We start from the raw sequence: 144,179 nt of genomic DNA, 5'->3' as shown, positions 1-144,179 counted from the left end.
TCCCGACCAGTTATAAAAACTGGATTTGAAAATCCCGACCAGTTATAGAAACTGGATTTCAAAATCTCGACCAGTTATAGAAACTGGATTTCAAAATCCCGAACAGTTATAATACTGAATTTGAAAATCCCGACCAGTTATAAAAACTGGATTTGAAAATCCCGACCAGTTATAGAAACTGGATTTGAAAATCCTGACCAGTTATAGAAACTGAATTTAAAAATCCCGACCAGTTATAAAAACTAGATTTGAAAATTCGACCAGTTATAAAACTGGATTTGAAAATACCGACCAGTTATAGAAACTGAATTTGAAAATCCTGATCAGTTATAACACTAGATTTGAAAATCCCGACCAATTATAAAACTAGATTTGAAAATCCCGACCAGTTATAGAAAATGGATTTGAAAATCCCGATCAGTTATAAAACTGGATTTGAAAATCCCGACCAGTTATAAAACTGGATTTGAAAATCCCGACCAGTTATAGAAACTGGATTTGAAAATCCCGACCAGTTGTAAAAACTGGATTTGAAAATCCCGACCAGTTATAAAAACTAGATTTGAAAATCTCGACCAGTTATAGAAACTGGATTTGAAAATCCCGACCAGTTATAGAAACTGGATTTGAAAATCCCGACCAGTTATAGAAACTGGATTTGAAAATCCCGACCAGTTATAGAAACTGGATTTGAAAATCCCGACCAGTTGTAAAAACTGAATTTTGAAAATCACGACCAGTTATAAAAACTGGATTTGAAAATCCCGACTAGTTATAAAACTGGATTTGAAAATCCACACCAGTTATAGAAACTGGATTTGAAAATCCTGAACAGTTATAACACTGGATTTGAAAATTCTGACCAATTATAAAACTGGATTTGAAAATCCTGACCTGTTATAGAAACTGGATTTGAAAATCCCGACTAGTTATAAAACTGGATTTGAAAATCCCAACCAGTTATAAAACTGGATTTAAAAATCCCGATCAGTTATAGAAACTGGATTTGAAAATCCCGACTAGTTATAAAACTGGATTTGAAAATCCCAACCAGTTATAAAACTGGATTTAAAAATCCCGATCAGTTATAGAAACTGGATTTGAAAATCCGGACGAGTTATAAAACTGGATTTGAAAATCCCGACCAGTTATAGAAACTGGATTTAAAAACCCCGACCAGTTATGACACTAGATTTCAAAATCCCGACCAGTTATAGAAACTGGATTTGAAAATCCCAACCAGTTATAAAAACTGGAGTTGAAAATCTCGACCAGTTATAGAAACTGGATTTGAAAATCTCGACCAGTTATAGAAACTGTATTTGAAAATCCCAACCAGTTATAGAAACTGGATTTCAAAATTCTGACCAGTTTTATAAACTGGATTTGAAGGATTTGAAAATCCTGACCAGTTATAAAACTGGATTTGAAAATCCCGACCAGTTATAGAAACTGGATTTAAAAATTCTGACCTGTTATGACACTAGATTTGAAAATTCCGACCAGTTATAGATACTGGATTTGAAAATCCTGAACAGTTATAACACTGGATTTGAAAATTCTGACCAATTATAAAACTGGATTTGAAAATCCTGACCTGTTATAGAAACTGGATTTGAAAATCCCGACTAGTTATAAAACTGGATTTGAAAATCCCAACCAGTTATAAAACTGGATTTAAAAATCCCGATCAGTTATAGAAACTGGATTTGAAAATCCCGACTAGTTATAAAACTGGATTTGAAAATCCCAACCAGTTATAAAACTGGATTTAAAAATCCCGATCAGTTATAGAAACTGGATTTGAAAATCCGAACGAGTTATAAAACTGGATTTGAAAATCCCGATCAGTTATAGAAACTGGATTTAAAAACCCCGACCAGTTATGACACTAGATTTCAAAATCCCGACCAGTTATAGAAACTGGATTTGAAAATCCCAACCAGTTATAAAAACTGGAGTTGAAAATCTCGACCAGCTATAGAAACTGGATTTGAAAATCTCGACCAGTTATAGAAACTGTATTTGAAAATCCCAACCAGTTATAGAAACTGGATTTCAAAATTCTGACCAGTTTTAGAAACTGGATTTGAAGGATTTGAAAATCCTGACCAGTTATAAAACTGGATTTGAAAATCCCGACCAGTTATAGAAACTGGATTTAAAAATTCTGACCTGTTATGACACTAGATTTGAAAATTCCGACCAGTTATAGATACTGGATTTAAAAATCCCGACCAGTTATAAAAACTAGATTTAAAAATCCCGACCAATTATAAAAACTAGATTTGAAAATCCCGACCAGTTATAAAACTGGATTTGAAAATCCCGACCAGTTATAGAAACTGGATGTGAAAATCCCGACCAGTTGTCAAAACTGGATATGAAAATCCCGACCAGTTATAAAAACTAGATTTGAAAATCTCGACCAGTTATAAAAACTGGATTTGAAAATCCCGACCAGTTATAGAAACTGGATTTGAAAATCCCGACCAGTTATAGAAACTGGATTTGAAAATCCCGACCAGTTGTAAAAACTGAATTTTGAAAATCACGACCAGTTACAAAAACTGGATTTGAAAATCCCGACTAGTTATAAAACTGGATTTGAAAATCCACACCAGTTATAGAAACTGGATTTGAAAATCCTGATCAGTTATAAAACTAGATTTGAAAATTCCGACCAATTATAAAACTGGATTTGAAAATCCCGACCAGTTATATAAAATTGGATTTGAAAATCCCGACTAGTTATAAAACTGGATTTGAAAATCCCAACCAGTTATAAAACTGGATTTAAAAATCCCGATCAGTTATAGAAACTGGATATTAAAATCCCGACCAGTTATGACACTAGATTTCAAAATCCCGACCAGTTATAGAAACTGGATTTGAGAATCTCGACCAATTATAGAAACTGTATTTGAAAATCCCGACCAGTTATAGAAACTGGATTTCAAAATCCCGACCAGTTATAGAAACTGGATTTGAAAATCCCGACCAGTTATAGAAACTGGATTTGAAAATTCCGACCAGTTATAAAATCTGGAATTGAAAATCCCGACCAGTTATAGAAACTAGATTTCAAAATCCCGACCAGTTATAGAAACTAGATTTCAAAATCTCGACCAGTTATAGAAACTGGATTTGAAAATCCCGACCAGTTATAACACTGAATTTGAAAATCCCGACCGGTTATAAAAACTGGATTAGAAAATCCCGACCAGTTATAGAAACTTGATTTGAAAATCCTGACCAGTTATAGAAACTGGATTTTAAAATCCCGACCAGTTATAAAAACTGGATTTGAAAATCCCGACCAGTTATAAAACTGGATTTGAAAATCCCGACCAGTTATAGAAATTGGATTTGAAAATCCCGACCAGTTATAGAAACTGGATTTAAAAATCCCGACCAGTTATAAAAACTAGATTTGAAAATCCCGACCAGTTATAAAACTGGATTTGAAAATCCCGACCAGTTATAGAAACTGGATTTGAAAATCCTGACCAGTATTCAAAACTGGATTTGAAAATCTCGACCAGTTATAAAAACTAGATTTGAAAATCTCGACCAGTTATAGAAACTGGATTTGAAAATCCCGACCAGTTATAAAAACTGGATTTGAAAATCCCGACCAGTTATAGAAACTGGATTTCAAAATCCCGACCAGTTATAGAAACTGGATTTGAAAATCCCGACCAGTTATAACACTGAATTTGAAAATCACGACCAGTTACAAAAACTGGATTTGAAAATCCCGACCAGTTATAGAAACTGGATTTGAAAATCCTGACCAGTTATAGAAACTGAATTTAAAAATCCCGACCAGTTATAAAAACTAGATTTGAAAATTCGACCAGTTATAAAACTGGATTTGAAAATCTCGACCAGTTATAGAAACTGAATTTGAAAATCCTGATCAGTTATAACACTGGATTTGAAAATCCCGACCAATTATAAAACTAGATTTGAAAATCCCGACCAGTTATAGAAAATGGATTTGAAAATCCCGATCAGTTATAAAACTGGATTTGAAAATCCCGACCAGTTATAAAACTGGATTTGAAAATCCCGACCAGTTATAGAAACTGGATTTGAAAATCCCGACCAGTTGTAAAAACTGGATTTGAAAATCCCGACCAGTTATAAAAACTAGATTTGAAAATATCGACCAGTTATAGAAACTGGATTTGAAAATCCCGACCAGTTATAGAAACTGGATTTGAAAATCCCGACCAGTTATAGAAACTGGATTTGCAAATCCCGACCTGTTATAGAAACTGGATTTAAAAATCCCGACCAGTTGTAAAAACTGAATTTTGAAAATCACGACCAGTTACAAAAACTGGATTTGAAAATCCCGACTAGTTATAAAACTGGATTTGAAAATCCACACCAGTTATAGAAACTGGATTTGAAAATCCTGATCAGTTATAACACTAGATTTGAAAATTCCGACCAATTATAAAACTGGATTTGAAAATCCCGACCAGTTATAGAAACTGGATTTGAAAATCCCGACTAGTTATAAAACTGGATTTGAAAATCCCAACCAGTTATAAAACTGGATTTAAAAATCCCGATCAGTTATAGAAACTGTATTTGAAAATCCTGACAAGTTATAAAACTGGATTTGAAAATCCCGACCAGTTATAGAAACTGGATTTAAAAATCCCGACCAGTTATGACACTAGATTTCAAAATCCCGACCAGTTATAGAAACTGGATTTGAAAATCCCGACCAGTTATAAAAACTGGATTTGAAAATCCCGACCAGTTATAGAAACTGGATTTTAAAATCCCGACCAGTTATAGAAACTTCATTTAAAAATTCTGACTAGTTATGACACTAGATTTGAAAATTCCGACCAGTTATAGATACTGGATTTGAAAATCCCAACCAGTTATAAAAACTGGAGTTGAAAATCCCGACCAGTTATGACACTAGATTTCAAAACCCCGACCAGTTATAGAAACTGGATTTGAAAATCCGGACCAGTTATAGAAACTGGATTTGAAAATCCTGACCAGTTATAAAGCTGGATTTGAAAATCCCGACCAGTTATAGAAACTGGATTTAAAAATTCTGACCTGTTATGACACTAGATTTGAAAATTCCGACCAGTTATAGATACTGGATTTGAAAATCCCGACCAGTTATAACAACTGGTGTTGAAAATGCCGACGAGTTATAGAAACTGGATTTGAAAATCTCGACCAGTTATAGAAACTGTATTTGAAAATCCCGACCAGTTATAGAAACTGGATTTCAAAATCCCGACCAGTTATAAAAACTGGATTTGAAAATCCCGAATAGTTATAGAAACTGGATTTGAAAATACCGACCAGTTATAAAAACTGGATTTGAAAATCCCGACCAGTTATAGAAACTGAATTTGAAAATCCCGACCGGTTATAAAAACTGGATTTGAAAATCCCGACCAGTCATAGAAACTTGATTTGAAAATCCTGACCAGTTATAGAAACTGGATTTTAAAATCCCGACCAGTTATAAAAACTGGATTTGAAAATCCCGACCAGTTATAAAACTGGATTTGAAAATCCCGACCAGTTATAGAAACTGGATTTAAAAATCCCGACCAGTTATAAAAACTAGATTTAAAAATCCCAACCAGTTATAGAAACTAGATTTGAAAATCCCGACCAGTTATAGAAACTGGATTTAAAAATCCCGACCAGTTATAAAAACTAGATTTGAAAATCCCGACCAGTTATAGAAACTGGATTTGAAAATCCCGACCAGTTATAGAAACTGGATTTGAAAATCCCGACCAGTTATAGAAACTAGATTTGAAAATCCCGACCAGTTATAAAACTGGATTTGAAAATCCCGACCAGTTATAGAAACTGGATTTGAAAATCCCGACCAGTTATAAAAACTGGATTTGAAAATCCCGACCAGTTATAGAAACTGGATTTCAAAATCTCGACCAGTTATAGAAACTGGATTTCAAAATCCCGAACAGTTATAATACTGAATTTGAAAATCCCGACCAGTTATAAAAACTGGATTTGAAAATCCCGACCAGTTATAGAAAATGGATTTGAAAATCCTGACCAGTTATAGAAACTGAATTTAAAAATCCCGACCAGTTATAAAAACTAGATTTGAAAATTCGACCAGTTATAAAACTGGATTTGAAAATCCCGACCAGTTATAGAAACTGAATTTGAAAATCCTGATCAGTTATAACACTGGATTTGAAAATCCCGACCAATTATAAAACTAGATTTGAAAATCCCGACCAGTTATAGAAAATGGATTTGAAAATCCCGATCAGTTATAAAACTGGATTTGAAAATCCCGACCAGTTATAAAACTGGATTTGAAAATCCCGACCAGTTATAGAAACTGGATTTGAAAATCCCGACCAGTTGTAAAAACTGGATTTGAAAATCCCGACCAGTTATAAAAACTAGATTTGAAAATCTCGACCAGTTATAGAAACTGGATTTGAAAATCCCGACCAGTTATAGAAACTGGATTTGAAAATCCCGACCAGTTATAGAAACTGGATTTGAAAATCCCGACCAGTTATAGAAACTGGATTTGAAAATCCCGACCAGTTGTAAAAATTGAATTTTGAAAATCACGACCAGTTATAAAAACTGGATTTGAAAATCCCGACTAGTTATAAAACTGGATTTGAAAATCCACACCAGTTATAGAAACTGGATTTGAAAATCCTGAACAGTTATAACACTGGATTTGAAAATTCTGACCAATTATAAAACTGGATTTGAAAATCCTGACCTGTTATAGAAACTGGATTTGAAAATCCCGACTAGTTATAAAACTGGATTTGAAAATCCCAACCAGTTATAAAACTGGATTTAAAAATCCCGATCAGTTATAGAAACTGGATTTGAAAATTCCGACTAGTTATAAAACTGGATTTGAAAATCCCAACCAGTTATAAAACTGGATTTAAAAATCCCGATCAGTTATAGAAACTGGATTTGAAAATCCGGACGAGTTATAAAACTGGATTTGAAAATCCCGACCAGTTATAGAAACTGGATTTAAAAACCCCGACCAGTTATGACACTAGATTTCAAAATCCCGACCAGTTATAGAAACTGGATTTGAAAATCCCAACCAGTTATAAAAACTGGAGTTGAAAATCTCGACCAGTTATAGAAACTGGATTTGAAAATCTCGACCAGTTATAGAAACTGTATTTGAAAATCCCAACCAGTTATAGAAACTGGATTTCAAAATTCTGACCAGTTTTAGAAACTGGATTTGAAGGATTTGAAAATCCTGACCAGTTATAAAACTGGATTTGAAAATCCCGACCAGTTATAGAAACTGGATTTAAAAATTCTGACCTGTTATGACACTAGATTTGAAAATTCCGACCAGTTATAGATACTGGATTTGAAAATCCTGAACAGTTATAACACTGGATTTGAAAATTCTGACCAATTATAAAACTGGATTTGAAAATCCTGACCTGTTATAGAAACTGGATTTGAAAATCCCGACTAGTTATAAAACTGGATTTGAAAATCCCAACCAGTTATAAAACTGGATTTAAAAATCCCGATCAGTTATAGAAACTGGATTTGAAAATCCCGACTAGTTATAAAACTGGATTTGAAAATCCCAACCAGTTATAAAACTGGATTTAAAAATCCCGATCAGTTATAGAAACTGGATTTGAAAATCCGAACGAGTTATAAAACTGGATTTGAAAATCCCGACCAGTTATAGAAACTGGATTTAAAAACCCCGACCAGTTATGACACTAGATTTCAAAATCCCGACCAGTTATAGAAACTGGATTTGAAAATCCCAACCAGTTATAAAAACTGGAGTTGAAAATCTCGACCAGTTATAGAAACTGGATTTGAAAATCTCGACCAGTTATAGAAACTGTATTTGAAAATCCCAACCAGTTATAGAAACTGGATTTCAAAATTCTGACCAGTTTTAGAAACTGGATTTGAAGGATTTGAAAATCCTGACCAGTTATAAAACTGGATTTGAAAATCCCGACCAGTTATAGAAACTGGATTTAAAAATTCTGACCTGTTATGACACTAGATTTGAAAATTCCGACCAGTTATAGATACTGGATTTGAAAATCCCGACCAGTTATAACAACTGGTGTTGAAAATGCCGACGAGTTATAGAAACTGGATTTGAAAATCTCGACCAGTTATAGAAACTGTATTTGAAAATCCCGACCAGTTATAGAAACTGGATTTCAAAATCCCGACCAGTTATAGAAACTGGATTTGAAAATCCCGACCAGTTATAGAAACTGGATTTGAAAATTCTGACCAGTTATAAAATCTGGAATTGAAAATCGCGACCCGTTATAGAAACTAGATTTCAAAATCCCGACCAGTTATAGAAACTGCATTTGAAAATCCCGACCAGTTATAACACTGAATTTGAAAATCCCGACCAGTTATAGAAACTGGAGTTGAAAATCCCGACCAGTTATAACACTGAATTTGAAAATCCCGACCAGTTATAAAAACTGGATTTGAAAATCCCGACCAGTTTTAGAAACTGGATTTGAAAATCCTGACCAGTTATAGAAACTAGATTTGAAAATCCCGACTAGTTATAGAAACAGGATTTAAAAATTCTGACCAGTTATAAAAACTAGATTTGAAAATCCCGACCAGTTATAGAAAATGGATTTGAAAATCCCGATCAGTTATAAAACTGGATTTGAAAATCCCGACCAGTTATAAAACTGGATTTGAAAATCCCGACTAGTTATAGAAACTGGATTTGAAAATCCCGACCAGTTGTAAAAACTGGATTTGAAAATCCTGACCAGTTATAAAAACTAGATTTGAAAATCTCGACTAGTTATAGAAACTGGATTTGAAAATCCCGACCAGTTGTAAAAACTGAATTTTGAAAATCACGACCAGTTATAAAAACTGGATTTGAAAATCCCGACTAGTTATAAAACTGGATTTGAAAATCCACACCAGTTATAGAAACTGGATTTGAAAATCCAGATCAGTTATAACACTAGATTTGAAAATTCCGACCAATTATAAAACTGGATTTGAAAATCCCGACCAGTTATAGAAACTGGATTTGAAAATCCCAACCAGTTATAAAAACTGGAGTTGAAAATCCCGACCAGTTATAGAAACTGGATTTGAAAATCTCGACCAGTTATAGAAACTGTATTTGAAAATCCCGACCAGTTATAACACTGAATTTGAAAATCCCGACCAGTTATAGAAACTGGAGTTGAAAATCCCGACCAGTTATAACACTGAATTTGAAAATCCCGACCAGTTATAAAAACTGGATTTGAAAATCCCGACCAGTTTTAGAAACTGGATTTGAAAATCCTGACCAGTTATAGAAACTAGATTTGAAAATCCCGACCAGTTATAGAAACTGGATTTAAAAATCCTGACCAGTTATAAAAACTAGATTTGAAAATCCCGACCAGTTATAGAAAATGGATTTGAAAATCCCGATCAGTTATAAAACTGGATTTGAAAATCCCGACCAGTTATAAAACTGGATTTGAAAATCCCGACTAGTTATAGAAACTGGATTTGAAAATCCCGACCAGTTGTAAAAACTGGATTTGAAAATCCCGACCAGTTATAAAAACTAGATTTGAAAATCTCGACTAGTTATAGAAACTGGATTTGAAAATCTCGACCAGTTGTAAAAACTGAATTTTGAAAATCACGACCAGTTATAAAAACTGGATTTGAAAATCCCGACTAGTTATAAAACTGGATTTGAAAATCCACACCAGTTATAGAAACTGGATTTGAAAATCCTGATCAGTTATAACACTAGATTTGAAAATTCCGACCAATTATAAAACTGGATTTGAAAATCCCGACCAGTTATAGAAACTGGATTTGAAAATCCCAACCAGTTATAAAAACTGGAGTTGAAAATCCCGACCAGTTATAGAAACTGGATTTGAAAATCTCGACCAGTTATAGAAACTGTATTTGAAAATCTCGACCAGTTATAGAAACTGTATTTGAAAATCCCAACCAGTTATAGAAACTGGATTTCAAAATTTTGACCAGTTTTAGAAACTGGATTTGAAAATCCCGACCAGTTATAGAAACTGGATTTGAAAATCCTGACCAGTTATAAAACTGGATTTGAAAATCCCGACCAGTTATAGAAACTGGATTTAAAAATTCCGACCTGTTATGACACTAGATTTGAAAATTCCGACCAGTTATAAATACTGGATTTGAAAATCCCCACCAGTTATAACACTGGATTTGAAAATTCTGACCAATTATAAAACTGGATTTGAAAATCCTGACCAGTTATAGAAACTGTATTTGAAAATCTCGACCAGTTATAGAAACTGTATTTGAAAATCCCGACCAGCTATACAAACTGGATTTCAAAATCCCGACCAGTTATAGAAACTGGATTTGAAAATCCCGACCAGTTATAGAAACTGTATTTGAAAATCCCGACCAGCTATAGAAACTGGATTTCAAAATCCCGACCAGTTATAGAAACTGGATTTGAAAATCCCGACCAGTTATAGAAACTGGATTTGAAAATTCCGACCAGTTATAAAATCTGGAATTGAAAATCCCGACCAGTTATAAAAACTAGATTTCAAAATCCCGACCAGTTATAGAAACCGACCAGTTTTAGAAACTGCATTTGAAAATCCTGACCAGTTATAGAAACTGAATTTGAAAATCCCGACCAGTTATAAAATCTGGATTTGAAAATCCCGACCAGTTATAAAACTGGATTTGAAAATCCCGACGAGTTATAGAAACTGAATTTGAAAACCTGATCAGCTATAACACTGGATTTGAAAATCCCGACCAATTATAAAACTAGATTTAAAAATCCCGACCAGTTATAGAAAATGGATTTGAAAATCCGACCAGTTATAAAACTGGATTTGAAAATCCCGACTAGTTATAAAACTGGATTTAAAAATCCCGACCAGTTATAGAAACTGGATTTGAAAATCCCGACCAGTTATAGAAACTGAATTTTAAGATCCTGACCAGTTATAAAACTGGATTTGAAAATCCCGACCAGTTATAGAAACTGGATTTAAAAATCCCGACCAGTTATGACACTAGATTTGAAAATCCTGACCTGTTATAGATACTTGATTTGAAAATCCCGACCAGTTATAAAAACTGGAGTTGAAAATCCCGACCAGTTATAGAAACTGGATTTGAAAATTCCGACCAGTTATAGAAACTGGATTTGAAAATCTCGACGAGTTATAGAAACTGGATTTGAAAATCCCGACCAGTTATAGAAACTGGATTTGAAAATCCCGACCAGTTATAAAATCTGGAATTGAAAATCCCGACCAGTTATAGAAACTGGATTTCAAAATCCCGACCAGTTATAAAAACTGCATTTGAAAATCCCGACCAGTTATAACACTGAATTTGAAAATCCCGATCGGTTATAAAAATTGGATTTGAAAATCCCGACCAGTTATAGAAACTTGATTTGAAAATCCTGACCAGTTATAGAAACTGGATTTGAAAGTCCCGACCAGTTATAAAAACTGGATTTGAAAATCCCGACCAGTTATAAAACTGGATTTGAAAATCCCGACGAGTTATAGAAAATGGATTTGAAAATTCTGATCAGTTATAACACTGGATTTGAAAATCCCGACCAATTATAAAACTAGATTTGAAAATCCGGACCTGTTATAGAAACTGGATTTGAAAATCCCGACCAGTTATAAATCTGGATTTGAAAATCCCAACCAGTTATAAAACTAGATTTAAAAATCCCAACCAGTTATAGAAACTGCATTTGAAAATCCTGACCAGTTATAACACTAGATTTGAAAATCCCGACCAGTTATAGAAATTGGATTTGAAAATCCCGACCAGTTATGACACTAGATTTGAAAATCACGACCAGTTATAGAAACTGGATTTGAAAATCCCGACCTGTTATAGAAACTTGATTTGAAAATCCCGACCAGTTATAGAAACTGGATTTGAAAATACCGACCAGTTGTAAAAACTGAATTTTGAAAATCCCGACCAGTTACAAAAACTGGATTTGAAAATCCCGACCAGTTATAAAAACTAGATTTGAAAATCCCGACCAGTTATAGAAACTGGATTTGATAATCCCGACCAGTTATAGAAACTGGATTTGAAAATCCCGACCAGTTATAGAAACTAGATTTGAAAATCCCGACCAGTTATAAAACTGAATTTGAAAATCCCGACCAGTTATAGAAACTGGATTTGAAAATCCCGACCAGTTATAAAAACTGGATTTGAAAATCCCGACCAATTATAAAAACTGGATTTCAAAATACCGACCAGTTATAGAAACTGGATTTGAAAATCCCGACCAGTTATAGAAACTGGATTTGAAAATCCCGACCAGTTATAACACTGAATTTGAAAATCCCGACCAGTTATAAAAACTGGATTTGAAAATCCCGACCAGTTATAGAAACTGGATTTGAAAATCCTAACCAGTTATAGAAACTGAATTTGAAAATCCTGACCAGTTATGAAAACTGGATTTGAAAATCCCGACCAGTTATAAAACTGGATTTGAAAATACCGACGAGTTATAGAAACTAAATTTGAAAATCCTGATCAGTTATAACACTGGATTTGAAAATCCCGACCAATTATAAAACTAGATTTGAAAATCCCGACCAGTTATAGCAAATGGATTTGAAAATGCCGACCAGTTATAAAACTGGATTTGAAAATCCATACCAGTTATGACACTAGATTTGAAAATCCCAACCAGTTATAGAAACTGGATTTGAAAATCCCGACCAGTTATAAAAACTAGATTTGAAAATTCTGACCAGTTATAGAAACTGGATTTGAAAATCCTGACCAGTTATAGAAATTTGATTTTAAAATCCCGACCAATTATAGAAACTGGATTTGAAAATCCTGACCAGTTATAGAAACTGGATTTGGAAATCCCGACCAGTTATAGAAACTGGATTTGAAAATCCCGACCAGTTATAAAATCTAGAATTGAAAATCCCTACTAGTTATAGAAACTGGATTGCAAAATCCCGACCAGTTATAGAAACTGGATATGAAAATCCCGACCAGTTATAACACTGAATTTGAAAATCCCGATCGGTTATAAAAATTGGATTTGAAAATCCCGACCAGTTATAGAAACTTGATTTGAAAATCCTGACCAGTTATAGAAACTGCATTTGAAAATCCCGACCAGTTATAAAAACTGGATTTGAAAATCCCGACCAGTTATAAAACTGAATTTGAAAATCCCGACGAGTTATAGAAACTGGATTTGAAAATTCTGATCAGTTATAACACTGGATTTGAAAATCCCGACCAATTATAAAACTAGATTTGAAAATCCGGACCTGTTATAGAAACTGGATTTGAAAATCCCGACCAGTTATAAATCTGGATTTGAAAATCCCAACCAGTTACAAAACTAGATTTAAAAATCCCGACCAGTTATAGAAACTGCATTTAAAAATTCTGACCAGTTATAAAACTGGATTTGAAAATCCCGACCAGTTATAGAAATTGGATTTGAAAATCCCGACCAGTTATGACACTAGATTTGAAAATCACGACCAGTTATAGAAACTGGATTTGAAAATCCCGACCAGTTATAGAAACTGGATTTGAAAATCCCGACCAGTTATAGAAACTGGATTTGAAAATCCCGACCAGTTGTAAAAACTGAATTTTGAAAATCCCGACCAGTTATAAAAACTGGATTTGAAAATCCCGACCAGTTTTAGAAACTGGATTTGAAAATCCTGACCAGTTATAGAAACTAGATTTGAAAATCCCGACCAGTTATAGAAACTGGATTTAAAAATCCTGACCAGTTATAAAAACTAGATTTGAAAATCCCGACGAGTTATAGAAAATGGATTTGAAAATCCCGATCAGTTATAAAACTGGATTTGAAAATCCCGACCAGTTATAAAACTGGATTTGAAAATCCCGACCAGTTATAGAAACTGGATTTGAAAATCCCGACCAGTTGTAAAAACTGGATTTGAAAATCCCGACCAGTTATAAAAACTAGATTTGAAAATCTCGACCAGTTTTAGAAACTGGATTTGAAAATTCCGACCAGTTGTAAAAACTGAATTTTGAAAATCACGACCAGTTATAAAAACTGGATTTAAAAATCCTGACTAGTTATAAAACTGGATTTGAAAATCCACACCAGGTTTAGAAACTGGATTTGAAAATCCTGATCAGTTATAACACTAGATTTGAAAATTCCGACCAATTATAAAACTGGATTTGAAAATCCCGACCAGTTATAGAAACTGAATTTGAAAATCCCGACTAGTTATAAAACTGGATTTGAAAATCCCAACCAGTTATAAAACTGGATTTAAAAATCCCGATCAGTTATAGAAACTGGATTTGAAAATCCGGACGAGTTATAAAAATTGGATTTGAAAATCCCGACCAGTTATAGAAACTTGATTTGAAAATCCTGACCAGTTATAGAAACTGCATTTGAAAATCCCGACCAGTTATAAAAACTGGATTTGAAAATCCCGACCAGTTATAAAACTGGATTTGAAAATCCCGACGAGTTATAGAAACTGGATTTGAAAATTCTGATCAGTTATAACACTGGATTTGAAAATCCCGACCAATTATAAAACTAGATTTGAAAATCCGGACCTGTTATAGAAACTGGATTTGAAAATCCCGACCAGTTATAAATCTGGATTTGAAAATCCCAACCAGTTACAAAACTAGATTTAAAAATCCCGACCAGTTATAGAAACTGCATTTGAAAATTCTGACCAGTTATAAAACTGGATTTGAAAATCCCGACCAGTTATAGAAATTGGATTTGAAAATCCCGACCAGTTATGACACTAGATTTGAAAATCACGACCAGTTATAGAAACTGGATTTGAAAATCCCGACCAGTTATAGAAACTGGATTTGAAAATCCCGACCAGTTATAGAAACTGGATTTGAAAATCCCGACCAGTTGTAAAAACTGAATTTTGAAAATCCCGACCAGTTACAAAAACTGGATTTGAAAATCCCGACCAGTTATAAAAACTAGATTTGAAAATCCCGACCAGTTATAGAAACTGGATTTGATAATCCCGACCAGTTATAGAAACTGGATTTGAAAATCCCGACCAGTTATAGAAACTAGATTTGAAAATCCCGACCAGTTATAAAACTGAATTTGAAAATCCCGACCAGTTATAAAAACTGGATTTGAAAATCCCGACCAGTTTTAGAAACTGGATTTGAAAATCCTGACCAGTTATAGAAACTAGATTTGAAAATCCCGACCAGTTATAGAAACTGGATTTAAAAATCCTGACCAGTTATAAAAACTAGATTTGAAAATCCCGACTAGTTATAGAAAATGGATTTGAAAATCCCGATCAGTTATAAAACTGGATTTGAAAATCCCGACCAGTTATAAAACTGGATTTGAAAATCCCGACCAGTTATAGAAACTGGATTTGAAAATCCCGACCAGTTGTAAAAACTGGATTTGAAAATCCCGACCAGTTATAAAAACTAGATTTGAAAATCTCGACCAGTTTTAGAAACTGGATTTGAAAATTCCGACCAGTTGTAAAAACTGAATTTTGAAAATCACGACCAGTTATAAAAACTGGATTTAAAAATCCTGACTAGTTATAAAACTGGATTTGAAAATCCACACCAGGTTTAGAAACTGGATTTGAAAATCCTGATCAGTTATAACACTAGATTTGAAAATTCCGACCAATTATAAAACTGGATTTGAAAATCCCGACCAGTTATAGAAACTGGATTTGAAAATCCCGACTAGTTATAAAACTGGATTTGAAAATCCCAACCAGTTATAAAACTGGATTTAAAAATCCCGATCAGTTATAGAAACTGGATTTGAAAATCCGGACGAGTTATAAAACTGGATTTGAAAATCCCGACCAGTTATAGAAACTGGATTTAAAAATCCCGACCAGTTATGACAGTAGATTTCAAAATCCCGACCAGTTATAGAAACTGGATTTAAAAATCCCAACCAGTTATAAAAACTGGAGTTGAAAATCCCGACCAGTTATAGAAACTGGATTTGAAAATCTCGACCAGTTATAGAAACTGTATTTGAAAATCCCAACCAGTTATAGAAACTGGATTTCAAAATTCTGACCAGTTTTAGAAACTGGATTTGAAAATCCCGTCCAGTTATAGAAACTGGATTTGAAAATCCTGACCAGTTATAAAACTGGATTTGAAAATCCCGACCAGTTATAGAAACTGGATTTAAAAATTCCGACCTGTTATGACACTAGATTTGAAAATTCCGACCAGTTATAGATACTGGATTTGAAAATCCCGACCAGTTATAACAACTGGTGTTGAAAATGCCGACGAGTTATAGAAACTGGATTTGAAAATCTCGACCAGTTATAGAAACTGTATTTGAAAATCCCGACCAGTTATAGAAACTGGATTTCAAAATCCCGACCAGTTATAGAAACTGGATTTGAAAATCCTGACCAGTTATAGAAACTGGATTTGAAAATTCCGACCAGTTATAAAATCTGGAATTGAAAATCCCGACCAGTTATAGAAACTAGATTTCAAAATCCCGACCAGTTATAGAAACTGGATTTGAAAATCCCGACCAGTTATAACACTGAATTTGAAAATCCCGACCAGTTATAGAAACTGGAGTTGAAAATCCCGACCAGTTATAACACTGAATTTGAAAATCCCGACCAGTTATAAAAACTGGATTTGAAAATCCCGACCAGTTTTAGAAACTGGATTTGACAATCCTGACCAGTTATAGAAACTGAATTTGAAAATCCCGACCAGTTATAAAATCTGGATTTGAAAATCCCGACCAGTTATAAAACTGGATTTGAAATCCCGACGAGTTATAGAAACTGAATTTGAAAACCTGATCAGCTATAACACTGGATTTGAAAATCCCGACCAATTATAAAACTAGATTTGAAAATCCCGACCAGTTATAGAAAATGGATTTGAAAATCCCGACCAGTTATAAAACTGGATTTGAAAATCCCGAGCAGTTATAAAACTGGATTTAAAAATCCCGACCAGTTATAGAAACTGGATTTGAAAATCCCGACCAGTTATAGAAACTGAATTTTAAAATCCTGACCAGTTATAAAACTGGATTTGAAAATCCCGACCAGTTATAGAAACTGGATTTAAAAATCCCGACCAGTTATGACACTAGATTTGAAAATCCTGACCTGTTATAGATACTTGATTTGAAAATCCCGACCAGTTATAAAAACTGGAGTTGAAAATCCCGACCAGTTATAGAAACTGGATTTGAAAATTCCGACCAGTTATAGAAACTGGATTTGAAAATCTCGACCAGTTATAGAAACTGGATTTGAAAATCCCGACCAGTTATAAAAACTGGATTTGAAAATCCCGACCAGTTATAAAATCTGGAATTGAAAATCCCGACCAGTTATAGAAACTGGATTTCAAAATCCCGACCAGTTATAGAAACTGCATTTGAAAATCCCGACCAGTTATAACACTGAATTTGAAAATCCCGATCGGTTATAAAAATTGGATTTGAAAATCCCGACCAGTTATAGAAACTTGATTTGAAAATCCTGACCAGTTATAGAAACTGGATTTGAAAATCCCGACTAGTTATAAAAACTAGATTTGAAAATCCCGACCAGTTATAAAACTGGATTTGAAAATCCCGACGAGTTATAGAAAATGGATTTGAAAATTCTGATCAGTTATAACACTGGATTTGAAAATCCCGACCAATTATAAAACTAGATTTGAAAATCCGGACCTGTTATAGAAACTGGATTTGAAAATCCCGATAAGTTATAAATCTGTTTTTGAAAATCCCAACCAGTTATAAAACTAGATTTAAAAATCCCGACCAGTTATAGAAACTGCATTTGAAAATCCTGACCAGTTATAACACTAGATTTGAAAATCCCGACCAGTTATAGAAATTGGATTTGAAAATCCCGACCAGTTATGACACTAGATTTGAAAATCACGACCAGTTATAGAAACTGGATTTGAAAATCCCGACCTGTTATAGAAACTGGATTTGAAAATCCCGACCAGTTATAGAAACTGGATTTGAAAATACCGACCAGTTGTAAAAACTGAATTTTGAAAATCCCGACCAGTTACAAAAACTGGATTTGAAAATCCCGACCAGTTATAAAAACTAGATTTGAAAATCCCGACCAGTTATAGAAACTGGATTTGATAATCCCGACCAGTTATAGAAACTGGATTTGAAAATCCCGACCAGTTATAGAAACTAGATTTGAAAATCCCGACCAGTTATAAAACTGAATTTGAAAATCCCGACCAGTTATAGAAACTGGATTTGAAAATCCCGACCAGTTATAAAAACTGGATTTGAAAATACCGACCAGTTATAAAAACTGGATTTCAAAATACCGACCAGTTATAGAAACTGGATTTGAAAATCCCGACCAGTTATAGAAACTGGATTTGAAAATCCCGACCAGTTATAACACTGAATTTGAAAATCCCGACCAGTTATAAAAACTGGATTTGAAAATCCCGACCAGTTATAGAAACTGGATTTGAAAATCCTGACCAGTTATAGAAACTGAATTTGAAAATCCTGACCAGTTATGAAAACTGGATTTGAAAATCCCGACCAGTTATAAAACTGGATTTGAAAATCCCGACGAGTTATAGAAACTAAATTTGAAAATCCTGATCAGTTATAACACTGGATTTGAAAATCCCGACCAATTATAAAACTAGATTTGAAAATCCCGACCAGTTATAGCAAATGGATTTGAAAATGCCGACCAGTTAAAAAACTGGATTTGAAAATCCCGACCAGTTATGACACTAGATTTGAAAATCCCAACCAGTTATAGAAACTGGATTTGAAAATCCCGACCAGTTATAAAAACTAGATTTGAAAATTCCGACCAGTTATAGAAACTGGATTTGAAAATCCTGACCAGTTATAGAAATTTGATTTTAAAATCCCGACCAATTATAGAAACTGGATTTGAAAATCCTGACCAGTTATAGAAACTGGATTTGGAAATCCCGACCAGTTATAGAAACTGGATTTGAAAATCCCGACCAGTTATAAAATCTGGAATTGAAAATCCCTACCAGTTATAGAAACTGGATTTCAAAATCCCGACCAGTTATAGAAACTGGATTTGAAAATCCCGACCAGTTATAACACTGAATTTGAAAATCCCGATCGGTTATAAAAATTGGATTTGAAAATCCCGACCAGTTATAGAAACTTGATTTGAAAATCCTGACCAGTTATAGAAACTGCATTTGAAAATCCCGACCAGTTATAAAAACTGGATTTGAAAATCCCGACCAGTTATAAAACTGGATTTGAAAATCCCGACGAGTTATAGAAACTGGATTTGAAAATTCTGATCAGTTATAACACTGGATTTGAAAATCCCGACCAATTATAAAACTAGATTTGAAAATCCGGACCTGTTATAGAAACTGGATTTGAAAATCCCGACCAGTTATAAATCTGGATTTGAAAATCCCAACCAGTTACAAAACTAGATTTAAAAATCCCGACCAGTTATAGAAACTGCATTTGAAAATTCTGACCAGTTATAAAACTGGATTTGAAAATCCCGACCTGTTATAGAAATTGGATTTGAAAATCCCGACCAGTTATGACACTAGATTTGAAAATCACGACCAGTTATAGAAACTGGATTTGAAAATCCCGACCAGTTATAGAAACTGGATTTGAAAATCCCGACCAGTTATAGAAACTGGATTTGAAAATCCCGACCAGTTGTAAAAACTGAATTTTGAAAATCCCGACCAGTTATAAAAACTGGATTTGAAAATCCCGACCAGTTTTAGAAACTGGATTTGAAAATCCTGACCAGTTATAGAAACTAGATTTGAAAATCCCGACCAGTTATAGAAACTGGATTTAAAAATCCTGACCAGTTATAAAAACTAGATTTGAAAATCCCGACTAGTTATAGAAAATGGATTTGAAAATCCCGATCAGTTATAAAACTGGATTTGAAAATCCCGACCAGTTATAAAACTGGATTTGAAAATCCCGACCAGTTATAGAAACTGGATTTGAAAATCCTGACCAGTTGTAAAAACTGGATTTGAAAATCCCGACCAGTTATAAAAACTAGATTTGAAAATCTCGACCAGTTTTAGAAACTGGATTTGAAAATTCCGACCAGTTGTAAAAACTGAATTTTGAAAATCACGACCAGTTATAAAAACTGGATTTAAAAATCCTGACTAGTTATAAAACTGGATTTGAAAATCCACACCAGGTTTAGAAACTGGATTTGAAAATCCTGATCAGTTATAACACTAGATTTGAAAATTCCGACCAATTATAAAACTGGATTTGAAAATCCCGACCAGTTATAGAAACTGGATTTGAAAATCCCGACTAGTTATAAAACTGGATTTGAAAATCCCAACCAGTTATAAAACTGGATTTAAAAATCCCCATCAGTTATAGAAACTGGATTTGAAAATCCGGACGAGTTATAAAACTGGATTTGAAAATCCCGACCAGTTATAGAAACTGGATTTAAAAATCCCGACCAGTTATGACAGTAGATTTCAAAATCCCGACCAGTTATAGAAACTGGATTTGAAAATCCCAACCAGTTATAAAAACTGGAGTTGAAAATCCCGACCAGTTATAGAAACTGGATTTGAAAATCTCGACCAGTTATAGAAACTATATTAGAAAATCCCAACCAGTTATAGAAACTGGATTTCAAAATTCTGACCAGTTTTAGAAACTGGATTTGAAAATCCCGACCAGTTATAGAAACTGGATTTGAAAATCCTGACCAGTTATAAAACTGGATTTGAAAATCCCGACCAGTTATAGAAACTGGATTTAAAAATTCCGACCTGTTATGACACTAGATTTGAAAATTCCGACCAGTTATAGATACTGGATTTGAAAATCCCGACCAGTTATAACAACTGGTGTTGAAAATGCCGACGAGTTATAGAAACTGGATTTGAAAATCTCGACCAGTTATAGAAACTGTATTTGAAAATCCCGACCAGTTATAGAAACTGGATTTCAAAATCCCGACCAGTTATAGAAACTGGATTTGAAAATCCCGACCAGTTATAGAAACTGGATTTGAAAATTCCGACCAGTTATAAAATCTGGAATTGAAAATCCCGACCAGTTATAGAAACTAGATTTCAAAATCCCGACCAGTTATAGAAACTGGATTTGAAAATCCCGACCAGTTATAACACTGAATTTGAAAATCCCGACCAGTTATAGAAACTGGAGTTGAAAATCCCGACCAGTTATAACACTGAATTTGAAAATCCCGACCAGTTATAAAAACTGGATTTGAAAATCCCGACCAGTTTTAGAAACTGGATTTGAAAATCCTGACCAGTTATAGAAACTGAATTTGAAAATCCCGACCAGTTATAAAATCTGGATTTGAAAATCCCGACCAGTTATAAAACTGGATTTGAAAATCCCGACGAGTTATAGAAACTCAATTTGAAAACCTGATCAGCTATAACACTGGATTTGAAAATCCCGACCAATTATAAAACTAGATTTGAAAATCCCGACCAGTTATAGAAAATGGATTTGAAAATCCCGACCAGTTATAAAACTGGATTTGAAAATCCCGACCAGTTATAAAACTGGATTTAAAAATCCCGACCAGTTATAGAAACTGGATTTGAAAATCCCGACCAGTTATAGAAACTGAATTTTAAAATCCTGACCAGTTATAAAACTGGATTTGAAAATCCCGACCAGTTATAGAAACTGGATTTAAAAATCCTGACCAGTTATGACACTAGATTTGAAAATCCTGACCTGTTATAGATACTTGATTTGAAAATCCCAACCAGTTATAAAAACTGGAGTTGAAAATCCTGACCAGTTATAGAAACTGGATTTGAAAATTCCGACCAGTTATAGAAACTGGATTTGAAAATCTCGACCAGTTATAGAAACTGGATTTGAAAATCCCGACCAGTTATAGAAACTGGATTTGAAAATCCCGACCAGTTATAAAATCTGGAATTGAAAATCCCGACCAGTTATAGAAACTGGATTTCAAAATCCCGACCAGTTATAGAAATTGCATTTGAAAATCCCGACCAGTTATAACACTGAATTTGAAAATCCCGATCGGTTATAAAAATTGGATTTGAAAATCCCGACCAGTTATAAAAACTTGATTTGAAAATCCTGACCAGTTATAGAAACTGGATTTGAAAATCCCGACCAGTTATAAAAACTGGATTTGAAAATCCCGACCAGTTATAAAACTGGATTTGAAAATCCCGACGAGTTATAGAAACTGGATTTGAAAATTCTGATCAGTTATAACACTGGATTTGAAAATCCCGACCAATTATAAAACTAGATTTGAAAATCCGGACCTGTTATAGAAACTGGATTTGAAAATCCCGACCAGTTATAAATCTGGATTTGAAAATCCCAACCAGTTATAAAACTAGATTTAAAAATCCCGACCAGTTATAGAAACTGCATTTGAAAATCCTGACCAGTTATAAAACTGGATTTGAAAATCCCGACCAGTTATAGAAATTGGATTTGAAAATCCCGACCAGTTATGACACTAGATTTGAAAATCACGACCAGTTATAGAAACTGGATTTGAAAATCCCGACCTGTTATAGAAACTGGATTTGAAAATCCCGACCAGTTATAAAAACTGGATTTGAAAATCCCGACCAGTTGTAAAAACTGAATTTTGAAAATCCCGACCAGTTACAAAAACTGGATTTGAAAATCCCGACCAGTTATAAAAACTAGATTTGAAAATCCCGACCAGTTATAGAAACTGGATTTGATAATCCCGACCAGTTATAGAAACTGGATTTGAAAATCCCGACCAGTTATAGAAACTAGATTTGAAAATCCCGACCAGTTATAAAACTGGATTTGAAAATCTCGACCAGTTATAGAAACTGGATTTGAAAATCCCGACCAGTTATAAAAACTGGATTTGAAAATCCCGACCAGTTATAAAAACTGGATTTCAAAATACCGACCAGTTATAGAAACTGGATTTGAAAATCCCGACCAGTTATAGAAACTGGATTTGAAAATCCCGACCAGTTATAACACTGAATTTGAAAATCCCGACCAGTTATAAAAACTTTATTTGAAAATCCCGACCAGTTATAGAAACTAGATTTGAAAATCCTGACCAGTTATAGAAACTGAATTTGAAAATCCTGACCAGTTATGAAAACTGGATTTGAAAATCCCGACCAGTTATAAAACTGGATTTGAAAATCCCGACGAGTTATAGAAACTAAATTTGAAAATCCTGATCAGTTATAACACTGGATTTGAAAATCCCGACCAATTATAAAACGAGATTTGAAAATCCCGACCAGTTATAGCAAATGGATTTGAAAATCCCGACCAGTTATAAAACTGGATTTGAAAATCCCAACCAGTTATGACACTAGATTTGAAAATCCCGACCAGTTATAGAAACTGGATTTGAAAATCCTGACCAGTTATAAAAACTAGATTTGAAAATTCCGACCAGTTATAGAAACTGGATTTGAAAATCCTGACCAGTTATAGAAATTTCATTTTAAAATCCCGACCAATTATAGAAACTGTGTTTGAAAATCCTGACCATTTATAGAAACTGGATTTGGAAATCCCGACCAGTTATAGAAACTGGATTTGAAAATCCCGACCAGTTATAAAATCTGGAATTGAAAATCCCGACCAGTTATAGAAACTGGATTTCAAAATCCCGACCAGTTATAGAAACTGGATTTGAAAATCCCGACCAGTTATAACACTGAATTTGAAAATCCCGATCGGTTATAAAAATTGGATTTGAAAATCCCGACCAGTTATAGAAACATGATTTGAAAATCCTGACCAGTTATAGAAACTGGATTTGAAAATCCCGACCAGTTATAAAAACTGGATTTGAAAATCCCGACCAGTTATAAAACTGGATTTGAAAATCCCGACGAGTTATAGAAACTGGATTTGAAAATTCTGATCAGTTATAACACTGGATTTGAAAATCCCGACCAATTATAAAACTAGATTTGAAAATCCGGACCTGTTATAGAAACTGGATTTGAAAATCCCGACCAGTTATAGAAACTAGATTTGAAAATCCCGACTAGTTATAGAAACTGGATTTAAAAATCCTGAACAGTTATAAAACTGGATTTGAAAATCCCGACCAGTTATAGAAACTGGATTTGAAAATCCCGACCAGTTGTAAAAACTGGATTTGAAAATCCCGACCAGTTATAAAAACTAGATTTGAAAATGTCGACCAGTTATAGAAACTGGATTTGAAAATCCCGACCAGTTGTAAAAACTGAATTTTGAAAATCACGACCAGTTATAAAAACTGGATTTGAAAATCCCGACTAGTTATAAAACTGGATTTGAAAATCCACACCAGTTATAGAAACTGGATTTGAAAATCCTGATCAGTTATAACACTAGATTTGAAAATTCCGACCAATTATAAAACTGGATTTGAAAATCCCGACCAGTTATAGAAACTGGATTTGAAAATCCCGACTAGTTATAAAACTGGATTTGAAAATCCCAACCAGTTACAAAACTGGATTTAAAAATCCCGATCAATTATAGAAACTGGATTTGAAAATCCGGACGAGTTATAAAACTGGATTTGAAAATCCCGACCAGTTATAGAAACTAGATTTAAAAATCCCGATCAGTTATGACACTAGATTTCAAAATCCCGACCAGTTATAGAAACTGGATTTGAAAATCCCAACCAGTTATAAAAACTGGAGTTGAAAATCCCGACCAGTTATAGAAACTGGATTTGAAAATCTCGACCAGTTATAGAAACTGAATTTGAAAATCCCAACCAGTTATAGAAACTGGATTTCAAAATTCTGACCAGTTTTAGAAACTGGATTTGAAAATCCCGACCAGTTATAGAAACTGGATTTGAAAATCCTGACCAGTTATAAAACTGGATTTGAAAATCCCGACCAGTTATAGAAACTAGATTTGAAAATCCCGACCAGTTATAAAACTGGATTTGAAAATCCCGACCAGTTATAGAAACTGGATTTAAAAATCCCGACCAGTTATGACACTAGATTTCAAAATCCCGACCAGTTATAGAAACTGGATTTGAAAATCCCAACCAGTTATAAAAACTGGAGTTGAAAATCCCGACCAGTTATAGAAACTGGATTTGAAAATCTCGACCAGTTATAGAAACTGTATTTGAAAATCCCAACCAGTTATAGAAACTGGATTTCAAAATTCTGACCAGTTTTAGAAACTGGATTTGAAAATCCCGACCAGTTATAGAAACTGGATTTGAAAATCCTGACCAGTTATAAAACTGGATTTGAAAATCCCGACCAGTTATAGAAACTGGATTTAAAAATTCCGACCTGTTATGACACTAGATTTGAAAATTCCGACCAGTTATAGATACTGTATTTGAAAATCCCGACCAGTTATAACAACTGGTGTTGAAAATGCCGACGAGTTATAGAAACTGGATTTGAAAATCTCGACCAGTTATAGAAACTGTATTTGAAAATCCCGACCAGTTATAGAAACTGGATTTCAAAATCCCGACCAGTTATAGAAACTGTATTTGAAAATCCCGACCAGTTATAGAAACTGGATTTCAAAATCCCGACCAGTTATAGAAACTGGATTTGAAAATCCCGACCAGTTATAGAAACTGGATTTGAAAATTCCGACCAGTTATAAAATCTGGAATTGAAAATCCCGACCAGTTATAGAAACTAGATTTCAAAATCCCGACCAGTTATAGAAACTGAATTTGAAAATCCCGACCAGTTATAACACTGAATTTGAAAATCCCGACCAGTTATAGAAACTGGAGTTGAAAATCCCGACCAGTTATAACACTGAATTTGAAAATCCCGACCAGTTATAAAAACTGGATTTGAAAATCCCGACCAGTTATAGAAACTGGATTTGAAAATCCTGACCAGTTATAGAAACTGAATTTGAAAATCCCGACCAGTTATAAAATCTGGATTTGAAAATCCCGACCAGTTATAAAACTGGATTTGAAAATCCCGACGAGTTATAGAAACTGAATTTGAAAATTCTGATCAGTTATAACACTGGATTTGAAAATCCCGACCAATTATAAAACTAGATTTGAAAATCCCGACCAGTTACAGAAAATGGATTTGAAAATCCCGACCAGTTATAAATCTGGATTTGAAAATCCCAACCAGTTATAAAACTAGATTTAAAAATCCCGACCAGTTATAGAAACTGCATTTGAAAATCCTGACCAGTTATAAAACTGGATTTGAAAATCCCGACCAGTTATAGAAATTGGATTTGAAAATCCCGACCAGTTATGACACTAGATTTGAAAATCACGACCAGTTATAGAAACTGGATTTGAAAATCCCGACCTGTTATAGAAACTGGATTTGAAAATCCCGACCAGTTATAGAAACTGAATTTGAAAATCCCGACCAGTTGTAAAAACTGAATTTTGAAAATCCCGACCAGTTACAAAAACTGGATTTGAAAATCCCGACCAGTTATAAAAACTAGATTTGAAAATTCCGACCAGTTATAGAAACTGGATTTGAAAATCCCGACCAGTTATAGAAACTAGATTTGAAAATCCCGACCAGTTATTAAAATGAATTTGAAAATCCCGACCAGTTATAGAAACTGGATTTGAAAATCCCGACCAGTTATAAAAACTGGATTTGAAAATCCCGACCAGTTATAAAAACTGGATTTCAAAATACCGACCAGTTATAGAAACTGGATTTGAAAATCCCGACCAGTTATAGAAACTGGATTTGAAAATCCCGACCAGTTATAACACTGAATTTGAAAATCCCGACCAGTTATAAAAACTGGATTTGAAAATCCCGACCAGTTATAGAAACTGGATTTGAAAATCCTGACCAGTTATAGAAACTGAATTTGAAAATCCTGACCAGTTATGAAAACTGGATTTGAAAATCCCGACCAGTTATAAAACTGGATTTGAAAATCCCGACGAGTTATCGAAACTAAATTTGAAAATCCTGATCAGTTATAACACTGGATTTGAAAATCCCGACCAATTATAAAACTAGATTTGAAAATCCCGACCAGTTATAGCAAATGGATTTGAAAATCCCGACCAGTTATAAAACTGGATTTGAAAATCCCGACCAGTTATGACACTAGATTTGAAAATCCCGACCAGTTATAGAAACTGGATTTGAAAATCCCGACCAGTTATAATAACTAGATTTATAATTCCGACCAGTTATAGAAACTGGATTTGAAAATCCTGACCAGTTATAGAAATTTGATTTTAAAATCCCGACCAATTATAAAAACTGAATTTGAAAATCCTGACCAGTTATAGAAACTGGATTTGGAAATCCCGACCAGTTATAGAAACTGGATTTGAAAATCCCGACCAGTTATAAAATCTGGAATTGAAAATCCCGAACAGTTATAGAAACTGGATTTCAAAATCCCGACCAGTTATAGAAACTGGATTCGAAAATCCCGACCAGTTATAACACTGAATTTGAAAATCCCGATCGGTTATAAAAATTGGATTTGAAAATCCCGACCAGTTATAGAAACTTGATTTGAAAATCCTGACTAGTTATAGAAACTGGATTTGAAAATCCCGACCAGTTATAAAAACTGGATTTGAAAATCCTGACCAGTTATAAAACTGGATTTGAAAATCCCGACGAGTTATAGAAACTGGATTTGAAAATTCTGATCAGTTATAACACTGGATTTGAAAATCCCGACCAATTATAAAACTAGATTTGAAAATCCGGACCTGTTATATAAACTGGATTTGAAAATCCCGACCAGTTATAGAAACTAGATTTGAAAATCCCGACCAGTTATAGAAACTGGATTTAAAAATCCTGACCAGTTATAAAACTGAATTTGAAAATCCCGACCAGTTATAGAAACTGGATTTGAAAATCTCGACCAGTTGTAAAAACTGGATTTGAAAATCCCGACCAGTTATAAAAACTGGATTTGAAAATCCCGACTAGTTATAAAACTGGATTTGAAAATCCCAACCAGTTATAAAAACTAGATTTGAAAATCCCGACCAGTTATAGAAACTGGATTTGAAAATCCCGACCAGTTATAGAAACTGGATTTGAAAATCCCGACCAGTTATAAAAACTAGATTTGAAAATCCCGACCAGTTATAGAAACTGGATTTGAAAATCCCGACCAGTTATAGAAACTGGATTTGAAAATCCCGACCAATTATAGAAACTGGATTTGAAAATCCCAACCAGTTATAAAAACTGGAGTTGAAAATTCCGACCAGTTATAGAAACTGGATTTGAAAATCTCGACCAGTTATAGAAACTGTATTTGAAAATCCCAACCAGTTATAGAAACTGAATTTCAAAATTCTGACCAGTTTTAGAAACTGGATTTGAAAATCTCGACCAGTTTTAGAAACTGGATTTGAAAATCCTGACTAGTTATAAAACTGGATTTGAAAATCCCGACCAGTTATAGAAACTGGATTTAAAAATTCCGACCTGTTATGACACTAGATTTGAAAATTCCGACCAGTTATAGATACTGGATTTGAAAATCCCGACCAGTTATAACAACTGGTGTTGAAAATGCCGACGAGTTATAGAAACTGGATTTGAAAATCTCGACCAGTTATAGAAACTGTATTTGAAAATCCCGACCAGTTATAGAAACTGGATTTCAAAATCCGGACCATTTATAGAAACTGGATTTGAAAATCCCGACCAGTTATAGAAACTGGATTTGAAAATTCCGACCAGTTATAAAATCTGGAATTGAAAATCCCGACCAGTTATAGAAACTAGATTTCAAAATCCCGACCAGTTATAGAAACTGGATTTGAAAATCCCGACCAGTTATAACACTGAATTTGAAAATCCCGACCAGTTATAGAAACTGGAGTTGAAAATCCCGACCAGTTATAACACTGAATTTGAAAATCCCGACCAGTTATAAAAACTGGATTTGAAAATCCCGACCAGTTTTAGAAACTGGATTTGAAAATCCTGACCAGTTATAGAAACTGAATTTGAAAATCCCGACCAGTTATAAAATCTGGATTTGAAAATCCCGACCAGTTATAAAACTGGATTTGAAAATCCCGACGAGTTATAGAAACTGAATTTGAAAACCTGATCAGCTATAACACTGGATTTGAAAATCCCGACCAATTATAAAACTAGATTTGAAAATCCCGACCAGTTATAGAAAATGGATTTGAAAATCCCGACCAGTTATAAAACTGGATTTGAAAATCCTGACCAGTTATAAAACTGGATTTAAAAATCCCGACCAGTTATAGAAACTGGATTTGAAAATCCCGACCAGTTATAGAAACTGAATTTTAAAATCCTGACCAGTTATAAAACTGGATTTGAAAATCCCGACCAGTTATAGAAACTGGATTTAAAAATCCCGACCAGTTATGACACTAGATTTGAAAATCCTGACCTGTTATAGATACTTGATTTGAAAATCCCGACCAGTTATAAAAACTGGAGTTGAAAATCCCGACCAGTTATAGAAACTGGATTTGAAAATTCCGACCTTTTATAGAAACTGGATTTGAAAATCTCGACCAGTTATAGAAACTGGATTTGAAAATCCCGACCAGTTATAGAAACTGGATTTGAAAATCCCGACCAGTTATAAAATCTGGAATTGAAAATCCCGACCAGTTATAGAAACTGGATTTCAAAATCCCGACCAGTTATAGAAACTGCATTTGAAAATCCCGACCAGTTATAACACTGAATTTGAAAATCCCGATCGGTTATAAAAATTGGATTTGAAAATCCCGACCAGTTATAGAAACTTGATTTGAAAATCCTGACCAGTTATAGAAACTGGATTTGAAAATCCCGACCAGTTATAAAAACTGGATTTGAAAATCCCGACCAGTTATAAAACTGGATTTGAAAATCCCGACGAGTTATATAAACTGGATTTGAAAATTCTGATCAGTTATAACACTGGATTTGAAAATCCCGACCAATTATAAAACTAGATTTGAAAATCCGGACCTGTTATAGAAACTGGATTTGAAAATCCCGACCAGTTATAAATCTGGATTTGAAAATCCCAACCAGTTATAAAACTAGATTTAAAAATCCCGACCAGTTATAGAAACTGCATTTGAAAATCTTGACCAGTTATAAAACTGGATTTGAAAATCCCGACCAGTTATAGAAATTGGATTTGAAAATCCCGACCAGTTATGACACTAGATTTGAAAATCACGACCAGTTATAGAAACTGGATTTGAAAATCCAGACCTGTTATAGAAACTGGATTTGAAAATCCCGACCAGTTATAGAAACTGACCCGACCAGTTGTAAAAACTGAATTTTGAAAATCCCGACCAGTTACAAAAACTGGATTTGAAAATCCTGACCAGTTATAAAAACTAGATTTGAAAATCCCGACCAGTTATAGAAACTGGATTTGATAATTCCGACCAGTTATAGAAACTGGATTTGAAAATCCCGACCAGTTATAGAAACTAGATTTGAAAATCCCGACCAGTTATAAAACTGGATTTGAAAATCCCGACCAGTTATAGAAACTGGATTTGAAAATCCCGACCAGTTATAAAAACTGGATTTGAAAATCCCGACCAGTTATAAAAACTGGATTTCAAAATACCGACCAGTTATAGAAACTGGATTTGAAAATCCCGACCAGTTATAGAAACTGGATTTGAAAATCCCGACCAGTTATAACACTGAATTTGAAAATCCCGACCAGTTATAAAAACTGGATTTGAAAATCCCGACCAGTTATAGAAACTGGATTTGAAAATCCTGACCAGTTATAGAAACTGAATTTGAAAATCCTGACCAGTTATGAAAACTGGATTTTAAAATCCCGACCAGTTATAAAACTGGATTTGAAAATCCCGACGAGTTATAGAAACTAAATTTGAAAATCCTGATCAGTTATAACACTGGATTTGAAAATCCCGACCAATTATAAAACTAGATTTGAAAATCCTGACCAGTTATACCAAATGGATTTGAAAATCCCGACCAGTTATAAAACTGGATTTGAAAATCCCGACCAGTTATGACACTAGATTTGAAAATCCCGACCAGTTATAGAAACTGGATTTGAAAATCCCGACCAGTTATAAAAACTAGATTTGAAAATTCCGACCAGTTATAGAAACTGGATTTGAAAATCCTGACCAGTTATAGAAATTTGATTTTAAAATCCCGACCAATTATAGAAACTGAATTTGAAAATCCTGACCAGTTATAGAAACTGGATTTGGAAATCCCGACCAGTTATAGAAACTGGATTTGAAAATCCCGACCAGTTATAAAATCTGGAATTGAAAATCCCGACCAGTTATAGAAACTGGATTTCAAAATCCCGACCAGTTATAGAAACTGGATTTGAAAATGCCGACCAGTTATAACACTGAATTTGAAAATCAAGATCGGTTATAAAAATTGGATTTGAAAATCCCGACCAGTTATAGAAACTTGATTTGAAAATCCTGACAAGTTATAGAAACTGGATTTGAAAATCCCGACCAGTTATAAAAACTGGATTTTAAAATCCCGACCAGTTATAAAAATGGATTTGAAAATCCCGACGAGTTATAGAAACTGGATTTGAAAATTCTGATCAGTTATAACACTGGATTTGAAAATCCCGACCAATTATAAAACTAGATTTGAAAATCCGGACCTATTATAGAAACTGGATTTGAAAATCCCGACCAGTTATAAATCTGGATTTGAAAATCCCAACCAGTTACAAAACTAGATTTAAAAATCCCGACCAGTTATAGAAACTGCATTTGAAAATTCTGACCAGTTATAAAACTGGATTTGAAAATCCCGACCAGATATAGAAATTGGATTTGAAAATCCCGACCAGTTATGACACTAGATTTGAAAATCACGACCAGTTATAGAAACTGGATTTGAAAATCACGACCAGTTATAGAAACTGAATTTGAAAATCCCGACCAGTTATAGAAACTGGATTTGAAAATCCCGACCAGTTGTAAAAACTGAATTTTGAAAATCCCGACCAGTTACAAAAACTGGATTTGAAAATCATGACCAGTTATAAAAACTGGATTTGAAAATCCCGACCAGTTATAGAAACTGGATTTGAAAATCCCGACCAGTTATAGAAACTGGATTTGAAAATCCCGACCAGTTATAGAAACTGGATTTGAAAATCTCGACCAGTTATAAAACTGGATTTAAAAATCCCGACCAGTTATAGAAACTTGATTTGAAAATCCCGACTAGTTATAGAAACTGGATTTGAAAATCCCGACCAGTTATAGAAACTGGATTTGAAAATCCCGACCAGTTGTAAAAACTGAATTTTGAAAATCACGACCAGTTATAAAAACTGGATTTGAAAATCCCGACTAGTTATAAAACTGGATTTGAAAATCCACACCAGTTATAGAAACTGGATTTGAAAATCCTGATCAGTTATAACACTAGATTTGAAAATTCCGACCAATTATAAAACTGGATTTGAAAATCCCGACCAGTTATAGAAACTGGATTTGAAAATCCAGACTAGTTATAAAACTGGATTTGAAAATCCCAACCAGTTATAAAACTGGATTTAAAAATCCCGATAAGTTATAGAAACTGGATTTGAAAATCCGGACGAGTTATAAAACTGGATTTGAAAATCCCGCTCAGTTATAGAAACTGGATTTAAAAATCCCGACCAGTTATAGAAACTGGATTTGAAAATCCCAACCAGTTATAAAAACTGGAGTTGAAAATCCCGACCAGTTATAGAAATTGGATTTGAAAATCTCGACCAGTTATAGAAACTGTATTTGAAAATCCCAACCAGTTATAGAAACTGGATTTCAAAATTCTGACCAGTTTTAGAAACTGGATTTGAAAATCCCGACCAGTTATAGAAACTGGATTTGAAAATCCTGACCAGTTATAAAACTGGATTTGAAAATCCCGACCAGTTATAGAAACTGGATTTAAAAATTCCGACCTGTTATGACACTAGATTTGAAAATTCCGACCAGTTATAGATACTGGATTTGAAAATCCCGACCAATTATAACAACTGGTGTTGAAAATGACGAGGAGTTATAGAAACTGGATTTGAAAATCTCGACCAGTTATAGAAACTGTATTTGAAAATCCCGACCAGTTATAGAAACTGGATTTCAAAATCCCGACCAGTTATAGAAACTGGATTTGAAAATCCCGACCAGTTATAGAAACTAGATTTGAAAATTCCGACCAGTTATAAAATCTGGAATTGAAAATCCCGACCAGTTATAGAAACTAGATTTCAAAATCCCGACCAGTTATAGAAACTGGATTTGAAAATCCCGACCAGTTATAACACTGAATTTGAAAATCCCGACCAGTTATAGAAACTGGAGTTGAAAATCCCGACCAGTTATAACACTGAATTTGAAAATCCCGACCAGTTATAAAAACTAGATTTGAAAATCCCGACCAGTTTTAGAAACTGGATTTGAAAATCCTGACCAGTTATACAAACTAGATTTGAAAATCCTGACCAGTTATAAAACTGGATTTGAAAATCCCAACCAGTTATAGAAACTGGATTTGAAAATCCCGACCAGTTGTAAAAACAGGATTTTAAAATCCCGACCAGTTATAAAAACTAGATTTGAAAATCTCGACTAGTTATAGAAACTGGATTTGAAAATTGCGACCAGTTATAGAAACTGGATTTGAAAATCCCGACCAGTTGTAAAAACTGAATTTTGAAAATCACGACCAGTTATAAAAACTGGATTTGAAAATCCCGACCAGTTATGACACTAGATTTGAAAATCCCGACCAGTTTTAGAAACTGGATTTGAAAATCCTGACCAGTTATAGAAACTATATTTGAAAATCCTGACCAGTTATAAAACTGGATTTGAAAATCCCAACCAGTTATAGAAACTGGATTTGAAAATCCCGACCAGTTGTAAAAACAGGATTTGAAAATTCCGACCAGTTATAGAAACTGGATTTGAAAATCTCGACCAGTTATAGAAACTGGATTTGAAAATCCCGACCAGTTATAGAAACTGGATTTGAAAATCCCGACCAGTTATAAAATCTGGAATTGAAAATCCCGACCAGTTATAGAAACTGGATTTCAAAATCCCGACCAGTTATAGAAACTGCATTTGAAAATCCCGACCAGTTATAACACTGAATTTGAAAATCCCGATCGGTTATAAAAATTGGATTTGAAAATCCCGACCAGTTATAGAAACTTGATTTGAAAATACTGACCAGTTATAGAAACTGGATTTGAAAATCCCGACCTGTTATAAAAACTGGATTTGAAAATCCCGACCAGTTATAAAACTGGATTTGAAAATCCCGACGAGTTATAGAAACTGGATTTGAAAATTCAGATCAGTTATAACACTGGATTTGAAAATCCCGACCAATTATAAAACTAGATTTGAAAATCCGGACCTGTCATAGAAACTGGATTTGAAAATCCCGACCAGTTATAAATCTGGATTTGAAAATCCCAACTAGTTATAAAACTACATTTAAAAATCCCGACCAGTTATAGAAACTGCATTTGAAAATCCTGACCAGTTATAAAACTGGATTTGAAAATCCCGACCAGTTATAGAAATTGAATTTGAAAATCCCGACCAGTTATGACACTAGATTTGAAAATCACGACCAGTTATAGAAACTGGATTTGAAAATCCCGACCTGTTATAGAAACTGGATTTGAAAATCCCGACCAGTTATAGAAACTGGATTTGAAAATCCCAACCAGTTGTAAAAACTGAATTTTGAAAATTCCGACCAGTTACAAAAACTGGATTTGAAAATCCCGACCAGTTATAAAAACTAGATTTGAAAATCCCGACCAGTTATAGAAACTGGATTTGATAATTCCGATCAGTTATAGAAACTGGATTTGAAAATCCCGACCAGTTATAGAAACTGGATTTGATAATTCCGACCAGTTATAAAAACTGGATTTGAAAATCCCGACCAGTTTTAGAAACTGGATTTGAAAATCCTGACCAGTTATAGAAACTAGATTTGAAAATCCCGACCAGTTATAGAAACTGGATTTAAAAATCCTGACCAGTTATAAAAACTAGATTTGAAAATCCCGACCAGTTATAGAAAATGGATTTGAAAATCCCGATCAGTTATAAAACTGGATTTGAAAATCCCGACCAGTTATAAAACTGGATTTGAAAATCCCGACCAGTTATAGAAACTGGATTTGAAAATCCCGACCAGTTGTAAAAACTGGATTTGAAAATCCCGACCAGTTATAAAAACTAGATTTGAAAATCTCGACCAGTTTTAGAAACTGGATTTGAAAATTCCGACCAGTTGTAAAAACTGAATTTTGAAAATCACGACCGGTTATAAAAACTGGATTTAAAAATCCTGACTAGTTATAAAACTGGATTTGAAAATCCACACCAGGTTTAGAAACTGGATTTGAAAATCCTGATCAGTTATAACACTAGATTTGAAAATTCCGACCAATTATAAAACTGGATTTGAAAATCCCGACCAGTTATAGAAACTGGATTTGAAAATCCCGACTAGTTATAAAACTCTATTTGAAAATCCCAACCAGTTATAAAACTGGATTTAAAAATCCCGATCAGTTATAGAAACTGGATTTGAAAATCCGGACGAGTTATAAAACTGGATTTGAAAATCCCGACCAGTTATAGAAACTGGATTTAAAAATCCCGACCAGTTATGACAGTAGATTTCAAAATCCCGACCAGTTATAGAAACTGGATTTGAAAATCCCAACCAGTTATAAAAACTGGAGTTGAAAATCCCGACCAGTTATAGAAACTGGATTTGAAAATCTCGACCAGTTATAGAAACTGTATTTGAAAATCCCAACCAGTTATAGAAACTGGATTTCAAAATTCTGACCAGTTTTAGAAACTGGATTTGAAAATCCCGACCAGTTATAGAAACTGGATTTGAAAATTCTGACCAGTTATAAAACTGGATTTGAAAATCCCGACCAGTTATAGAAACTGGATTTAAAAATTCCGACCTGTTATGACACTAGATTTGAAAATTCCGACCAGTTATAGATACTGGATTTGAAAATCCCGACCAGTTATAACAACTGGTGTTGAAAATGCCGACGAGTTATAGAAACTGGATTTGAAAATGTCGACCAGTTATAGAAACTGTATTTGAAAATCCCGACCAGTTATAGAAACTGGATTTCAAAATCCCGACCAGTTATAGAAACTGGATTTGAAAATCCCGACCAGTTATAGAAACTGGATTTGAAAATTCCGACCAGTTATAAAATCTGGAATTGAAAATCCCGACCAGTTATAGAAACTAGATTTCAAAATCCCGACCAATTATAGAAACTGGATTTGAAAATCCCGACCAGTTATAACACTGAATTTGAAAATCCCGACCAGTTATAGAAACTGGAGTTGAAAATCCCGACCAGTTATAACACTGAATTTGAAAATCCCGACCAGTTATAAAAACTGGATTTGAAAATCCCGACCAGTTTTAGAAACTGGATTTGAAAATCCTGACCAGTTATAGAAACTGAATTTGAAAATCCCGACCAGTTATAAAATCTGGATTTGAAAATCCCGACCAGTTATAAAACTGGATTTGAAATCCCGACGAGTTATAGAAACTGAATTTGAAAATCTGATCAGCTATAACACTGGATTTGAAAATCCTGACCAATTATAAAACTAGATTTGAAAATCCCGACCAGTTATAGAAAATGGATTTGAAAATCCCGACCAGTTATAAAACTGGATTTGAAAATCCCGACCAGTTATAAAACTGGATTTAAAAATCCCGACCAGTTATAGAAACTGGATTTGAAAATCCCGACCAGTTATAGAAACTGAATTTTAAAATCCTGACCAGTTATAAAACTGGATTTGAAAATCCCGACCAGTTATAGAAACTGGATTTAAAAATCCCGACCAGTTATGACACTAGATTTGAAAATCCTGACCTGTTATAGATACTTGATTTGAAAATCCCGACCAGTTATAAAAACTGGAGTTGAAAATCCCGACCTGTTATAGAAACTGGATTTGAAAATTCCGACCAGTTATAGAAACTGGATTTGAAAATCTCGACCAGTTATAGAAACTGGATTTGAAAATCCCGACCAGTTATAGAAACTGGATTTGAAAATCCCGACCAGTTATAAAATCTGGAATTGAAAATCCCGACCAGTTATAGAAACTGGATTTCAAAATCCCGACCAGTTATAGAAACTGCATTTGAAAATCCCGACCAGTTATAACACTGAATTTGAAAATCCCGATCGGTTATAAAAATTGGATTTGAAAATCCCGACCAGTTATAGAAACTGGATTTGAAAATCCCGACCAGTTATAAAAACTGGATTTGAAAATCCCGACCAGTTATAAAACTGGATTTGAAAATCCCGACGAGTTATAGAAAATGGATTTGAAAATTCTGATCAGTTATAACACTGGATTTGAAAATCCCGACCAATTATAAAACTAGATTTGAAAATCCGGACCTGTTATAGAAACTGGATTTGAAAATCCCGACCAGTTATAAATCTGGATTTGAAAATCTCAACCAGTTATAAAACTAGATTTAAAAATCCCGACCAGTTATAGAAACTGCATTTGAAAATCCTGACCAGTTATAACACTAGATTTGAAAATCCCGACCAGTTATAGAAATTGGATTTGAAAATCCCGACCAGTTATGACACTAGATTTGAAAATCACGACCAGTTATAGAAACTGGATTTGAAAATCCCGACCTGTTATAGAAACTGGATTTGAAAATCCCGACCAGTTATAGAAACTGGATTTGAAAATACCGACCAGTTGTAAAAACTGAATTTTGAAAATCCCGACCAGTTACAAAAACTGGATTTGAAAATCCCGACCAGTTATAAAAACTAGATTTGAAAATCCCGACCAGTTATAGAAACTGGATTTGATAATCCCGACCAGTTATAGAAACTGGATTTGAAAATCCCGACCAGTTATAGAAACTAGATTTGAAAATCCCGACCAGTTATAAAACTGAATTTGAAAATCCCGACCAGTTATAGAAACTGGATTTGAAAATCCCGACCAGTTATAAAAACTGGATTTGAAAATCCCGACCAGTTATAAAAACTGGATTTCAAAATACCGACCAGTTATAGAAACTGGATTTGAAAATCCCGACCAGTTATAGAAACTGGATTTGAAAATCCCGACCAGTTATAAAAACTGGATTTCAAAATACCGACCAGTTATAGAAACTGGATTTGAAAATCCCGACCAGTTATAGAAACTGGATTTGAAAATCCCGACCAGTTGTAAAAACTGGATTTGAAAATCCCGACCAGTTATAAAAACTAGATTTGAAAATCTCGACCAGTTTTAGAAACTGGATTTGAAAATTCCGACCAGTTGTAAAAACTGAATTTTGAAAATCACGACCGGTTATAAAAACTGGATTTAAAAATCCTGACTAGTTATAAAACTGGATTTGAAAATCCACACCAGGTTTAGAAACTGGATTTGAAAATCCTGATCAGTTATAACACTAGATTTGAAAATTCCGACCAATTATAAAACTGGATTTGAAAATCCCGACCAGTTATAGAAACTGGATTTGAAAATCCCGACTAGTTATAAAACTGGATTTGAAAATCCCAACCAGTTATAAAACTGGATTTAAAAATCCCGATCAGTTATAGAAACTGGATTTGAAAATCCGGACGAGTTATAAAACTGGATTTGAAAATCCCGACCAGTTATAGAAACTGGATTTAAAAATCCCGACCAGTTATGACAGTAGATTTCAAAATCCCGACCAGTTATAGAAACTGGATTTGAAAATCCCAACCAGTTATAAAAACTGGAGTTGAAAATCCCGACCAGTTATAGAAACTGGATTTGAAAATCTCGACCAGTTATAGAAACTGTATTTGAAAATCCCAACCAGTTATAGAAACTGGATTTCAAAATTCTGACCAGTTTTAGAAACTGGATTTGAAAATCCCGACCAGTTATAGAAACTGGATTTGAAAATTCTGACCAGTTATAAAACTGGATTTGAAAATCCCGACCAGTTATAGAAACTGGATTTAAAAATTCCGACCTGTTATGACACTAGATTTGAAAATTCCGACCAGTTATAGATACTGGATTTGAAAATCCCGACCAGTTATAACAACTGGTGTTGAAAATGCCGACGAGTTATAGAAACTGGATTTGAAAATGTCGACCAGTTATAGAAACTGTATTTGAAAATCCCGACCAGTTATAGAAACTGGATTTCAAAATCCCGACCAGTTATAGAAACTGGATTTGAAAATCCCGACCAGTTATAGAAACTGGATTTGAAAATTCCGACCAGTTATAAAATCTGGAATTGAAAATCCCGACCAGTTATAGAAACTAGATTTCAAAATCCCGACCAATTATAGAAACTGGATTTGAAAATCCCGACCAGTTATAACACTGAATTTGAAAATCCCGACCAGTTATAGAAACTGGAGTTGAAAATCCCGACCAGTTATAACACTGAATTTGAAAATCCCGACCAGTTATAAAAACTGGATTTGAAAATCCCGACCAGTTTTAGAAACTGGATTTGAAAATCCTGACCAGTTATAGAAACTGAATTTGAAAATCCCGACCAGTTATAAAATCTGGATTTGAAAATCCCGACCAGTTATAAAACTGGATTTGAAATCCCGACGAGTTATAGAAACTGAATTTGAAAACCTGATCAGCTATAACACTGGATTTGAAAATCCTGACCAATTATAAAACTAGATTTGAAAATCCCGACCAGTTATAGAAAATGGATTTGAAAATCCCGACCAGTTATAAAACTGGATTTGAAAATCCCGACCAGTTATAAAACTGGATTTAAAAATCCCGACCATTTATAGAAACTGGATTGAAAATCCCGACCAGTTATAGAAACTGAATTTTAAAATCCTGACCAGTTATAAAACTGGATTTGAAAATCCCGACCAGTTATAGAAACTGGATTTAAAAATCCCGACCAGTTATGACACTAGATTTGAAAATCCTGACCTGTTATAGATACTTGATTTGAAAATCCCGACCAGTTATAAAAACTGGAGTTGAAAATCCCGACCTGTTATAGAAACTGGATTTGAAAATTCCGACCAGTTATAGAAACTGGATTTGAAAATCTCGACCAGTTATAGAAACTGGATTTGAAAATCCCGACCAGTTATAGAAACTGGATTTGAAAATCCCGACCAGTTATAAAATCTGGAATTGAAAATCCCGACCAGTTATAGAAACTGGATTTCAAAATCCCGACCAGTTATAGAAACTGCATTTGAAAATCCCGACCAGTTATAACACTGAATTTGAAAATCCCGATCGGTTATAAAAATTGGATTTGAAAATCCCGACCAGTTATAGAAACTGGATTTGAAAATCCCGACCAGTTATAAAAACTGGATTTGAAAATCCCGACCAGTTATAAAACTGGATTTGAAAATCCCGACGAGTTATAGAAAATGGATTTGAAAATTCTGATCAGTTATAACACTGGATTTGAAAATCCCGACCAATTATAAAACTAGATTTGAAAATCCGGACCTGTTATAGAAACTGGATTTGAAAATCCCGACCAGTTATAAATCTGGATTTGAAAATCTCAACCAGTTATAAAACTAGATTTAAAAATCCCGACCAGTTATAGAAACTGCATTTGAAAATCCTGACCAGTTATAACACTAGATTTGAAAATCCCGACCAGTTATAGAAATTGGATTTGAAAATCCCGACCAGTTATGACACTAGATTTGAAAATCACGACCAGTTATAGAAACTGGATTTGAAAATCCCGACCTGTTATAGAAACTGGATTTGAAAATCCCGACCAGTTATAGAAACTGGATTTGAAAATACCGACCAGTTGTAAAAACTGAATTTTGAAAATCCCGACCAGTTACAAAAACTGGATTTGAAAATCCCGACCAGTTATAAAAACTAGATTTGAAAATCCCGACCAGTTATAGAAACTGGATTTGATAATCCCGACCAGTTATAGAAACTGGATTTGAAAATCCCGACCAGTTATAGAAACTAGATTTGAAAATCCCGACCAGTTATAAAACTGAATTTGAAAATCCCGACCAGTTATAGAAACTGGATTTGAAAATCCCGACCAGTTATAAAAACTGGATTTGAAAATCCCGACCAGTTATAAAAACTGGATTTCAAAATACCGACCAGTTATAGAAACTGGATTTGAAAATCCCGACCAGTTATAGAAACTGGATTTGAAAATCCCGACCAGTTATAAAAACTGGATTTCAAAATACCGACCAGTTATAGAAACTGGATTTGAAAATCCCGACCAGTTATAAAAACTGGATTTGAAAATCCCGACCAGTTATAACACTGAATTTGAAAATCCCGACCAGTTATAAAAACTGGATTTGAAAATCCCGACCAGTTATAGAAACTGGATTTGAAAATCCTGACCAGTTATAGAAACTGAATTTGAAAATCCTGACCAGTTATGAAAACTGGATTTGAAAATCCCGACCAGTTATAAAACTGGATTTGAAAATCCCGACGAGTTATAGAAACTAAATTTGAAAATCCTAATCAGTTATAACACTGGATTTGAAAATCCCGACCAATTATAAAACTAGATTTGAAAATCCCGACCAGTTATAGCAAATGGATTTGAAAATCCCGACCAGTTATAAAACAGGATTTGAAAATCCCGACCAGTTATGACACTAGATTTGAAAATCCCGACCAGTTATAGAAACTGGATTTGAAAATCCCGACCAGTTATAAAAACTAGATTTGAAAATTCCGACCAGTTATAGAAACTGGATTTGAAAATCCTGACCAGTTATAGAAATTTGATTTTAAAATCCCGACCAATTATAGAAACTGGATTTGAAAATCCTGACCAGTTATAGAAACTGGATTTGGAAATCCCGACCAGTTATAGAAACTGGATTTGAAAATCCCGACCAGTTATAGCAAATGGATTTGAAAATGCCGACCAGTTATAAAACTGGATTTGAAAATCCCGACCAGTTGTGACACTAGATTTGAAAATCCCAACCAGTTATAGAAACTGGATTTGAAAATCCCGACCAGTTATAAAAACTAGATTTGAAAATTCCGACCAGTTATAGAAACTGGATTTTTAAATCCTGACCAGTTATAGAAATTTGATTTTAAAATCCCGACCAATTATAGAAACTGGATTTGAAAATCCTGACCAGTTATAGAAACTGGATTTGGAAATCCCGACCAGTTATAGAAACTGGATTTGAAAATCCCGACCAGTTATAAAATCTGGAATTGAAAATCCCTACCAGTTATAGAAACTGGATTTCAAAATCCCGACCAGTTATAGAAACTGGATTTGAAAATCCCGACCAGTTATAACACTGAATTTGAAAATCCCGATCGGTTATAAAAATTGGATTTGAAAATCCCGACCAGTTATAGAAACTTGATTTGAAAATCCTGACCAGTTATAGAAACTGCATTTGAAAATCCCGACCAGTTATAAAAACTGGATTTGAAAATCCCGACCAGTTATAAAACTGGATTTGAAAATCCCGACGAGTTATAGAAACTGGATTTGAAAATTCTGATCAGTTATAACACTGGATTTGAAAATCCCGACCAATTATAAAACTAGATTTGAAAATCCGGACCTGTTATAGAAACTGGATTTGAAAATCCCGACCAGTTATAAATCTGGATTTGAAAATCCCAACCAGTTACAAAACTAGATTTAAAAATCCCGACCAGTTATAGAAACTGCATTTGAAAATTCTGACCAGTTATAAAACTGGATTTGAAAATCCCGACCAGTTATAGAAATTGGATTTGAAAATCCCGACCAGTTATGACACTAGATTTGAAAATCACGACCAGTTATAGAAACTGGATTTGAAAATCCCGACCAGTTATAGAAACTGGATTTGAAAATCCCGACCAGTTATAGAAACTGGATTTGAAAATCCCGACCAGTTGTAAAAACTGAATTTTGAAAATCCCGACCAGTTATAAAAACTGGATTTGAAAATCCCGACCAGTTTTAGAAACTGGATTTGAAAATCCTGACCAGTTATAGAAACTAGATTTGAAAATCCCGACCAGTTATAGAAACTGGATTTAAAAATCCTGACCAGTTATAAAAACTAGATTTGAAAATCCCGACTAGTTATAGAAAATGGATTTGAAAATCCCGATCAGTTATAAAACTGGATTTGAAAATCCCGACCAGTTATAAAACTGGATTTGAAAATCCCGACCAGTTATAGAAACTGGATTTGAAAATCCCGACCAGTTGTAAAAACTGGATTTGAAAATCCCGACCAGTTATAAAAACTAGATTTAAAAATCTCGACCAGTTTTAGAAACTGGATTTGAAAATTCCGACCGGTTGTAAAAACTGAATTTTGAAAATCACGACCAGTTATAAAAACTGGATTTAAAAATCCTGACTAGTTATAAAACTGGATTTGAAAATCCACACCAGGTTTAGAAACTGGATTTGAAAATCCTGATCAGTTATAACACTAGATTTGAAAATTCCGACCAATTATAAAACTGGATTTGAAAATCCCGACCAGTTATAGAAACTGGATTTGAAAATCCCGACTAGTTATAAAACTGGATTTGAAAATCCCAACCAGTTATAAAACTGGATTTAAAAATCCCGATCAGTTATAGAAACTGGATTTGAAAATCTGGACGAGTTATAAAACTGGATTTGAAAATCCCGACCAGTTATAGAAACTGGATTTAAAAATCCCGACCAGTTATGACAGTAGATTTCAAAATCCCGACCAGTTATAGAAACTGGATTTGAAAATCCCAACCAGTTATAAAAACTGGAGTTGAAAATCCCGACCAGTTATAGAAACTGGATTTGAAAATCTCGACCAGTTATAGAAACTGTATTTGAAAATCCCAACCAGTTATAGAAACTGGATTTCAAAATTCTGACCAGTTTTAGAAACTGGATTTGAAAATCCCGACCAGTTATAGAAACTGGATTTGAAAATCCTGACCAGTTATAAAACTGGATTTGAAAATCCCGACCAGTTATAGAAACTGGATTTAAAAATTCCGACCTGTTATGACACTAGATTTGAAAATTCCGACCAGTTATAGATACTGGATTTGAAAATCCCGACCAGTTATAACAACTGGTGTTGAAAATGCCGACGAGTTATAGAAACTGGATTTGAAAATCTCGACCAGTTATAGAAACTGTATTTGAAAATCCCGACCAGTTATAGAAACTGGATTTCAAAATCCCGACCAGTTATAGAAACTGGATTTGAAAATCCCGACCAGTTATAGAAACTGGATTTGAAAATTCCGACCAGTTATAAAATCTGGAATTGAAAATCCCGACCAGTTATAGAAACTAGATTTCAAAATCCCGACCAGTTATAGAAACTGGATTTGAAAATCCCGACCAGTTATAACACTGAATTTGAAAATCCCGACCAGTTATAGAAACTGGAGTTGAAAATCCCAACCAGTTATAACACTGAATTTGAAAATCCCGACCAGTTATAAAAACTGGATTTGAAAATCCCGACCAGTTATAACACTGAATTTGAAAATCCCGACCAGTTATAGAAACTGGAGTTGAAAATCCCAACCAGTTATAACACTGAATTTGAAAATCCCGACCAGTTATAAAAACTGGATTTGAAAATCCCGACCAGTTTTAGAAACTGGATTTGAAAATCCTGACCAGTTATAGAAACTGAATTTGAAAATCCCGACCAGTTATAAAATCTGGATTTGAAAATCCCGACCAGTTATAAAACTGGATTTGAAAATCCCGACGAGTTATAGAAACTGAATTTGAAAACCTGATCAGCTATAACACTGGATTTGAAAATCCCGACCAATTATAAAACTAGATTTGAAAATTCCGACCAGTTATAGAAAATGGATTTGAAAATCCCGACCAGTTATAAAACTGGATTTGAAAATCCCGACCAGTTATAAAACTGGATTTAAAAATCCCGACCGGTTATAGAAACTGGATTTGAAAATCCCGACCAGTTATAGAAACTGAATTTTAAAATCCTGACCAGTTATAAAACTGGATTTGAAAATCCCGACCAGTTATAGAAACTGGATTTAAAAATCCCGACCAGTTATGACACTAGATTTGAAAATCCTGACCTGTTATAGATACTTGATTTGAAAATCCCGACCAGTTATAAAAACTGGAGTTGAAAATCCCGACCAGTTATAGAAACTGGATTTGAAAATTCCGACCAGTTATAGAAACTGGATTTGAAAATCTCGACCAGTTATAGAAACTGGATTTGAAAATCCCGACCAGTTATAGAAACTGGATTTGAAAATCCCGACCAGTTATAAAATCTGGAATTGAAAATCCCGACCAGTTATAGAAACTGGATTTCAAAATCCCGACCAGTTATAGAAACTGCATTTGAAAATCCCGACCAGTTATAACACTGAATTTGAAAATCCCCATCGGTTATAAAAATTGGATTTGAAAATCCCGACCAGTTATAGAAACTTGATTTGAAAATCCTGACCAGTTATAGAAACTGGATTTGAAAATCCCGACCAGTTATAAAAACTGGATTTGAAAATCCCGACCAGTTATAAAACTGGATTTGAAAATCCCGACGAGTTATAGAAACTGGATTTGAAAATTCTGATCAGTTATAACACTGGATTTGAAAATCCCGACCAATTATAAAACTAGATTTGAAAATCCGGACCTGTTATAGAAACTGGATTTGAAAATCCCGACCAGTTATAAATCTGGATTTGAAAATCCCAACCAGTTATAAAACTAGATTTAAAAATCCCGACCAGTTATAGAAACTGCATTTGAAAATCCTGACCAGTTATAAAACTGGATTTGAAAATCCCGACCAGTTATAGAAATTGGATTTGAAAATCCCGACCAGTTATGACACTAGATTTGAAAATCACGACCAGTTATAGAAACTGGATTTGAAAATCCCGACCTGTTATAGAAACTGGATTTGAAAATCCCGACCAGTTATAAAAACTGGATTTGAAAATCCCGACCAGTTGTAAAAACTGAATTTTGAAAATCCCGACCAGTTACAAAAACTGGATTTGAAAATCCCGACCAGTTATAAAAACTAGATTTGAAAATCCCGACCAGTTATAGAAACTGGATTTGATAATCCCGACCAGTTATAGAAACTGGATTTGAAAATCCCGACCAGTTATAGAAACTAGATTTGAAAATCCCGACCAGTTATAAAACTGGATTTGAAAATCCCGACCAGTTATAGAAACTGGATTTGAAAATCCCGACCAGTTATAAAAACTGGATTTGAAAATCCCGACCAGTTATAAAAACTGGATTTCAAAATACCGACCAGTTATAGAAACTGGATTTGAAAATCCCGACCAGTTATAGAAACTGGATTTGAAAATCCCGACCAGTTATAACACTGAATTTGAAAATCCCGACCAGTTATAAAAACTTTATTTGAAAATCCCGACCAGTTATAGAAACTAGATTTGAAAATCCTGACCAGTTATAGAAACTGAATTTGAAAATCCTGACCAGTTATTAAAACTGGATTTGAAAATCCCGACCAGTTATAAAACTGGATTTGAAAATCCCGACGAGTTATAGAAACTAAATTTGAAAATCCTGATCAGTTATAACACTGGATTTGAAAATCCCGACCAATTATAAAACTAGATTTGAAAATCCCGACCAGTTATAGAAACTGGATTTGAAAATCCTGACCAGTTATAAAAACTAGATTTGAAAATTCCGACCAGTTATAGAAACTGGATTTGAAAATCCTGACCAGTTATAGAAATTTCATTTTAAAATCCCGACCAATTATAGAAACTGTGTTTGAAAATCCTGACCAGTTATAGAAACTGGATTTGGAAATCCCGACCAGTTATAGAAACTGGATTTGAAAATCCCGACCAGTTATAAAATCTGGAATTGAAAATCCCGACCAGTTATAGAAACTGGATTTCAAAATCCCGACCAGTTATAGAAACTGGATTTGAAAATCCCGACCAGTTATAACACTGAATTTGAAAATCCCGATCGGTTATAAAAATTGGATTTGAAAATCCCGACCAGTTATAGAAACATGATTTGAAAATCCTGACCAGTTATAGAAACTGGATTTGAAAATCCCGACCAGTTATAAAAATTGGATTTGAAAATCCCGACCAGTTATAAAACTGGATTTGAAAATCTCGACGAGTTATTGAAACTGGATTTGAAAATTCTGATCAGTTATAACACTGGATTTGAAAATCCCGACCAATTATAAAACTAGATTTGAAAATCCGGACCTGTTATAGAAACTGGATTTGAAAATCCCGACCAGTTATAGAAACTAGATTTGAAAATCCCGACTAGTTATAGAAACTGGATTTAAAAATCCTGACCAGTTATAAAACTGGATTTGAAAATCCCGACGAGTTATAGAAACTGGATTTGAAAATCCCGACCAGTTGTAAAAACTGGATTTGAAAATCCCGACCAGTTATAAAAACTAGATTTGAAAATCTCGACCAGTTATAGAAACTGAATTTGAAAATCCCGACCAGTTGTAAAAACTGAATTTTGAAAATCACGACCAGTTATAAAAACTGGATTTGAAAATCCCGACTAGTTATAAAACTGGATTTGAAAATCCACACCAGTTATAGAAACTGGATTTGAAAATCTTGATCAGTTATAACACTAGATTTGAAAATTCCGACCAATTATAAAACTGGATTTGAAAATCCCGACCAGTTATAGAAACTGGATTTGAAAATCCCGACTAGTTATAAAACTGGATTTGAAAATCCCAACCAGTTATAAAACTGGATTTAAAAATCCCGATCAGTTATAGAAACTGGATTTGAAAATCCGGACGAGTTATAAAACTGGATTTGAAAATCCCGACCAGTTATAGAAACTGGATTTAAAAATCCCGATCAGTTATGACACTAGATTTCAAAATCCCGACCAGTTACAGAAACTGGATTTGAAAATCCCAACCAGTTATAAAAACTGGAGTTGAAAATCCCGACCAGTTATAGAAACTGGATTTGAAAATCTCGACCAGTTATAGAAACTGTATTTGAAAATCCCAACCAGTTATAGAAACTGGATTTCAAAATTCTGACCAGTTTTAGAAACTGGATTTGAAAATCCCGACCAGTTATAGAAACTGGATTTGAAAATCCTGACCAGTTATAAAACTGGATTTGAAAATCCCGACCAGTTATAGAAACTAGATTTGAAAATCCCGACCAGTTATAAAACTGGATTTGAAAATCCCGACCAGTTATAGAAACTGGATTTAAAAATCCTGACCAGTTATGACACTAGATTTCAAAATCCCGACCAGTTATAGAAACTGGATTTGAAAATCCCAACCAGTTATAAAAACTGGAGTTGAAAATCCCGACCAGTTATAGAAACTGGATTTGAAAATCTCGACCAGTTATAGAAACTGTATTTGAAAATCCCAACCAGTTATAGAAACTGGATTTCAAAATTCTGACCAGTTTTAGAAACTGGATTTGAAAATCCCGACCAGTTATAGAAACTGGATTTGAAAATCCTGACCAGTTATAAAACTGGATTTGAAAATCCCGACCAGTTATAGAAACTGGATTTAAAAATTCCGACCTGTTATGACACTAGATTTGAAAATTCCGACCAGTTATAGATACTGGATTTGAAAATCCCGACCAGTTATAACAACTGGTGTTGAAAATGCCGACGAGTTATAGAAACTGGATTTGAAAATCTCGACCAGTTATAGAAACTGTATTTGAAAATCCCGACCAGTTATAGAAACTGGATTTCAAAATCCCGACCAGTTATAGAAACTGGATTTGAAAATCCCGACCAGTTATAGAAACTGGATTTGAAAATTCCGACCAGTTATAAAATCTGGAATTGAAAATCCCGACCAGTTATAGAAACTAGATTTCAAAATCCCGACCAGTTATAGAAACTGGATTTGAAAATCCCGACCAGTTATAACACTGAATTTGAAAATCCCGACCAGTTATAGAAACTGGAGTTGAAAATCCCGACCAGTTATAACACTGAATTTGAAAATCCCGACCAGTTATAAAAACTGGATTTGAAAATCCCGACCAGTTATAGAAACTGGATTTGAAAATCCTGACCAGTTATAGAAACTGAATTTGAAAATCCCGACCAGTTATAAAATCTGGATTTGAAAATCCCGACCAGTTATAAAACTGGATTTGAAAATCCCGACGAGTTATAGAAACTGAATTTGAAAATTCTGATCAGTTATAACACTGGATTTGAAAATCCCGACCAATTATAAAACTAGATTTGAAAATCCCGACCAGTTACAGAAAATGGATTTGAAAATCCCGACCAGTTATAAATCTGGATTTGAAAATCCCAACCAGTTATAAAACTAGATTTAAAAATCCCGACCAGTTATAGAAACTGCATTTGAAAATCCTGACCAGTTATAAAACTGGATTTGACAATCCCGACCAGTTATAGAAATTGGATTTGAAAATCCCGACCATTTATAAAACTCGATTTGAAAATCCCGACGAGTTATAAAAACTGAATTTGAAAATCCTGATCAGTTATAACACTGGATTTGAAAATCCCGACCAATTATAAAAACTAGTTATAGAAACTGACACTAGATTTGAAAATCACGACCAGTTATTGAAACTGAATTTTGAAAATCCCGACCAGTTACAAAAACTGGATTTGAAAATCCCGACCAGTTATAAAAACTAGATTTGAAAATCCCGACCAGTTATAGAAACTGGATTTGATAATCCCGACCAGTTATAGAAACTGGATTTGAAAATCCCGACCAGTTATAGAAACTAGATTTGAAAATCCCGACCAGTTATTAAACTGAATTTGAAAATCCCGACCAGTTATAGAAACTGGATTTGAAAATCCCGACCAGTTATAAAAACTGGATTTGAAAATCCCGACCAGTTATAAAAACTGGATTTCAAAATCCCGACCAGTTATAGAAACTGGATTTGAAAATCCCGACCAGTTATAGAAACTGGATTTGAAAATCCCGACCAGTTATAACACTGAATTTGAAAATCCCGACCAGTTATAAAAACTGGATTTGAAAATCCCGACCAGTTATAGAAACTAGATTTGAAAATCCTGACCAGTTATAGAAACTGAATTTGAAAATCCTGACCAGTTATGAAAACTGGATTTGAAAATCCCGACCAGTTATAAAACTGGATTTGAAAATCCCGACGATTTATAGAAACTAAATTTGAAAATCCTGATCAGTTATAACACTGGATTTGAAAATCCCGACCAATTATAAAACTAGATTTGAAAATCCCGACCAGTTATAGCAAATGGATTTGAAAATCCCGACCAGTTATAAAACTGGATTTGAAAATCCCGACCAGTTATGACACTAGATTTGAAAATCCCGACCAGTTATAGAAACTGGATTTGAAAATCCCGACCAGTTATAATAACTAGATTTATAATTCCGACCAGTTATAGAAACTGGATTTGAAAATCCTGACCAGTTATAGAAATTTGATTTTAAAATCCCGACCAATTATAGAAACTGGATTTGAAAATCCTGACCAGTTATAGAAACTCGATTTGGAAATCCCGACCAGTTATAGAAACTGGATTTGAAAATCCCGACCAGTTATAAAATCTGGAATTGAAAATCCCGAACAGTTATAGAAACTGGATTTCAAAATCCCGACCAGTTATAGAAACTGGATTTGAAAATCCCGACCAGTTATAACACTGAATTTGAAAATCCCGATCGGTTATAAAAATTGGATTTGAAAATCCCGACCAGTTATAGAAACTTGATTTGAAAATCCTGACCAGTTATAGAAACTGGATTTGAAAATCCCGACCAGTTATAAAAACTGGATTTGAAAATCCCGACCAGTTATAAAACTGGATTTGAAAATCCCGACGAGTTATAGAAACTGGATTTGAAAATTCTGATCAGTTATAACACTGGATTTGAAAATCCCGACCAATTATAAAACTAGATTTGAAAATCCGGACCTGTTATATAAACTGGATTTGAAAATCCCGACCAGTTATAGAAACTAGATTTGAAAATCCCGACCAGTTATAGAAACTGGATTTAAAAATCCTGACCAGTTATAAAACTGAATTTGAAAATCCCGACCAGTTATAGAAACTGGATTTGAAAATCTCGACCAGTTGTAAAAACTGGATTTGAAAATCCCGACCAGTTATAAAAACTGGATTTGAAAATCCCGACTAGTTAAAAAACTGGATTTGAAAATCCCAACCAGTTATAAAAACTAGATTTGAAAATCCCGACCAGTTATAGAAACTGGATTTGAAAATCCCGACCAGTTATAGAAACTGGATTTGAAAATCCCGACCAGTTATAAAAACTAGATTTGAAAATCCCGACCAGTTATAGAAACTGGATTTGAAAATCCCGACCAGTTATAGAAACTGGATTTGAAAATCCCGACCAGTTATAGAAACTGGATTTGAAAATCCCAACCAGTTATAACAACTGGAGTTGAAAATCCCGACCAGTTATAGAAACTGGATTTGAAAATCTCGACCAGTTATAGAAACTGTATTTGAAAATTCCAACCAGTTATAGAAACTGAATTTCAAAGTTCTGACCAGTTTTAGAAACTGGATTTGAAAATCCCGACCAGTTATAGAAACTGGATTTGAAAATCCTGACTAGTTATAAAACTGGATTTGAAAATCCCGACCAGTTATAGAAACTGGATTTAAAAATTCCGACCTGTTATGACACTAGATTTGAAAATTCCGACCAGTTATAGATACTGGATTTGAAAATCCCGACCAGTTATAACAACTGGTGTTGAAAATGCCGACGAGTTATAGAAACTGGATTTGAAAATCTCGACCAGTTATAGAAACTGTATTTGAAAATCCCGACCAGTTATAGAAACTGGATTTCAAAATCCGGACCAATTATAGAAACTGGATTTGAAAATCCCGACCAGTTATAGAAACTGGATTTGAAAATTCCGACCAGTTATAAAATCTGGAATTGAAAATCCCGACCAGTTATAGAAACTAGATTTCAAAATCCCGACCAGTTATAGAAACTGGATTTGAAAATCCCGACCAGTTATAACACTGAATTTGAAAATCCCGACCAGTTATAGAAACTGGAGTTGAAAATCCCGACCAGTTATAACACTGAATTTGAAAATCCCGACCAGTTATAAAAACTGGATTTGAAAATCCCGACCAGTTTTAGAAACTGGATTTGAAAATCCTGACCAGTTATAGAAACTGAATTTGAAAATCCCGACCAGTTATAAAATCTGTATTTGAAAATCCCGACCAGTTATAAAACTGGATTTGAAAATCCCGACGAGTTATAGAAACTGAATTTGAAAACTTGATCAGCTATAACACTGGATTTGAAAATCCCGACCAATTATAAAACTAGATTTGAAAATCCCGACCAGTTATAGAAAATGGATTTGAAAATCCCGACCAGTTATAAAACTGGATTTGAAAATCCCGACCAGTTATAAAACTGGATTTAAAAATCCCGACCAGTTATAGAAACTGGATTTGAAAATCCCGACCAGTTATAGAAACTGAATTTTAAAATCCTGACCAGTTATAAAACTGGATTTGAAAATCCCGACCAGTTATAGAAACTGGATTTAAAAATCCCGACCAGTTATGACACTAGATTTGAAAATCCTGACCAGTTATAGAAACTGGAGTTGAAAATCCCGACCAGTTATAGAAACTGGATTTGAAAATTCCGACCTGTTATAGAAACTGGATTTGAAAATCTCGACCAGTTATAGAAACTGGATTTGAAAATCCCGACCAGTTATAGAAACTGGATTTGAAAATCCCGACCAGTTATAAAATCTGGAATTGAAAATCCCGACCAGTTATAGAAACTGGATTTGAAAATCCCGACCAGTTATAAAAACTCGATTTGAAAATCCCGACCAGTTATAAAAACTGGATTTCAAAATACCGACCAGTTATAGAAACTGGATTTGAAAATCCCGACCAGTTATAGAAACTGGATTTGAAAATCCCGACCAGTTATAAAAACTGGATTTGAAAATCCCGACCAGTTATAAAACTGGATTTGAAAATCCCGACGAGTTATAGAAACTAAATTTGAAAATCCCGATCAGTTATAACACTGGATTTGAAAATCCCGACCAATTATAAAACTAGATTTGAAAATCCCGACCAGTTATAGCAAATGGATTTGAAAATCCCGACCAGTTATAAAACTGGATTTGAAAATCCCGACCAGTTATGACACTAGATTTGAAAATCCCGACCAGTTATAGAAACTGGATTTGAAAATCCCGACCAGTTATAAAAACTAGATTTGAAAATTCCGACCAGTTATAGAAACTGGATTTGAAAATCCTGACCAGTTATAGAAATTTGATTTTAAAATCCCGACCAATTATAGAAACTGGATTTGAAAATCCTGACCAGTTATAGAAACTGGATTTGGAAATCCCGACCAGTTATAGAAACTGGATTTGAAAATCCCGACCAGTTATAAAATCTGGAATTGAAAATCCCGACCAGTTTTAGAAACTGGATTTCAAAATCCCGACCAGTTATAGAAACTGGATTTGAAAATCCCGACCAGTTATAACACTGAATTTGAAAATCAAGATCGGTTATAAAAATTGGATTTGAAAATCCCGACCAGTTATAGAAACTTGATTTGAAAATCCTGACCAGTTATAGAAACTGGATTTAAAAATCCCGACCAGTTATAAAAACTGGATTTTAAAATCCCGACCAGTTATAAAAATGGATTTGAAAATCCCGATGAGTTATAGAAATTGGATTTGAAAATTCTGATCAGTTATAACACTGGATTTGAAAATCCCGACCAATTATAAAACTAGATTTGAAAATCCGGACCTATTATAGAAACTGGATTTGAAAATCCCGACCAATTATAAATCTGGATTTGAAAATCCCAACCAGTTACAAAACTAGATTTAAAAATCCCGACCAGTTATAGAAACTGCATTTGAAAATTCTGACCAGTTATAAAACTGGATTTGAAAATCCCGACCAGATATAGAAATTGGATTTGAAAATCCCGACCAGTTATGACACTAGATTTGAAAATCACGACCAGTTATAGAAACTGGATTTGAAAATCACGACCAGTTATAGAAACTGAATTTGAAAATTCCGACCAGTTATAGAAACTGGATTTGAAAATCCCGACCAGTTGTAAAAACTGAATTTTGAAAATCCCGACCAGTTACAAAAACTGGATTTGAAAATCATGACCAGTTATAAAAACTGGATTTGAAAATCCCGACCAGTTATAGAAATTTCATTTTAAAATCCCGACCAATTATAGAAACTGTGTTTGAAAATCCTGACCAGTTATAGAAACTGGATTTGGAAATCCCGACCAGTTATAGAAACTGGATTTGAAAATCCCGACCAGTTATAAAATCTGGAATTGAAAATCCCGACCAGTTATAGAAACTGGATTTCAAAATCCCGACCAGTTATAGAAACTGGATTTGAAAATCCCGACCAGTTATAACACTGAATTTGAAAATCCCGATCGGTTATAAAAATTGGATTTGAAAATCCCGACCAGTTATAGAAACATGATTTGAAAATCCTGACCAGTTATAGAAACTAGATTTGAAAATCCCGACCAGTTATAAAAATTGGATTTGAAAATCCCGACCAGTTATAAAACTGGATTTGAAAATCTCGACGAGTTATAGAAACTGGATTTGAAAATTCTGATCAGTTATAACACTGGATTTGAAAATCCCGACCAATTATAAAACTAGATTTGAAAATCCGGACCTGTTATAGAAACTGGATTTGAAAATCCCGACCAGTTATAGAAACTAGATTTGAAAATCCCGACTAGTTATAGAAACTGGATTTAAAAATCCTGACCAGTTATAAAACTGGATTTGAAAATCCCGACCAGTTATAGAAACTGGATTTGAAAATCCCGACCAGTTGTAAAAACTGGATTTGAAAATCCCGACCAGTTATAAAAACTAGATTTGAAAATCTCGACCAGTTATAGAAACTGGATTTGAAAATCCCGACCAGTTGTAAAAACTGAATTTTGAAAATCACGACCAGTTATAAAAACTGGATTTGAAAATCCCGACTAGTTATAAAACTGGATTTGAAAATCCACACCAGTTATAGAAACTGGATTTGAAAATCTTGATCAGTTATAACACTAGATTTGAAAATTCCGACCAATTATAAAACTGGATTTGAAAATCCCGACCAGTTATAGAAACTGGATTTGAAAATCCCGACTAGTTATAAAACTGGATTTGAAAATCCCAACCAGTTATAAAACTGGATTTAAAAATCCCGATCAGTTATAGAAACTGGATTTGAAAATCCGGACGAGTTATAAAACTGGATTTGAAAATCCCGACCAGTTATAGAAACTCGATTTAAAAATCCCGATCAGTTATGACACTAGATTTCAAAATCCCGACCAGTTACAGAAACTGGATTTGAAAATCCCAACCAGTTATAAAAACTGGAGTTGAAAATCCCGACCAGTTATAGAAACTGGATTTGAAAATCTCGACCAGTTATAGAAACTGTATTTGAAAATCCCAACCAGTTATAGAAACTGGATTTCAAAATTCTGACCAGTTTTAGAAACTGGATTTGAAAATCCCGACCAGTTATAGAAACTGGATTTGAAAATCCTGACCAGTTATAAAACTGGATTTGAAAATCCCGACCAGTTATAGAAACTAGATTTGAAAATCCCGACCAGTTATAAAACTGGATTTGAAAATCCCGACCAGTTATAGAAACTGGATTTAAAAATCCCGACCAGTTATGACACTAGATTTCAAAATCCCGACCAGTTATAGAAACTGGATTTGAAAATCCCAACCAGTTATAAAAACTGGAGTTGAAAATCCCGACCAGTTATAGAAACTGGATTTGAAAATCTCGACCAGTTATAGAAACTGTATTTGAAAATCCCAACCAGTTATAGAAACTGGATTTCAAAATTCTGACCAGTTTTAGAAACTGGATTTGAAAATCCCGACCAGTTATAGAAACTGGATTTGAAAATCCTGACCAGTTATAAAACTGGATTTGAAAATCCCGACCAGTTATAGAAACTGGATTTAAAAATTCCGACCTGTTATGACACTAGATTTGAAAATTCCGACCAGTTATAGATACTGGATTTGAAAATCCCGACCAGTTATAACAACTGGTGTTGAAAATGCCGACGAGTTATAGAAACTGGATTTGAAAATCTCGACCAGTTATAGAAACTGTATTTGAAAATCCCGACCAGTTATAGAAACTGGATTTCAAAATCCCGACCAGTTATAGAAACTGGATTTGAAAATCCCGACCAGTTATAGAAACTGGATTTGAAAATTCCGACCAGTTATAAAATCTGGAATTGAAAATCCCGACCAGTTATAGAAACTAGATTTCAAAATCCCGACCAGTTATAGAAACTGGATTTGAAAATCCCGACCAGTTATAACACTGAATTTGAAAATCCCGACCAGTTATAGAAACTGGAGTTGAAAATCCCGACCAGTTATAACACTGAATTTGAAAATCCCGACCAGTTATAAAAACTGGATTTGAAAATCCCGACCAGTTATAGAAACTGGATTTGAAAATCCTGACCAGTTATAGAAACTGAATTTGAAAATCCCGACCAGTTATAAAATCTGGATTTGAAAATCCCGACCAGTTATAAAACTGGATTTGAAAATCCCGACGAGTTATAGAAACTGAATTTGAAAATTCTGATCAGTTATAACACTGGATTTGAAAATCCCGACCAATTATAAAACTAGATTTGAAAATCCCGACCAGTTACAGAAAATGGATTTGAAAATCCCGACCAGTTATAAATCTGGATTTGAAAATCCCAACCAGTTATAAAACTAGATTTAAAAATCCCGACCAGTTATAGAAACTGCATTTGAAAATCCTGACCAGTTATAAAACTGGATTTGAAAATCCCGACCAGTTATAGAAATTGGATTTGAAAATCCCGACTAGTTATGACACTAGATTTGAAAATCACGACCAGTTATAGAAACTGAATTTTGAAAATCCCGACCAGTTACAAAAACTGGATTTGAAAATCCCGACCAGTTATAAAAACTAGATTTGAAAATCCCGACCAGTTATAGAAACTGGATTTGATAATCCCGACCAGTTATAGAAACTGGATTTGAAAATCCCGACCAGTTATAGAAACTAGATTTGAAAATCCCGACCAGTTATTAAACTGAATTTGAAAATCCCGACCAGTTATAGAAACTGGATTTGAAAATCCCGACCAGTTATAAAAACTGGATTTGAAAATCCCGACCAGTTATAAAAACTGGATTTCAAAATCCCGACCAGTTATAGAAACTGGATTTGAAAATCCCGACCAGTTATAGAAACTGGATTTGAAAATCCCGACCAGTTATAACACTGAATTTGAAAATCCCGACCAGTTATAAAAACTGGATTTGAAAATCCCGACCAGTTATAGAAACTAGATTTGAAAATCCTGACCAGTTATAGAAACTGAATTTGAAAATCCTGACCAGTTATGAAAACTGGATTTGAAAATCCCGACCAGTTATAAAACTGGATTTGAAAATCCCGACGATTTATAGAAACTAAATTTGAAAATCCTGATCAGTTATAACACTGGATTTGAAAATCCCGACCAATTATAAAACTAGATTTGAAAATCCCGACCAGTTATAGCAAATGGATTTGAAAATCCCGACCAGTTATAAAACTGGATTTGAAAATCCCGACCAGTTATGACACTAGATTTGAAAATCCCGACCAGTTATAGAAACTGGATTTGAAAATCCCGACCAGTTATAATAACTAGATTTATAATTCCGACCAGTTATAGAAACTGGATTTGAAAATCCTGACCAGTTATAGAAATTTGATTTTAAAATCCCGACCAATTATAGAAACTGGATTTGAAAATCCTGACCAGTTATAGAAACTCGATTTGGAAATCCCGACCAGTTATAGAAACTGGATTTGAAAATCCCGACCAGTTATAAAATCTGGAATTGAAAATCCCGAACAGTTATAGAAACTGGATTTCAAAATCCCGACCAGTTATAGAAACTGGATTTGAAAATCCCGACCAGTTATAACACTGAATTTGAAAATCCCGATCGGTTATAAAAATTGGATTTGAAAATCCCGACCAGTTATAGAAACTTGATTTGAAAATCCTGACCAGTTATAGAAACTGGATTTGAAAATCCCGACCAGTTATAAAAACTGGATTTGAAAATCCCGACCAGTTATAAAACTGGATTTGAAAATCCCGACGAGTTATAGAAACTGGATTTGAAAATTCTGATCAGTTATAACACTGGATTTGAAAATCCCGACCAATTATAAAACTAGATTTGAAAATCCGGACCTGTTATATAAACTGGATTTGAAAATCCCGACCAGTTATAGAAACTAGATTTGAAAATCCCGACCAGTTATAGAAACTGGATTTAAAAATCCTGACCAGTTATAAAACTGAATTTGAAAATCCCGACCAGTTATAGAAACTGGATTTGAAAATCTCGACCAGTTGTAAAAACTGGATTTGAAAATCCCGACCAGTTATAAAAACTGGATTTGAAAATCCCGACTAGTTAAAAAACTGGATTTGAAAATCCCAACCAGTTATAAAAACTAGATTTGAAAATCCCGACCAGTTATAGAAACTGGATTTGAAAATCCCGACCAGTTATAGAAACTGGATTTGAAAATCCCGACCAGTTATAAAAACTAGATTTGAAAATCCCGACCAGTTATAGAAACTGGATTTGAAAATCCCGACCAGTTATAGAAACTGGATTTGAAAATCCCGACCAGTTATAGAAACTGGATTTGAAAATCCCAACCAGTTATAAAAACTGAAGTTGAAAATCCCGACCAGTTATAGAAACTGGATTTGAAAATCTCGACCAGTTATAGAAACTGTATTTGAAAATTCCAACCAGTTATAGAAACTGAATTTCAAAATTCTGACCAGTTTTAGAAACTGGATTTGAAAATCCCGACCAGTTATAGAAACTGGATTTGAAAATCCTGACTAGTTATAAAACTGGATTTGAAAATCCCGACCAGTTATAGAAACTGGATTTAAAAATTCCGACCTGTTATGACAATAGATTTGAAAATTCCGACCAGTTATAGATACTGGATTTGAAAATCCCGACCAGTTATAACAACTGGTGTTGAAAATGCCGACGAGTTATAGAAACTGTATTTGAAAATCTCGACCAGTTATAGAAACTGTATTTGAAAATCCCGACCAGTTATAGAAACTGGATTTCAAAATCCGGACCAATTATAGAAACTAGATTTGAAAATCCCGACCAGTTATAGAAACTGGATTTGAAAATTCCGACCAGTTATAAAATCTGGAATTGAAAATCCCGACCAGTTATAGAAACTAGATTTCAAAATCCCGACCAGTTATAGAAACTGGATTTGAAAATCCCGACCAGTTATAACACTGAATTTGAAAATCCCGACCAGTTATAGAAACTGGAGTTGAAAATCCCGACCAGTTATAACACTGAATTTGAAAATCCCGACCAGTTATAAAAACTGGATTTGAAAATCCCGACCAGTTTTAGAAACTGGATTTGAAAATCCTGACCAGTTATAGAAACTGAATTTGAAAATCCCGACCAGTTATAAAATCTGTATTTGAAAATCCCGACCAGTTATAAAACTGGATTTGAAAATCCCGACGAGTTATAGAAACTGAATTTGAAAACTTGATCAGCTATAACACTGGATTTGAAAATCCCGACCAATTATAAAACTAGATTTGAAAATCCCGACCAGTTATAGAAAATGGATTTGAAAATCCCGACCAGTTATAAAACTGGATTTGAAAATCCCGACCAGTTATAAAACTGGATTTAAAAATCCCGACCAGTTATAGAAACTGGATTTGAAAATCCCGACCAGTTATAGAAACTGAATTTTAAAATCCTGACCAGTTATAAAACTGGATTTGAAAATCCCGACCAGTTATAGAAACTGGATTTAAAAATCCCGACCAGTTATGACACTAGATTTGAAAATCCTGACCAGTTATAGAAACTGGAGTTGAAAATCCCGACCAGTTATAGAAACTGGATTTGAAAATTCCGACCTGTTATAGAAACTGGATTTGAAAATCTCGACCAGTTATAGAAACTGGATTTGAAAATCCCGACCAGTTATAGAAACTGGATTTGAAAATCCCGACCAGTTATAAAATCTGGAATTGAAAATCCCGACCAGTTATAGAAACTGGATTTGAAAATCCCGACCAGTTATAAAAACTGGATTTGAAAATCCCGACCAGTTATAAAAACTGGATTTCAAAATACCGACCAGTTATAGAAACTGGATTTGAAAATCCCGACCAGTTATAGAAACTGGATTTGAAAATCCCGACCAGTTATAAAAACTGGATTTGAAAATCCCGACCAGTTATAAAACTGGATTTGAAAATCCCGACGAGTTATAGAAACTAAATTTGAAAATCCTGATCAGTTATAACACTGGATTTGAAAATCCCGACCAATTATAAAACTAGATTTGAAAATCCCGACCAGTTATAGCAAATGGATTTGAAAATCCCGACCAGTTATAAAACTGGATTTGAAAATCCCGACCAGTTATGACACTAGATTTGAAAATCCCGACCAGTTATAGAAACTGGATTTGAAAATCCCGACCAGTTATAAAAACTAGATTTGAAAATTCCGACCAGTTATAGAAACTGGATTTGAAAATCCTGACCAGTTATAGAAATTTGATTTTAAAATCCCGACCAATTATAGAAACTGGATTTGAAAATCCTGACCAGTTATAGAAACTGGATTTGGAAATCCCGACCAGTTATAGAAACTGGATTTGAAAATCCCGACCAGTTATAAAATCTGGAATTGAAAATCCCGACCAGTTATAGAAACTGGATTTCAAAATCCCGACCAGTTATAGAAACTGGATTTGAAAATCCCGACCAGTTATAACACTGAATTTGAAAATCAAGATCGGTTATAAAAATTGGATTTGAAAATCCCGACCAGTTATAGAAACTTGATTTGAAAATCCTGACCAGTTATAGAAACTGGATTTAAAAATCCCGACCAGTTATAAAAACTGGATTTTAAAATCCCGACCAGTTATAAAAATGGATTTGAAAATCCCGACGAGTTATAGAAACTGGATTTGAAAATTCTGATCAGTTATAACACTGGATTTGAAAATCCCGACCAATTATAAAACTAGATTTGAAAATCCGGACCTATTATAGAAACTGGATTTGAAAATCCCGACCAGTTATAAATCTGGATTTGAAAATCCCAACCAGTTACAAAACTAGATTTAAAAATCCCGACCAGTTATAGAAACTGCATTTGAAAATTCTGACCAGTTATAAAACTGGATTTGAAAATCCCGACCAGATATAGAAATTGGATTTGAAAATCCCGACCAGTTATGACACTAGATTTGAAAATCACGACCAGTTATAGAAACTGGATTTGAAAATCACGACCAGTTATATAAACTGAATTTGAAAATTCTGACCAGTTATAGAAACTGGATTTGAAAATCCCGACCAGTTGTAAAAACTGAATTTTGAAAATCCCGACCAGTTACAAAAACTGGATTTGAAAATCATGACCAGTTATAAAAACTGGATTTGAAAATCCCGACCAGTTATAGAAACTGGATTTGAAAATCCCGACCAGTTATAGAAACTGGATTTGAAAATCCCGACCAGTTATAGAAACTGGATTTGAAAATCTCGACCAGTTATAAAACTGGATTTGAAAATCCCGACCAGTTATAGAAACTTGATTTGAAAATCCCGACCAGTTATAGAAACTGGATTTGAAAATCCCGACCAGTTATAGAAACTGGATTTGAAAATCCCGACCAGTTGTAAAAACTGAATTTTGAAAATCACGACCAGTTATAAAAACTGGATTTGAAAATCCCGACTAGTTATAAAACTGGATTTGAAAATCCACACCAGTTATAGAAACTGGATTTGAAAATCCTGATCAGTTATAACACTAGATTTGAAAATTCCGACCAATTATAAAACTGGATTTGAAAATCCCGACCAGTTATAGAAACTGGATTTGAAAATCCAGACTAGTTATAAAACTGGATTTGAAAATCCCAACCAGTTATAAAACTGGATTTAAAAATCCCGATCAGTTATAGAAACTGGATTTGAAAATCCTGACCAGTTATAGAAACTGGATTTGAAAATCCCGACCAGTTATAGAAACTGGATTTAAAAATCCCGACCAGTTATAGAAACTGGATTTGAAAATCCCAACCAGTTATAAAAACTGGAGTTGAAAATCCCGACCAGTTATAGAAACTGGATTTGAAAATCTCGACCAGTTATAGAAACTGTATTTGAAAATCCCAACCAGTTATAGAAACTGGATTTCAAAATTCTGACCAGTTTTAGAAACTGGATTTGAAAATCCCGACCAGTTATAGAAACTGGATTTGAAAATCCTGACCAGTTATAAAACTGGATTTGAAAATCCCGACCAGTTATAGAAACTGGATTTAAAAATTCTGACCTGTTATGACACTAGATTTGAAAATTCCGACCAGTTATAGATACTGGATTTGAAAATCCCGACCAATTATAACAACTGGTGTTGAAAATGACGACGAGTTATAGAAACTGGATTTGAAAATCTCGACCAGTTATAGAAACTGTATTTGAAAATCCCGACCACTGATAGAAACTGGATTTCAAAATCCCGACCAGTTATAGAAACTGGATTTGAAAATCCCGACCAGTTATAGAAACTAGATTTGAAAATTCCGACCAGTTATAAAATCTGGAATTGAAAATCCCGACCAGTTATAGAAACTAGATTTCAAAATTCCGACCAGTTATAGAAACTGGATTTGAAAATCCCGACCAGTTATAACACTGAATTTGAAAATCCCGACCAGTTATAGAAACTGGAGTTTAAAATCCCGACCAGTTATAACACTGAATTTGAAAATCCCGACCAGTTATAAAAACTGGATTTGAAAATCCCGACCAGTTTTAGAAACTGGATTTGAAAATCCTGACCAGTTATACAAACTAGATTTGAAAATCCTGACCAGTTATAAAACTGGATTTGAAAATCCCAACCAGTTATAGAAACTGGATTTGAAAATCCCGACCAGTTGTAAAAACAGGATTTTAAAATCCCGACCAGTTATAAAAACTAGATTTGAAAATCTCGACTAGTTATAGAAACTGGATTTGAAAATTGCGACCAGTTATAGAAACTGGATTTGAAAATCCCGACTAGTTGTAAAAACTGAATTTTGAAAATCACGACCAGTTATAAAAACTGGATTTGAAAATCCCGACCAGTTATGACACTAGATTTGAAAATCCCGACCAGTTTTAGAAACTGGATTTGAAAATCCTGACCAGTTATACAAACTAGATTTGAAAATCCTGACCAGTTATAAAACTGGATTTGAAAATCCCAACCAGTTATAGAAACTGGATTTGAAAATCCCGACCAGTTGTAAAAACAGGATTTGAAAATTTCGACCAGTTATAGAAACTGGATTTGAAAATCTCGACCAGTTATAGAAACTGGATTTGAAAATCCCGACCAGTTATAGAAACTGGATTTGAAAATCCCGACCAGTTATAAAATCTGGAATTGAAAATCCCGACCAGTTATAGAAACTGGATTTCAAAATCCCGACCAGTTATAGAAACTGCATTTGAAAATCCCGACCAGTTATAACACTGAATTTGAAAATCCCGATCGGTTATAAAAATTGGATTTGAAAATCCCGACCAGTTATAGAAACTTGATTTGAAAATCCTGACCAGTTATAGAAACTGGATTTGAAAATCCCGACCAGTTATAAAAACTGGATTTGAAAATCCCGACCAGTTATAAAACTGGATTTGAAAATCCCGACGAGTTATAGAAACTGGATTTGAAAATTCTGATCAGTTATAACACTGGATTTGAAAATCCCGACCAATTATAAAACTAGATTTGAAAATCCGGACCTGTTATAGAAACTGGATTTGAAAATCCCGACCAGTTATAAATCTGGATTTGAAAATCCCAACCAGTTATAAAACTAGATTTAAAAATCCCGACCAGTTATAGAAACTGCATTTGAAAATCCTGACCAGTTATAAAACTGGATTTGAAAATCCCGACCAGTTATAGAAATTGGATTTGAAAATCCCGACCAGTTATGACACTAGATTTGAAAATCACGACCAGTTATAGAAACTGGATTTGAAAATCCCGACCTGTTATAGGAACTGGATTTGAAAATCCCGACCAGTTATAGAAACTGGATTTGAAAATCCCGACCAGTTGTAAAAACTGAATTTTGAAAATCCCGACCAGTTACAAAAACTAGATTTGAAAATCCCGACCAGTTATAAAAACTAGATTTGAAAATCCCGACCAGTTATAGAAACTGGATTTGATAATTCCGACCAGTTATAGAAACTGGATTTGAAAATCCCGACCAGTTATAGAAACTAGATTTGAAAATCCCGACCAGTTATAAAACTGGATTTGAAAATCCCGACCAGTTATAGAAACTGGATTTAAAAATCCCGACCAGTTATAAAAACTGGATTTGAAAATCCCGACCAGTTATAAAAACTGGATTTCAAAATACCGACCAGTTATAGAAACTGGATTTGAAAATCCCGACCAGTTATAGAAACTAGATTTGAAAATCCCGACCAGTTATAACACTGAATTTGAAAATCCCGACCAGTTATAAAAACTGGATTTGAAAATCCCGACCAGTTATAGAAACTGGATTTGAAAATCCTGACCAGTTATAGAAACTGAATTTGAAAATCCTGACCAGTTATGAAAACTGGATTTGAAAATCCCGACCAGTTATAAAACTGGATTTGAAAATCCCGACGAGTTATAGAAACTAAATTTGAAAATCCTGATCAGTTATAACACTGGATTTGAAAATCCCGACCAATTATAAAACTAGATTTGAAAATCCCGACCAGTTATAGCAAATGGATTTGAAAATCCCGACCAGTTATAAAACAGGATTTGAAAATCCCGACCAGTTATGACACTAGATTTGAAAATCCCGACCAGTTATAGAAACTGGATTTGAAAATCCCGACCAGTTATAAAAACTAGATTTGAAAATTCCGACCAGTTATAGAAACTGGATTTGAAAATCCTGACCAGTTATAGAAATTTGATTTTAAAATCCCGACCAATTATAGAAACTGGATTTGAAAATCCTGACCAGTTATAGAAACTGGATTTGGAAATCCCGACCAGTTATAGAAACTGGATTTGAAAATCCCGACCAGTTATAAAATCTGGAATTGAAAATTCCGACCAGTTATAGAAACTGGATTTCAAAATCCCGACCAGTTATAGAAACTGGATTTGAAAATCCCGACCAGTTATAACACTGAATTTGAAAATCAAGATCGGTTATAAAAATTGGATTTGAAAATCCCGACCAGTTATAGAAACTTGATTTGAAAATCCTGACCAGTTATAGAAACTGGATTTGAAAATCCCGACCAGTTATAAAAACTGGATTTGAAAATCCCGACCAGTTATAAAAATGGATTTGAAAATCCCGACAAGTTATAGAAACTAGATTTGAAAATTCTGATCAGTTATAACACTGGATTTGAAAATCCCGACCAATTATAAAACTAGATTTGAAAATCCGGACCTATTATAGAAACTGAATTTGAAAATCCCGACCAGTTATAAATCTGGATTTGAAAATCCCAACCAGTTACAAAACTAGATTTAAAAATCCCGACCAGTTATAGAAACTGCATTTGAAAATTCTGACCAGTTATAAAACTGGATTTGAAAATCCCGACCAGATATAGAAATTGGATTTGAAAATCCCGACCAGTTATGACACTAGATTTGAAAATCACGACCAGTTATAGAAACTGGATTTGAAAATCACGACCAGTTATAGAAACTGAATTTGAAAATCCCGACCAGTTATCGAAACTGGATTTGAAAATCCCGACCAGTTGTAAAAACTGAATTTTGAAAATCCCGACCAGTTACAAAAACTGGATTTGAAAATCATGACCAGTTATAAAAACTGGATTTGAAAATCCCGACCAGTTATAGAAACTGGATTTGAAAATCCCGACCAGTTATAGAAACTGGATTTGAAAATCCCGACCAGTTATAGAAACTGGATTTGAAAATCTCGACCAGTTATAAAACTGGATTTAAAAATCCCGACCAGTTATAGAAACTTGATTTGAAAATCCCGACCAGTTATAAAAACTGGATTTGAAAATCTCGACCAGTTATAGAAACTGGATTTGAAAATCCCGACCAGTTATAGAAACTGGATTTGAAAATCCCGACAAGTTATAGAAACTGGATTTGAAAATCCCGACCAGTTGTAAAAACTGAATTTTGAAAATCACGACCAGTTATAAAAACTGGATTTGAAAATCCCGACTAGTTATAAAACTGGATTTGAAAATCCACACCAGTTATAGAAACTGGATTTGAAAATCCTGATCAGTTATAACACTAGATTTGAAAATTCCGACCAATTATAAAACTGGATTTGAAAATCCCGACCAGTTATAAAATCTGGAATTGAAAATCCCGACCAGTTATAGAAACTGGATTTCAAAATCCCGACCAGTTATAGAAACTGCATTTGAAAATCCCGACCAGTTATAACACTGAATTTGAAAATCCCGATCGGTTATAAAAATTGGATTTGAAAATCCCGACCAGTTATAGAAACTTGATTTGAAAATCCTGACCAGTTATAGAAACTGGATTTAAAAATCCCGACCAGTTATAAAAACTGGATTTGAAAATCCCGACCAGTTATAAAACTGGATTTGAAAATCCCGACGAGTTATAGAAACTGGATTTGAAAATTCTGATCAGTTATAACACTGGATTTGAAAATCCCGACCAATTATAAAACTAGATTTGAAAATCCGGACCTGTTATAGAAACTGGATTTGAAAATCCCGACCAGTTATAAATCTGGATTTGAAAATCCCAACCAGTTATAAAACTAGATTTAAAAATCCCGACCAGTTATAGAAACTGCATTTGAAAATCTTGACCAGTTATAAAACTGGATTTGAAAATCCCGACCAGTTATAGAAATTGGATTTGAAAATCCCGACCAGTTATGACACTAGATTTGAAAATCACGACCAGTTATAGAAACTGGATTTGAAAATCCCGACCTGTTATAGAAACTGGATTTGAAAATCCCGACCAGTTATAGAAACTGGATTTGAAAATCCCGACCAGTTGTAAAAACTGAATTTTGAAAATCCCGACCAGTTACAAAAACTGGATTTGAAAATCCTGACCAGTTATAAAAACTAGATTTGAAAATCCCGACCAGTTATAGAAACTGGATTTGATAATTCCGACCAGTTATAGAAACTGGATTTGAAAATCCCGACCAGTTATAGAAACTAGATTTGAAAATCCCGACCAGTTATAAAACTGGATTTGAAAATCCCGACCAGTTATAGAAACTGGATTTGAAAATCCCGACCAGTTATAAAAACTGGATTTGAAAATCCCGACCAGTTATAAAAACTGGATTTCAAAATACCGACCAGTTATAGAAACTGGATTTGAAAATCCCGACCAGTTATAGAAACTGGATTTGAAAATCCCGACCAGTTATAAAAACTGGATTTGAAAATCCCGACCAGTTATAAAACTGGATTTGAAAATCCTGACGAGTTATAGAAACTAAATTTGAAAATCCTGATCAGTTATAACACTGGATTTGAAAATCCCGACCAATTATAAAACTAGATTTGAAAATCCCGACCAGTTATAGCAAATGGATTTGAAAATCCCGACCAGTTATAAAACTGGATTTGAAAATCCCGACCAGTTATGACACTAGATTTGAAAATCCCGACCAGTTATAGAAACTGGATTTGAAAATCCCGACCAGTTATAAAAACTAGATTTGAAAATTCTGACCAGTTATAGAAACTGGATTTGAAAATCCTGACCAGTTATAGAAATTTGATTTTAAAATCCCGACCAATTATAGAAACTGGATTTGAAAATCCTGACCAGTTATAGAAACTGGATTTGGAAATCCCGACCAGTTATAGAAACTGGATTTGAAAATCCCGACCAGTTATAAAATCTGGAATTGAAAATCCCGACCAGTTATAGAAACTGGATTTCAAAATCCCGACCAGTTATAGAAACTGGATTTGAAAATCCCGACCAGTTATAACACTGAATTTGAAAATCAAGATCGGTTATAAAAATTGGATTTGAAAATCCCGACCAGTTATAGAAACTTGATTTGAAAATCCTGACCAGTTATAGAAACTGGATTTGAAAATCCCGACCAGTTATAAAAACTGGATTTTAAAATCCCGACCAGTTATAAAAATGGATTTGAAAATCCCGACGAGTTATAGAAACTGGATTTGAAAATTCTGATCAGTTATAACACTGGATTTGAAAATCCCGACCAATTATAAAACTAGATTTGAAAATCCGGACCTATTATAGAAACTGGATTTGAAAATCCCGACCAGTTATAAATCTGGATTTGAAAATCCCAACCAGTTACAAAACTAGATTTAAAAATCCTGACCAGTTATAGAAACTGCATTTGAAAATTCTGACCAGTTATAAAACTGGATTTGAAAATCCCGACCAGATATAGAAATTGGATTTGAAAATCCCGACCAGTTATGACACTAGATTTGAAAATCACGACCAGTTATGACACTAGATTTGAAAATCCCGACCAGTTATAGAAACTGGATTTGAAAATCCCGACCAGTTATAGAAACTGAATTTGAAAATCCCGACCAGTTATAGAAACTGGATTTGAAAATCCCGACCAGTTGTAAAAACTGAATTTTGAAAATCCCGACCAGTTACAAAAACTGGATTTGAAAATCATGACCAGTTATAAAAACTGGATTTGAAAATCCCGACCAGTTATAGAAACTGGATTTGAAAATCCCGACCAGTTATAGAAACTGGATTTGAAAATCCCGACCAGTTATAGAAACTGGATTTGAAAATCTCGACCAGTTATAAAACTGGATTTAAAAATCCCGACCAGTTATAGAAACTTGATTTGAAAATCCCGACCAGTTATAAAAACTGGATTTGAAAATCTCGACCAGTTATAGAAACTGGATTTGAAAATCCCGACCAGTTATAGAAACTGGATTTGAAAATCCCGACAAGTTATAGAAACTGGATTTGAAAATCCCGACCAGTTGTAAAAACTGAATTTTGAAAATCACGACCAGTTATAAAAACTGGATTTGAAAATCCCGACTAGTTATAAAACTGGATTTGAAAATCCACACCAGTTATAGAAACTGGATTTGAAAATCCTGATCAGTTATAACACTAGATTTGAAAATTCCGACCAATTATAAAACTGGATTTGAAAATCCCGACCAGTTATAAAATCTGGAATTGAAAATCCCGACCAGTTATAGAAACTGGATTTCAAAATCCCGACCAGTTATAGAAACTGCATTTGAAAATCCCGACCAGTTATAACACTGAATTTGAAAATCCCGATCGGTTATAAAAATTGGATTTGAAAATCCCGACCAGTTATAGAAACTTGATTTGAAAATCCTGACCAGTTATAGAAACTGGATTTGAAAATCCCGACCAGTTATAAAAACTGGATTTGAAAATCCCGACCAGTTATAAAACTGGATTTGAAAATCCCGACGAGTTATAGAAACTGGATTTGAAAATTCTGATCAGTTATAACACTGGATTTGAAAATCCCGACCAATTATAAAACTAGATTTGAAAATCCGGACCTGTTATAGAAACTGGATTTGAAAATCCCGACCAGTTATAAATCTGGATTTGAAAATCCCAACCAGTTATAAAACTAGATTTAAAAATCCCGACCAGTTATAGAAACTGCATTTGAAAATCTTGACCAGTTATAAAACTGGATTTGAAAATCCCGACCAGTTATAGAAATTGGATTTGAAAATCCCGACCAGTTATGACACTAGATTTGAAAATCACGACCAGTTATAGAAACTGGATTTGAAAATCCCGACCTGTTATAGAAACTGGATTTGAAAATCCCGACCAGTTATAGAAACTGGATTTGAAAATCCCGACCAGTTGTAAAAACTGAATTTTGAAAATCCCGACCAGTTACAAAAACTGGATTTGAAAATCCTGACCAGTTATAAAAACTAGATTTGAAAATCCTGACCAGTTATAGAAACTGGATTTGATAATTCCGACCAGTTATAGAAACTGGATTTGAAAATCCCGACCAGTTATAGAAACTAGATTTGAAAATCCCGACCAGTTATAAAACTGGATTTGAAAATCCCGACCAGTTATAGAAACTGGATTTGAAAATCCCGACCAGTTATAAAAACTGGATTTGAAAATCCCGACCAGTTATAAAAACTGGATTTCAAAATACCGACCAGTTATAGAAACTGGATTTGAAAATCCCGACCAGTTATAGAAACTGGATTTGAAAATCCCGACCAGTTATAAAAACTGGATTTGAAAATCCCGACCAGTTATAAAACTGGATTTGAAAATCCTGACGAGTTATAGAAACTAAATTTGAAAATCCTGATCAGTTATAACACTGGATTTGAAAATCCCGACCAATTATAAAACTATATTTGAAAATCCCGACCAGTTATAGCAAATGGATTTGAAAATCCCGACCAGTTATAAAACTGGATTTGAAAATCCCGACCAGTTATGACACTAGATTTGAAAATCCCGACCAGTTATAGAAACTGGATTTGAAAATCCCGACCAGTTATAAAAACTAGATTTGAAAATTCTGACCAGTTATAGAAACTGGATTTGAAAATCCTGACCAGTTATAGAAATTTGATTTTAAAATCCCGACCAATTATAGAAACTGGATTTGAAAATCCTGACCAGTTATAGAAACTGGATTTGGAAATCCCGACCAGTTATAGAAACTGGATTTGAAAATCCCGACCAGTTATAAAATCTGGAATTGAAAATCCCGACCAGTTATAGAAACTGGATTTCAAAATCCCGACCAGTTATAGAAACTGGATTTGAAAATCCCGACCAGTTATAACACTGAATTTGAAAATCAAGATCGGTTATAAAAATTGGATTTGAAAATCCCGACCAGTTATAGAAACTTGATTTGAAAATCCTGACCAGTTATAGAAACTGGATTTGAAAATCCCGACCAGTTATAAAAACTGGATTTTAAAATCCCGACCAGTTATAAAAATGGATTTGAAAATCCCGACGAGTTATAGAAACTGGATTTGAAAATTCTGATCAGTTATAACACTGGATTTGAAAATCCCGACCAATTATAAAACTAGATTTGAAAATCCGGACCTATTATAGAAACTGGATTTGAAAATCCCGACCAGTTATAAATCTGGATTTGAAAATCCCAACCAGTTACAAAACTAGATTTAAAAATCCTGACCAGTTATAGAAACTGCATTTGAAAATTCTGACCAGTTATAAAACTGGATTTGAAAATCCCGACCAGATATAGAAATTGGATTTGAAAATCCCGACCAGTTATGACACTAGATTTGAAAATCACGACCAGTTATAGAAACTGGATTTGAAAATCACGACCAGTTATACAAAATGAATTTGAAAATCCCGACCAGTTATAGAAACTGGATTTGAAAATCCCGACCAGTTGTAAAAACTGAATTTTGAAAATCCCGACCAGTTACAAAAACTGGATTTGAAAATCATGACCAGTTATAAAAACTGGATTTGAAAATCCCGACCAGTTATAGAAACTGGATTTGAAAATCCCGACCAGTTATAGAAACTGGATTTGAAAATCCCGACCAGTTATAGAAACTGGATTTGAAAATCTCGACCAGTTATAAAACTGGATTTGAAAATCCCGACCAGTTATAGAAACTTGATTTGAAAATCCCGACCAGTTATAGAAACTGGATTTGAAAATCCCGACCAGTTATAGAAACTGGATTTGAAAATCCCGACCAGTTGTAAAAACTGAATTTTGAAAATCACGACCAGTTATAAAAACTGGATTTGAAAATCCCGACTAGTTATAAAACTGGATTTGAAAATCCACACCAGTTATAGAAACTGGATTTGAAAATCCTGATCAGTTATAACAATAGATTTGAAAATTCCGACCAATTATAAAACTGGATTTGAAAATCCCGACCAGTTATAGAAACTGGATTTGAAAATCCAGACTAGTTATAAAACTGGATTTGAAAATCTCAACCAGTTATAAAACTGGATTTAAAAATCCCGATCAGTTATAGAAACTGGATTTGAAAATCCGGACGAGTTATAAAACTGGATTTGAAAATCCCGACCAGTTATAGAAACTGGATTTAAAAATCCCGACCAGTTATAGAAACCGGATTTGAAAATCCCAACCAGTTATAAAAACTGGAGTTGAAAATCCCGACCAGTTATAGAAACTGGATTTGAAAATCTCGACCAGTTATAGAAACTGTATTTGAAAATCCCAACCAGTTATAGAAACTGGATTTCAAAATTCTGACCAGTTTTAGAAACTGGATTTGAAAATCCCGACCAGTTATAGAAACTGGATTTGAAAATCCTGACCAGTTATAAAACTGGATTTGAAAATCCCGACCAGTTATAGAAACTGGATTTAAAAATTCCGACCTGTTATGACACTAGATTTGAAAATTCCGACCAGTTATAGATACTGGATTTGAAAATCCCGACCAATTATAACAACTGGTGTTGAAAATGACGACGAGTTATAGAAACTGGATTTGAAAATCTCGACCAGTTATAGAAACTGTATTTGAAAATCCCGACCAGTGATAGAAACTGGATTTCAAAATCTCGACCAGTTATAGAAACTGGATTTGAAAATCCCGACCAGTTATAGAAACTAGATTTGAAAATTCCGACCAGTTATAAAATCTGGAATTGAAAATCCCGACCAGTTATAGAAACTAGATTTCAAAATCCCGACCAGTTATAGAAACTGGATTTGAAAATCCCGACCAGTTATAACACTGAATTTGAAAATCCCGACCAGTTATAGAAACTGGAGTTGAAAATCCCGACCAGTTATAACACTGAATTTGAAAATCCCGACTAGTTATAAAAACTGGATTTGAAAATCCCGACCAGTTTTAGAAACTGGATTTGAAAATCCTGACCAGTTATACAAACTAGATTTGAAAATCCTGACCAGTTATAAAACTGGATTTGAAAATCCCAACCAGTTATAGAAACTGGATTTGAAAATCCCGACCAGTTGTAAAAACAGGATTTTAAAATCCCGACCAGTTATAAAAACTAGATTTGAAAATCTCGACTAGTTATAAAAACTGGATTTGAAAATCCCGACCAGTTATAGAAACTGGATTTGAAAATCCCGACCAGTTATAGAAACTGGATTTGAAAATCCCGACCAGTTATAGAAACTGGATTTGAAAATCTCGACCAGTTATAAAACTGGATTTGAAAATCCCGACCAGTTATAGAAACTTGATTTGAAAATCCCGACCAGTTATAGAAACTGGATTTGAAAATCCCGACCAGTTATAGAAACTGGATTTGAAAATCCCGACCAGTTGTAAAAACTGAATTTTGAAAATCACGACCAGTTATAAAAACTGGATTTGAAAATCCCGACCAGTTATGACACTAGATTTGAAAATCCCGACCAGTTTTAGAAACTGGATTTGAAAATCCTGACCAGTTATACAAACTAGATTTGAAAATCCTGACCAGTTATAAAACTGGATTTGAAAATCCCAACCAGTTATAGAAACTGGATTTGAAAATCCCGACCAGTTGTAAAAACAGGATTTGAAAATTCCGACCAGTTATAGAAACTGGATTTGAAAATCTCGACCAGTTATAGAAACTGGATTTGAAAATCCCGACAAGTTATAGAAACTGGATTTGAAAATCCCGACCAGTTATAAAATCTGGAATTGAAAATCCCGACCAGTTATAGAAACTGGATTTCAAAATCCCGACCAGTTATAGAAACTGCATTTGAAAATCCCGACCAGTTATAACATTGAATTTGAAAATCCCGATCGGTTATAAAAATTGGATTTGAAAATCCCGACCAGTTATAGAAACTTGATTTGAAAATCCTGACCAGTTATAGAAACTGGATTTGAAAATCCCGACCAGTTATAAAAACTGGATTTGAAAATCCCGACCAGTTATAAAACTGGATTTGAAAATCCCGACGAGTTATAGAAACTGGATTTAAAAATTCTGATCAGTTATAACACTGGATTTGAAAATCCCGACCAATTATAAAACTAGATTTGAAAATCCGGACCTGTTATAGAAACTGGATTTGAAAATCCCGACCAGTTATAAATCTGGATTTGAAAATCCCAACCAGTTATAAAACTAGATTTAAAAATCCCGACCAGTTATAGAAACTGCATTTGAAAATCCTGACCAGTTATAACACTGGATTTGAAAATCCCGACCAATTATAAAACTAGATTTGAAAATCCCGACCAGTTATAGCAAATGGATTTGAAAATCCCGACCAGTTATAAAACTGGATTTGAAAATCCCGACCAGTTATGACACTAGATTTGAAAATCCCGACCAGTTATAGAAACTGGATTTGAAAATCCCGACCAGTTATAAAAACTAGATTTGAAAATTCCGACCAGTTATAGAAACTGGATTTGAAAATCCTGACCAGTTATAGAAATTTGATTTTAAAATCCCGACCAATTATAGAAACTGGATTTGAAAATCCTGACCAGTTATAGAAACTGGATTTGGAAATCCCGACCAGTTATAGAAACTGGATTTGAAAATCCTGACCAGTTATAAAATCTGGAATTGAAAATCCCGACCAGTTATAGAAACTGGATTTCAAAATCCCGACCAGTTATAGAAACTGGATTTGAAAATCCCGACCAGTTATAACACTGAATTTGAAAATCAAGATCGGTTATAAAAATTGGATTTGAAAATCCCGACCAGTTATAGAAACTTGATTTGAAAATCCTGACCAGTTATAGAAACTGGATTTGAAAATCCCGACCAGTTATAAAAACTGGATTTGAAAATCCCGACCAGTTATAAAAATGGATTTGAAAATCCCGACAAGTTATAGAAACTAGATTTGAAAATTCTGATCAGTTATAACACTGGATTTGAAAATCCCGACCAATTATAAAACTAGATTTGAAAATTCGGACCTATTATAGAAACTGGATTTGAAAATTCGGACCTATTATAGAAACTGGATTTGAAAATCCCGACCAGTTATAAATCTGGATTTGAAAATCCCAACCAGTTACAAAACTAGATTTAAAAATCCCGACCAGTTATAGAAACTGCATTTGAAAATTCTGACCAGTTATAAAACTGGATTTGAAAATCCCGACCAGATATAGAAATTGGATTTGAAAATCCCGACCAGTTATGACACTAGATTTGAAAATCACGACCAGTTATAGAAACTGGATTTGAAAATCACGACCAGTTATAGAAACTGAATTTGAAAATCCCGACCAGTTATAGAAACTGGATTTGAAAATCCCGACCAGTTGTAAAAACTGAATTTTGAAAATCCCGACCAGTTACAAAAATTGGATTTGAAAATCATGACCAGTTATAAAAACTGGATTTGAAAATCCCGACCAGTTATAGAAACTGGATTTGAAAATCCCGACCAGTTATAGAAACTGGATTTGAAAATCCCGACCAGTTATAGAAACTGGATTTGAAAATCCCGACCAGTTATAGAAACTTGATTTGAAAATCCCGACCAGTTATAAAAACTGGATTTGAAAATCTCGACCAGTTATAGAAACTGGATTTGAAAATCCCGACCAGTTATAGAAACTGGATTTGAAAATCCCGACAAGTTATAGAAACTGGATTTGAAAATCCCGACCAGTTGTAAAAACTGAATTTTGAAAATCACGACCAGTTATAAAAACTGGATTTGAAAATCCCGACTAGTTATAAAACTGGATTTGAAAATCCACACCAGTTATAGAAACTGGATTTGAAAATCCTGATCAGTTATAACACTAGATTTGAAAATTCCGACCAATTATAAAACTGGATTTGAAAATCCCGACCAGTTATAGAAACTGGATTTGAAAATCAAGGCTGGTTATAAAACTGGATTTGAAAATCCCAACCAGTTATAAAACTGGATTTAAAAATCCCGATCAGTTATAGAAACTGGATTTGAAAATCCGGACGAGTTATAAAACTGGATTTGAAAATCCCGACCAGTTATAGAAACTGGATTTAAAAATCCCGACCAGTTATAGAAACTGGATTTGAAAATCCCAACCCGTTATAAAAACTGAAGTTGAAAATCCCGACCAGTTATAGAAACTGGATTTGAAAATCTCGACCAGTTATAGAAACTGTATTTGAAAATCCCAACCAGTTATAGAAACTGGATTTCAAAATTCTGACCAGTTTTAGAAACTGGATTTGAAAATCCCGACCAGTTATAGAAACTGGATTTGAAAATCCTAACCAGTTATAAAACTGGATTTGAAAATCCCGACCAGTTATAAAAACTGGATTTAAAAATTCCGACCTGTTATGACACTAGATTTGAAAATTCCGACCAGTTATAGATACTGGATTTGAAAATCCCGACCAATTATAACAACTGGTGTTGAAAATGCCGACGAGTTATAGAAACTGATTTGAAAATCTCGACCAGTTATAGAAACTGTATTTGAAAATCCCGACCAGTTATAGAAACTGGATTTCAAAATCCCGACCAGTTAGAGAAACTGGATTTGAAAATCCCCACCAGTTATAGAAACTGGATTTGAAAATTCCGACCAGTTATAAAATCTGGAATTGAAAATCCCGACCAGTTATAGAAACTAGATTTCAAAATCCCGACCAGTTATAGAAACTGGATTTGAAAATCCCGACCAGTTATAACACTGAATTTGAAAATTCCGACCAGTTATAGAAACTGGAGTTGAAAATCCCGACCAGTTATAACACTGAATTTGAAAATCCCGACCAGTTATAAAAACTGGATTTGAAAATCCCGACCAGTTTTAGAAACTGGATTTGAAAATCCTGACCAGTTATACAAACTAGATTTGAAAATCCCGACCAGTTATAGAAACTGGATTTAAAAATCCCGACCAGTTATAAAAACTAGATTTGAAAATCCCGACCAGTTATAGAAAATGGATTTGAAAATCCCGATCAGTTATAAAACTGGATTTGAAAATCCTGACCAGTTATAAAACTGGATTTGAAAATCCCAACCAGTTATAGAAACTGGATTTGAAAATCCCGACCAGTTGTAAAAACAGGATTTTAAAATCCCGACCAGTTATAAAAACTAGATTTGAAAATCTCGACCAGTTATAGAAACTGGATTTGAAAATCCCGACCAGTTATAGAAACTGGATTTGAAAATCCCGACCAGTTGTAAAAACTGAATTTTGAAAATCACGACCAGTTATAAAAAGTGGATTTGAAAATCCCGACTAGTTATAAAACTGGATTTGAAAATCCACACCAGTTATAAAAACTGGATTTGAAAATCCTGATAAGTTATAACAGTAGATTTGAAAATTCCGACCAATTATAAAACTAGATTTGAAAATCCCGACCAGTTATAGAAAATGGATTTGAAAATCCCGATCAGTTATAAAACTGGATTTGAAAATCCCGACCAGTTATAAAACTGGATTTGAAAATCCCGACCAGTTATAGAAACTGGATTTGAAAATCCCGACCAGTTGTAAAAACTGGATTTGAAAATCCCGACCAGTTATAAAAACTAGATTTGAAATTCTCGACCAGTTATAGAAACTGGATTTGAAAATCCCGACCAGTTATAGAAACTGGATTTGAAAATCCCGACCAGTTATAGAAACTGGATTTGAAAATCCCGACCAGGTATAGAAACTGGATTTGAAAATCACGACCAATTGTAAAAACTGAATTTTGAAAATCACGACCAGTTATAAAAACTGGATTTAAAAATCCCGACTAGTTATAAAACTGGATTTGAAAATCCACACCAGTTATAGAAACTGGATTTGAAAATCCTGATCAGTTATAACACTAGATTTGAAAATTCCGACCAATTATAAAACTGGATTTGAAAATCCCGACCAGTTATAGAAACTGGATTTGAAAATCCCGACTAGTTATAAAACTGGATTTGAAAATCCCAACCAGTTATAAAACTGGATTTAAAAATCCCGATCAGTTATAGAAACTAGATTTGAAAATCCGGACGAGTTATAAAACTGGATTTGAAAATCCCGACCAGTTATAGAAACTGGATTTAAAAATCCCGACCAGTTATGACACTAGATTTCAAAATCCCGACCAGTTATAAAAACTGGATTTGAAAATCCCAACCAGTTATAAAAACTGGAGTTGAAAATCTCGACCAGTTATAGAAACTGGATTTGAAAATCTCGACCAGTTATAGAAACTGTATTTGAAAATCCCAACCAGTTATAGAAACTGGATTTCAAAATTCTGACCAGTTTTAGAAACTGGATTTGAAAATCCCGACCAGTTATAGAAACTGGATTTGAAAATCTTGACCAGTTATAAAACTGGATTTGAAAATCCCGACCAGTTATAGAAACTGGATTTAAAAATTCCGACCTGTTATGACACTAGATTTGAAAATTCCGACCAGTTATAGATACTGGATTTGAAAATCCCGACCAGTTATAACAACTGGTGTTGAAAATGCCGACGAGTTATAGAAACTGGATTTGAAAATCTCGACCAGTTATAGAAACTGTATTTGAAAATCCCGACCAGTTATAGAAACTGGATTTCAAAATCCCGACCAGTTATAGAAACTGGATTTGAAAATCCCGACCAGTTATAGAAACTGGATTTGAAAATTCCGACCAGTTATAAAATCTGGAATTGAAAATCGCGACCCGTTATAGAAACTAGATTTCAAAATCCCGACCAGTTATAGAAACTGGATTTGAAAATCCCGACCAGTTATAACACTGAATTTGAAAATCCCGACCAGTTATAGAAACTGGAGTTGAAAATCCCGACCAGTTATAACACTGAATTTGAAAATCCCGACCACTTATAAAAACTGGATTTGAAAATCCCGACCAGTTTTAGAAACTGGATTTGAAAATCCTGACCAGTTATACAACTAGATTTGAAAATCCCGATCAGTTATAGAAACTGGATTTAAAAATCCTGATCAGTTATAAAAACTAGATTTGAAAATCCCGACCAGTTATAGAAAATGGATTTGAAAATCCCGATCAGTTATAAAACTGGATTTGAAAATATCGACCAGTTATAAAACTGGATTTGAAAATCCCGACCAGTTATAGAAACTGGATTTGAAAATCCCGACCAGTTGTAAAAACTGGATTTGAAAATCCCGACCAGTTATAAATACTAGATTTGAAAATCTCGACCAGTTATAGAAACTGGATATGAAAATCCCGACCAGTTGTAAAAACTGAATTTTGAAAATCATGACCAGTTATAAAAACTGGATTTGAAAATCCCGACTAGTTATAAAACTGGATTTGAAAATCCACACCAGTTATAGAAACTGGATTTGAAAATCCTGATCAGTTATAACACTAGATTTGAAAATTCCGACCAATTATAAAACTGGATTTGAAAATCCCGACCAGTTATAGAAACTGGATTTGAAAATCCAGACTAGTTATAAAACTGGATTTGAAAATCCCAACCAGTTATAAAACTGGATTTAAAAATCCCGATCAGTTATAGAAACTGGATTTGAAAATCCGGACGAGTTATAAAACTGGATTTGAAAATCCCGACCAGTTATAGAAACTGGATTTAAAAATCCCGACCAGTTATGACACTAGATTTCAAAATCCCGACCAGTTATAGAAACTGGATTTGAAAATCCCAACCAGTTATAAAAACTGGAGTTGAAAATCCCGAACAGTTATAGAAACTGGATTTGAAAATCTCGACCAGTTATATAAACTGTATTTGAAAATCCCAACCAGTTATAGAAACTGGATTTCAAAATTCTGACCAGTTTTAGAAACTGGATTTGAAAATCCCGACCAGTTATAGAAACTGGATTTGAAAATCCTGACCAGTTATAAAACTGGATTTGAAAATCCCGACCAGTTATAGAAACTGGATTTAAAAATTCCGACCTGTTATGACACTAGATTTGAAAATTCCGACCAGTTATAGATACTGGATTTGAAAATCCCGACCAGTTATAACAACTGGTGTTGAAAATGCCGACGAGTTATAGAAACTGGATTTGAAAATCTCGACCAGTTATAAAAACTGTATTTGAAAATCCCGACCAGTTATAGAAACTGCATTTGAAAATTCTGACCAGTTATAAAACTGGATTTGAAAATCCCGACCAGATATAGAAATTGGATTTGAAAATCCCGACCAGTTATGACACTAGATTTGAAAATCACGACCAGTTATAGAAACTGGATTTGAAAATCACGACCAGTTATAGAAACTGAATTTGAAAATCCCGACCAGTTATAGAAACTGGATTTGAAAATCCCGACCAGTTGTAAAAACTGAATTTTGAAAATCCCGACCAGTTACAAAAATTGGATTTGAAAATCATGACCAGTTATAAAAACTGGATTTGAAAATCCCGACCAGTTATAGAAACTGGATTTGAAAATCCCGACCAGTTATAGAAACTGGATTTGAAAATCCCGACCAGTTATAGAAACTGGATTTGAAAATCCCGACCAGTTATAGAAACTTGATTTGAAAATCCCGACCAGTTATAAAAACTGGATTTGAAAATCTCGACCAGTTATAGAAACTGGATTTGAAAATCCCGACCAGTTATAGAAACTGGATTTGAAAATCCCGACAAGTTATAGAAACTGGATTTGAAAATCCCGACCAGTTGTAAAAACTGAATTTTGAAAATCACGACCAGTTATAAAAACTGGATTTGAAAATCCCGACTAGTTATAAAACTGGATTTGAAAATCCACACCAGTTATAGAAACTGGATTTGAAAATCCTGATCAGTTATAACACTAGATTTGAAAATTCCGACCAATTATAAAACTGGATTTGAAAATCCCGACCAGTTATAGAAACTGGATTTGAAAATCAAGACTAGTTATAAAACTGGATTTGAAAATCCCAACCAGTTATAAAACTGGATTTAAAAATCCCGATCAGTTATAGAAACTGGATTTGAAAATCCGGACGAGTTATAAAACTGGATTTGAAAATCCCGACCAGTTATAGAAACTGGATTTAAAAATCCCGACCAGTTATAGAAACTGGATTTGAAAATCCCAACCCGTTATAAAAACTGAAGTTGAAAATCCCGACCAGTTATAGAAACTGGATTTGAAAATCTCGACCAGTTATAGAAACTGTATTTGAAAATCCCAACCAGTTATAGAAACTGGATTTCAAAATTCTGACCAGTTTTAGAAACTGGATTTGAAAATCCCGACCAGTTATAGAAACTGGATTTGAAAATCCTGACCAGTTATAAAACTGGATTTGAAAATCCCGACCAGTTATAGAAACTGGATTTAAAAATTCCGACCTGTTATGACACTAGATTTGAAAATTCCGACCAGTTATAGATACTGGATTTGAAAATCCCGACCAATTATAACAACTGGTGTTGAAAATGCCGACGAGTTATAGAAACTGATTTGAAAATCTCGACCAGTTATAGAAACTGTATTTGAAAATCCCGACCAGTTATAGAAACTGGATTTCAAAATCCCGACCAGTTAGAGAAACTGGATTTGAAAATCCCCACCAGTTATAGAAACTGGATTTGAAAATTCCGACCAGTTATAAAATCTGGAATTGAAAATCCCGACCAGTTATAGAAACTAGATTTCAAAATCCCGACCAGTTATAGAAACTGGATTTGAAAATCCCGACCAGTTATAACACTGAATTTGAAAATTCCGACCAGTTATAGAAACTGGAGTTGAAAATCCCGACCAGTTATAACACTGAATTTGAAAATCTCGACCAGTTATAAAAACTGGATTTGAAAATCCCGACCAGTTTTAGAAACTGGATTTGAAAATCCTGACCAGTTATACAAACTAGATTTGAAAATCCCGACCAGTTATAGAAACTGGATTTAAAAATCTCGACCAGTTATAAAAACTAGATTTGAAAATCCCGACCAGTTATAGAAAATGGATTTGAAAATCCCGATCAGTTATAAAACTGGATTTGAAAATCCTGACCAGTTATAAAACTGGATTTGAAAATCCCAACCAGTTATAGAAACTGGATTTGAAAATCCCGACCAGTTGTAAAAACAGGATTTTAAAATCCCGACCAGTTATAAAAACTAGATTTGAAAATCTCGACCAGTTATAGAAACTGGATTTGAAAATCCCGACCAGTTATAGAAACTGGATTTGAAAATCCCGACCAGTTGTAAAAACTGAATTTTGAAAATCACGACCAGTTATAAAAACTGGATTTGAAAATCCCGACTAGTTATAAAACTGGATTTGAAAATCCACACCAGTTATAAAAACTGGATTTGAAAATCCTGATAAGTTATAACACTAGATTTGAAAATTCCGACCAATTATAAAACTAGATTTGAAAATCCCGACCAGTTATAGAAAATGGATTTGAAAATCCCGATCAGTTATAAAACTGGATTTGAAAATCCCGACCAGTTATAAAACTGGATTTGAAAATCCCGACCAGTTATAGAAACTGGATTTGAAAATCCCGACCAGTTGTAAAAACTGGATTTGAAAATCCCGAGCAGTTATAAAAACTAGATTTGAAAATCTCGACCAGTTATAGAAACTGGATTTGAAAATCCCGACCAGTTATAGAAACTGGATTTGAAAATCCCGACCAGTTATAGAAACTGGATTTGAAAATCCCGACCAGTTATAGAAACTGGATTTGAAAATCCCGACCAATTGTAAAAACTGAATTTTGAAAATCACGACCAGTTATAAAAACTGGATTTAAAAATCCCGACTAGTTATAAAACTGGATTTGAAAATCCACACCAGTTATAGAAACTGGATTTGAAAATCCTGATCAGTTATAACACTAGATTTGAAAATTCCGACCAATTATAAAACTGGATTTGAAAATCCCGACCAGTTATAGAAACTGGATTTGAAAATCCCGACTAGTTATAAAACTGGATTTGAAAATCCCAACCAGTTATAAAACTGGATTTAAAAATCCCGATCAGTTATAGAAACTAGATTTGAAAATCCGGACGAGTTATAAAACTGGATTTGAAAATCCCGACCAGTTATAGAAACTGGATTTAAAAATCCCGACCAGTTATGACACTAGATTTCAAAATCCCGACCAGTTATAGAAACTGGATTTGAAAATCCCAACCAGTTATAAAAACTGGAGTTGAAAATCTCGACCAGTTATAGAAACTGGATTTGAAAATCTCGACCAGTTATAGAAACTGTATTTGAAAATCCCAACCAGTTATAGAAACTGGATTTCAAAATTCTGACCAGTTTTAGAAACTGGATTTGAAAATCCCGACCAGTTATAGAAACTGGATTTGAAAATCCTGACCAGTTATAAAACTGGATTTGAAAATCCCGACCAGTTATAGAAACTGGATTTAAAAATTCCGACCTGTTATGACACTAGATTTGAAAATTCCGACCAGTTATAGATACTGGATTTGAAAATCCCGACCAGTTATAACAACTGGTGTTGAAAATGCCGACGAGTTATAGAAACTGGATTTGAAAATCTCGACCAGTTATAGAAACTGTATTTGAAAATCCCGACCAGTTATAGAAACTGGATTTCAAAATCCCGACCAGTTATAGAAACTGGATTTGAAAATCCCGACCAGTTATAGAAACTGGATTTGAAAATTCCGACCAGTTATAAAATCTGGAATTGAAAATCGCGACCCGTTATAGAAACTAGATTTCAAAATCCCGACCAATTATAGAAACTGGATTTGAAAATCCCGACCAGTTATAACACTGAATTTGAAAATCCCGACCAGTTATAGAAACTGGAGTTGAAAATCCCGACCAGTTATAACACTGAATTTGAAAATCCCGACCACTTATAAAAACTGGATTTGAAAATCCCGACCAGTTTTAGAAACTGGATTTGAAAATCCTGACCAAATATACAACTAGATTTGAAAATACCGATCAGTTATAGAAACTGGATTTAAAAATCCTGATCAGTTATAAAAACTAGATTTGAAAATCCCGACCAGTTATAGAAAATGGATTTGAAAATCCCGATCAGTTAAAAAACTGGATTTGAAAATATCGACCAGTTATAAAACTGGATTTGAAAATCCCGACCAGTTATAGAAACTGGATTTGAAAATCCCGACCAGTTGTAAAAACTGGATTTGAAAATCCCGACCAGTTATAAATACTAGATTTGAAAATCTCGACCAGTTATAGAAACTGGATATGAAAATCCCGACCAGTTGTAAAAACTGAATTTTGAAAATCATGACCAGTTATAAAAACTGGATTTGAAAATCCCGACTAGTTATAAAACTGCATTTGAAAATCCACACCAGTTATAGAAACTGGATTTGAAAATCCTGATCAGTTATAACACTAGATTTGAAAATTCCGACCAATTATAAAACTGGATTTGAAAATCCCGACCAGTTATAGAAACTGGATTTGAAAATCCCGACTAGTTATAAAACTGGATTTGAAAATCCCAACCAGTTATAAAACAGGATTTAAAAATCCCGATCAGTTATAGAAACTGGATTTGAAAATCCGGACGAGTTATAAAACTGGATTTGAAAATCCCGACCAGTTATAGAAACTGGATTTAAAAATCCCGACCAGTTATGACACTAGATTTCAAAATCCCGACCAGTTATAGAAACTGGATTTGAAAATCCCAACCAGTTATAAAAACTGGAGTTGAAAATCCCGAACAGTTATAGAAACTGGATTTGAAAATCTCGACCAGTTATAGAAACTGTATTTGAAAATCCCAACCAGTTATAGAAACTGGATTTCAAAATTCTGACCAGTTTTAGAAACTGGATTTGAAAATCCCGACCAGTTATAGAAACTGGATTTGAAAATCCTGACAAGTTATAAAACTGGATTTGAAAATCCCGACCAGTTATAGAAACTGGATTTAAAAATTCCGACCTGTTATGACACTAGATTTGAAAATTCCGACCAGTTATAGATACTGGATTTGAAAATCCCGACCAGTTATAACAACTGGTGTTGAAAATGCCGACGAGTTATAGAAACTGGATTTGAAAATCTCGACCAGTTATAAAAACTGTATTTGAAAATCCCGACCAGTTATAGAAACTGGATTTAAAAATCCCGACCAGTTATAGAAACTGGATTTGAAAATCCCGACCAGTTATAGAAACTGGATTTGAAAATTCCGACCAGTTATAAAATCTGGAATTGAAAATCCCGACCAGTTATAGAAACAAGATTTCAAAATCCCGACCAGTTATAGAAACTGGATTTGAAAATTCCGACCAGTTATAACACTGAATTTGAAAATCCCGACCAGTTATAGAAACTGGAGTTGAAAATCCCGACAAGTTATAACACTGAATTTGAAAATCCCGACCAGTTATAAAAACTGGATTTGAAAATCCCGACCAGTTTTAGAAACTGGATTTGAAAATCCTGACCAGTTATAGAAACTGAATTTGAAAATCCCGACCAGTTATAAAATCTGGATTTGAAAATCCCGACCAGTTATAAAACTGGATTTGAAAATCCCGACGAGTTATAGAAACTGAATTTGAAAACCTGATCAGCTATAACACTGGATTTGAAAATCCCGACCAATTATAAAACTAGATTTGAAAATCCCGACCAGTTATAGAAAATGGATTTGAAAATCCCGACCAGTTATAAAACTGGATTTGAAAATCCCGACCAGTTATAAAACTGGATTTAAAAATCCCGACCAGTTATAGAAACTGGATTTGAAAATCCCGACCAGCTATAGAAACTGAATTTTAAAATCCTAACCAGTTATAAAACTGGATTTGAAAATCCCGACCAGTTATAGAAACTGGATTTAAAAATCCCGACCAGTTATGACACTAGATTTGAAAATCCTGACCTGTTATAGATACTTGATTTGAAAATCCCGACCAGTTATAAAAACTGGAGTTGAAAATCCCGACCAGTTATAGAAACTGGATTTGAAAATTCCGACCAGTTATAGAAACTGGATTTGAAAATCTCGACCAGTTATAGAAACTGGATTTGAAAATCCCGACCAGTTATGGAAACTGGATTTGAAAATCCCGACCAGTTATAAAATCTGGAATTGAAAATCCCGACCAGTTATAGAAACTGGATTTCAAAATCCCGACCAGTTATAGAAACTGCATTTGAAAATCCCGACCAGTTATAACACTGAATTTGAAAACACCGATCGGTTATAAAAATTGGATTTGAAAATCCCGACCAGTTATAGAAACTTGATTTGAAAATCCTGACCAGTTATAGAAACTGAATTTGAAAATCCCGACCAGTTATAAAAACTGGATTTGAAAATCCCGACCAGTTATAAAACTAGATTTGAAAATCCCGACGAGTTATAGAAACTGGATTTGAAAATTCTGATCAGTTATAACACTGGATTTGAAAATCCAGACCAGTTATAGAAATTGGATTTGAAAATCCCGACCAGTTATGACACTAGATTTGGAAATCACGACCAGTTATATAAACTGGATTTGAAAATCCCGACCAGTTATAGAAACTAGATTTCAAAATCCGGACCAGTTATAGAAACTGGATTTGAAAATCCCGACCAGTTATAGAAACTAGATTTGAAAATCCCGATCAGTTATAGAAACTGGATTTGAAAATCCCGACCAGTTATATAAACTAGATTTGAAAATCCCGACCAGTTTTAAAACTGGATTTGAAAATCCCGACCAGTTATAGAAATTGGATTTGAAAATCCCGATCAGTTATAAAAACTGGATTTGAAAATCCCGACCAGTTATAGAAACTGGATTTGAAAATCCCGACCAGTTATAGAAACTGGATTTGAAAATCCCGACCAGTTATAAAAACTGGATGTGAAAATCCCGACTAGTTATAGAAACTGGATTTGAAAATCCTGACTAGTTATAAAAACTGAATTGAAAATCCTGACCAGTTATAAAAACTGGATTTGAAAATCCCGACCAGTTATAAAACTGGATTTGAAAATCCCGACGAGTTATAGAAACTGAATTTGAAAATCCTGATCAGTTATAACACTGGATTTGAAAATCCCGACCAATTATAAAACTAGATTTGAAAATCCTGACCAGTTATAGCGAATGGATTTGAAAATCCCGAACAGTTATAAAACTGGATTTGAAAATCCCGACCAGTTATAAAACGGGATTTAAAAATCCCGATCAGTTATAGAAACTGGATTTGAAAATCCCAACCACTTATAAAACTGGATTTGAAAATCCCGACAAGTTATAGAAACTGGATTTGAAAATCCCAACCACTTATAAAACTGGAATTGAAAATCCCGACCAGTTATAGAAACTGGATTTGAAAATCCTGACCAGTTATAAAACTGGTTTTGAAAATCCCAACCAGTTATAGAAACTGGATTTAAAAATCCCGACCAGTTATGACACTAGATTTGAAAATCCCGACTAGTTATAGAATCTGGATTTGAAAATCCCGACCAGTTATAGATACTGGATTTGAAAATCTCGACCAGTTATAAAAACTGGAGTTGAAAATCCCGACCAGTTATAGAAACTAGATTTAAAAATCCCGACCAGTTATAGAAACTGGATTTGAAAATCTCGACCAGTTATAGAAACTAGATTTGAAAATCCCGACCAGTTATAGAAACTGGATTTGAAAATCCCGACGAGTTATAAAATCTGGAATTGAAAATCTCGACCAGTTATAAAAACTAGATTTGAAAATCTCGACCAGTTATAGAAACTGGATTTGAAAATCCTGACCAGTTATAGAAACTGGATTTGAAAATCCCGACCAGTTGTAAAAACTGAATTTTGAAAATCACGACCAGTTATAAAAACTGGATTTGAAAATCCCGACTAGTTATAAAACTGGATTTGAAAATCCACACCAGTTATAAAAACTGGATTTGAAAATCCTGATAAGTTATAACACTAGATTTGAAAATTCTGACCAATTATAAAACTAGATTTGAAAATCCCGACCAGTTATAGAAAATGGATTTGAAAATCCCGATCAGTTATAAAACTGGATTTGAAAATCCCGACCAGTTATAAAACTGGATTTGAAAATCCCGACCAGTTATAGAAACTGGATTTGAAAATCCCGACCAGTTGTAAAAACTGGATTTGAAAATCCCGACCAGTTATAAAAACTAGATTTGAAAATCTCGACCAGTTATAGAAACTGGATTTGAAAATCCCGACCAGTTATAGAAACTGGATTTGAAAATCCCGACCAGTTATAGAAACTGGATTTGAAAATCCTGACCAGTTGTAGAAACTGGATTTGAAAATCCCGACCAGTTGTAAAAACTGAATTTTGAAAATCACGACCAGTTATAAAAACTGGATTTGAAAATCCCGACTAGTTATAAAACTGGATTTGAAAATCCACACCAGTTATAGAAACTGGATTTGAAAATCCTGATCAGTTATAACACTAGATTTGAAAATTCCGACCAATTATAAAACTGGATTTGAAAATCCCGACCAGTTATACAAACTGGATTTGAAAATCCCGACTAGTTATAAAACTGGATTTGAAAATCCCAACCAGTTATAAAACTGGATTTAAAAATCCCGATCAGTTATAGAAACTGGATTTGAAAATCCGGACGAGTTATAAAACTGGATTTGAAAATCCCGACCAGTTATAGAAACTGGATTTAAAAATCCCGACCAGTTATGACACTAGATTTCAAAATCCCGACCAGTTATAGAAACTGGATTTGAAAATCCCAACCAGTTATAAAAACTGGAGTTGAAAATCTCGACCAGTTATAGAAACTGGATTTGAAAATCTCGACCAGTTATAGAAACAGTATTTGAAAATCCCAACCAGTTATAGAAACTGGATTTCAAAATTCTGACCAGTTTTAGAAACTGGATTTGAAAATCCCGACCAGTTATAGAAACTGGATTTGAAAATCCTGACAAATTATAAAACTGGATTTGAAAATCCCGACCAGTTATAGAAACTGGATTTAAAAATTCCGACCTGTTATGACACTAGATTTGAAAATTCCGACCAGTTATAGATACTGGATTTGAAAATCCCGACCAGTTATAACAACTGGTGTTGAAAATGCCGACGAGTTATAGAAACTGGATTTGAAAATCTCGACCAGTTATAAAAACTGTATTTGAAAATCCCGACCAGTTATAGAAACTGGATTTAAAAATCCCGACCAGTTATAGAAACTGGATTTGAAAATCCCGACCAGTTATAGAAACTGGATTTGAAAATTCCGACCAGTTATAAAATCTGGAATTGAAAATCCCGACCAGTTATAGAAACAAGATTTCAAAATCCCGACCAGTTATAGAAACTTGATTTGAAAATTCCGACCAGTTATAACACTGAATTTGAAAATCCCGACCAGTTATAGAAACTGGAGTTGAAAATCCCGACAAGTTATAACACTGAATTTGAAAATCCCGACCAGTTATAAAAACTGGATTTGAAAATCCCGACCAGTTTTAGAAACTGGATTTGAAAATCCTGACCAGTTATAGAAACTGAATTTGAAAATCCCGACCAGTTATAAAATCTGGATTTGAAAATCCCGACCAGTTATAAAACTGGATTTGAAAATCCCGACGAGTTATAGAAACTGAATTTGAAAACCTGATCAGCTATAACACTGGATTTGAAAATCCCGACCAATTATAAAACTAGATTTGAAAATCCCGACCAGTTATAGAAAATGGATTTGAAAATCCCGACCAGTTATAAAACTGGATTTGAAAATCCCGACCAGTTATAAAACTGGATTTAAAAATCCCGACCAGTTATAGAAACTGGATTTGAAAATCCCGACCAGCTATAGAAACTGAATTTTAAAATCCTAACCAGTTATAAAACTGGATTTGAAAATCCCGACCAGTTATAGAAACTGGATTTAAAAATCCCGACCAGTTATGACACTAGATTTGAAAATCCTGACCTGTTATAGATACTTGATTTGAAAATCCCGACCAGTTATAAAAACTGGAGTTGAAAATCCCGACCAGTTATAGAAACTGGATTTGAAAATTCCGACCAGTTATAGAAACTGGATTTGAAAATCTCGACCAGTTATAGAAACTGGATTTGAAAATCCCGACCAGTTATGGAAACTGGATTTGAAAATCCCGACCAGTTATAAAATCTGGAATTGAAAATCCCGACCAGTTATAGAAACTGGATTTCAAAATCCCGACCAGTTATAGAAACTGCATTTGAAAATCCCGACCAGTTATAACACTGAATTTGAAAACACCGATCGGTTATAAAAATTGGATTTGAAAATCCCGACCAGTTATAGAAACTTGATTTGAAAATCCTGACCAGTTATAGAAACTGAATTTGAAAATCCCGACCAGTTATAAAAACTGGATTTGAAAATCCCGACCAGTTATAAAACTAGATTTGAAAATCCCGACGAGTTATAGAAACTGGATTTGAAAATTCTGATCAGTTATAACACTGGATTTGAAAATCCAGACCAGTTATAGAAATTGGATTTGAAAATCCCGACCAGTTATGACACTAGATTTGGAAATCACGACCAGTTATATAAACTGGATTTGAAAATCCCGACCAGTTATAGAAACTAGATTTCAAAATCCGGACCAGTTATAGAAACTGGATTTGAAAATCCCGACCAGTTATAGAAACTAGATTTGAAAATCCCGATCAGTTATAGAAACTGGATTTGAAAATCCCGACCAGTTATATAAACTAGATTTGAAAATCCCGACCAGTTTTAAAACTGGATTTGAAAATCCCGACCAGTTATAGAAATTGGATTTGAAAATCCCGATCAGTTATAAAAACTGGATTTGAAAATCCCGACCAGTTATAGAAACTGGATTTGAAAATCCCGACCAGTTATAGAAACTGGATTTGAAAATCCCGACCAGTTATAAAAACTGGATGTGAAAATCCCGACTAGTTATAGAAACTGGATTTGAAAATCCTGACTAGTTATAAAAACTGAATTGAAAATCCTGACCAGTTATAAAAACTGGATTTGAAAATCCCGACCAGTTATAAAACTGGATTTGAAAATCCCGACGAGTTATAGAAACTGAATTTGAAAATCCTGATCAGTTATAACACTGGATTTGAAAATCCCGACCAATTATAAAACTAGATTTGAAAATCCTGACCAGTTATAGCGAATGGATTTGAAAATCCCGAACAGTTATAAAACTGGATTTGAAAATCCCGACCAGTTATAAAACGGGATTTAAAAATCCCGATCAGTTATAGAAACTGGATTTGAAAATCCCAACCACTTATAAAACTGGATTTGAAAATCCCGACAAGTTATAGAAACTGGATTTGAAAATCCCAACCACTTATAAAACTGGAATTGAAAATCCCGACCAGTTATAGAAACTGGATTTGAAAATCCTGACCAGTTATAAAACTGGTTTTGAAAATCCCAACCAGTTATAGAAACTGGATTTAAAAATCCCGACCAGTTATGACACTAGATTTGAAAATCCCGACTAGTTATAGAATCTGGATTTGAAAATCCCGACCAGTTATAGATACTGGATTTGAAAATCTCGACCAGTTATAAAAACTGGAGTTGAAAATCCCGACCAGTTATAGAAACTAGATTTAAAAATCCCGACCAGTTATAGAAACTGGATTTGAAAATCTCGACCAGTTATAGAAACTAGATTTGAAAATCCCGACCAGTTATAGAAACTGGATTTGAAAATCCCGACGAGTTATAAAATCTGGAATTGAAAATCTCGACCAGTTATAAAAACTAGATTTGAAAATCTCGACCAGTTATAGAAACTGGATTTGAAAATCCTGACCAGTTATAGAAACTGGATTTGAAAATCCCGACCAGTTGTAAAAACTGAATTTTGAAAATCACGACCAGTTATAAAAACTGGATTTGAAAATCCCGACTAGTTATAAAACTGGATTTGAAAATCCACACCAGTTATAAAAACTGGATTTGAAAATCCTGATAAGTTATAACACTAGATTTGAAAATTCTGACCAATTATAAAACTAGATTTGAAAATCCCGACCAGTTATAGAAAATGGATTTGAAAATCCCGATCAGTTATAAAACTGGATTTGAAAATCCCGACCAGTTATAAAACTGGATTTGAAAATCCCGACCAGTTATAGAAACTGGATTTGAAAATCCCGACCAGTTGTAAAAACTGGATTTGAAAATCCCGACCAGTTATAAAAACTAGATTTGAAAATCTCGACCAGTTATAGAAACTGGATTTGAAAATCCCGACCAGTTATAGAAACTGGATTTGAAAATCCCGACCAGTTATAGAAACTGGATTTGAAAATCCTGACCAGTTGTAGAAACTGGATTTGAAAATCCCGACCAGTTGTAAAAACTGAATTTTGAAAATCACGACCAGTTATAAAAACTGGATTTGAAAATCCCGACTAGTTATAAAACTGGATTTGAAAATCCACACCAGTTATAGAAACTGGATTTGAAAATCCTGATCAGTTATAACACTAGATTTGAAAATTCCGACCAATTATAAAACTGGATTTGAAAATCCCGACCAGTTATACAAACTGGATTTGAAAATCCCGACTAGTTATAAAACTGGATTTGAAAATCCCAACCAGTTATAAAACTGGATTTAAAAATCCCGATCAGTTATAGAAACTGGATTTGAAAATCCGGACGAGTTATAAAACTGGATTTGAAAATCCCGACCAGTTATAGAAACTGGATTTAAAAATCCCGACCAGTTATGACACTAGATTTCAAAATCCCGACCAGTTATAGAAACTGGATTTGAAAATCCCAACCAGTTATAAAAACTGGAGTTGAAAATCTCGACCAGTTATAGAAACTGGATTTGAAAATCTCGACCAGTTATAGAAACAGTATTTGAAAATCCCAACCAGTTATAGAAACTGGATTTCAAAATTCTGACCAGTTTTAGAAACTGGATTTGAAAATCCCGACCAGTTATAGAAACTGGATTTGAAAATCCTGACCAGTTATAAAACTGGATTTGAAAATCCCGACCAGTTATAGAAACTGGATTTAAAAATTCCGACCTGTTATGACACTAGATTTGAAAATTCCGACCAGTTATAGATACTGGATTTGAAAATCCCGACAAGTTATAACAACTGGTGTTGAAAATGCCGACGAGTTATAGAAACTGGATTTGAAAATCTCGACCAGTTATAGAAACTGTATTTGAAAATCCCGACCAGTTATAGAAACTGGATTTCAAAATCCCGACCAGTTATAGAAACTGGATTTGAAAATCCCGACCAGTTATAGAAACTGGATTTGAAAATTCCGACCAGTTATAAAATCTGGAATTGAAAATCGCGACAAGTTATAGAAACTAGATTTCAAAATCCCGACCAGTTATAGAAACTGGATTTGAAAATCCCGACCAGTTATAACACTGAATTTGAAAATCCCGACCAGTTATAGAAACTGGAGTTGAAAATCCCGACCAGTTATAACACTGAATTTGAAAATCCCGACCACTTATAAAAACTGGATTTGAAAATCCCGACCAGTTTTAGAAACTGGATTTGAAAATCCTGACCAGTTATACAACTAGATTTGAAAATCCCGATCAGTTATAGAAACTGGATTTAAAAATCCTGACCAGTTATAAAAACTAGATTTGAAAATCCCGACCAGTTATAGAAAATGGATTTGAAAATCCCGATCAGTTATAAAACTTGATTTGAAAATATCGACCAGTTATAAAACTGGATTTGAAAATCCCGACCAGTTATAGAAACTGGATTTGAAAATCACGACCAATTGTAAAAACTGAATTTTGAAAATCACGACCAGTTACAAAAACTGGATTTAAAAATCCCGAATAGTTATAAAACTGGATTTGAAAATCCACACCAGTTATAGAAACTGGATTTAAAAATCCTGATCAGTTATAACACTAGATTTGAAAATTCCGACCAATTATAAAACTGGATTTGAAAATCCCGACCAGTTATAGAAACTGGATTTGAAAATCCCGACTAGTTATAAAACTGGATTTGAAAATCCCAACCAGTTATAAAACTGGATTTAAAAATCCCGATCAGTTATAGAAACTAGATTTGAAAATCCGGACGAGTTATAAAACTGGATTTGAAAATCCCGACCAGTTATAGAAACTGGATTTAAAAATCCCGACCAGTTATGACACTAGATTTCAAAATCCCGACCAGTTATAAAAACTGGATTTGAAAATCCCAACCAGTTATAAAAACTGGAGTTGAAAATCTCGACCAGTTATAGAAACTGGATTTGAAAATCTCGACCAGTTATAGAAACTGTATTTGAAAATCCCAACCAGTTATAGAAACTGGATTTCAAAATTCTGACCAGTTTTAGAAACTGGATTTGAAAATCCCGACCAGTTATAGAAACTGGATTTGAAAATCCTGACCAGTTATAAAACTGGATTTGAAAATCCCGACCAGTTATAGAAACTGGATTTAAAAATTCCGACCTGTTATGACACTAGATTTGAAAATTCCGACCAGTTATAGATACTGGATTTGAAAATCCCGACCAGTTATAACAACTGGTGTTGAAAATGCCGACGAGTTATAGAAACTGGATTTGAAAATCTCGACCAGTTATAGAAACTGTATTTGAAAATCCCGACCAGTTATAGAAACTGGATTTCAAAATCCCGACCAGTTATAGAAACTGGATTTGAAAATTCCGACCAGTTATAGAAACTGGATTTGAAAATTCCGACCAGTTATAAAATCTGGAATTGAAAATCGCGACCCGTTTTAGAAACTGGATTTGAAAATCCCGACCAGTTATAGAAACTGGATTTGAAAATCCTGACCAGTTATAAAACTGGATTTGAAAATCCCGACCAGTTATAGAAACTGGATTTAAAAATTCCGACCTGTTATGACACTAGATTTGAAAATTCCGACCAGTTATAGATACTGGATTTGAAAATCCCGACCAGTTATAACAACTGGTGTTGAAAATGCCGACGAGTTATAGAAACTGGATTTGAAAATCTCGACCAGTTATAGAAACTGTATTTGAAAATCCCGACCAGTTATAGAAACTGGATTTCAAAATCCCGACCAGTTATAGAAACTGGATTTGAAAATCCCGACCAGTTATAGAAACTGGATTTGAAAATTCCGACCAGTTATAAAATCTGGAATTGAAAATCGCGACCCGTTATAGAAACTAGATTTCAAAATCCCGACCAGTTATAGAAACTGGATTTGAAAATCCCGACCAGTTATAACACTGAATTTGAAAATCCCGACCTGTTATAGATACTTGATTTGAAAATCCCGACCAGTTATAAAAACTGGAGTTGAAAATCCCGACCAGTTATAGAAACTGGATTTGAAAATCCCGACCAGTTTTAGAAACTGGATTTGAAAATCCTGACCAGTTATACAACTAGATTTGAAAATCCCGATCAGTTATAGAAACTGGATTTAAAAATCCTGATCAGTTATAAAAACTAGATTTGAAAATCCCGACCAGTTATAGAAAATGGATTTGAAAATCCCGATCAGTTATAAAACTGGATTTGAAAATATCGACCAGTTATAAAACTGGATTTGAAAATCCCGACCAGTTATAGAAACTGGATTTGAAAATCCCGACCAGTTGTAAAAACTGGATTTGAAAATCCCGACCAGTTATAAATACTAGATTTGAAAATCTCGACCAGTTATAGAAACTGGATATGAAAATCCCGACCAGTTGTAAAAACTGAATTTTGAAAATCATGACCAGTTATAAAAACTGGATTTGAAAATCCCGACTAGTTATAAAACTGGATTTGAAAATCCACACCAGTTATAGAAACTGGATTTGAAAATCCTGATCAGTTATAACACTAGATTTGAAAATTCTGACCAATTATAAAACTGGATTTGAAAATCCCGACCAGTTATAGAAACTGGATTTGAAAATCCAGACTAGTTATAAAACTGGATTTGAAAATCCCAACCAGTTATAAAACTGGATTTAAAAATCCCGATCAGTTATAGAAACTGGATTTGAAAATCCGGACGAGTTATAAAACTGGATTTGAAAATCCCGACCAGTTATAGAAACTGGATTTAAAAATCCCGACCAGTTATAGAAACTGGATTTGAAAATCCCAACCCGTTATAAAAACTGGAGTTGAAAATCCCGACCAGTTATAGAAACTGGATTTGAAAATCTCGACCAGTTATAGAAACTGTATTTGAAAATCCCAACCAGTTATAGAAACTGGATTTCAAAATTCTGACCAGTTTTAGAAACTGGATTTGAAAATCCCGACCAGTTATAGAAACTGGATTTGAAAATCCTGACCAGTTATAAAACTGGATTTGAAAATCCCGACCAGTTATAGAAACTGGATTTAAAAATTCTGACCTGTTATGACACTAGATTTGAAAATTCCGACCAGTTATAGATACTGGATTTGAAAATCCCGACCAATTATAACAACTGGTGTTGAAAATGCCGACGAGTTATAGAAACTGATTTGAAAATCTCGACCAGTTATAGAAACTGTATTTGAAAATCCCGACCAGTTATAGAAACTTGATTTCAAAATCCCGACCAGTTAGAGAAACTGGATTTGAAAATCCCCACCAGTTATAGAAACTGGATTTGAAAATTCCGACCAGTTATAAAATCTGGAATTGAAAATCCCGACCAGTTATAGAAACTAGATTTCAAAATCCCGACCAGTTATAGAAACTGGATTTGAAAATCTCGACCAGTTATAACACTGAATTTGAAAATTCCGACCAGTTATAGAAACTGGAGTTGAAAATCCCGACCAGTTATAACACTGAATTTGAAAATCCCGACCAGTTATAAAAACTGGATTTGAAAATCCCGACCAGTTTTAGAAACTGGATTTGAAAATCCCGACCAGTTATACAAACTAGATTTGAAAATCCCGACCAGTTATAGAAACTGGATTTAAAAATCCCGACCAGTTATAAAAACTAGATTTGAAAATCCCGACCAGTTATAGAAAATGGATTTGAAAATCCCGATCAGTTATAAAACTGGATTTGAAAATCCTGACCAGTTATAAAACTGGATTTGAAAATCCCAACCAGTTATAGAAACTGGATTTGAAAATCCCGACCAGTTGTAAAAACAGAATTTTAAAATCCCGACCAGTTATAAAAACTAGATTTGAAAATCTCGACCAGTTATAGAAACTGGATTTGAAAATCCCGACCAGTTATAGAAACTGGATTTGAAAATCCCGACCAGTTGTAAAAACTGAATTTTGAAAATCACGACCAGTTATAAAAACTGGATTTGAAAATCCCGACTAGTTATAAAACTGGATTTGAAAATCCACACCAGTTATAAAAACTGGATTTGAAAATCCTGATAAGTTATAACACTAGATTTGAAAATTCCGACCAATTATAAAACTAGATTTGAAAATCCCGACCAGTTATAGAAAATGGATTTGAAAATCCCGATCAGTTATAAAACTGGATTTGAAAATCCCGACCAGTTATAAAACTGGATTTGAAAATCCCGACCAGTTATAGAAACTGGATTTGAAAATCCCGACCAGTTGTAAAAACTGGATTTGAAAATCCCGACCAGTTATAAAAACTAGATTTGAAAATCTCGACCAGTTATAGAAACTGGATTTGAAAATCCCGACCAGTTATAGAAACTGGATTTGAAAATCCCGACCAGTTATAGAAACTGGATTTGAAAATCACGACCAATTGTAAAAACTGAATTTTGAAAATCACGACCAGTTATAAAAACTGGATTTAAAAATCCCGACTAGTTATAAAACTGGATTTGAAAATCCACACCAGTTATAGAAACTGGATTTGAAAATCCTGATCAGTTATAACACTAGATTTGAAAATTCCGACCAATTATAAAACTGGATTTGAAAATCCCGACCAGTTATAGAAACTGGATTTGAAAATCCCGACTAGTTATAAAACTGGATTTGAAAATCCCAACCAGTTATAAAACTGGATTTAAAAATCCCGATCAGTTATAGAAACTAGATTTGAAAATCCGGACGAGTTATAAAACTGGATTTGAAAATCCCGACCAGTTATAGAAACTGGATTTAAAAATCCCGACCAGTTATGACACTAGATTTCAAAATCCCGACCAGTTATAAAAACTGGATTTGAAAATCCCAACCAGTTATAAAAACTGGAGTTGAAAATCTCGACCAGTTATAGAAACTGGATTTGAAAATCTCGACCAGTTATAGAAACTGTATTTGAAAATCCCAACCAGTTATAGAAACTGGATTTCAAAATTCTGACCAGTTTTAGAAACTGGATTTGAAAATCCCGACCAGTTATAGAAACTGGATTTGAAAATCCTGACCAGTTATAAAACTGGATTTGAAAATCCCGACCAGTTATAGAAACTGGATTTAAAAATTCCGACCTGTTATGACACTAGATTTGAAAATTCCGACCAGTTATAGATACTGGATTTGAAAATCCCGACCAGTTATAACAACAGGTGTTGAAAATGCCGACGAGTTATAGAAACTGGATTTGAAAATCTTGACCAGTTATAGAAACTGTATTTGAAAATCCCGACCAGTTATAGAAACTGGATTTCAAAATCCCGACCAGTTATAGAAACTGGATTTGAAAATCCCGACCAGTTATAGAAACTGGATTTGAAAATTCCGACCAGTTATAAAATCTGGAATTGAAAATCGCGACCCGTTATAGAAACTAGATTTCAAAATCCCGACCAGTTATAGAAACTGGATTTGAAAATCCCGACCAGTTATAACACTGAATTTGAAAATCCCGACCAGTTATAGAAACTGGAGTTGAAAATCCCGACCAGTTATAACACTGAATTTGAAAATCCCGACCACTTATAAAAACTGGATTTGAAAATCCCGACCAGTTTTAGAAACTGGATTTGAAAATCCTGACCAGTTATACAACTAGATTTGAAAATCCCGATCAGTTATAGAAACTGGATTTAAAAATCCTGATCAGTTATAAAAACTAGATTTGAAAATCCCGACCAGTTATAGAAAATGGATTTGAAAATCCCGATCAGTTATAAAACTGGATTTGAAAATATCGACCAGTTATAAAACTGGATTTGAAAATCCCGACCAGTTATAGAAACTGGATTTGAAAATCCCGACCAGTTGTAAAAACTGGATTTGAAAATCCCGACCAGTTATAAATACTAGATTTGAAAATCTCGACCAGTTATAGAAACTGGATATGAAAATCCCGACCAGTTGTAAAAACTGAATTTTGAAAATCATGACCAGTTATAAAAACTAGATTTGAAAATCCCGACTAGTTATAAAACTGGATTTGAAAATCCACACCAGTTATAGAAACTGGATTTGAAAATCCTGATCAGTTATAACACTAGATTTGAAAATTCCGACCAATTATAAAACTGGATTTGAAAATCCCGACCAGTTATAGAAACTGGATTTGAAAATCCCGACTAGTTATAAAACTGGATTTGAAAATCCCAACCAGTTATAAAACTGGATTTAAAAATCCCGATCAGTTATAGAAACTGGATTTGAAAATCCGGACGAGTTATAAAACTGGATTTGAAAATCCCGACCAGTTATAGAAACTGGATTTAAAAATCCCGACCAGTTATGACACTAGATTTCAAAATCCCGACCAGTTATAGAAACTGGATTTGAAAATCCCAACCAGTTATAAAAACTGGAGTTGAAAATCCCGAACAGTTATAGAAACTGGATTTGAAAATCTCGACCAGTTATAGAAACTGTATTTGAAAATCCCAACCAGTTATAGAAACTGGATTTCAAAATTCTGACCAGTTTTAGAAACTGGATTTGAAAATCCCGACCAGTTATAGAAACTGGATTTGAAAATCCTGACCAGTTATAAAACTGGATTTGAAAATCCCGGCCAGTTATAGAAACTGGATTTAAAAATTCCGACCTGTTATGACACTAGATTTGAAAATTCCGACCAGTTATAGATACTGGATTTGAAAATCCCGACCAGTTATAACAACTGGTGTTGAAAATGCCGACGAGTTATAGAAACTGGATTTGAAAATCTCGACCAGTTATAAAAACTGTATTTGAAAATCCCGACCAGTTATAGAAACTGCATTTGAAAATTCTGACCAGTTATAAAACTGGATTTGAAAATCCCGAACAGATACAGAAATTGGATTTGAAAATCCCGACCAGTTATGACACTAGATTTGAAAATCACGACCAGTTATAGAAACTGGATTTGAAAATCACGACCAGTTATAGAAACTGAATTTGAAAATCCCGACCAGTTATAGAAACTGGATTTGAAAATCCCGACCAGTTGTAAAAACTGAATTTTGAAAATCCCGACCAGTTACAAAAACTGGATTTGAAAATCATGACCAGTTATAAAAACTGGATTTGAAAATCCCGACCAGTTATAGAAACTGGATTTGAAAATCTCGACCAGTTATAGAAACTGGATTTGAAAATCCCGACCAGTTATAGAAACTGGATTTGAAAATCTCGACCAGTTATAAAACTGGATTTGAAAATCCCGACCAGTTATAGAAACTGGATTTAAAAATCCTGATCAGTTATAAAAACTAGATTTGAAAATCCCGACCAGTTATAGAAAATGGATTTGAAAATCCCGATCAGTTATAAAACTGGATTTGAAAATATCGACCAGTTATAAAACTGGATTTGAAAATCCCGACCAGTTATAGAAACTGGATTTGAAAATCCCGACCAGTTGTAAAAACTGGATTTGAAAATCCCGACCAGTTATAAATACTAGATTTGAAAATCTCGACCAGTTATAGAAACTGGATATGAAAATCCCGACCAGTTGTAAAAACTGAATTTTGAAAATCATGACCAGTTATAAAAACTGGATTTGAAAATCCCGACTAGTTATAAAACTGGATTTGAAAATCCACACCAGTTATAGAAACTGGATTTGAAAATCCTGATCAGTTATAACACTAGATTTGAAAATTCTGACCAATTATAAAACTGGATTTGAAAATCCCGACCAGTTATAGAAACTGGATTTGAAAATCCAGACTAGTTATAAAACTGGATTTGAAAATCCCAACCAGTTATAAAACTGGATTTAAAAATCCCGATCAGTTATAGAAACTGGATTTGAAAATCCGGACGAGTTATAAAACTGGATTTGAAAATCCCGACCAGTTATAGAAACTGGATTTAAAAACCCCGACCAGTTATAGAAACTGGATTTGAAAATCCCAACCCGTTATAAAAACTGGAGTTGAAAATCCCGACCAGTTATAGAAACTGGATTTGAAAATCTCGACCAGTTATAGAAACTGTATTTGAAAATCCCAACCAGTTATAGAAACTGGATTTCAAAATTCTGACCAGTTTTAGAAACTGGATTTGAAAATCCCGACCAGTTATAGAAACTGGATTTGAAAATCCTGACCAGTTATAAAACTGGATTTGAAAATCCCGACCAGTTATAGAAACTGGATTTAAAAATTCTGACCTGTTATGACACTAGATTTGAAAATTCCGACCAGTTATAGATACTGGATTTGAAAATCCCGACCAATTATAACAACTGGTGTTGAAAATGCCGACGAGTTATAGAAACTGATTTGAAAATCTCGACCAGTTATAGAAACTGTATTTGAAAATCCCGACCAGTTATAGAAACTTGATTTCAAAATCCCGACCAGTTAGAGAAACTGGATTTGAAAATCCCCACCAGTTATAGAAACTGGATTTGAAAATTCCGACCAGTTATAAAATCTGGAATTGAAAATCCCGACCAGTTATAGAAACTAGATTTCAAAATCCCGACCAGTTATAGAAACTGGATTTGAAAATCCCGACCAGTTATAACACTGAATTTGAAAATTCCGACCAGTTATAGAAACTGGAGTTGAAAATCCCGACCAGTTATAACACTGAATTTGAAAATCCCGACCAGTTATAAAAACTGGATTTGAAAATCCCGACCAGTTTTAGAAACTGGATTTGAAAATCCTGACCAGTTATACAAACTAGATTTGAAAATCCCGACCAGTTATAGAAACTGGATTTAAAAATCCCGACCAGTTATAAAAACTAGATTTGAAAATCCCGACCAGTTATAGAAAATGGATTTGAAAATCCCGATCAGTTATAAAACTGGATTTGAAAATCCTGACCAGTTATAAAACTGGATTTGAAAATCCCAACCAGTTATAGAAACTGGATTTGAAAATCCCGACCAGTTGTAAAAACAGGATTTTAAAATCCCGACCAGTTATAAAAACTAGATTTGAAAATCTCGACCAGTTATAGAAACTGGATTTGAAAATCCCGACCAGTTATAGAAACTGGATTTGAAAATCCCGACCAGTTGTAAAAACTGAATTTTGAAAATCACGACCAGTTATAAAAACTGGATTTGAAAATCCCGACTAGTTATAAAACTGGATTTGAAAATCCACACCAGTTATAAAAACTGGATTTGAAAATCCTGATAAGTTATAACACTAGATTTGAAAATTCCGACCAATTATAAAACTAGATTTGAAAATCCCGACCAGTTATAGAAAATGGATTTGAAAATCCCGATCAGTTATAAAACTGGATTTGAAAATCCCGACCAGTTATAAAACTGGATTTGAAAATCCCGACCAGTTATAGAAACTGGATTTGAAAATCCGGACCAGTTGTAAAAACTGGATTTGAAAATCCCGACCAGTTATAAAAACTAGATTTGAAAATCTCGACCAGTTATAGAAACTGGATTTGAAAATCCCGACCAGTTATAGAAACTGGATTTGAAAATCCCGACCAGTTATAGAAACTGGATTTGAAAATCACGACCAATTGTAAAAACTGAATTTTGAAAATCACGACCAGTTATAAAAACTGGATTTAAAAATCCCGACTAGTTATAAAACTGGATTTGAAAATCCACACCAGTTATAGAAACTGGATTTGAAAATCCTGATCAGTTATAACACTAGATTTGAAAATTCCGACCAATTATAAAACTGGATTTGAAAATCCCGACCAGTTATAGAAACTGGATTTGAAAATCCCGACTAGTTATAAAACTGGATTTGAAAATCCCAACCAGTTATAAAACTGGATTTAAAAATCCCGATCAGTTATAGAAACTAGATTTGAAAATCCGGACGAGTTATAAAACTGGATTTGAAAATCCCGACCAGTTATAGAAACTGGATTTAAAAATCCCGACCAGTTATGACACTAGATTTCAAAATCCCGACCAGTTATAAAAACTGGATTTGAAAATCCCAACCAGTTATAAAAACTGGAGTTGAAAATCTCGACCACTTATAGAAACTGGATTTGAAAATCTCGACCAGTTATAGAAACTGTATTTGAAAATCCCAACCAGTTATAGAAACTGGATTTCAAAATTCTGACCAGTTTTAGAAACTGGATTTGAAAATCCCGACCAGTTATAGAAACTGGATTTGAAAATCCTGACCAGTTATAAAACTGGATTTGAAAATCCCGGCCAGTTATAGAAACTGGATTTAAAAATTCCGACCTGTTATGACACTAGATTTGAAAATTCCGACCAGTTATAGATACTGGATTTGAAAATCCCGACCAGTTATAACAACTGGTGTTGAAAATGCCGACGAGTTATAGAAACTGGATTTGAAAATCTCGACCAGTTATAAAAACTGTATTTGAAAATCCCGACCAGTTATAGAAACTGCATTTGAAAATTCTGACCAGTTATAAAACTGGATTTGAAAATCCCGAACAGATATAGAAATTGGATTTGAAAATCCCGACCAGTTATGATCCTAGATTTGAAAATCACGACCAGTTATAGAAACTGGATTTGAAAATCACGACCAGTTATAGAAACTGAATTTGAAAATCCCGACCAGTTATAGAAACTGGATTTGAAAATCCCGACCAGTTGTAAAAACTGAATTTTGAAAATCCCGACCAGTTACAAAAACTGGATTTGAAAATCATGACCAGTTATAAAAACTGGATTTGAAAATCCCGACCAGTTATAGAAACTGGATTTGAAAATCTCGACCAGTTATAGAAACTGGATTTGAAAATCCCGACCAGTTATAGAAACTGGATTTGAAAATCTCGACCAGTTATAAAACTGGATTTGAAAATCCCGACCAGTTATAGAAACTTGATTTGAAAATCCCGACCAGTTATAAAAACTGGATTTGAAAATCTCGACCAGTTATAGAAACTGGATTTGAAAATCCCGACCAGTTATAGAAACTGGATTTGAAAATCCCGACAAGTTATAGAAACTGGATTTGAAAATCCCGACCAGTTGTCAAAACTGAATTTTGAAAATCACGACCAGTTATAAAAACTGGATTTGAAAATCCCGACTAGTTATAAAACTGGATTTGAAAATCCACACCAGTTATAGAAACTGGATTTGAAAATCCTGATCAGTTATAACACTAGATTTGAAAATTCCGACCAATTATAAAACTAGATTTGAAAATCCAGACCAGTTATAGAAAATGGATTTGAAAATCCCGATCAGTTATAAAACTGGATTTGAAAATCCCGACCAGTTATAAAACTGGATTTGAAAATCCCGACCAGTTATAGAAACTGGATTTGAAAATCCCGACCAGTTGTAAAAACTGGATTTGAAAATCCCGACCAGTTATAAAAACTAGATTTGAAAATCTCGACCAGTTATAGAAACTGGATTTGAAAATCCCGACCAGTTATAGAAACTGGATTTGAAAATCCCGACCAGTTATAGAAACTGGATTTGAAAATCCCGACCAGTTATAGAAACTGGATTTAAAAATCCCGACTAGTTATAAAACTGGATTTGAAAATCCACACAAGTTATAGAAACTGGATTTGAAAATCCTGATCAGTTATAACACTAGATTTGAAAATTCCAACCAATTATAAAACTGGATTTGAAAATCCCGACCAGTTATAGAAACTGGATTTGAAAATCCCGACTAGTTATAAAACTGGATTTAAAAATCCCAACCAGTTATAAAACTGGATTTAAAAATCCCGATCAGTTATAGAAACTGGATTTGAAAATCCGGACGAGTTATAAAACTGGATTTGAAAATCCCGACCAGTTATAGAAACTGGATTTAAAAATCCCGACCAGTTATGACACTAGATTTCAAAATCCCGACCAGTTATAAAAACTGGATTTGAAAATCCCAACCAGTTATAAAAACTGGAGTTGAAAATCTCGACCAGTTATAGAAACTGGATTTGAAAATCTCGACCAGTTATAGAAACTGTATTTGAAAATCCCAACCAGTTATAGAAACTGGATTTCAAAATTCTGACCAGTTTTAGAAACTGGATTTGGAAATCCCGACCAGTTATAGAAACTGGATTTGAAAATCCTGACCAGTTATAAAACTGGATTTGAAAATCCCGACCAGTTATAGAAACTGGATTTAAAAATTCCGACCTGTTATGACACTAGATTTGAAAATTCCGACCAGTTATAGATACTGGATTTGAAAATCCCGACCAGTTATAACAACTGGTGTTGAAAATGCCGACGAGTTATAGAAACTGGATTTGAAAATCTCGACCAGTTATAGAAACTGTATTTGAAAATCCCGACCAGTTATAGAAACTGGATTTCAAAATCCCGACCAGTTATAGAAACTGGATTTGAAAATCCCGACCAGTTATAGAAACTGGATTTGAAAATTCCGACCAGTTATAAAATCTGGAATTGAAAATCGCGACCCGTTATAGAAACTAGATTTCAAAATCCCGACCAGTTATAGAAACTGGATTTGAAAATCCCGACCAGTTATAACACTGAATTTGAAAATCCCGACCAGTTATAGAAACTGGAGTTGAAAATCCCGACCAGTTATAACACTGAATTTGAAAATGCCGACCACTTATAAAAACTGGATTTGAAAATCCCGACCAGTTTTAGAAACTGGATTTGAAAATCCTGACCAGTTATACAACTAGATTTGAAAATCCCGATCAGTTATAGAAACTGGATTTAAAAATCCTGATCAGTTATAAAAACTAGATTTGAAAATCCCGACCAGTTATAGAAAATGGATTTGAAAATCCCGATCAGTTATAAAACTGGATTTGAAAATATCGACCAGTTATAAAACTGGATTTGAAAATCCCGACCAGTTATAGAAACTGGATTTGAAAATCCCGACCAGTTGTAAAAACTGGATTTGAAAATCCCGACCAGTTATAAATACTAGATTTGAAAATCTCGACCAGTTATAGAAACTGGATATGAAAATCCCGACCAGTTGTAAAAACTGAATTTTGAAAATCATGACCAGTTATAAAAACTGGATTTGAAAATCCCGACTAGTTATAAAACTGGATTTGAAAATCCACACCAGTTATAGAAACTGGATTTGAAAATCCTGATCAGTTATAACACTAGATTTGAAAATTCCGACCAATTATAAAACTGGATTTGAAAATCCCGACCAGTTATAGAAACTGGATTTGAAAATCCAGACTAGTTATAAAACTGGATTTAAAAATCCCAACCAGTTATAAAACTGGATTTAAAAATCCCGATCAGTTATAGAAACTGGATTTGAAAATCCGGACGAGTTATAAAACTGGATTTGAAAATCCCGACCAGTTATAGAAACTGGATTTAAAAATCCCGACCAGTTATAGAAACTGGATTTGAAAATCCCAACCCGTTATAAAAACTGGAGTTGAAAATCTCGACCAGATATAGAAACTGGATTTGAAAATCTCGACCAGTTATAGAAACTGTATTTGAAAATCCCAACCAGTTATAGAAACTGGATTTCAAAATTCTGACCAGTTTTAGAAACTGGATTTGAAAATCCCGACCAGTTATAGAAACTGGATTTGAAAATCCTGACCAGTTATAAAACTGGATTTGAAAATCCCGACCAGTTATAGAAACTGGATTTAAAAATTCCGACCTGTTATGACACTAGATTTGAAAATTCCGACCAGTTATAGATACTGGATTTGAAAATCCCGACCAATTATAACAACTGGTGTTGAAAATGCCGACGAGTTATAGAAACTGATTTGAAAATCTCGACCAGTTATAGAAACTGTATTTGAAAATCCCGACCAGTTATAGAAACTGGATTTCAAAATCCCGACCAGTTAGAGAAACTGGATTTGAAAATCCCCACCAGTTATAGAAACTGGATTTGAAAATTCCGACCAGTTATAAAATCTGGAATTGAAAATCCCGACCAGTTATAGAAACTAGATTTCAAAATCCCGACCAGTTATAGAAACTGGATTTGAAAATCCCGACCAGTTATAACACTGAATTTGAAAATTCCGACCAGTTATAGAAACTGGAGTTGAAAATCCCGACCAGTTATAACACTGAATTTGAAAATCCCGACCAGTTATAAAAACTGGATTTGAAAATCCCGACCAGTTTTAGAAACTGGATTTGAAAATCCTGACCAGTTATACAAACTAGATTTGAAAATCCCGACCAGTTATAGAAACTGGATTTAAAAATCCCGACCAGTTATAAAAACTAGATTTGAAAATCCCGACCAGTTATAGAAAATGGATTTGAAAATCCCGATCAGTTATAAAACTGGATTTGAAAATCCTGACCAGTTATAAAACTGGATTTGAAAATCCCAACCAGTTATAGAAACTGGATTTGAAAATCCCGACCAGTTGTAAAAACAGGATTTTAAAATCCCGACCAGTTATAAAAACTAGATTTGAAAATCTCGACCAGTTATAGAAACTGGATTTGAAAATCCCGACCAGTTATAGAAACTGGATTTGAAAATCCCGACCAGTTGTAAAAACTGAATTTTGAAAATCACGACCAGTTATAAAAACTGGATTTGAAAATCCCGACTAGTTATAAAACTGGATTTGAAAATCCACACCAGTTATAAAAACTGGATTTGAAAATCCTGATAAGTTATAACACTAGATTTGAAAATTCCGACCAATTATAAAACTAGATTTGAAAATCCCGACCAGTTATAGAAAATGGATTTGAAAATCCCGATCAGTTATAAAACTGGATTTGAAAATCCCGACCAGTTATAAAACTGGATTTGAAAATCCCGACCAGTTATAGAAACTGGATTTGAAAATCCCGACCAGTTGTAAAAACTGGATTTGAAAATCCCGACCAGTTATAAAAACTAGATTTGAAAATCTCGACCAGTTATAGAAACTGGATTTGAAAATCCCGACCAGTTATAGAAACTGGATTTGAAAATCCCGACCAGTTATAGAAACTGGATTTGAAAATCCCGACCAGTTATAGAAACTGGATTTGAAAATCACGACCAATTGTAAAAACTGAATTTTGAAAATCACGACCAGTTATAAAAACTGGATTTAAAAATCCCGACTAGTTATAAAACTGGATTTGAAAATCCACACCAGTTATAGAAACTGGATTTGAAAATCCTGATCAGTTATAACACTAGATTTGAAAATTCCGACCAATTATAAAACTGGATTTGAAAATCCCGACCAGTTATAGAAACTGGATTTGAAAATCCCGACTAGTTATAAAACTGGATTTGAAAATCCCAACCAGTTATAAAACTGGATTTAAAAATCCCGATCAGTTATAGAAACTAGATTTGAAAATCCGGACGAGTTATAAAACTGGATTTGAAAATCCCGACCAGTTATAGAAACTGGATTTAAAAATCCCGACCAGTTATGACACTAGATTTCAAAATCCCGATCAGTTATAAAAACTGGATTTGAAAATCCCAACCAGTTATAAAAACTGGAGTTGAAAATCTCGACCAGTTATAGAAACTGGATTTGAAAATCTCGACCAGTTATAGAAACTGTATTTGAAAATCCCAACCAGTTATAGAAACTGGATTTCAAAATTCTGACCAGTTTTAGAAACTGGATTTGAAAATCCCGACCAGTTATAGAAACTGGATTTGAAAATCCTGACCAGTTATAAAACTGGATTTGAAAATCCCGACCAGTTATAGAAACTGGATTTAAAAATTCCGACCTGTTATGACACTAGATTTGAAAATTCCGACCAGTTATAGATACTGGATTTGAAAATCCCGACCAGTTATAACAACTGGTGTTGAAAATGCCGACGAGTTATAGAAACTGGATTTGAAAATCTCGACCAGTTATAGAAACTGTATTTGAAAATCCCGACCAGTTATAGAAACTGGATTTCAAAATCCCGACCAGTTATAGAAACTGGATTTGAAAATCCCGACCAGTTATAGAAACTGGATTTGAAAATTCCGACCAGTTATAAAATCTGGAATTGAAAATCGCGACCCGTTATAGAAACTAGATTTCAAAATCCCGACCAGTTATAGAAACTGGATTTGAAAATCCCGACCAGTTATAACACTGAATTTGAAAATCCCGACCAGTTATAGAAACTGGAGTTGAAAATCCCGACCAGTTATAACACTGAATTTGAAAATGCCGACCACTTATAAAAACTGGATTTGAAAATCCCGACCAGTTTTAGAAACTGGATTTGAAAATCCTGACCAGTTATACAACTAGATTTGAAAATCCCGATCAGTTATAGAAACTGGATTTAAAAATCCTGATCAGTTATAAAAACTAGATTTGAAAATCCCGACCAGTTATAGAAAATGGATTTGAAAATCCCGATCAGTTATAAAACTGGATTTGAAAATATCGACCAGTTATAAAACTGGATTTGAAAATCCCGACCAGTTATAGAAACTGGATTTGAAAATCCCGACCAGTTGTAAAAACTGGATTTGAAAATCCCGACCAGTTATAAATACTAGATTTGAAAATCTCGACCAGTTATAGAAACTGGATATGAAAATCCCGACCAGTTGTAAAAACTGAATTTTGAAAATCATGACCAGTTATAAAAACTGGATTTGAAAATCCCGACTAGTTATAAAACTGGATTTGAAAATCCACACCAGTTATAGAAACTGGATTTGAAAATCCTGATCAGTTATAACACTAGATTTGAAAATTCCGACCAATTATAAAACTGGATTTGAAAATCCCGACCAGTTATAGAAACTGGATTTGAAAATCCAGACTAGTTATAAAACTGGATTTAAAAATCCCAACCAGTTATAAAACTGGATTTAAAAATCCCGATCAGTTATAGAAACTGGATTTGAAAATCCGGACGAGTTATAAAACTGGATTTGAAAATCCCGACCAGTTATAGAAACTGGATTTAAAAATCCCGACCAGTTATAGAAACTGGATTTGAAAATCCCAACCCGTTATAAAAACTGGAGTTGAAAATCTCGACCAGTTATAGAAACTGGATTTGAAAATCTCGACCAGTTATAGAAACTGTATTTGAAAATCCCAACCAGTTATAGAAACTGGATTTCAAAATTCTGACCAGTTTTAGAAACTGGATTTGAAAATCCCGACCAGTTATAGAAACTGGATTTGAAAATCCTGACCAGTTATAAAACTGGATTTGAAAATCCCGACCAGTTATAGAAACTGGATTTAAAAATTCCGACCTGTTATGACACTAGATTTGAAAATTCCGACCAGTTATAGATACTGGATTTGAAAATCCCGACCAATTATAACAACTGGTGTTGAAAATGCCGACGAGTTATAGAAACTGATTTGAAAATCTCGACCAGTTATAGAAACTGTATTTGAAAATCCCGACCAGTTATAGAAACTGGATTTCAAAATCCCGACCAGTTAGAGAAACTGGATTTGAAAATCCCCACCAGTTATAGAAACTGGATTTGAAAATTCCGACCAGTTATAAAATCTGGAATTGAAAATCCCGACCAGTTATAGAAACTAGATTTCAAAATCCCGACCAGTTATAGAAACTGGATTTGAAAATCCCGACCAGTTATAACACTGAATTTGAAAATTCCGACCAGTTATAGAAACTGGAGTTGAAAATCCCGACCAGTTATAACACTGAATTTGAAAATCCCGACCAGTTATAAAAACTGGATTTGAAAATCCCGACCAGTTTTAGAAACTGGATTTGAAAATCCTGACCAGTTATACAAACTAGATTTGAAAATCCCGACCAGTTATAGAAACTGGATTTAAAAATCCCGACCAGTTATAAAAACTAGATTTGAAAATCCCGACCAGTTATAGAAAATGGATTTGAAAATCCCGATCAGTTATAAAACTGGATTTGAAAATCCTGACCAGTTATAAAACTGGATTTGAAAATCCCAACCAGTTATAGAAACTGGATTTGAAAATCCCGACCAGTTGTAAAAACAGGATTTTAAAATCCCGACCAGTTATAAAAACTAGATTTGAAAATCTCGACCAGTTATAGAAACTGGATTTGAAAATCCCGACCAGTTATAGAAACTGGATTTGAAAATCCCGACCAGTTGTAAAAACTGAATTTTGAAAATCACGACCAGTTATAAAAACTGGATTTGAAAATCCCGACTAGTTATAAAACTGGATTTGAAAATCCACACCAGTTATAAAAACTGGATTTGAAAATCCTGATAAGTTATAACACTAGATTTGAAAATTCCGACCAATTATAAAACTAGATTTGAAAATCCCGACCAGTTATAGAAAATGGATTTGAAAATCCCGATCAGTTATAAAACTGGATTTGAAAATCCCGACCAGTTATAAAACTGGATTTGAAAATCCCGACCAGTTATAGAAACTGGATTTGAAAATCCCGACCAGTTGTAAAAACTGGATTTGAAAATCCCGACCAGTTATAAAAACTAGATTTGAAAATCTCGACCAGTTATAGAAACTGGATTTGAAAATCCCGACCAGTTATAGAAACTGGATTTGAAAATCCCGACCAGTTATAGAAACTGGATTTGAAAATCCCGACCAGTTATAGAAACTGGATTTGAAAATCACGACCAATTGTAAAAACTGAATTTTGAAAATCACGACCAGTTATAAAAACTGGATTTAAAAATCCCGACTAGTTATAAAACTGGATTTGAAAATCCACACCAGTTATAGAAACTGGATTTGAAAATCCTGATCAGTTATAACACTAGATTTGAAAATTCCGACCAATTATAAAACTGGATTTGAAAATCCCGACCAGTTATAGAAACTGGATTTGAAAATCCCGACTAGTTATAAAACTGGATTTGAAAATCCCAACCAGTTATAAAACTGGATTTAAAAATCCCGATCAGTTATAGAAACTAGATTTGAAAATCCGGACGAGTTATAAAACTGGATTTGAAAATCCCGACCAGTTATAGAAACTGGATTTAAAAATCCCGACCAGTTATGACACTAGATTTCAAAATCCCGATCAGTTATAAAAACTGGATTTGAAAATCCCAACCAGTTATAAAAACTGGAGTTGAAAATCTCGACCAGTTATAGAAACTGGATTTGAAAATCTCGACCAGTTATAGAAACTGTATTTGAAAATCCCAACCAGTTATAGAAACTGGATTTCAAAATTCTGACCAGTTTTAGAAACTGGATTTGAAAATCCCGACCAGTTATAGAAACTGGATTTGAAAATCCTGACCAGTTATAAAACTGGATTTGAAAATCCCGACCAGTTATAGAAACTGGATTTAAAAATTCCGACCTGTTATGACACTAGATTTGAAAATTCCGACCAGTTATAGATACTGGATTTGAAAATCCCGACCAGTTATAACAACTGGTGTTGAAAATGCCGACGAGTTATAGAAACTGGATTTGAAAATCTCGACCAGTTATAGAAACTGTATTTGAAAATCCCGACCAGTTATAGAAACTGGATTTCAAAATCCCGACCAGTTATAGAAACTGGATTTGAAAATCCCGACCAGTTATAGAAACTGGATTTGAAAATTCCGACCAGTTATAAAATCTGGAATTGAAAATCGCGACCCGTTATAGAAACTAGATTTCAAAATCCCGACCAGTTATAGAAACTGGATTTGAAAATCCCGACCAGTTATAACACTGAATTTGAAAATCCCGACCAGTTATAGAAACTGGAGTTGAAAATCCCGACCAGTTATAACACTGAATTTGAAAATCCCGACCACTTATAAAAACTGGATTTGAAAATCCCGACCAGTTTTAGAAACTGGATTTGAAAATCCTGACCAGTTATACAACTAGATTTGAAAATCCCGATCAGTTATAGAAACTGGATTTAAAAATCCTGATCAGTTATAAAAACTAGATTTGAAAATCCCGACCAGTTATAGAAAATGGATTTGAAAATCCCGATCAGTTATAAAACTGGATTTGAAAATATCGACCAGTTATAAAACTGGATTTGAAAATCCCGACCAGTTATAGAAACTGGATTTGAAAATCCCGACCAGTTGTAAAAACTGGATTTGAAAATCCCGACCAGTTATAAATACTAGATTTGAAAATCTCGACCAGTTATAGAAACTGGATATGAAAATCCCGACCAGTTGTAAAAACTGAATTTTGAAAATCATGACCAGTTATAAAAACTGGATTTGAAAATCCCGACTAGTTATAAAACTGGATTTGAAAATCCACACCAGTTATAGAAACTGGATTTGAAAATCCTGATCAGTTATAACACTAGATTTGAAAATTCCGACCAATTATAAAACTGGATTTGAAAATCCCGACCAGTTATAGAAACTGGATTTGAAAATCCAGACTAGTTATAAAACTGGATTTGAAAATCCCAACCAGTTATAAAACTGGATTTAAAAATCCCGATCAGTTATAGAAACTGGATTTGAAAATCCGGACGAGTTATAAAACTGGATTTGAAAATCCCGACCAGTTATAGAAACTGGATTTAAAAATCCCGACCAGTTATGACACTAGATTTCAAAATCCCGACCAGTTATAGAAACTGGATTTGAAAATCCCAACCAGTTATAAAAACTGGAGTTGAAAATCCCGAACAGTTATAGAAACTGGATTTGAAAATCTCGACCAGTTATAGAAACTGTATTTGAAAATCCCAACCAGTTATAGAAACTGGATTTCAAAATTCTGACCAGTTTTAGAAACTGGATTTGAAAATCCCGACCAGTTATAGAAACTGGATTTGAAAATCCTGACCAGTTATAAAACTGGATTTGAAAATCCCGACCAGTTATAGAAACTGGATTTAAAAATTCCGACCTGTTATGACACTAGATTTGAAAATTCCGACCAGTTATAGATACTGGATTTGAAAATCCCGACCAGTTATAACAACTGGTGTTGAAAATGCCGACGAGTTATAGAAACTGGATTTGAAAATCTCGACCAGTTATAAAAACTGTATTTGAAAATCCCGATCAGTTATAGAAACTGCATTTGAAAATTCTGACCAGTTATAAAACTGGATTTGAAAATCCCGACCAGATATAGAAATTGGATTTGAAAATCCCGACCAGTTATGACACTAGATTTGAAAATCACGACCAGTTATAGAAACTGGATTTGAAAATCACGACCAGTTATAGAAACTGAATTTGAAAATCCCGACCAGTTATAGAAACTGGATTTGAAAATCCCGACCAGTTGTAAAAACTGAATTTTGAAAATCCCGACCAGTTACAAAAACTGGATTTGAAAATCATGACCAGTTATAAAAACTGGATTTGAAAATCCCGACCAGTTATAGAAACTGGATTTGAAAATCCCGACCAGTTATAGAAACTGGATTTGAAAATCCCGACGAGTTATAGAAACTGGATTTGAAAATCTCGACCAGTTATAAAACTGGATTTGAAAATCCCGACTAGTTATAGAAACTTGATTTGAAAATCCCGACCAGTTATAAAAACTGGATTTGAAAATCTCGACCAGTTATAGAAACTGGATTTGAAAATCCCGACCAGTTATAGAAACTGGATTTGAAAATCCCGACAAGTAATAGAAACTGGATTTGAAAATCCCGACCAGTTGTAAAAACTGAATTTTGAAAATCACGACCAGTTATAAAAACTGGATTTGAAAATCCCGACTAGTTATAAAACTGGATTTGAAAATCCACACCAGTTATAGAAACTGGATTTGAAAATCCTGATCAGTTATAACACTAGATTTGAAAATTCCGACCAATTATAAAACTGGATTTGAAAATCCCGACCAGTTATAGAAACTGGATTTGAAAATCCAGACTAGTTATAAAACTGGATTTGAAAATCCCAACAAGTTATAAAACTGGATTTAAAAATCCCGATCAGTTATAGAAACAGGATTTGAAAATCCGGACGAGTTATAAAACTGGATTTGAAAATCCCGACCAGTTATAGAAACTGGATTTAAAAATCCCGACCAGTTATAGAAACTGGATTTGAAAATCCCAACCCGTTATAAAAACTGGAGTTGAAAATCCCGACCAGTTATAGAAACTGGATTTGAAAATCTCGACCAGTTATAGAAACTGTATTTGAAAATCCCAACCAGTTATAGAAACTGGATTTCAAAATTCTGACCAGTTTTAGAAACTGGATTTGAAAATCCCACCAGTTATAGAAACTGGATTTGAAAATCCTGACCAGTTATAAAACTGGATTTGAAAATCCCGACCAGTTATAGAAACTGGATTTAAAAATTCCGACCTGTTATGACACTAGATTTGAAAATTCCGACCAGTTATAGATACTGGATTTGAAAATCCCGACCAATTATAACAACTGGTGTTGAAAATGCCGACGAGTTATAGAAACTGATTTGAAAATCTCGACCAGTTATAGAAACTGTATTTGAAAATCCCGACCAGTTATAGAAACTGGATTTCAAAATCCCGACCAGTTAGAGAAACTGAATTTGAAAATCCCCACCAGTTATAGAAACTGGATTTGAAAATTCCGACCAGTTATAAAATCTGGAATTGAAAATCCCGACCAGTTATAGAAACTAGATTTCAAAATCCCGACCAGTTATAGAAACTGGATTTGAAAATCCCGACTAGTTATAACACTGAATTTTAAAATTCCGACCAGTTATAGAAACTGGAGTTGAAAATCCCGACCAGTTATAACACTGAATTTGAAAATCTCGACCAGTTATAAAAACTGGATTTGAAAATCCCGACCAGTTTTAGAAACTGGATTTGAAAATCCTGACCAGTTATACAAACTAGATTTGAAAATCCCGACCAGTTATAGAAACTGGATTTAAAAATCCCGACCAGTTATAAAAACTAGATTTGAAAATCCCGACCAGTTATAGAAAATGGATTTGAAAATCCCGATCAGTTATAAAACTGGATTTGAAAATCCTGACCAGTTATAAAACTGGATTTGAAAATCCCAACCAGTTATAGAAACTGGATTTGAAAATCCCGACCAGTTGTAAAAACAGGATTTTAAAATCCCGACCAGTTATAAAAACTAGATTTGAAAATCTCGACCAGTTATAGAAACTGGATTTGAAAATCCCGACCAGTTATAGAAACTGGATTTGAAAATCCCGACCAGTTGTAAAAACTGAATTTTGAAAATCACGACCAGTTATAAAAACTGGATTTGAAAATCCCGACTAGTTATAAAACTGGATTTGAAAATCCACACCAGTTATAAAAACTGGATTTGAAAATCCTGATAAGTTATAACACTAGATTTGAAAATTCCGACCAATTATAAAACTAGATTTGAAAATCCCGACCAGTTATAGAAAATGGATTTGAAAATCCCGATCAGTTATAAAACTGGATTTGAAAATCCCGACCAGTTGTAAAAACTGGATTTGAAAATCCCGACCAGTTATAAAAACTAGATTTGAAAATCTCGACCAGTTATAGAAACTGGATTTGAAAATCCCGACCAGTTATAGAAACTGGATTTGAAAATCCCGACCAGTTATAGAAACTGGATTTGAAAATCCCGACCAGTTATAGAAACTGGATTTGAAAATCCCGACCAATTGTAAAAACTGAATTTTGAAAATCACGACCAGTTATAAAAACTGGATTTAAAAATCCCGACTAGTTATAAAACTGGATTTGAAAATCCACACCAGTTATAGAAACTGGATTTGAAAATCCTGATCAGTTATAACACTAGATTTGAAAATTCCGACCAATTATAAAACTGGATTTGAAAATCCCGACCAGTTATAGAAACTGGATTTGAAAATCCCGACTAGTTATAAAACTGGATTTGAAAATCCCAACCAGTTATAAAACTGGATTTAAAAATCCCGATCAGTTATAGAAACTAGATTTGAAAATCCGGACGAGTTATAAAACTGGATTTGAAAATCCTGACCAGTTATAGAAACTGGATTTAAAAATCCCGACCAGTTATGACACTAGATTTCAAAATCCCGACCAGTTATAGAAACTGGATTTGAAAATCCCAACCAGTTATAAAAACTGGAGTTGAAAATCTCGACCAGTTATAGAAACTGGATTTGAAAATCTCGACCAGTTATAGAAACTGTATTTGAAAATCCCAACCAGTTATAGAAACTGGATTTCAAAATTCTGACCAGTTTTAGAAACTGGATTTGAAAATCCCGACCAGTTATAGAAACTGGATTTGAAAATCCTGACCAGTTATAAAACTGGATTTGAAAATCCCGACCAGTTATAGAAACTGGATTTAAAAATTCCGACCTGTTATGACACTAGATTTGAAAATTCCGACCAGTTATAGATACTGGATTTGAAAATCCCGACCAGTTATAACAACTGGTGTTGAAAATGCCGACGAGTTATAGAAACTGGATTTGAAAATCTCGACCAGTTATAGAAACTGTATTTGAAAATCCCGACCAGTTATAGAAACTGGATTTCAAAATCCCGACCAGTTATAGAAACTGGATTTGAAAATCCCGACCAGTTATAGAAACTGGATTTGAAAATTCCGACCAGTTATAAAATCTGGAATTGAAAATCGCGACCCGTTATAGAAACTAGATTTCAAAATCCCGACCAGTTATAGAAACTGGATTTGAAAATCCCGACCAGTTATAACACTGAATTTGAAAATCCCGACCAGTTATAGAAACTGGAGTTGAAAATCCCGACCAGTTATAACACTGAATTTGAAAATCCCGACCACTTATAAAAACTGGATTTGAAAATCCCGACCAGTTTTAGAAACTGGATTTGAAAATCCTGACCAGTTATACAACTAGATTTGAAAATCCCGATCAGTTATAGAAACTGGATTTAGAAATCCTGATCAGTTATAAAAACTAGATTTGAAAATCCCGACCAGTTATAGAAAATGGATTTGAAAATCCCGATCAGTTATAAAACTGGATTTGAAAATATCGACCAGTTATAAAACTGGATTTGAAAATCCCGACCAGTTATAGAAACTGGATTTGAAAATCCCGACCAGTTGTAAAAACTGGATTTGAAAATCCCGACCAGTTATAAATACTAGATTTGAAAATCTCGACCAGTTATAGAAACTGGATATGAAAATCCCGACCAGTTGTAAAAACTGAATTTTGAAAATCATGACCAGTTATAAAAACTGGATTTGAAAATCCCGACTAGTTATAAAACTGGATTTGAAAATCCACACCAGTTATAGAAACTGGATTTGAAAATCCTGATCAGTTATAACACTAGATTTGAAAATTCCGACCAATTATAAAACTGGATTTGAAAATCCCGACCAGTTATAGAAACTGGATTTGAAAATCCCGACTAGTTATAAAACTGGATTTGAAAATCCCAACCAGTTATAAAACTGGATTTAAAAATCCCGATCAGTTATAGAAACTGGATTTGAAAATCCGGACGAGTTATAAAACTGGATTTGAAAATCCCGACCAGTTATAGAAACTGGATTTAAAAATCCCGACCAGTTATGACACTAGATTTCAAAATCCCGACCAGTTATAGAAACTGGATTTGAAAATCCCAACCAGTTATAAAAACTGGAGTTGAAAATCCCGAACAGTTATAGAAACTGGATTTGAAAATCTCGACCAGTTATAGAAACTGTATTTGAAAATCCCAACCAGTTATAGAAACTGGATTTCAAAATTCTGACCAGTTTTAGAAACTGGATTTGAAAATCCCGACCAGTTATAGAAACTGGATTTGAAAATCCTGACAAGTTATAAAACTGGATTTGAAAATCCCGACCAGTTATAGAAACTGGATTTAAAAATTCCGACCTGTTATGACACTAGATTTGAAAATTCCGACCAGTTATAGATACTGGATTTGAAAATCCCGACCAGTTATAACAACTGGTGTTGAAAATGCCGACGAGTTATAGAAACTGGATTTGAAAATCTCGACCAGTTATAAAAACTGTATTTGAAAATCCCGACCAGTTATAGAAACTGGATTTCAAAATCCCGACCAGTTATAGAAACTGGATTTGAAAATCCCGACCAGTTATAGAAACTGGATTTGAAAATTCCGACCAGTTATAAAATCTGGAATTGAAAATCCCGACCAGTTATAGAAACAAGATTTCAAAATCCCGACCAGTTATAGAAACTGGATTTGAAAATTCCGACCAGTTATAACACTGAATTTGAAAATCCCGACCAGTTATAGAAACTGGAGTTGAAAATCCCGACAAGTTATAACACTGAATTTGAAAATCCCGACCAGTTATAAAAACTGGATTTGAAAATCCCGACCAGTTTTAGAAACTGGATTTGAAAATCCTGACCAGTTATAGAAACTGAATTTGAAAATCCCGACCAGTTATAAAATCTGGATTTGAAAATCCCGACCAGTTATAAAACTGGATTTGAAAATCCCGACGAGTTATAGAAACTGAATTTGAAAACCTGATCAGCTATAACACTGGATTTGAAAATCCCGACCAATTATAAAACTAGATTTGAAAATCCCGACCAGTTATAGAAAATGGATTTGAAAATCCCGACCAGTTATAAAACTGGATTTGAAAATCCCGACCAGTTATAAAACTGGATTTAAAAATCCCGACTAGTTATAGAAACTGGATTTGAAAATCCCGACCAGTTATAGAAACTGAATTTTAAAATCCTGACCAGTTATAAAACTGGATTTGAAAATCCCGACCAGTTATAGAAAATGGATTTGAAAATCCCGACCAGTTATAAAACTGGATTTGAAAATCCCGACCAGTTATAAAACTGGATTTAAAAATCCCGACCAGTTATAGAAACTGGATTTGAAAATCCCGACCAGTTATAGAAACTGAATTTTAAAATCCTGACCAGTTATAAAACTGGATTTGAAAATCCCGGCCAGTTATAGAAACTGGATTTAAAAATCCCGACCAGTTATGACACTAGATTTGAAAATCCTGACCTGTTATAGATACTTGATTTGAAAATCCCGACCAGTTATAAAAACTGGAGTTGAAAATCCCGACCAGTTATAGAAACTGGATTTGAAAATTCCGACCAGTTATAGAAACTGGATTTGAAAATCTCGACCAGTTATAGAAACTGGATTTGAAAATCCCGACCAGTTATGGAAACTGGATTTGAAAATCCCGACCAGTTATAAAATCTGGAATTGAAAATCCCGACCAGTTATAGAAACTGGATTTCAAAATCCCGACCAGTTATAGAAACTGCATTTGAAAATCCCGACCAGTTATAACACTGAATTTGAAAACACCGATCGGTTATAAAAATTGGATTTGAAAATCCCGACCAGTTATAGAAACTTGATTTGAAAATCCTGACCAGTTATAGAAACTGAATTTGAAAATCCCGACCAGTTATAAAAACTGGATTTGAAAATCCCGACCAGTTATAAAACTAGATTTGAAAATCCCGACGAGTTATAGAAACTGGATTTGAAAATTCTGATCAGTTATAACACTGGATTTGAAAATCCAGACCAGTTATAGAAATTGGATTTGAAAATCCCGACCAGTTATGACACTAGATTTGGAAATCACGACCAGTTATATAAACTGGATTTGAAAATCCCGACCAGTTATAGAAACTAGATTTGAAAATCCGGACCAGTTATAGAAACTGGATTTGAAAATCCCGACCAGTTATAGAAACTAGATTTGAAAATCCCGATCAGTTATAGAAACTGGATTTGAAAATCCCGACCAGTTATATAAACTAGATTTGAAAATCCCGACCAGTTTTAAAACTGGATTTGAAAATCCCGACCAGTTATAGAAATTGGATTTGAAAATCCCGATCAGTTATAAAAACTGGATTTGAAAATCCCGACCAGTTATAGAAACTGGATTTGAAAATCCCGACCAGTTATAGAAACTGGATTTGAAAATCCCGACCAGTTATAGAAACTGAATTTGAAAATCCCGACCAGTTATAAAAACTGGATGTGAAAATCCCGACTAGTTATAGAAACTGGATTTGAAAATCCTGACTAGTTATAAAAACTGAATTGAAAATCCTGACCAGTTATAAAAACTGGATTTGAAAATCCCGACCAGTTATAAAACTGGATTTGAAAATCCCGACGAGTTATAGAAACTGAATTTGAAAATCCTGATCAGTTATAACACTGGATTTGAAAATCCCGACCAATTATAAAACTAGATTTGAAAATCCTGACCAGTTATAGCGAATGGATTTGAAAATCCCGAACAGTTATAAAACTGGATTTGAAAATCCCGACCAGTTATAAAACGGGATTTAAAAATCCCGATCAGTTATAGAAACTGGATTTGAAAATCCCAACCACTTATAAAACTGGATTTGAAAATCCCGACCAGTTATAGAAACTGGATTTGAAAATCCCAACCACTTATAAAACTGGAATTGAAAATCCCGACCAGTTATAGAAATTGGATTTGAAAATCCTGACCAGTTATAAAACTGGTTTTGAAAATCCCAACCAGTTATAGAAACTGGATTTAAAAATCCCGACCAGTTATGACACTAGATTTGAAAATCCCGACTAGTTATAGAATCTGGATTTGAAAATCCCGACCAGTTATAGATACTGGATTTGAAAATCTCGACCAGTTATAAAAACTGGAGTTGAAAATCCCGACCAGTTATAGAAACTAGATTTAAAAATCCCGACCAGTTATAGAAACTGGATTTGAAAATCTCGACCAATTATAGAAACTAGATTTGAAAATCCCGACCAGTTATAGAAACTGGATTTGAAAATCCCGACGAGTTATAAAATCTGGAATTGAAAATCTCGACCAGTTATAAAAACTAGATTTGAAAATCTCGACCAGTTATAGAAACTGGATTTGAAAATCCCGACCAGTTATAGAAACTGGATTTGAAAATCCCGACCAGTTGTAAAAACTGAATTTTGAAAATCACGACCAGTTATAAAAACTGGATTTGAAAATCCCGACTAGTTATAAAACTGGATTTGAAAATCCACACCAGTTATAAAAACTGGATTTGAAAATCCTGATAAGTTATAACACTAGATTTGAAAATTCCGACCAATTATAAAACTAGATTTGAAAATCCCGACCAGTTATAGAAAATGGATTTGAAAATCCCGATCAGTTATAAAACTGGATTTGAAAATCCCGACCAGTTATAAAACTGGATTTGAAAATCCCGACCAGTTATAGAAACTGGATTTGAAAATCCCGACCAGTTGTAAAAACTGGATTTAAAAATCCCGACCAGTTATAAAAACTAGATTTGAAAATCTCGACCAGTTATAGAAACTGGATTTGAAAATCCCGACCAGTTATAGAAACTGGATTTGAAAATCCCGACCAGTTATAGAAACTGGATTTGAAAATCCTGACCAGTTGTAGAAACTGGATTTGAAAATCCCGACCAGTTGTAAAAACTGAATTTTGAAAATCACGACCAGTTATAAAAACTGGATTTGAAAATCCCGACTAGTTATAAAACTGGATTTGAAAATCCACACCAGTTATAGAAACTGGATTTGAAAATCCTGATCAGTTATAACACTAGATTTGAAAATTCCGACCAATTATAAAACTGGATTTGAAAATCCCGACCAGTTATACAAACTGGATTTGAAAATCCCGACTAGTTATAAAACTGGATTTGAAAATCCCAACCAGTTATAAAACTGGATTTAAAAATCCCGATCAGTTATAGAAACTGGATTTGAAAATCCGGACGAGTTATAAAACTGGATTTGAAAATCCCGACCAGTTATAGAAACTGGATTTAAAAATCCCGACCAGTTATGACACTAGATTTTAAAATCCCGACCAGTTATAGAAACTGGATTTGAAAATCCCAACCAGTTATAAAAACTGGAGTTGAAAATCTCGACCAGTTATAGAAACTGGATTTGAAAATCTCGACCAGTTATAGAAACTGTATTTGAAAATCCCAACCAGTTATAGAAACTGGATTTCAAAATTCTGACCAGTTTTAGAAACTGGATTTGAAAATCCCGACCAGTTATAGAAACTGGATTTGAAAATCCTGACCAGTTATAAAACTGGATTTGAAAATCCCGACCAGTTATAGAAACTGGATTTAAAAATTCCGACCTGTTATGACACTAGATTTGAAAATTCCGACCAGTTATAGATACTGGATTTGAAAATCCCGACAAGTTATAACAACTGGTGTTGAAAATGCCGACGAGTTATAGAAACTGGATTTGAAAATCTCGACCAGTTATAGAAACTGTATTTGAAAATCCCGACCAGTTATAGAAACTGGATTTCAAAATCCCGACCAGTTATAGAAACTGGATTTGAAAATCCCGACCAGTTATAGAAACTGGATTTGAAAATTCCGACCAGTTATAAAATCTGGAATTGAAAATCGCGACAAGTTATAGAAACTAGATTTCAAAATCCCGACCAGTTATAGAAACTGGATTTGAAAATCCCGACCAGTTATAACACTGAATTTGAAAATCCCGACCAGTTATAGAAACTGGAGTTGAAAATCCCGACCAGTTATAACACTGAATTTGAAAATCCCGACCATTTATAAAAACTGGATTTGAAAATCCCGACCAGTTTTAGAAACTGGATTTGAAAATCCTGACCAGTTATACAACTAGATTTGAAAATCCCGATCAGTTATAGAAACTGGATTTAAAAATCCTGACCAGTTATAAAAACTAGATTTGAAAATCCCGACCAGTTATAGAAAATGGATTTGAAAATCCCGATCAGTTATAAAACTTGATTTGAAAATATCGACCAGTTATAAAACTGGATTTGAAAATCCCGACCAGTTATAGAAACTGGATTTGAAAATCCCGACCAGTTGTAAAAACTGGATTTGAAAATCCCGACCAGTTATAAATACTAGATTTGAAAATCTCGACCAGTTATAGAAACTGGATATGAAAATCCCGACCAGTTGTAAAAACTGAATTTTGAAAATCATGACCAGTTATAAAAACTGGATTTGAAAATCCCGACTAGTTATAAAACTGGATTTGAAAATCCACACCAGTTATAGAAACTGGATTTGAAAATCCTGATCAGTTATAACACTAGATTTGAAAATTCCGACCAATTATAAAACTGGATTTGAAAATCCCGACCAGTTATAGAAACTGGATTTGAAAATCCAGACTAGTTATAAAACTGGATTTGAAAATCCCAACCAGTTATAAAACTGGATTTAAAAATCCCGATCAGTTATAGAAACTGGATTTGAAAATCCGGACGAGTTATAAAACTGGATTTGAAAATCCCGACCAGTTATAGAAACTGGATTTAAAAATCCCGACCAGTTATAGAAACTGGATTTGAAAATCCCAACCCGTTATAAAAACTGGAGTTGAAAATCCCGACAAGTTATAGAAACTGGAGTTGAAAATACCGAACAGTTATAGAAACTGGATTTGAAAATCTCGACCAGTTATAGAAACTGTATTTGAAAATCCCAACCAGTTATAGAAACTGGATTTCAAAATTCTGACTAGTTTTAGAAACTGGATTTGAAAATCCCGACCAGTTATAGAAACTGGATTTGAAAATCCTGACCAGTTATAAAACTGGATTTGAAAATCCCGACCAGTTATAGAAACTGGATTTAAAAATTCCGACCTGTTATGACACTAGATTTGAAAATTCCGACCAGTTATAGATACTGGATTTGAAAATCCCGACCAGTTATAACAACTGGTGTTGAAAATGCCGACGAGTTATAGAAACTGGATTTGAAAATCTCGACCAGTTATAGAAACTGTATTTGAAAATCCCGACCAGTTATAGAAACTGGATTTCAAAATCCCGACCAGTTATAGAAACTGGATTTGAAAATCCCGACCAGTTATAGAAACTGGATTTGAAAATTCCGACCAGTTATAAAATCTGGAATTGAAAATCGCGACCCGTTATAGAAACTAGATTTCAAAATCCCGACCAGTTATAGAAACTGGATTTGAAAATCCCGACCAGTTATAACACTGAATTTGAAAATCCCGACCTGTTATAGAAACTGGAGTTGAAAATCCCGACCAGTTATAACACTGAATTTGAAAATCCCGACCACTTATAAAAACTGGATTTGAAAATCCCGACCAGTTTTAGAAACTGGATTTGAAAATCCTGACCAGTTATACAACTAGATTTGAAAATCCCGATCAGTTATAGAAACTGGATTTAAAAATCCTGATCAGTTATAAAAACTAGATTTGAAAATCCCGACCAGTTATAGAAAATGGATTTGAAAATCCCGATCAGTTATAAAACTGGATTTGAAAATATCGACCAGTTATAAAACTGGATTTGAAAATCCCGACCAGTTATAGAAACTGGATTTGAAAATCACGACCAGTTGTAAAAACTGGATTTGAAAATCCCGACCAGTTATAAATACTAGATTTGAAAATCTCGACCAGTTATAAAAACTGGATATGAAAATCCCGACCAGTTGTAAAAACTGAATTTTGAAAATCATGACCAGTTATAAAAACTGGATTTGAAAATCCCGACTAGTTATAAAACTGGATTTGAAAATCCACACCAGTTATAGAAACTGGATTTGAAAATCCTGATCAGTTATAACACTAGATTTGAAAATTCCGACCAATTATAAAACTGGATTTGAAAATCCCGACCAGTTATAGAAACTGGATTTGAAAATCCCGACTAGTTATAAAACTGGATTTGAAAATCCCAACCAGTTATAAAACTGGATTTAAAAATCCCGATCAGTTATAGAAACTGGATTTGAAAATCCGGACGAGTTATAAAACTGGATTTGAAAATCCCGACCAGTTATAGAAACTGGATTTAAAAATCCCGACCAGTTATGACACTAGATTTCAAAATCCCGACCAGTTATAGAAACTGGATTTGAAAATCCCAACCAGTTATAAAAACTGGAGTTGAAAATCCCGAACAGTTATAGAAACTGGATTTGAAAATCTCGACCAGTTATAGAAACTGTATTTGAAAATCCCAACCAGTTATAGAAACTGGATTTCAAAATTCTGACCAGTTTTAGAAACTGGATTTGAAAATCCCGACCAGTTATAGAAACTGGATTTGAAAATCCTGACAAGTTATAAAACTGGATTTGAAAATCCCGACCAATTATAGAAACTGGATTTAAAAATTCCGACCTGTTATGACACTAGATTTGAAAATTCCGACCAGTTATAGATACTGGATTTGAAAATCCCGACCAGTTATAACAACTGGTGTTGAAAATGCCGACGAGTTATAGAAACTGGATTTGAAAATCTCGACCAGTTATAAAAACTGTATTTGAAAATCCCGACCAGTTATAGAAACTGGATTTCAAAATCCCGACCAGTTATAGAAACTGGATTTGAAAATCCCGACCAGTTATAGAAACTGGATTTGAAAATTCCGACCAGTTATAAAATCTGGAATTGAAAATCCCGACCAGTTATAGAAACAAGATTTCAAAATCCCGACCAGTTATAGAAACTGGATTTGAAAATTCCGACCAGTTATAACACTGAATTTGAAAATCCCGACCAGTTATAGAAACTGGAGTTGAAAATCCCGACCAGTTATAACACTGAATTTGAAAATCCCGACCAGTTATAAAAACTGGATTTGAAAATCCCGACCAGTTTTAGAAACTGGATTTGAAAATCCTGACCAGTTATAGAAACTGAATTGGAAAATCCCGACCAGTTATAAAATCTGGATTTGAAAATCCCGACCAGTTATAAAACTGGATTTGAAAATCCCGACGAGTTATAGAAACTGAATTTGAAAACCTGATCAGCTATAACACTGGATTTGAAAATCCCGACCAATTATAAAACTAGATTTGAAAATCCCGACCAGTTATAGAAAATGGATTTGAAAATCCCGACCAGTTATAAAACTGGATTTGAAAATCCCGACCAGTTATAAAACTGGATTTAAAAATCCCGACCAGTTATAGAAACTGGATTTGAAAATCCCGACCAGTTATAGAAACTGAATTTTAAAATCCTGACCAGTTATAAAACTGGATTTGAAAATCCCGACCAGTTATAGAAACTGGATTTAAAAATCCCGACCAGTTATGACACTAGATTTGAAAATCCTGACCTGTTATAGATACTTGATTTGAAAATCCCGACCAGTTATAAAAACTGGAGTTGAAATTCCCGACCAGTTATAGAAACTGGATTTGAAAATTCCGACCAGTTATAGAAACTGGATTTGAAAATCTCGACCAGTTATAGAAACTGGATTTGAAAATCCCGACCAGTTATGGAAACTGGATTTGAAAATCCCGACCAGTTATAAAATCTGGAATTGAAAATCCCGACCAGTTATAGAAACTGGATTTCAAAAGCCCGACCAGTTATAGAAACTGCATTTGAAAATCCCGACCAGTTATAACACTGAATTTGAAAACACCGATCGGTTATAAAAATTGGATTTGAAAATCCCGACCAGTTATAGAAACTTGATTTGAAAATCCTGACCAGTTATAGAAACTGAATTTGAAAATCCCGACCAGTTATAAAAACTGGATTTGAAAATCCCGACCAGTTATAAAACTAGATTTGAAAATCCCGACGAGTTATAGAAACTGGATTTGAAAATTCTGATCAGTTATAACACTGGATTTGAAAATCCAGACCAGTTATAGAAATTGGATTTGAAAATCCCGACCAGTTATGACACTAGATTTGGAAATCACGACCAGTTATATAAACTGGATTTGAAAATCCCGACCAGTTATAGAAACTAGATTTGAAAATCCGGACCAGTTATAGAAACTGGATTTGAAAATCCCGACCAGTTATAGAAACTAGATTTGAAAATCCCGATCAGTTATAGAAACTGGATTTGAAAATCCCGACCAGTTATATAAACTAGATTTGAAAATCCCGACCAGTTTTAAAACTGGATTTGAAAATCCCGACCAGTTATAGAAATTGGATTTGAAAATCCCGATCAGTTATAAAAACTGGATTTGAAAATCCCGACCAGTTATAGAAACTGGATTTGAAAATCCCGACCAGTTATAGAAACTGGATTTGAAAATCCCGACCAGTTATAGAAACTGAATTTGAAAATCCCGACCAGTTATAAAAACTGGATGTGAAAATCCCGACTAGTTATAGAAACTGGATTTGAAAATCCTGACTAGTTATAAAAACTGAATTGAAAATCCTGACCAGTTATAAAAACTGGATTTGAAAATCCCGACCAGTTATAAAACTGGATTTGAAAATCCCGACGAGTTATAGAAACTGAATTTGAAAATCCTGATCAGTTATAACACTGGATTTGAAAATCCCGACCAATTATAAAACTAGATTTGAAAATCCTGACCAGTTATAGCGAATGGATTTGAAAATCCCGAACAGTTATAAAACTGGATTTGAAAATCCCGACCAGTTATAAAACGGGATTTAAAAATCCCGATCAGTTATAGAAACTGGATTTGAAAATCCCAACCACTTATAAAACTGGATTTGAAAATCCCGACCAGTTATAGAAACTGGATTTGAAAATCCCAACCACTTATAAAACTGGAATTGAAAATCCCGACCAGTTATAGAAACTGGATTTGAAAATCCTGACCAGTTATAAAACTGGTTTTGAAAATCCCAACCAGTTATAGAAACTGGATTTAAAAATCCCGACCAGTTATGACACTAGATTTGAAAATCCCGACTAGTTATAGAATCTGGATTTGAAAATCCCGACCAGTTATAGATACTGGATTTGAAAATCTCGACCAGTTATAAAAACTGGAGTTGAAAATCCCGACCAGTTATAGAAACTAGATTTAAAAATCCCGACCAGTTATAGAAACTGGATTTGAAAATCTCGACCAGTTATAGAAACTAGATTTGAAAATCCCGACCAGTTATAGAAACTGGATTTGAAAATCCCGACGAGTTATAAAATCTGGAATTGAAAATCTCGACCAGTTATAAAAACTAGATTTGAAAATCTCGATCAGTTATAGAAACTGGATTTGAAAATCCCGACCAGTTATAGAAACTGGATTTGAAAATCCCGACCAGTTGTAAAAACTGAATTTTGAAAATCACGACCAGTTATAAAAACTGGATTTGAAAATCCCGACTAGTTATAAAACTGGATTTGAAAATCCACACCAGTTATAAAAACTGGATTTGAAAATCCTGATAAGTTATAACACTAGATTTGAAAATTCCGACCAATTATAAAACTAGATTTGAAAATCCCGACCAGTTATAGAAAATGGATTTGAAAATCCCGATCAGTTATAAAACTGGATTTGAAAATCCCGACCAGTTATAAAACTGGATTTGAAAATCCCGACCAGTTATAGAAACTGGATTTGAAAATCCCGACCAGTTGTAAAAACTGGATTTGAAAATCCCGACCAGTTATAAAAACTAGATTTGAAAATCTCGACCAGTTATAGAAACTGGATTTGAAAATCCCGACCAGTTATAGAAACTGGATTTGAAAATCCCGACCAGTTATAGAAACTGGATTTGAAAATCCTGACCAGTTGTAGAAACTGGATTTGAAAATCCCGACCAGTTGTAAAAACTGAATTTTGAAAATCACGACCAGTTATAAAAACTGGATTTGAAAATCCCGACTAGTTATAAAACTGGATTTGAAAATCCACACCAGTTATAGAAACTGGATTTGAAAATCCTGATCAGTTATAACACTAGATTTGAAAATTCCGACCAATTATAAAACTGGATTTGAAAATCCCGACCAGTTATACAAACTGGATTTGAAAATCCCGACTAGTTATAAAACTGGATTTGAAAATCCCAACCAGTTATAAAACTGGATTTAAAAATCCCGATCAGTTATAGAAACTGGATTTGAAAATCCGGACGAGTTATAAAACTGGATTTGAAAATCCCGACCAGTTATAGAAACTGGATTTAAAAATTCCGACCAGTTATGACACTAGATTTCAAAATCCCGACCAGTTATAGAAACTGGATTTGAAAATCCCAACCAGTTATAAAAACTGGAGTTGAAAATCTCGACCAGTTATAGAAACTGGATTTGAAAATCTCGACCAGTTATAGAAACTGTATTTGAAAATCCCAACCAGTTATAGAAACTGGATTTCAAAATTCTGACCAGTTTTAGAAACTGGATTTGAAAATCCCGACCAGTTATAGAAACTGGATTTGAAAATCCTGACCAGTTATAAAACTGGATTTGAAAATCCCGACCAGTTATAGAAACTGGATTTAAAAATTCCGACCTGTTATGACACTAGATTTGAAAATTCCGACCAGTTATAGATACTGGATTTGAAAATCCCGACAAGTTATAACAACTGGTGTTGAAAATGCCGACGAGTTATAGAAACTGGATTTGAAAATCTCGACCAGTTATAGAAACTGTATTTGAAAATCCCGACCAGTTATAGAAACTGGATTTCAAAATCCCGACCAGTTATAGAAACTGGATTTGAAAATCCCGACCAGTTATAGAAACTGGATTTGAAAATTCCGACCAGTTATAAAATCTGGAATTGAAAATCGCGACAAGTTATAGAAACTAGATTTCAAAATCCCGACCAGTTATAGAAACTGGATTTGAAAATCCCGACCAGTTATAACACTGAATTTGAAAATCCCGACCTGTTATAGATACTTGATTTGAAAATCCCGACCAGTTATAAAAACTGGAGTTGAAAATCCCGACCAGTTATAGAAACTGGATTTGAAAATCCCGACCAGTTTTAGAAACTGGATTTGAAAATCCTGACCAGTTATACAACTAGATTTGAAAATCCCGATCAGTTATAGAAACTGGATTTAAAAATCCTGACCAGTTATAAAAACTAGATTTGAAAATCCCGACCAGTTATAGAAAATGGATTTGAAAATCCCGATCAGTTATAAAACTTGATTTGAAAATATCGACCAGTTATAAAACTGGATTTGAAAATCCCGACCAGTTATAGAAACTGGATTTGAAAATCCCGACCAGTTGTAAAAACTGGATTTGAAAATCCCGACCAGTTATAAATACTAGATTTGAAAATCTCGACCAGTTATAGAAACTGGATTTGAAAATCCCGACCAGTTGTAAAAACTGAATTTTGAAAATCACGACCAGTTATAAAAACTGGATTTGAAAATCCCGACTAGTTATAAAACTGGATTTGAAAATCCACACCAGTTATAGAAACTGGATTTGAAAATCCTGATCAGTTATAACACTAGATTTGAAAATTCCGACCAATTATAAAACTGGATTTGAAAATCCCGACCAGTTATAGAAACTGGATTTGAAAATCCCGACTAGTTATAAAACTGGATTTGAAAATCCCAACCAGTTATAAAACTGAATTTAAAAATCCCGATCAGTTATAGAAACTGGATTTGAAAATCCGGACGAGTTATAAAACTGGATTTGAAAATCCCGACCAGTTATAGAAACTGGATTTAAAAATCCCGACCAGTTATGACACTAGATTTCAAAATCCCGACCAGTTATAGAAACTGGATTTGAAAATCCCAACCAGTTATAAAAACTGGAGTTGAAAATACCGAACAGTTATAGAAACTGGATTTGAAAATCTCGACCAGTTATAGAAACTGTATTTGAAAATCCCAACCAGTTATAGAAACTGGATTTCAAAATTCTGACCAGTTTTAGAAACTGGATTTGAAAATCCCGACCAGTTATAGAAACTGGATTTGAAAATCCCGACCAGTTATAAAACTGGATTTGAAAATCCCGACCAGTTATAGAAACTGGATTTAAAAATTCCGACCTGTTATGACACTAGATTTGAAAATTCCGACCAGTTATAGATACTGGATTTGAAAATCCCGACCAGTTATAACAACTGGTGTTGAAAATGCCGACGAGTTATAGAAACTGGATTTGAAAATCTCGACCAGTTATAAAAACTGTATTTGAAAATCCTGACCAGTTATAGAAACTGGATTTCAAAATCCCGACTAGTTATAAAACTGGATTTGAAAATCCCGACTAGTTATAAAACTGGATTTGAAAATCCACACCAGTTATAGAAACTGGATTTGAAAATCCCGACTAGTTATAAAACTGGATTTGAAAATCCACACCAGTTATAGAAACTGGATTTGAAAATCCTGATCAGTTATAACACTAGATTTGAAAATTCCGACCAATTATAAAACTGGATTTGAAAATCCCGACCAGTTATAGAAACTGGATTTGAAAATCCCGACTAGTTATAAAACTGGATTTGAAAATCCCAACCAGTTATAAAACTGGATTTAAAAATCCCGATCAGTTATAGAAACTGGATTTGAAAATCCGGACGAGTTATAAAACTGGATTTGAAAATCCCGACCAGTTATAGAAACTGGATTTAAAAATCCCGACCAGTTATGACACTAGATTTCAAAATCCCGACCAGTTATAGAAACTGGATTTGAAAATCCCAACCAGTTATAAAAACTGGAGTTGAAAATCCCGAACAGTTATAGAAACTGGATTTGAAAATCTCGACCAGTTATAAAAACTGTATTTGAAAATCCCGACCAGTTATAGAAACTGGATTTCAAAATCCCGACCAGTTATAGAAACTGGATTTGAAAATCCCGACCAGTTATAGAAACTGGATTTGAAAATTCCGACCAGTTATAAAATCTGGAATTGAAAATCCCGACCAGTTATAGAAACAAGATTTCAAAATCCCGACCAGTTATAGAAACTGGATTTGAAAATTCCGACCAGTTATAACACTGAATTTGAAAATCCCGACCAGTTATAGAAACTGGAGTTGAAAATCCCGACCAGTTATAACACTGAATTTGAAAATCCCGACCAGTTATAAAAACTGGATTTGAAAATCCCGACCAGTTTTAGAAACTGGATTTGAAAATCCTGACCAGTTATAGAAACTGAATTTGAAAATCCCGACCAGTTATAAAATCTGGATTTGAAAATCCCGACCAGTTATAAAACTGGATTTGAAAATCCCGACGAGTTATAGAAACTGAATTTGAAAACCTGATCAGCTATAACACTGGATTTGAAAATCCCGACCAATTATAAAACTAGATTTGAAAATCCCGACCAGTTATAGAAAATGGATTTGAAAATCCCGACCAGTTATAAAACTGGATTTGAAAATCCCGACCAGTTATAAAACTGGATTTAAAAATCCCGACTAGTTATAGAAACTGGATTTGAAAATCCCGACCAGTTATAGAAACTGAATTTTAAAATCCTGACCAGTTATAAAACTGGATTTGAAAATCCCGACCAGTTATAGAAACTGGATTTAAAAATCCCGACCAGTTATGACACTAGATTTGAAAATCCTGACCTGTTATAGATACTTGATTTGAAAATCTCGACCAGTTATAAAAACTGGAGTTGAAAATCCCGACCAGTTATAGAAACTGGATTTGAAAATTCCGACCAGTTATAGAAACTGGATTTGAAAATCTCGACCAGTTATAGAAACTGGATTTGAAAATCCCGACCAGTTATGGAAACTGGATTTGAAAATCCTGACCAGTTATAAAATCTGGAATTGAAAATCCCGACCAGTTATAGAAACTGGATTTCAAAATCCCGACCAGTTATAGTAACTGCATTTGAAAATCCCGACCAGTTATAACACTAAATTTGAAAACACCGATCGGTTATAAAAATTGGATTTGAAAATCCCGACCAGTTATAGAAACTTGATTTGAAAATCCTGACCAGTTATAGAAACTGAATTTGAAAATCCCGACCAGTTATAAAAACTGGATTTGAAAATCCCGACCAGTTATAAAACTGGATTTGAAAATCCCGACGAGTTATAGAAACTGGATTTGAAAATTCTGATCAGTTATAACACTGGATTTGAAAATCCAGACCAGTTATAGAAATTGGATTTGAAAATCCCGACCAGTTATGACACTAGATTTGGAAATCACGACCAGTTATATAAACTGGATTTGAAAATCCCGACCAGTTATAGAAACTAGATTTGAAAATCCGGACCAGTTATAGAAACTGGATTTGAAAATCCCGACCAGTTATAGAAACTAGATTTGAAAATCCCGATCAGTTATAGAAACTGGATTTGAAAATCCCGACCAGTTATATAAACTAGATTTGAAAATCCCGACCAGTTATAAAACTGGATTTGAAAATCCCGATCAGTTATAGAAATTGGATTTGAAAATCCCGATCAGTTATAAAAACTGGATTTGAAAATCCCGACCAGTTATAGAAACTGGATTTGAAAATCCCGACCACTTATAGAAACTGGATTTGAAAATCCCGACCAGTTATAGAAACTGAATTTGAAAATCCCGACCAGTTATAAAAACTGGATGTGAAAATCCCGACTAGTTATAGAAACTGGATTTGAAAATCCTGACCAGTTATAAAAACTGAATTTGAAAATCCTGACCAGTTATAAAAACTGGATTTGAAAATCCCGACCAGTTATAAAACTGGATTTGAAAATCCCGACGAGTTATAGAAACTGAATTTGAAAATCCTGATCAGTTATAACACAGGATTTGAAAATCCCGACCAATTATAAAACTAGATTTGAAAATCCCGACCAGTTATAGCGAATGGATTTGAAAATCCCGAACAGTTATAAAACTGGATTTGAAAATCCCGACCAGTTATAAAACGGGATTTAAAAATCCCGACCAGTTATAGAAACTGGATTTGAAAATCCCAACCACTTATAAAACTGGATTTGAAAATCCCGACCAGTTATAGAAACTGGATTTGAAAATCCTGACCAGTTATAAAACTGGTTTTGAAAATCCCGACCAGTTATAGAAACTGGATTTAAAAATCCCGACCAGTTATAAAACTGGTTTTGAAAATCCCAACCAGTTATAGAAACTGGATTTAAAAATCCCGACCAGTTATGACACTAGATTTGAAAATCCCGACTAGTTATAGAATCTGGATTTGAAAATCCCGACCAGTTATAGATACTGGATTTGAAAATCTCGACCAGTTATAAAAACTGGAGTTGAAAATCCCGACCAGTTATAGAAACTAGATTTAAAAATCCCGACCAGTTATAGAAACTGGATTTGAAAATCTCGACCAGTTATAGAAACTAGATTTGAAAATCCCGACCAGTTATAGAAACTGGATTTGAAAATCCCGACGAGTTATAAAATCTGGAATTGAAAATCTCGACCAGTTATAAAAACTAGATTTGAAAATCTCGACCAGTTATAGAAACTGGATTTGAAAATCCCGACCAGTTATAGAAACTGGATTTGAAAATCCCGACCAGTTGTAAAAACTGAATTTTGAAAATCACGACCAGTTATAAAAACTGGATTTGAAAATCCCGACTAGTTATAAAACTGGATTTGAAAATCCACACCAGTTATAAAAACTGGATTTGAAAATCCTGATAAGTTATAACACTAGATTTGAAAATTCCGACCAATTATAAAACTAGATTTGAAAATCCCGACCAGTTATAGAAAATGGATTTGAAAATCCCGATCAGTTATAAAACTGGATTTGAAAATCCCGACCAGTTATAAAACTGGATTTGAAAATCCCGACCAGTTATAGAAACTGGATTTGAAAATCCCGACCAGTTGTAAAAACTGGATTTGAAAATCCCGACCAGTTATAAAAACTAGATTTGAAAATCTCGACCAGTTATAGAAACTGGATTTGAAAATCCCGACCAGTTATAGAAACTGGATTTGAAAATCCCGACCAGTTATAGAAACTGGATTTGAAAATCCTGACCAGTTGTAGAAACTGGATTTGAAAATCCCGACCAGTTGTAAAAACTGAATTTTGAAAATCACGACCAGTTATAAAAACTGGATTTGAAAATCCCGACTAGTTATAAAACTGGATTTGAAAATCCACACCAGTTATAGAAACTGGATTTGAAAATCCTGATCAGTTATAACACTAGATTTGAAAATTCCGACCAATTATAAAACTGGATTTGAAAATCCCGACCAGTTATACAAACTGGATTTGAAAATCCCGACTAGTTATAAAACTGGATTTGAAAATCCCAACCAGTTATAAAACTGGATTTAAAAATCCCGATCAGTTATAGAAACTGGATTTGAAAATCCGGACGAGTTATAAAACTGGATTTGAAAATCCCGACCAGTTATAGAAACTGGATTTAAAAATTCCGACCAGTTATGACACTAGATTTCAAAATCCCGACCAGTTATAGAAACTGGATTTGAAAATCCCAACCAGTTATAAAAACTGGAGTTGAAAATCTCGACCAGTTATAGAAACTGGATTTGAAAATCTCGACCAGTTATAGAAACTGTATTTGAAAATCCCAACCAGTTATAGAAACTGGATTTCAAAATTCTGACCAGTTTTAGAAACTGGATTTGAAAATCCCGACCAGTTATAGAAACTGGATTTGAAAATCCTGACCAGTTATAAAACTGGATTTGAAAATCCCGACCAGTTATAGAAACTGGATTTAAAAATTCCGACCTGTTATGACACTAGATTTGAAAATTCCGACCAGTTATAGATACTGGATTTGAAAATCCCGACAAGTTATAACAACTGGTGTTGAAAATGCCGACGAGTTATAGAAACTGGATTTGAAAATCTCGACCAGTTATAGAAACTGTATTTGAAAATCCCGACCAGTTATAGAAACTGGATTTCAAAATCCCGACCAGTTATAGAAACTGGATTTGAAAATCCCGACCAGTTATAGAAACTGGATTTGAAAATTCCGACCAGTTATAAAATCTGGAATTGAAAATCGCGACAAGTTATAGAAACTAGATTTCAAAATCCCGACCAGTTATAGAAACTGGATTTGAAAATCCCGACCAGTTATAACACTGAATTTGAAAATCCCGACCTGTTATAGATACTTGATTTGAAAATCCCGACCAGTTATAAAAACTGGAGTTGAAAATCCCGACCAGTTATAGAAACTGGATTTGAAAATCCCGACCAGTTTTAGAAACTGGATTTGAAAATCCTGACCAGTTATACAACTAGATTTGAAAATCCCGATCAGTTATAGAAACTGGATTTAAAAATCCTGACCAGTTATAAAAACTAGATTTGAAAATCCCGACCAGTTATAGAAAATGGATTTGAAAATCCCGATCAGTTATAAAACTTGATTTGAAAATATCGACCAGTTATAAAACTGGATTTGAAAATCCCGACCAGTTATAGAAACTGGATTTGAAAATCCCGACCAGTTGTAAAAACTGGATTTGAAAATCCCGACCAGTTATAAATACTAGATTTGAAAATCTCGACCAGTTATAGAAACTGGATTTGAAAATCCCGACCAGTTGTAAAAACTGAATTTTGAAAATCACGACCAGTTATAAAAACTGGATTTGAAAATCCCGACTAGTTATAAAACTGGATTTGAAAATCCACACCAGTTATAGAAACTGGATTTGAAAATCCTGATCAGTTATAACACTAGATTTGAAAATTCCGACCAATTATAAAACTGGATTTGAAAATCCCGACCAGTTATAGAAACTGGATTTGAAAATCCCGACTAGTTATAAAACTGGATTTGAAAATCCCAACCAGTTATAAAACTGAATTTAAAAATCCCGATCAGTTATAGAAACTGGATTTGAAAATCCGGACGAGTTATAAAACTGGATTTGAAAATCCCGACCAGTTATAGAAACTGGATTTAAAAATCCCGACCAGTTATGACACTAGATTTCAAAATCCCGACCAGTTATAGAAACTGGATTTGAAAATCCCAACCAGTTATAAAAACTGGAGTTGAAAATACCGAACAGTTATAGAAACTGGATTTGAAAATCTCGACCAGTTATAGAAACTGTATTTGAAAATCCCAACCAGTTATAGAAACTGGATTTCAAAATTCTGACCAGTTTTAGAAACTGGATTTGAAAATCCCGACCAGTTATAGAAACTGGATTTGAAAATCCCGACCAGTTATAAAACTGGATTTGAAAATCCCGACCAGTTATAGAAACTGGATTTAAAAATTCCGACCTGTTATGACACTAGATTTGAAAATTCCGACCAGTTATAGATACTGGATTTGAAAATCCCGACCAGTTATAACAACTGGTGTTGAAAATGCCGACGAGTTATAGAAACTGGATTTGAAAATCTCGACCAGTTATAAAAACTGTATTTGAAAATCCTGACCAGTTATAGAAACTGGATTTCAAAATCCCGACTAGTTATAAAACTGGATTTGAAAATCCCGACTAGTTATAAAACTGGATTTGAAAATCCACACCAGTTATAGAAACTGGATTTGAAAATCCCGACTAGTTATAAAACTGGATTTGAAAATCCACACCAGTTATAGAAACTGGATTTGAAAATCCTGATCAGTTATAACACTAGATTTGAAAATTCCGACCAATTATAAAACTGGATTTGAAAATCCCGACCAGTTATAGAAACTGGATTTGAAAATCCCGACTAGTTATAAAACTGGATTTGAAAATCCCAACCAGTTATAAAACTGGATTTAAAAATCCCGATCAGTTATAGAAACTGGATTTGAAAATCCGGACGAGTTATAAAACTGGATTTGAAAATCCCGACCAGTTATAGAAACTGGATTTAAAAATCCCGACCAGTTATGACACTAGATTTCAAAATCCCGACCAGTTATAGAAACTGGATTTGAAAATCCCAACCAGTTATAAAAACTGGAGTTGAAAATCCCGAACAGTTATAGAAACTGGATTTGAAAATCTCGACCAGTTATAAAAACTGTATTTGAAAATCCCGACCAGTTATAGAAACTGGATTTCAAAATCCCGACCAGTTATAGAAACTGGATTTGAAAATCCCGACCAGTTATAGAAACTGGATTTGAAAATTCCGACCAGTTATAAAATCTGGAATTGAAAATCCCGACCAGTTATAGAAACAAGATTTCAAAATCCCGACCAGTTATAGAAACTGGATTTGAAAATTCCGACCAGTTATAACACTGAATTTGAAAATCCCGACCAGTTATAGAAACTGGAGTTGAAAATCCCGACCAGTTATAACACTGAATTTGAAAATCCCGACCAGTTATAAAAACTGGATTTGAAAATCCCGACCAGTTTTAGAAACTGGATTTGAAAATCCTGACCAGTTATAGAAACTGAATTTGAAAATCCCGACCAGTTATAAAATCTGGATTTGAAAATCCCGACCAGTTATAAAACTGGATTTGAAAATCCCGACGAGTTATAGAAACTGAATTTGAAAACCTGATCAGCTATAACACTGGATTTGAAAATCCCGACCAATTATAAAACTAGATTTGAAAATCCCGACCAGTTATAGAAAATGGATTTGAAAATCCCGACCAGTTATAAAACTGGATTTGAAAATCCCGACCAGTTATAAAACTGGATTTAAAAATCCCGACTAGTTATAGAAACTGGATTTGAAAATCCCGACCAGTTATAGAAACTGAATTTTAAAATCCTGACCAGTTATAAAACTGGATTTGAAAATCCCGACCAGTTATAGAAACTGGATTTAAAAATCCCGACCAGTTATGACACTAGATTTGAAAATCCTGACCTGTTATAGATACTTGATTTGAAAATCTCGACCAGTTATAAAAACTGGAGTTGAAAATCCCGACCAGTTATAGAAACTGGATTTGAAAATTCCGACCAGTTATAGAAACTGGATTTGAAAATCTCGACCAGTTATAGAAACTGGATTTGAAAATCCCGACCAGTTATGGAAACTGGATTTGAAAATCCTGACCAGTTATAAAATCTGGAATTGAAAATCCCGACCAGTTATAGAAACTGGATTTCAAAATCCCGACCAGTTATAGTAACTGCATTTGAAAATCCCGACCAGTTATAACACTAAATTTGAAAACACCGATCGGTTATAAAAATTGGATTTGAAAATCCCGACCAGTTATAGAAACTTGATTTGAAAATCCTGACCAGTTATAGAAACTGAATTTGAAAATCCCGACCAGTTATAAAAACTGGATTTGAAAATCCCGACCAGTTATAAAACTGGATTTGAAAATCCCGACGAGTTATAGAAACTGGATTTGAAAATTCTGATCAGTTATAACACTGGATTTGAAAATCCAGACCAGTTATAGAAATTGGATTTGAAAATCCCGACCAGTTATGACACTAGATTTGGAAATCACGACCAGTTATATAAACTGGATTTGAAAATCCCGACCAGTTATAGAAACTAGATTTGAAAATCCGGACCAGTTATAGAAACTGGATTTGAAAATCCCGACCAGTTATAGAAACTAGATTTGAAAATCCCGATCAGTTATAGAAACTGGATTTGAAAATCCCGACCAGTTATATAAACTAGATTTGAAAATCCCGACCAGTTATAAAACTGGATTTGAAAATCCCGATCAGTTATAGAAATTGGATTTGAAAATCCCGATCAGTTATAAAAACTGGATTTGAAAATCCCGACCAGTTATAGAAACTGGATTTGAAAATCCCGACCACTTATAGAAACTGGATTTGAAAATCCCGACCAGTTATAGAAACTGAATTTGAAAATCCCGACCAGTTATAAAAACTGGATGTGAAAATCCCGACTAGTTATAGAAACTGGATTTGAAAATCCTGACCAGTTATAAAAACTGAATTTGAAAATCCTGACCAGTTATAAAAACTGGATTTGAAAATCCCGACCAGTTATAAAACTGGATTTGAAAATCCCGACGAGTTATAGAAACTGAATTTGAAAATCCTGATCAGTTATAACACAGGATTTGAAAATCCCGACCAATTATAAAACTAGATTTGAAAATCCCGACCAGTTATAGCGAATGGATTTGAAAATCCCGAACAGTTATAAAACTGGATTTGAAAATCCCGACCAGTTATAAAACGGGATTTAAAAATCCCGACCAGTTATAGAAACTGGATTTGAAAATCCCAACCACTTATAAAACTGGATTTGAAAATCCCGACCAGTTATAGAAACTGGATTTGAAAATCCTGACCAGTTATAAAACTGGTTTTGAAAATCCCGACCAGTTATAGAAACTGGATTTAAAAATCCCGACCAGTTATGACAATAGATTTGAAAATCCCGACTAGTTATAGAATCTGGATTTGAAAATCCCGACCAGTTATAGATACTGGATTTGAAAATCTCGACCAGTTATAAAAACTGGAGTTGAAAATACCGACCAGTTATAGAAACTAGATTTAAAAATCCCGACCAGTTATAGAAACTGGATTTGAAAATCTCTACCAGTTATAGAAACTAGATTTGAAAATCCCGACCAGTTATAGAAACTGGATTTGAAAATCCCGACGAGTTATAAAATCTGGAATTGAAAATCCCGACCAGTTATAGAAACTGGATTTCAAAATCCCGACCAGTTATAACACTGAATTTGAAAATCCCGACCGGTTATAAAAACTGGATTTGAAAATCCTGACCAGTTATAGAAACTTGATTTGAAAATCCTGACCAGTTATAGAAACTGGATTTGAAAATCCCGACCAGTTATAAAAACTGGATTTGAAAATCCCGACCAGTTATAAAACTGGATTTGAAAATCCCGGCCAGTTATAGAAACTGGAATTGAAAATCCTGATCAGTTATAACACTGGATTTGAAAATCCCGACCAATTATAAAACTAGATTTGAAAATCCAGACCTGTTATAGAAAATGAATTTGAAAATCCCGACCAGTTATAAATCTGGATTTGAAAATCCCAACCAGTTAAAAAACTAGATTTAAAAATCCAGACCAGTTATAGAAATTGGATTTGAGAATCCCGACCAGTTATAAAACTGGATTTGAAAATCCCGACCAGTTATAGAAACTGGATTTCAAAATGCTGACCAGTTATAAAACTGGATTTGAAAATCCCGACCAGTTATAGAAATTGGATTTGAAAATCCCGACCAGTTATGACACTAGATTTTGAAATCCCGACCAGTTATAGAAACTGGATTTGAAAATCCCGACCAGTTATAGGAACTGGATTTGAAAATCCCGACCAGTTATAGAAACTGGATTTGAAAATCCCGACCAGTTGTAAAAACTGAATTTTGAAAATCCCGACCAATTACAAAAACTAGATTTGAAAATCCCGACAAGTTATAAAACTGGATTTGAAAATCCTGACCAGTTATAGAAACTAGATTTGAAAATCCTGATCAGTTATAACACTAGATTTGAAAATCCCGACCAACTATATAACTGGATTTGAAAATCCCGACCAGTTATAAAACTATATTTGAAAATCCCGACCAGTTATAGAAACTGGATTTGAAAATCCTGATCAGTTATAACACTGGATTTGAAAATCCCGACCAATTATAAAACTAGATTTGAAAATCTTGACCTGTTATAGAAATTGGATTTGAAAATCCCGACCAGTTATAAATCTGGATTTGAAAATCCCAACCAGTTAAAAAACTAGATTTAAAAATCCAGACCAGTTATAGAAATTGGATTTGAAAATCCCAACCAGTTATAAAACTGGATTTGAAAATCCCGACCAGTTATAGAAACTGGATTTCAAAATGCTGACCAGTTATAAAACTGGATTTGAAAATCCCGATCAGTTATAGAAATTGGATTTGAAAATCCCGACCAGTTATGACACTAGATTTTGAAATCCCGACCAGTTATAGAAACTGGATTTGAAAATCCCGACCAGTTATAGAAACTGGATTTGAAAATCCCGACCAGTTATAGAAACTGGATTTGAAAATCCCGACCAGTTGTAAAAACTGAATTTTGAAAATCCCGACCAATTACAAAAACTAGATTTGAAAATCCCGACAAGTTATAAAACTGGATTTGAAAATCCTGACCAGTTATAGAAACTAGATTTGAAAATCCTGATCAGTTATAACACTAGATTTGAAAATCCCGACCAACTATATAACTGGATTTGAAAATCCCGACCAGTTATAAAACTATATTTGAAAATCCCGACCAGTTATAGAAACTGGATTTGAAAATCCTGATCAGTTATAACACTGGATTTTCAAAATCCCGACCAGTTATAACACTCAATTTGAAAATCCCGACCTGTTATAAAAACTGGATTTGAAAATCCCGACCAGTTATAAATCTGGATTTGAAAATCCCAACCAGTTATAAAAACTGGAGTTGAAAATCCCGACCAGTTATAGAAACTGGATTTGAAAATCTCGACCAGTTATAGAAACTGTATTTGAAAATCCCAACCAGTTATAGAAACTGGATTTCAAAATTCTGACCAGTTTTAGAAACTGGATTTGAAAATCCCGACCAGTTATAGAAACTGGATTTGAAAATCCTGACCAGTAATAAAACTGGATTTGAAAATCCCGACCAGTTATAGAAACTGGATTTAAAAATTCCGACCTGTTATGACACTAGATTTGAAAATTCCGACCAGTTATAGATACTGGATTTGAAAATCCCGACCAGTTATAACAACTGGTGTTGAAAATGCCGACGAGTTATAGAAACTGGATTTGAAAATCTCGACCAGTTATAGAAACTGTATTTGAAAATCCCGA

Source organism: Nuphar pumila, chromosome 10 (genome assembly GCF_984573655.1).
Source record: "Nuphar pumila chromosome 10, dmNupPumi1.hap1.1, whole genome shotgun sequence".
NCBI classification, from domain to species: Eukaryota; Viridiplantae; Streptophyta; class Magnoliopsida; order Nymphaeales; family Nymphaeaceae; genus Nuphar; species Nuphar pumila.
The sequence above is the reverse complement of the archived record's forward strand: the minus strand, read 5'-3'. Positions refer to the sequence as shown.